At 47.1% G+C, this 144179-nt stretch overlaps 1 protein-coding gene and 1 pseudogene across 1 annotated transcript; both read right to left on the reverse strand.

Moving 5' to 3' along the window:
* Window positions 1–8850: 8850 nt before the first annotated feature.
* On the reverse strand, window positions 8851–62486 carry LOC135897346 (glutathione hydrolase-like YwrD proenzyme). Its single transcript, XM_065425960.2, has 9 exons — window positions 62276–62486; window positions 49583–49736; window positions 40881–41007; window positions 38143–38334; window positions 35571–35971; window positions 29735–29897; window positions 22583–22848; window positions 10837–10999; window positions 8851–10141 (listed from the first exon to the last, which is right to left on the reverse strand). The coding sequence occupies exons 1-9, from the start codon at window positions 62367–62369 to the stop codon at window positions 10046–10048; spliced, it is 1656 nt and encodes a 551-aa protein (XP_065282032.1). The 5' UTR covers window positions 62370–62486; the 3' UTR covers window positions 8851–10045.
* A 51329-nt stretch (window positions 62487–113815) lies between these two features.
* LOC139050549 (uncharacterized) lies at window positions 113816–115470 on the reverse strand (annotated as a pseudogene).
* Between the last annotated feature and the right edge of the window lie 28709 nt (window positions 115471–144179).

Raw genomic sequence — 144179 nt, forward strand, 5'->3', positions numbered from 1 at the left:
TTCATCTTTCTGTTCCCCCTTTCCCTTCCTTCAGTGTAGGGTAGCAAACCTGACGCTCGTCTGGTTGACCATCCCTCCCTTTCTTCTCTCTCTCTCTGTATAACAAAAAAATTCTGCCAATGGTCACCTGAATCTGATCGGCACTTGGTATACTGCACTGTTTTGAAATTGTCGTTTAAACAGTGCTTTAATTGCAACTGAACTGTTGGTTAAAATGCTCTCGAGCACATATCTGCTATTTATGAATAAAAAGATGAAATAGCACTGATGAATCATTCATTCATGTTGTCTTGTAGGTCGGCTCTATGTACAATAGCAGTTTGGCCCAAAACGAAACTCAGCCAGACGCAAACAGGAATCATTAGCTTCTGGCACAGGCTTTCCTTCGTCGTACTTATGCACATTATGAAAGGCACTCTAATCAAGACCTCACAAAGCTGTAAGTCATTGATGCACACAAGCCAAATTACTAGGGCATTGAAATCCCGCTTTGCAACGCCAAAATGCCGCAGTTGCTTCTATTGCAAAATTTTTCTATAATATCCCAAATAAATAGAACATAAATAGCCCGGCCATTTCTGGAACTTCATTGCGGCACTGTTGAACAGCCGTTGGCTCTCACCGCTGCTGTTCAGTTCCAGCATACAGATACATACTATGTAAGATCTATCCTTAGTGACTGACTGCGAAATATCGCGTGAGTTTTGTTATTTCACCGGCAGGCTTCAATCCTCAAGTAAAGCTCCAAGTTTAGGTCTCGGGTAAGACCAGCATGAACGGCACCAATTCAAGAATTGTCACTCGTGAGAGCATACTGAAAGCCACTGAATAAGTGGGTTCTTCTCACAATAATACTCCAGCCAAGATCGACCTCGCTCAGTCAGCTCTATTTTCCTTGCAGGTGCCACATTTTGTATTTTAAAAGCGCATTTTCGGAAGAAAGAAAATTATACATATGCCTCTACACTAGGCTTGCTAGTGCAGTTAACAAAAACTGTATTTAGACATTTTCCTCCGAAAATAGATTTATTTATACAGTTTGCGTAATTAAAAAGAAATATCTGGAGATCTCTAACAAGAGCATGGCTCAGGATGGAACGATGGAGCATATGGTGCGCGTGCCGAGTGCCACCGATCGTAAAGGCCCGGTCGGAGGGACGAGGACCGATGGCTGCGGCACTCGTGGACGATGTGTCAAATCCAACATCACGTGAAACATATGGGCCGGTCGTAAGGCCCATGGGTGATTCTACTCGATTTCGAGAGCATGACGTGCAGGTCGGTCTCTGTGTAGAATGAGCGATGACTGCGGAGACCGAGTTGGGAGCGAGTGAAATGCTGGCCTGAATCGGTGAAATAGTAGCAAGGTTGTTTTATTGCATACTGTCCTGAGGAGTAACGGGCGCCATGTCGTCGAGTTTTGACGTTTTCTGGAACGATTGACATAGCGTGGGTATATGCTACGTCATAGTGGGTATATCGGGAACGTACGTAGCACGAGCATATGCTTTCGCATGAGGACGTGGCAGCTGCACCACTTTTTCGGTCGAAGCGCTGAGTGAATATGGCACTGACTTCGCCGTTCGAAACGACGTCATTCCGCGATGACCGACTCCACTGTAGAACAATTCTTGCACAGCAGAAAATTGAAGACGTCATCATCTATGTCTTTAAGTACATGGCTGCCTTTGCCCGCTTCTGGCATGTCTTTGACGACCTTGCGGCACAGAGCCAACACGACCAATATACGAGATGTACGGTTCTGTGTACCTCTGGGCACCAATCCGTCCTTAGTTTCTCCGCCGCTAGTTGTAGTCCGGTAGGTTTCCAAAATAGATCGCATAATTTCCGTTTACAGGCTTCCCAACTTTTCGAACACTTCTCACGCGTCTCGAACCAGAGGCTTGCAGTCTCCCGCCAATAGCAGACAACATAAAGAAGCATTACCATTGGGTCGCATATGTTAATGCTCATTACGCGCTTGTACATAGCTAGCCAGTCATCGACGTTCCCGCTATTTGTGCCGTTGAATGACCCGGGATCACGAAGGTTCAAGACGATGACCGGCGACGGGCTTAATACATATTGCATGGGTCGCTTGGCCGGACAAACTTGTGGCAGCAACGGGCCGTCCTCAGCGAAGATCCAGTTCGCGGTGTTTTAGCGAGCTTTCCTCGCACTTCCACCGAAAATGTTACGGGTAGAAACTGTATACAACTTTTATATTTATCTCTAATAATTTTTATACCACCAACAGGGGCTAAAACATCTAAAATTCCCACTGGCTTTCTGCAAAATTCAAAACAGCTTTAATGTTTATGAACCGGGCTCATAGGAAGGCACAACGTACAAACTAAGAACGCTGGCAGACATATTTTAAAGACTACCGGGTACCTTCTAATGGTCTTTACAAGCCTGATCACGACAGCCATCTAGCACGCGTTGAACCTAGCACTACTAGAAATTCCAAATCTTACTGGAGACGGGTCCGTGAAATATCGTCCAAGAGCACGAAAGAAGCTGTCTGTCTTAGCGATGATGTCGAACCTGTCTTAGATCTCGTGGGCAACTTCGGCCTACACTTCGATTCTGTATGCGGGTACAGTGACGGTTTTTGTGAGCTCTCCACTCGCCCTTTTCTGAACTCACAGTTCAGGAGGAACATGTTTTCAAGAGCCGTCAAGAGCTTCGAACCATGTTTGTTGTGTTGCTCAGACAACACTCCACCTGATGTGCTTAAGACGTACGGGGGCTTTCCTTGCTCCGGCGCTTACTTGTATATTTATTTCTTCTTTATAGCTGAACGCATTCCCAAAGACTTGGAAAACAGCGCGAGTCGTTCCCGTTTTCTAGATTGCGGCAAAAACTGCTGCGAATGACTACAGGCCAATTCCGTTCTTACGCGCAGCATCTAAATTATCTGCGTCGACATTGCACTAATTTCGTTTTCTATTAGGAATGCCATTATTTCCCTGCAGCATGGTTTCATAATGGGACGCCCCACAACTACTGACCTAGTTCTTATCATGATTCATGCCTCCCAAGCAGTGTATAGGAAAGGACAGTTGGATGTTATTTATTTCGCTCTCGATCAGCAAGGTATTTGATGTTGTCTGCCACAAAATACTAGTTCAGTAGTTGACGTAACCTAATTTGCACGTGTCGCTCAAAGCGATGTTAACAAACTACCTGCGCAACCGGTACTGATGCGTTTCTGTTGTAATAGTGCTGCACTGCATGCTGACTCTAGCAATAGGTTTTGGAAACGCTTCTCGTTCCAGTTTTCACGACCTACAGGGTGATAATTTTTAAGTTTTTTGGATTTCTTAAACATCCCCCTTTTGCAAAAACCCTCGTCTTCCAGTGTAAAACCAACGCGTTTTTGACACTGGATCGCACTGGGGGCGCTGGAACTAGCTGGGAGTCAGTGGGACACCGGTGAGAACGATGGGTAAGAGCTGGGTCACACAGGACGTGGCGCTGGTTTCACTGCTATGACGCTGGGGCGCTTTGCTTTGTGCTGTACTCGCGCTGGTTCTCACTGCAGTTCGCTGGCTCGTACTGGAAACTGCGCTGGTTGCCTTTGTACCGCACTGGTTCCTGTACTGAAGGAGTAACATGAAATGGTTTATAAAATTTTATCGATAGATAGTAGTCTCTTGTCCTAAATAACGCTGTATCTTGGGATCCTAAATGTCTATTTCGTGTCGAAACATGAAATAAAGGTGCGTGAGCTGGTCCGTGTATGCATGCATATATGTGACACTGAAGATTACTTTCGTTTTTAGATTTCCCCTTTGGCTAGGCAGGTAGCTATATCCTCGAACGAAATTACGCAAACGCAGATAACGCCTCCTTTTTAAGCAATCGTTACGCAACCGATGACTGCGAGTTCTCGCCATTCTCGAAGTGTTCTGGAGTCGACACAAAACCCAGAAGTCATTCGGACATGTTCGGACCCCGTGGGAAGCCTGCCGTTGATATTAGCGCACGTGCAACAAAGCTGACGCAATTCGTGCGCTTCCGCTTTCCATAGTGTACTAAAAAACAATGGATAAAACGTTCCGAGGCTCGAATGCACACATTCTAGCATTCACCAGGTACCCACGCCGAGATCATTCTCTTCCACCGAAGCTTAGGCCTAGCGTACCCGCCGAGTCCGTCTGCACGGACCCGGCGTGGCCGCACCTGGCGCTGTGACGCAGTTGGCGAAAAGCAGCTCGGCCGTGAAGACGCAGTTAGTTTCGCGTATACTGAATCTTACGGGGCCAGGTTTATGACGGTTTTTGTGCCCCCCCCCCCCCCCCTCAACCAAAAAAAATACAAAACAAAAACCAATACTTTCTTTCGGTATACTAACGCTTGTCGAAACACGACGAGCGATTGCCAAGATTGATAACAGGAGTGTGTTGCTTGCGCCGGCAGAAAGCGCAAAAGATACTGCCGAGGAGCTCAAAAACCAGGAGCTTGTAACTCAAAAATTCCGTCTTCTGAACCACTGAAAACGGGCTTTGCACCCACGCATTTGTCTTTGAGTGCGAGTATAAGGCATTTGCGAGCGTCTAGCATGGTCTGGCTGTGTTGTGGCCGCCTCTATGTAGTACGTGACGTACCATCACGTCGGCTGTGGCCAAGTTGTGTCTAAAACGTGCAGACGCCCGTGTATTTGTGTTCTTAAAGTGTAGGTTCCGATTCTGGCAGTGGTGCCAACGGCAGAAGGACGTTGCCTGATTCTTCATGTATTTCTTTCTTCAGAGGACCCAATTGCTGGCTTTCTTTGGTTCTGCGTAAACATCAGCATGGATTTACCGACGCCGTCATAAGCCTGCTGCACCGACGGACGGATCAAGATTACTCGTACGGCTGCACCGTAATTCACCACCCCTTAGCGTTAACGACGGAATCCTCTGAAAGCGAACTTTCGAGTGGTGTTGTGCCACGGAAACTTTCATTCTGGTAACGGTGCAACAGAACTGCTTGTTGGCCTAGTTGGTGCTTGCTAAAAGACATGTTTTTTTCCACAAGTTAAAACACACACATGGAAGACACATAGAGAACACGGGTGCACTCCTAACTGATTCAATTTAAGTAAACTAATTTAGTAAAGTGAATTGATTACTGTACTGATTTATTAATCTAAATCAGTTGGAAGTGCCGCCCGTGTTGTCTTCTACGTGTCTTCTTTTTGTGTGTGCTTTAACTTGCGACAAAAAGCATCTCATTTGGTAACGGTGACGGCGGCAAAAGGACGTTGCCTGATTCTTCGTGTATTTCTGCTTTTTTCCGGTTGATGAAGATTGTTTTGGCGTTTTCCGTGCAGCGCTCGCTTGCCTTCTTTTTTTCTCAATGCTGCTAATCCGCTGCCAGTGTATGTTTCTTTGTGGTGTGACTTATCAAACTCAGCTTTGAAAGTTACTGTTAATTATGCCTTCTGAAAAGGATGAGGGGCTCTCAGTGACCGGGTTCGTGAAATGTACGGAGTGTGATCATGGTTACCACACAGGCAAATGCCCTGGCGTGACTGAGGCGATGTTAAAACCAACTTAATACTGTTAAAGAACACGCTTGTATACTACAAGGCGATGTGGGGTGGGGGTGGGGGGTGAGATGTAAACAGATATGACAAGGTGACGACATGCGATGATGCGGTGGGCCCGAAAAACCGGCCCACCGCATCATGTGTGACGGCTGGTGGGCCGGGGGCCAAGCTACACGTTCGTAGCTGTTTCCCCACCTTCCCAACCACATCTCATGTGCAATTTTCTTTTTTTACTTTGTGGTAAATAAAATTGACTTTAAAGAAAGTAAGTTCCGGGAATGGGGGGGGGGATGCTTGGAAATCAAATGTGTTCAGATTTCATGGTATTCTTTGCGACGAGTCGTGTATTTTTGCATGCATTTAAAAGCTAATTTTTTTTTTATAATGTCGCACGCTCTTCCTTTGCACGCAGTTCTCCTATAAGATCTGAATACCAAAATGACACATGCTTGTAACCTACATTTTTTTGGGGGGGCTCCACCATCCGGTGGAGCTTCCTACGGGAACTACTGCTGCTTGCCTGATGCCACAACATTGGACGAACACACCAAAAACCCTGGACGAGCATTTATGTCCTCATTTGACAAGGCGCGTCTTGCGTCTACTTTATGAAATTGCACGTTGCGTTGCACACAGGACAGATTAGATGGAGGCTGGTAAAGAAAGCTCTCAGGTATTTAAATGAATACGAAAAAAAAAAAGATTCCTCACCAAGACAACGCGCGGTTAAGCAGTAGAAGCAAAAACAAATGTCGCGCCGATACCAGCTAGCGTTCAAAACACGCGCACCCGAAACCGAAAGTGTGGTTCAGGTTTCATTGCCAGCAGTTTGTTGCGCTACAATCAATTCGGCCGCTGGGCTCTATGGGAGTGCCCACTCTTGCTGAATGTCTCTCTCTATGCGTTCAATTACAAACTTCCTCGTGCTTGTCACGGGGCGTTGGGACTGATATGATAGGTGGGGCAGCCTTTTCTGCGCTTCGATATTGCCTGGATTTACCGTTGAACTTCGATTCTCTTATATATATAATCTCGTATTAGGTTAAACAAACAATTAAAAAAAATGAGGGTGCATTGAAATGCGACTGCCTTCAAATTGGCCATTTAAAGAAATTGGCACTAACAAAAAAGTTCATTTTTGACAATATTCCGAAGCTCACGTTATTAGCGGCAAAGTATGACCGCCTCGCCTAGGAACTTGTCTGGAAAAACGTCACGATCGCTGCGCTTATAGCCTTCTTACAGAACAAATCTGCATGGTCTAAAAAAACACCCTGTTTATTTAGCCAGTGACTATATGCCGGATACTGAAACTCTGAAAAATGTTCTGGTGCGTGTATCAACGGATACTGGTGTGTAGAAGGCACGGCCCCGAACTCATCCCGCGGGCACAAGCCACGGCTAGGCACTCTTCTTCTAGCCGCGCGATGCCCGTGTCTAGCTTGGTGCACCGCCACTTTGCATGCTAACGTGGCATCCAACGCCGCAGTTACCTGTGAACTGTCATCACGACACAAGGCGACAGTGCTAAGCGAAGCGATGACAAACGCTAAATGCACAGGACTGCTAGACATAATCTGGCTTTAGTGTACAAATGATTACATGCATGAAAGGTCGCACTCGCGTATTCAGTAATACACGACACATCAGTCAAATCGTCCATCACGCATCCTTTTGTTCAAGCACGCAATTTTACAGCGAAGCTACGTGTATATATATATATATATATATATATATATATATATATATATATATATATATATATATATATATATATATATATATATATATATATATATATATATATATATATATAGCTAGCCGATTCGTCCGTCCATATGCCGCTTGTACGCGGAAAACTCCTCCGGCGCAACCCCATGCACATGCGCGAAAAAAGAAACGAACAGATGCACGCGATTGGCTGCAGCAGTAGTGACCTGGCTGGTCGCCGTCGCAGCCGAGCGCGCGCGCAGCAGTTTCTCTCCGGCTCCGGAATGGGTAGGCCACGCGTCATACGTACTCCTGAGGAGCAGGCAGCTTTTCGATCAGCAACGCCGCGAGCAGAACCAGGAACGAGCTCGACTACGCCGTGCCGATGCTGCCCCCCGGGCACAAGAACAGGCTCGTGCAGCCGAGCGCAAGCAGCAACTGCGTACCGAGGATCCGGCAGCATACCATGCCGTTGTTTAATGAACAGTCAGGATTAACCCAGCGATAAAGGCCGGAGTTGCACGTTTCAGCGAAGCTGCAAAGTGCGACTGAACCATCTGAACGGAGTGTTTGCAAGGATATTTTTTATTTACTTGAGATCCCGGTACAGGTGTACGAATACAGTTATCGACATCACATGCAAAAAGGCCTCGCATATCCATCTGCATTTTACAGCCTTATATGTGTACACGGAACATATGTGCCATAAACTGTGCCTGGCATTGGCAAACTTCACCGTGCAATTACAGGCTGATGGAGCATCGTATAAGGAAGTTCAGTCGGCATAACCCGACTATAGCGTGCAGGGTTTCTACATCTTCCAGATCATTGTGACAGATGACAATGTGCAATTTTTTTTGTTCAAGTCAGACAAACTTATTGTCATGTTCACTTTACTGATGCAACGAAGCCTGACACATTAGGCTCCCCTTTAATTCACCAAACCTTTTCGGAAGGAAGTTGCTGCCGGAGCCCCGTACGGCAAAGTGCACCTATAACTATCCGGCGATTTTGTGAGTTCGCGGCTTTCTTCAAGTTGTGGTGTTCACTGTATTTCCCAGGATCCCTCTGTAACAGTACCCCGTCGAGCACACATCGATCTTTTATATTATATTATATATATATATATATATATATATATATATATATATATATATATATATATATATGGGGACAATATTTAATGGTGAATACCTTAGTAACTTGCGATTCGCTGATGATATTGCCTTGCTTAGTAACTCAGGGGACCAACTGCAATGCATGCCCACTGACCTGAAAAGGCAAAGTAGAAAGGTGGGTCTAAAAATTAATCTGCCATAAACTAAAGTAACGTTCAACAGTCTCGGAAGAAAGAGTACAGCAGTTTACGACAGGCAGCGAGGCACTGGAAGTGGTAAGGGAATACATCTACTCAGGGCAGGTAGTGACCGTGGATCCGGATCATAAGACTGAAATAATCCGAAGCATAAAAATTTGTTGGGGTGCGTTTGCAGGCATTCTCAGGTCATGAACAGCAGGTCACCATTATCCCTCAATAGCAAAGTGTATAACAGCTGTGTCTTACCAGTACTCCCCTACGGGGCAGAAATCTGGAGGCTTACGAAAAGGGTTCTACTTAAATTGAGGACGACGCAATGAGCTATGGAAAGAAGAATGATGGGTGTAACGTTAAGGGGATAAGAAGAGAGCAGATTGGGTGAGGGAACAAAGGCGAGTTAATGACATCTTAGTTGAAATCCAGAAAAAGAAATGGGGCATGGCCAGAGCATGTAATGTGGAGTGAAGTTAACCGATGGTCCTTAAGGGTTAGGGACTGGATTCCAAGGGAAGGGAAGCGTAGCAGGGGCTGGCAGAAAGTTAGGTGGGCGGATTAGATTAAGAAGTTTGCAGGGACATGGCCACAATTAGCCCATGACCGGGGTAGTTGGAGAAGTATGGGAGATGCATTTGCCCTGCCGTGGGCGTAGCCAGGCTGATGATATTATATATATATATATATATATATATATATATATATATGCATGCCAGAGAATCTGGCGCCAGACAAGAGCACGCGATTGACGCAAACTGACGCAAAACTTTATACGCGGCTTCAAACCGAAGGTGACGTAAGTAGAAAGACCAGAACATGCGGGATTAGTTTGTTCCAGCGACTAACACATTTTTTTCATGTTACTTGCTCTATAAGTTGGCAGAGTGTACTATGAACGCTTTCTACGCGAAGTTCCGGCCCACGCGCAATGCTCCAGATGTGCACCTGCGCTATATAACACACAGGCTGAAACGAAATCAACGGCAATGGAAGAGAAGAAACAGACGGGACAGAGCGCGAACTTCCACAGGACTAAGCGAGTGTTGCGAGTGAATGATGGTCCTTGCATGTGTCAATTGCTCTACCACTGTTATCATTCTATGACACTTCCTAATGTATATCTAATGGGGTCCGGCTTGTTTGTTTACCTCCCGCTACCACTCTTGAGAATATTATTGCGAGTGCTATGTACAGTACGAAGACGCTTTCAACAGCCGCTTAGCTCCTGTTGCAGTTATCCCCCTTACTTGTCAGTTTCTTCTAGTTCTTTGCCTTTTATTGCACTTTATTTTGCTTCAGCCTCGGAAAATGCGCCAAAGAGCCCATTCGTCTTTAATAACTATGTGACGCTATGTCAGTTTCATTCGTACAACGCCTGAAGCTCGATGGCGAAGCCGCGGATGTGACCTTGACTGCATCGCTCGTCTGAGGCTTCTTGATGCGTGTGCTGCGGCGACATGGCGCGACCGCGCACGCCGCAGTCTTCAGAGTACATCTTGAGGCGGTGCTGCGGCTGCCACGCCGTCGCTCCGGGGCTCGCAGCCGAACCACAGGACTGGCGCCACTTGCTCGACCGCACACTGCAACGACGCGGTCACGAAATGACTGGCACGACGATCAGGCTTCCGCTCAGGTCACGCCAGGTGACGCGACCTTGAGATCGTTCTAGAGAAATGTGCACGTCCTCATATGCCTGCCAACAACACCGAAATCCGCTGCACGAAGCTGTTTGTTGTCGTTCTTAGATAATTCGAGGAGAGCTACTTTAGTGCATAGTACAAGGCAACATACGAAGGGTAGCAACCACGGATCACGTAGGAAATTCAGTATATAGATTCAGTATAGGCACAGTGAATTATTGAGTCGACATGCTGAAGTCAGTAGGCTGATATAATTGCGGAGGTCGCACGAAATTGCCGAGGCTTTCACTGTGAGAATGCTAGCAGTTGAAGCGTAAATTAAGACAAGAGCGCGCCTGCCAGGTGGCTCTGCTCGTATCTTAGAGACTGAGTCAGGGGAAAAACATTTCACTGGAAGAGGAACACCATATTTTCGTTTAAGTCCTCTAATTTTCCTTGTTCCTGCTTTGATATCACAAGAACAAGTTTTGTGAGGGAGTTTTTTTCCCCACCATTACAACCATTTAACGAATAACGATGAATGAGGTTCTCATATGTTCAGAGGAATCCAAGTTCGAAACAGAATAAGCGTTCCTTTTCACATTGGCGCATTGTGCATAGTGCGTCACGTACTATAGCGCTGATCGAGCGCTTACCTCGCGAGTGCGGTCCCACCAGCTGCCTCGTGCGACGATGTGGGCCATGCTTCTGGTGCTTCGAGCAGAAGGAGGCACAAAGCATGGTGCAATGCGGTGACCCCTGCGCCGGAGGTCGGCGACCACGTCCTCCGGAAACCCTTCCTCCAGGAAGAGCGGATCACTTGAAAGGAAGGGGGGCGCACAGTGGCGGCAATGTGATCACTTCACTGAGTACAGTCCAGCGCCTATACAACGATATGACCTGCATAACGAAGAATTCATTATGTCTCTACAGCGACGACCCGCGGAGCAAATTTTCCTGTAAAACGAAGGAACTAGGGGCGAGTCTCCGACGGCCGATTTGTGACTTTACAGCGAACGCCACGCAGCGCTGCTACCACTGCCCTTCGAGGACGTCGTCGAGCAGCGCTATAGCGCTTGCGGCAGCGCCAGCGACGCAGTCGACGAGCGCGCCATTGTTAGCAAGCGTTGTAGTCTTGCTGCACTGCTCCAGGAACTTCTCGATTCGTACGCTGGTTGTAACATAGCCGCGAGTGCGACGGCCGACGAATACCTGAATGTTCATGGCCACGTGATGTAGTTATACATGGCGACCAATGACCTCTTCAAGGCCATGTATAACGGAAAGAACGCGAATGTCAACGATGATGAAGTCTAAAGGAACTAAGAATTTTGACGGAAAGGAAGACAATGGCGGCATTCGACAATCTGCAGTTTTACTTCGCCTATACAGCTCCCGCGTTGCGCCGCGGAGCAGGCTGGGTATCTCGATGCAATAGCGTCGGATGCAGACGCACATTCCGTCAGACGAAGTGTGAACAAAAAATTTAACGACTTATTTCCGTAAGCCTCTCTTGAATTCGTGTCAACTTACGGCTCTCTTTTGCTGAACGTTTTTAGCCTGCTCAATCTTGAGCGGCACCATGGGCGGTCCTTATGTAACGAAGTGACCGGTATGAGGAAAGATTTTGGAGGTCTCAAGCACGTCAATGTACAAGCGTTTGACTGTGCACAGCTAGGTGGTCCTCACGAAGTCAATAAATGTATTTCTCTTTGGTAACCCGTTAGCAAATTGTGGCAAACGTGCTGCGATTGTGATTGCAGAACCCGGAGCGAACGCTGAGCACTGTGGGGAACGAAAGGAGGCGATAGTGAAGAGAGCACGAGGCGGAAAGCGGCAGAGGAGGAGAAATCATAAGGCGCAAAGCGGGAGGAGGAGAGTATCGCGAAAGGGCGGGGACAAAAGCAAAAGACTGCGATAGCGAAGAGATAATATAATAATATTTGAGGTTTTACGTGCCAAAACCACTTTCTGATTATGAGGCACGCCGTAGTGGAGGACTCCGGAAATTTTGACCACCTGGGGTTCTTTAACGTGCACCTAAATCTAAGCACACGAGTGTTTTCGCATTTCGCCCCCATCGAAATGCGGCCGCCGTGGCCGGGATTCGATCCCGCGACCTCGTGCTCAGCAGCCCAACACCATGCGATAGCGAAGAGAGCGCGAGGAGGCAAGTGTACGAAGCCACCTTGAAGCACCACCACATGGCGCTCACGTCAGCGCATCCGTGGCAGCAGCGGCGGTCCGGAGGATAAAAAAAAAAAACAGAAATCGCACACAGCGTTCGCCGCAAGCGTTTCTCCGTAAAGGTTACGGTTGCACAAGCTACAGTTGCCGGGAAGCGGCAACTGTGTGGTTGGTTTATACAGCGTGTTTCACGTAACGTTAACCGAGGATTTGAAAAAAAGTGGTTAACCGCAACTGAATGAAGCCAACGACATATGGTTTGCCATCATGTGGGGCTCCTTAGAATATTTCTTTATATTGCACCTAATTAAATATTTACTAAGATCAATTATGAAACATTCTTAATATTCACTTTAGGGCCAAGTCCTTTTCGTTACGCTATAGAAGGGATTTCAAAACGGCCTGTCCTATTCTTGTGGCAACGTGCATGCTGCGTGGCGACTTTTCCCGGCGTTTAAAGAATGGCCGCGAAATATGAAATAAAACCACGCGACTGCGTTGGTACGCCATCGTATTGCAGCGCGGTCAACCGCGCGTCGAGTCTATCGCTTATTAAGGACGACGGCGCTTCCTTTCCATGTGCGACCGTCAAACATGCTGACACACTGTGAAGCCTCGTGCACCGCCAATAGAGGCGCCACTGAAAGCCACCTAGCGGACGCTTCCAACAATACACGTGGGAGCAGTAGCAGACGACAATCCTTTGCAGGAAGGATGGCTGAAGTTCGCGGCTGCGATTTCTCCTTTGTTCGGGTGCCATGCTGCTTCTTCTGCGGTGACAGCTGTAGGGAAGATGCTGACCTCTGTGCGAGCGGGTATGAACACGATGTTACCGGTGTTTGGGACAACATGGTCCACATACGTGCAAGGTGTGTCCCGCAGACAAACGCCATGAACCCCATTTACATGACGTGGAGCTCATGTTCACTAGCCGATAAATTTTGTTGAGTGATGCGATCTCTCGATGGTCTTTCTTTTATTCTACCCATCCCGCAATGCTGCTTCTGCACCTGAGTAATAGGCACCTGTCGTTAGTGCAGACTTATATCAAACAAATCCGCACTGTGCAATCTCTGCATATGCCGTTGTGATTTTTCTGCCGAGGAATACATGTGACATCGCCGAATAAGTGCAGTCGAAGTCCCCTCCAAAAGAGTAATTGCCAATTTATTGATGGAAACGCGTACACTAGCCAACGAAGTCACCAAACACACGGGTTAATAAAAGCGCGTGTTAGTGCTGTACCACCGATGCAATTCTGCTGCATACGCCGATGAACTACCGTTCCCCTTGCAGTTTGTGCAATGTTAAATTCCCCAAGGGAGCTGCTTGGAAACGTACAGAGCTAAAGACTGACTAACTTTTCAGTACTTTTTTATATTTCGAGAGAGAGGTGCCACATGCAGGGGCGTAGCCATTGGGGGGGGGGTGGCTTATGGGGCTTCAGCCCCCCCCCCCCCGAAATTTTTTCGTGATGTCCATGCACCGCCGACCTAAGCAACCGCTGGCGCCGGAAATCATTCTAGATTTTGTCTAGAATGTCTTTTTCACGCTGGAAAAGCCATTTCACCGCGAACATTGCGAACTCGGGCTGGATTTCGCGGTAACATCTATGCACCTGAAGTCGCATAATACAAGGAGCCCCCTCCGAGCACAAAGGGCTTTTTGATGGCGAGCGGGCTCGTCGCGGCATATCGCGGAGGCCGCGGAATCTACGGAGCACATGGATGTCAATTCTGAAACTTCATGGGTATAAAGTTCTCATAAACTTTTGATGTGAAAGGTGCATTGGCATTTCCAAAGTTGGGCTTTAGATTTTCAATTGCGGAACTTTGTGGGTTTAATGTTGTTATAAACATTTGGCACCAAAGGTTCATTGACTTTCCTAAATTCTTACATCGGAACATACAACGACACAAGCCATATCAACACACTATCAGACAAGTTGACAAAGCCCGCAGCGAAGTCCTATGAGACGAAACGTTGTGGTGGTTCATTTGTGCCGTCATGTCATATAAAAAAAATGATCATTTTTTTTTCACCTACGCCAAAGCATCCATGTCAAGATACTAAAGCCAGTCAAGGTAACTATGTTCTTATTTATGTTTTCTACTTTGACTTTTATTTGCAAGGACACATTGAGCCTCTTCAATTTTTTTTTCTCGCTACCCTACCCGCGGGCTGCCAGAGCCAGCGAGAGCGCATGCCTTTTTTTCGTGCTGCCCCTACCACCGCGCGGCGCACTTCGGTGCGCGTTCGGTTTTCTCTGGCCGAGTAGATTTTCGCCTTCGAGAGTTTTGGACGCTTTTTGGCTAGCAGACTAGAAAAAGAAACAATGGTCGCTCGCCGCTCGCCGCCATCACTGTGGGCACTCGACGGATTGCAACGCGTTCGCCTGAGCACAACCTCTCCAGAATATTTTGCCTCGCCGGTGTAGGATACAGAGCATCATGCGTACGGTTCTTTGTGGGACAAGCGTCTCACGTTTTCTTCGATATTCTTTCGGTAGCCATATTAGGTGCCCAAAATAGGCATTCGACTGTGGCCAACATGCTTTCCTTTGCGTTAGTTCATTTCGGTGGCCCCGCCTCTCAAAAGGAACAAAAAAATACATTGTTGCGAGGCAGCAGATTTCTGCATGGTAAAAGTTCGATTTTGTTACTTCTTTTACGGAAAGTAATGGGCCACGGGACGCTTGAGTTGCCGGATACTCTTATGATATTATTGCGACAGCAATTATATGGACACTCCAAGCGCATTCCTGCCATCGCCATCGCCCTTGCGTTTCGTATAAAGTCCAAGGGTGATAACACCGTGACCGCGCGCCGCATGGCGTATGTGCGAGGGAAAGCGTATGGTGTATGTGCGAGGAGAAAAGCGGAGAGCAAGCGCGCCGCCTTCCGGCGCGCGCTATACATCGGGGGAAGTGGAAGAAGGGTGGGTGGGCCTTAGGATTCTGTGATCCGTGAATCTGTGATTGCGCAACATGTTTATTTGCCTTGTTTGACACATTATAACAGTGGCTTTTTCTTAGATGCGTAGATTTATTGGACACTTATATGTATATTTAAATATCTTGTTGCGAGGTTTTGTGTATACGTGCATGAGCTTTGTTTCCAGTGACACTTTGTTGCCCTTTATCAAGCTGTATCTTCACATTTGTATATTCCATTGTATTGTCACATTTCTAATGTACGAGGGTGAGTCAAATGAAAGTGAGCCAACCCACCCCGCGCAATAATGGTTCGGTTCATTATCTGCGAGGCACGCGCGTAGCACACAAGCACCTCCCATTTACAAAAGTGTCATGCAGGTGTGAGGATAAATGTTCTTCAATACTCTCATAGACTGGGTTGAACATGGTTGCGTGACGTAATGGACGCTTCAGAAGTTGAGCAGCGTGGTGTTGTGAGGTTTTTGACTGCTGAAGGTATTTCGTAAAAAGAAATTAGTTGCCTTAGGGCTGCCGTGTACGTTGAACATCGGATTTCATTGGCCACTGTGAAGCGTTGGAGCGAACGGTTCAAAGAAGGACGTGAAAGTTTGCAAAGATGATCCAAGACCGGGCCAAAGTCACCGTACAATCATCCCCAAGACAATTGCAAAGGTTGATGAGCTGATTAGACAAGAACGGAGGATAAGCATTGATGAACTGGCAGAGCGTGCGAACATCAGCCAGGGTTTTGTTCCCACCATAATTCATGAACATCCCGGTTATCGGTTCTTGTGTGCACAATAGATGCCCAAGATGGTGAACCCCCTCCAGGAGAAGGAGAATTTTGGCACTGCCTTGACTCATCTGATCTGGTATGACAATGAGGATGACGACTTCTTGTCTGCAATATTGATCGGAGACGAACCATGGTGCCAGTACTACGAGCCTGAAACACGACGGCAAAGCTTTCAGTGGAAACATTCAAATTCACCACCCCCAAAGAAAGCAAAGGCCGTCATTTCCGCCGGAAAGGTGTTCACTTTTTGAGATCGTCAGGGGCCATTACTGATAGAATTTGCCAAATATTTAAAGAGTATCAGTTGTTTCCGATATTGTGAAACGCCGGATCGGTTTCGTGTCGCAATCAAGAACAAACGACGTGGAAAATAGACGAATGGGGTCATCTTGTTCCCCACCTCGCTGATGTGGTTAATACAAAACTGGCAAAGTTCAAGTGGGAAACGCTTCAACATCTGCCACACAGCTCAGACCTGTCGCCTTGCCACTTCCACACTTTGGGGCAACTGAAGAAACAGCTCAAGGGAACCAGATTCGTGTCGGACGATGACGTGCAAGAGTTAGTTGCAGACTTTTTGAAGCAGCAACCCAAGGAGTTTTATGAGACGGGAATCACGCGACTCGTTAGTCAATAGGACAAATGTCTAATTGTTCATGCAGACTAATCTTAAATAAAGTACCCAGTTTGTCATATGTTCGCATTGGCTCACTTTCATTTGACTGGCCCTCGTATATTTTGCAAAACTTCTGGTTTTTATACGTGCTCTCTGTTGCGACTATAATTTCGGTGCGATTACTCCCGATACACGACCGGTGACACCTGCTCCTGCGTAATATATTGCAGCAAAGGACAGCGTTATTGAGATATTTCATTGGCCGTTGGACATGTACAAGAATGTAAACAAGGTTCTTAAATGACAAGGTTTCATAAACATATGGGTCCTCAACTTGTTCATTTCATGGCCTTTACATTTTTCATATCAGCGGCATGCACTGCTTTTCTGGTTTCGAACTGATATAGTTCTAAAGTTCGTGTGATATTTTCTTTACTTATTAAATAGACAAACAAATATCTCAAAAATATATCACCATCTTTGGCAATGACAATGCAGTATGTATTTGATCCACGAATTCATGTATTTGATCCCTCGACAAATTGTTTAAGAGGAAGCTTAAACTCGGGCCCAGTTCCGACGCGGTCTGTTCAAATACATGTAAAACGCAGAAACGCTTTTCTGAGATAACCCCTGGATCGCTTTTAATGAAATTTGTTGCATTTGAGAGAGAAAGTTAAATTCTAGTGTCTGTCGAAAACGAAATTTCGATTTAGGGTCTGAATTTTGTTTAAAATATTCTGAAAAATTTGAAATTTCGAAAAACGTTGAAGCACGACGCTTACAAATTAATTGCTCTGCATCAAGAACAGATATTGCGGTTCTATAAACGGCATCTGTTAAAACTCTCAAAGTGGACAAATTTGATATGTCAATTGGTATCTTACGTGAATTTGTTACGTTGTGTACAAGGATTCTGCAAAAACCGTATTTCCATAATATTACATTTTTAAAATAATGTATGACAGAAGAATTTTGTCCGCTATAGATATACTATTAGATGCAATTCACAGAATTTTGATATCGTTTTTCGTTATTGAGTTACAGTTTTAAACTTCATAGTTTAGCTTAATGAAAATTTGCGATTTATGCCAATTTTTAATAAAGAAGTGACTGCCTAAATAAAAAATCCAAAACGAAAAATCACTAGAATTTAAGTTTTTATTATAATTGCAAGAAACCTCGTCAAATTTGGTGCCGTGGTTGCCGAGAAAAACGAATTCACCTTCTGCATGTGTTTAGACACGAACACCCGAGCTAAAGCTTCCTCTTATGGAGGAGGCCAACTGCAAAGTGAGCCCTCCCCCCCCCCCCCCCTAACAAAATTTCTGGCTACGCCACTGGCCACATGATATATTTAAAGGCAGAGCAGTGCCAGTCAAAGTAGATGAGCGCTGGCGGCAAGGCCCGGTATAGTCGTCTGCAGCGTAAGTATAAGAAAGAATTCAGTTGAGTACAAAACTTACATGCAAATAGGGACTACGTTGTGAAACAAACAAATCACTCGGCGTGTTAAGTTTGCTCAGGCAGCATCGAGGTGTGACGACTTCCCAAACGGGACGCGAACTTTTCAGCGAGAAATGGGACAAAAATACCATTAATTGGTAGCAGCTATTAGCAATTCTCGCCCTGAATACCTATTTTTTAAACAAATTTCCAAAAACGCAAACAATATCTACGATGCCCTCGGGCGAACAGAATAAAGCTGTTAAAGAAGCACTTCCTTGGTATCATTCCGATAAGACACAGCTTGATTTATACCCTTTACAAACGAGGCAGGGTGAAAACTTCGCAGCTCAAAAGAATCGACAAGAGTTATGCATGAAGCAACTAGCAACAGTTAAACATGTGCGAAGCCACGCATAAAATAGATGTAAAAACATGAAGTGTGCGACAGCTGGTGCGAAGATTTACCGCGTCACATGAAACCAACAATTTCAGTTCTTGCAACCTTCAGTAGCTTTAACATACAACGCAATGCGCTCGTGCAATCGTGCTGCCTAGCTAGCGCAACGCGGTAAAGAAGCGGAAAACAATATAAGCGGCAAACAGCATTCCGAACTTTAGCGAAATGCCTTTAAACTAGAGCTCATGCTGCACTGCAGACGAACTTCGTTGCTCACGCGTCTAACTATGATCGAGTGGAAAAAAACGCCTACGAGACAAAGGAAAGGATGAGAACAAGAAATTTCCCTTCGAAGCGACGATCCATTTTTGCTACCGTTGTTCCCGCTGATGAAGCTTTGCCGGGAATGATTAGAACCGTATCGCCGGCACGTTTTCACCGGTATTTGAGCCCCCCACCCTGCAACAATTCTTCTTCGACATTCCCTGAAGCTTTGGCCACCCCACACGTGCGAATGGTGTTGCCTATCTTGCTCCGAAAACGTGAATAAGACAGAGAAGCACGATCAACGACACAATAAACTACGGCGCGCGCCAGGCTTTTCTCCCGCGTCTTCTGCGCAAGGCCGCCACCAGTGGCGCGTCCGTCGGCGTGCACGGTGCCGCGGCCGCTCACTTCGCCACGGTCCGCTAGCGCGGTTCTTTTGCACGAAGCGCGGATGAGAGCGCTACAATACGGTAGCGCATGAGCGCAGTCATGTGGTTTTATTTCACATTTTGCGGACGTCCTTTAAACGCCGGAAAAAATTGCTACGCAGCGTGTACGTTGTCACATAAAAATTGGATTGGTCGTTTTAGAATGCCCTCTACAACATAACGAAATGCACTTGGCCCTAAGTATTAAAAATATTGCATAACTCACCTTCATTAATTAACTGAGCAGGTGGAATATGAAGAAACGCTAAGGAGCGCCACATGACGCAAAACATATGTTGTTGGTTTGCGTCACTTTTTTACACCACTTTTTTTAAATCCTTGGTTCAAGTTACGTGAAATACCGAGTATATAGCGCTGCGCGTAACGGCTCTGCCAGTGGGCGCGGTGATAAGTGCCATGCCTGAATACATCGAGAAATGAAAACACGTATAGAGCTTGGCTCAAATTTCGCATTAGGGAGCATCGTAATCATCGGTGAATGTTGTTTTTAATGTTTTCGCGGTATGCTCTCCGGAGATTCCGTGTACATGTTATTGCACCCTGCATTCAATCCTTTTCAGAATTAACTCTGAAGTGACTGCGCAAAACGTTCATTCCAAATATTAAGCCAGATACATACGGAGAGATATGGCAGTGATGTAATTATACTCTTGCTGTGACATTTTGTGAAAATTGACATTAATTTGACCGAAACAGTTCCGTTGTCACAGGTGACTAAAAGTACCCGACAAGTGCATTTCGAATGTCACGAGATTGTTTATGAATACTGTGATCTCAGGTAGACCACAATAGAGTGGGACATATAGCAATTTGATGCACAAATTAAGGCACAAGGCACACGAAATAAACCCTACGTAAAAATGAATGAATATAGGAGAACTTGCGAGAAGCACTAATGCTTATAACAAAACCACAAATAGCACTGCAAATTTTCAAAGAGGGATTGAATTTGTGGCAGTGTTTCTCGAACGACGACAATAAATATTTGTTAACAACATCATCAGAACGGTTATTCCACTCAAGAATGGTTCTTGGAAAGGAGAAGAGCACTAGAAAATAGTTTAGTGAAACTGAACAGTTATTGTGAATAATTTCGTTGACTGGTAGCATATCCTTCAGAATAAATGTTAATATGTATGAGTAAACATGAGTAAATGAGTTAATATGTGATGTGTCAATGTCATAAAAATAGCTATTTGCTAACTGATATAAGAACTTTAGGCGACAAATTTGATTTCTATTGGTATCTGAAGGCAGTATACTTCGTTTTATAAGTTCGCTAACTGAGGTACGCCAGTTCAAATTATAAATATACCGCGCTGCTTTATGCTGTATACTCTTCATGCAGCTTGTTGGGAGTCTTGTTTAGGGATGTGCCAATAGTAGTTACGAGACCGAATCGAATACAAATCGAATAGTTCCAAGACCAAATCGAATATCGAATAACTTTTTAATAGTTTGATGATGGCACGATTTTTAAAATTTAAATTTAAATTCAGATCATGCCATCATTTGATGCAAGACAGTTATCAAAATCAGGAGGTGCGCCTCCAGGCAGCACGCTACCCAACCTATCTTCTCACTGCTGTATCAGAGAACCTGTTAATAGACATAATAAATTCAGGCCGCAGTGAAGCCTCTAAAAGGCACAAGGAAGAAAAAAGAAAGGCTACAGTTATCCCTTATCTGTAGCGCATTTCACATAACCTCAAAAGCGTGGGTTCTCGTTCCAATGTGAATATTGTTTTTTCCGCACCCGATTAACTATCAAAACTCTGCCACATTGTAAACTCCAGCAACGCAAGGAAGGAGGCTGTGCCAAGAAGCACCAAAAACATTTTGTACCGTGTAGCGGCAATGTTGTGTACAGGTTTCCGCTACCTTGTGGCAAGCACTACACGGGGCACACTGGTCGATGCCTTAACGACCGGCTACGGAACATAACATACAAGGGTGAGCAACACCGCATCCGGTCATCTGGGCATTCATTGCAGAAACTGTACGGAAGAAAGAAAGAAGGATAAGGGAGCGCCTTGTCATCCGATTTTCAGTCAGTGCAGCGCGTTGTCAGATAATCGCACGAAAATCACTAGAGAGATTATTGAAGCACATGAAATCTACAAATTCAAAGGCAAATGCGTAAGCGCAGCCTCAATAGCTCTGTCAGAAAAAGAATTGCGCTTTCTTGAAGCTGAATAGGAAACATGTGCACAGCTGTTCATGTGTCACTGCAGCCCTGTGCTCAGGTACCACCTATTTTGTGTATTTGTGTATTTTCATTTGAGATTGGTTGCCACCGTATTTAAGCAGTGGAAATCGCCTCAATAAAACCAGTTTTATACGTTCAGCGCTGTGAATGTGCACTCCTCTCGTCCTAGTCCCTTGCGCTGTTGTTAAAGACAGTACTAATTCGTCGATCAGTTGGTTGAACGACTGGTTGACTGACGAAATTTTTAACGTTGTGGTGGGCTCCGGATCAGGTTTGTCCACCTGGAATTACCTCGCATGCGTCGAAGCACCGTATAGCACACGAGCGCTTTAACATTCCACCATCATGGTAATGCAGCTGCTACGCGAATTGATGTCTTTTGTGACGATTGTTCTCTTTCGATTCTGTTGTTTACTGATACGCCGTGCCGAGTGGCCGATCCAAGTACAACGTCGACGCAACGAGCCGGTGCGAAATGAACGCTTTAGGATGCGAGATAAAAAAAGAAAGAATTAGAGCTTGCATCGTTTTAATCAGTAAGCCAAGACATAGGGTGTGCACAGTGAAAGTTTTATTTAAAGTGCGTACGATAGCAAATTGCACTGCAGCGTACAAAACGAGTGCACATGTATATAGAAAAACCAAATGAGAACCCTCACATACTAAATAAAATGAGAGTTTTTGCAGTAGCTCAACAGCGAATGTGAATTCCTTTAGACTGCACAAGCATCCGCAACGTGAGCTTCAACAGTGGTGTCTCAAAAAAAAAAAAAATAGAGAGAGAGTTTGTGTCATAAGAAAATAAAGCGACATTGACTGATAAAAATCAAAATCGAAACGTTACTATAGAGCTGCTTTCACAAATTTTGAGGCTAAGCGTTCGTCATTGCGGTGAGTGTGGAACAAGCCCAGCGGCCGCTTGGCTACGATGATGGGGGCAAAAAACCTGATCAGAAACAGCGTACTTGTCTGATCTCTCTATATACGCAAGTGCACAGTATATGTACATCTTAACCGTGTCCAGTGCTGGCCAACACCCCTCGCCACTTAACATTCCTTCTTAACGGAATAAAAACAAAAGTGTTCGACTAACTCACTCCGGCCGCAGGGTTCTGCCGTCGCCGATGTACAGCCTGGGAGCGTCCAGCGCCGACTGCGGGTCGAGGCCCCCTTCCATCATGGCGAGGAGGAGCTGCAGGTCGACCTGTGGCTGCGTGTATCCACCCATGGTGCCCAGCGCGGCCAACCAGTCACCGCTCGCGGTGTCCGTCACCAGCACTGGCATCAACGTGTGGTACGGCTTCTTGCAGGGGCCCGCGCAGTTCGGGTGGCCCGCCATGGCGCTGAACCCGCGGCCGCGGCACTGCGGTACGACGGTGTCAATCAGACAGGCCCTATACCGTGGCGAAGGCTCGTGCGCGAATATTTCGGTGCCCCATTGCAGAACGCCTGCCGGAGTTCTCCGATGTGCATGAAGTGCACACAGGCCGGATGTTCTGTAATAAACAGGGCCCGACATTCGTCTTGGCTGCCCGTGTAAGGGTGCGTAAACTCGAGCGCGTTATGAACCGCACCAAGGCATTCGTGGGGCCACTTTCTCGCGTAAAACTGAAAGCCGCACAGCACGTACGTGTATACCGCTTTGCACTCGATCCGACGCAAGAAAAGTGGGTGTGTACTCATACTTATCGCATGTGACGTTTTTAAAAAAATATACACTGAGGTTTTACGTGCCAGAACCACAATATGAGAAATATGAGTATGTCCTACATGCCGTTGTGGTGGACATTAACGTGCACCCAATGCTTACACAACGCTTACGCGTTGTGTAAGCATGCCATCGTTAAATTTGTATGACAGTGAATTTGAATTTATCATTTACCATCAATTTATACTATAGAGTAGCAGAATGAAGTCCTCAACGCACCCACTGAACACAACGCAGCTTTTTAGATGCATTTTTTTAAATTACGAAACCGATTCACCCAAAATTGAGACATAAAAAATGGTTCAAAATGATCAACGTAGGATTGTGTCTGTGTAGAAATCCCGAATCTTTGACTCCATATGTGTCCCTTTCCCTTATAGTCGCCCGAAAAGGTATACCAGCATTATGTGTCTTTCATGCCAAAGAAACAAAAATATACACCTTAGGTGTCTTTTATCTTAACCAAGGCTTTTTTTCTGTTTTTTTTTTCTCCAGCGTGCCTCCAGCTTTTTAAGGTTGTGGCGGTGCCCCAATTCCAATAACTTTCCTTTCGAAGTCTCTACTTCCCTGCTCTGTCAACTGCTGCGCATGCCTACTCTGAAGACGTTTTCTGCGACAAGATCACCAAGTAGCCCTCCTTCTCGGCGACCATGATTTTTAGGTCAATGTAGCCGAAATATTTCCGCCAAGGGCCTTGTATTTATATGTTTTTGCCTCTGTTCTTGAGTCCTCTTCATCACATCAAAGCATTCCTTGACGCACTTGGGGTGGTATTCTTCAAAAACGTAACTACAGGTAGATCTAGCTATTCCCAACCCAACAAGCTTGCTAGATTTTGTCGAGTTGAGCAAGAAGCTAAATCCGACGGAGCTAACAAAAAAAGGAAAAAGTTCGGCACCATGTTACGCTCCTGTAAGACGTGAAGACGAAAGGCTGCTGGGGCACACTTGGTAAGGCGCCGTCTCGCATCGTCGCGTTGCTGCTGCCACAGTTCGGCTTCTTCGACTCGTTTTCGGAGCTTAGCTGCGGCTTTGCGCGCTTGTATAGGTAGTGAGGTCAGACTCGCGCCAACGACGTTTCTCTACGACTTTACGTTGCATCCTCTCGGCAAGGGACTGAAACATATGCTGTTCTGGGAGATGTATAAGGGTAATTTCAATTAATGTATGCGCTGTTCACTTTGAGCGCTTGTAGCCTCAGCCTTACGGGGGTATGAGCCATAGCATATTTTGCTTGCCTGTGGGGCTATCAACCATTGCTTACGGGGGTATCGGCCATTGAGAAGGTCACATCGTTTTTTTTTTGTACCACTCGACTAGACGCCGCGTTTCTGTACGTTGTATGCCTGATTCCAATGAATCTATGCACTTCACCTTGCTGAGTGTCTGTAGCCTCTGCATTACGAGTGGGATAAGCCATTGCATTTTACAGCGAAGCTGTAGTCGTGGTCCGACCACAGAAACCCTTCTGCGGGGGTATGAGCCAGTATTTAGGAGAGTGTGGGCCATTGCATTCGCCTTACGTGAAGGACGGACAAATATCTCGTTGGTAGGCATATGAATAGTTTAGTGGCTATAAGCTACCTATTTCAATGTCCGTCTTTGTTTAGTGATACTTTGCTTAAGTTCATGCGGTCTTTCTCAGACTTCGCAATAGGTTCAAAAATGTGTCCCTCTTTGTAATTAAATGAAATGTGCGGCCCCGGTGTGTCACTTGGTAACTGCAGTGCATAATCGAGTCGTAAATACTATGTTGAACGCATTACGAAACACAAATGCGTATCATAATTCAGAAAGGCTGACGAACTCACTGGATTATCACAATGAACCCCTTACTGCACCCCTCCATGATGGTGATTATGCGAAGCGCAATGTGTGGCATTTCAAATAAAAAATGTGATAAACCCAAGACAAATGTCTGCATAATCTCATTAAGAAACACAAAGACGTAACCAATAATTAGGAAGAGTTTAATGAGTCGGAATTAATCCAACGATAAACACCGGGGCCCCACATTTCAGCTTCGCTGGTTTACCATCTGTATACGGGGTGCATGGGTGGTTTTTTTTTTGCTTGCCTATGGGGGTATATGAGCCAGTGCTGATGATGACAGTTTTGCACCATCGGACCGGACGACGCGTTTTTTTCAAGGTCATCGGGAGTACGAGCCACTTAAGGCTTGCGCCTAAATACGTGTGGTGTCAAGCATTGTAAGGTGGGGTTCGTCTGTTTAGTGATAATGTAGTCTCTGTCAGACTTCCCAATAAGTGTGTGTTTAATGGGACAGAGTTGGCGATGTTTAAATGGGAGATTTAAAAATATATATATCAGCAAGCACAGTGTACCGCAGGCTATGCGCATTTACTAGGGTCATGCCAGCAGCTGAGGCATTGGTCTTAAAGAAACCCAAATATCAGATTACTAGGAGAATTCACAGGCATATTTATACATAAAAGTGGTGCACATAAGCATGCCGTCGATCACGCTCTTTGACTGCGAGTTGGGTGTCTTGAACGCGATGGCTTTGAATATTTTTTGATGTTTTTTTGACACACCTTCATGTGATATCTACGTTTCCGTCATACACTGTATAAATATGAACAAATTTAGAGATATCTTCGTTTTACGCTCCTTTGTAGCTACGAAATGCATTCACATACATACACCCCCCAACACACACACACACACACACACACACACACACACACACACACACACACACACACACACACACACACACACACACACACACACACACACACACACACACACACATATATATATATATATATATATATATATATATATATATATATATGCAAGAATTGTTCCGTCAGTACCAGGCCTGCTTTTCTCCAAGCCCCGCCTCCAGATGCCGTGAGAGAGAACAGACTTGGCGATATTGCGAGTGTGACGACGAAGATCGGCAGGCTAAAAAGCCCCGTTGCCATCGCGTGGCTCATACCCAGTTCGTTCACTGGCTGCGCCCTAGCTGCTGCTGCCGCGTTGGTCGCTGCTTCTCTAGAACCTGAATAAACCCCCCTTACCATTGGTGGAGGTGCTGGGTACAACAGGAATTCTGGATCTTCGCAACCGGACCCTGCAGCCTGTCTTCATTATGCCAGAAGAAGGACCACCGCAACCACAACCCGCTGCCCCGGTGACTACCGTGGTCTGACCCGGCCCGTTGCGTCAACGCGACCCACCCATTTTCAGCGGTACCGAAGACCATGACGTAGAAGACTGGCTCGCTGACTACGATCGGGTGAGCATCCACAACCACTGGGACGACACCAAAAATTGAATTACGTATCGTTTTATTTGAGCGGTGTCGCCAGCGTGTGGCACCGCAACCATGAACGTGATCTCAAGACGTGGACAGCCTTCAAAACTAACGTGACGGAAGTATACTCGGGCGCCCCGCCGTTCGCAAGCTTCGCGCCGAGCAACGTTTGCGCAGTCGTGCGCAACAGTGCGGGGAGACATTTACTAGTTATATAGAAGATGTTGTCGACCTCTGCAACCGCGTCGACGTCACAATGGCTGATGCCGAGAAGATCCGCCATATCTTAAAAGGCATTGAAGACGACGCCTTCCAGATGCTGTTGGCAAAAAATCCGGCGACAGTCTCTGAACTCGTCAGTCTCTGCCAAAGCTTTGACGAACTCCGCAAACAACGCATAGCCACCCGCCAATCTCCTCCTTAGGCGACTTCAATGTCGAGCTTGGCTGTTTCCCCGGATAACACGTCGCTCCTGCTGCAGATCAAGGAGTTCGTCCGTGAAGAGGTGGCTCGTCAGCTTTCTCTGATTGCCCTTACACACGGCCAGTCGAATTCTCCGTTGGCGCCCGCTCTCCAATCTGTCATCAAGGAGCAGGTAGCCGACCACATTCCACCTTCTCTCCAGCAAGCTCCGGTGGCCGCTCCCCTGACGTATACGCCGAAGTCGCTTCGAGGCCTGCACCACAGACCTACGGTCCCCTTCGCCCACCTTTGCGCCCGCCCGTATTCGTTCCAGTCCGGCCACTGGTGCAGTATGCACGACCGCAAGGTCATTGGCGCACGGAAGACAATCGTCCGATTTGTTTTTATTGTGGCCGTGCTGGACACGTAGCACATCACTGTCACCTCCTTACACCGAACGTCCCCAACAATGTGCGTCCATATGCGCCACGTTTCCAACAACGCCGCAACTATTCGGCCGCCTTTGAATCTCCTGCCGTCGAGACCGCATTCTCCGCTCGCCGTTCACCTTCTCCTCGCCGCCGCTCCCTTTCCCCCATGCACCGTCGGCGGAGCCCTCTGCGCCTGGAAAACTAAAAATCGCAGTTCAGGAGGCGAGAACTGCGGTGTCTGCGAAATGTATAAGGCCTCACACTTCCGCGAAAAACTTTATTGAAGTCGCAATAGAAGGAACATTGACGCTAGCACTTGTCGACACCGGCGGCGCACTTTCAGCGATAGATGCCCGTATTTGCGGCAACATAGGAAAAGTGACGACGCCGCTTTCTGGACTTTCCCTTCGGACTGCCAACGCGCAGTCCGAAGGGAACGCGCAGCACGTCGAGCCATCCGGCGCCTGCACCGCCCGTGTCGTCATTCAGGACGACCTCTATATCATAGAATTCATCGTGTTGCCATCTTGTTCACACCACGTCATATTAGGTCGGGACTTTCTCTCCACACATCATGCGATCATTGACTGCGCCCGCGCCGAAATCGAGCTGTTTCAGTTTTCGGGCGATATTATCACTGACCAGAGGGACCTTGTAACAAAATCACCGTTTCTGAAGACACCGTTATACCTGCTGGTCTTCCGCCCTTGTCAGTATCTCTTGTGACTCTGTAGATGCCGGAACAGCACTCTTCGCTCCGTCTGAACTTTTCGTTCGCCGCCGTTCACTACCACTGCCGTTCGCCGTCCTCGAGTTCAAGACTGGCGCCTCTCTGATGTGCGTGTCAAACCCATCGGCCGAACCAATTACTTTACGCCGCCGTGAAAGCCTTGGCAGAGCAGAACCCCTGGCCTCATCTTCAATATTTGACACGACGGACGACTCCACTTATCTTGCCGCTCTCGGGGCATCGCCTCCTCAGTCACTGCCGCGTTCTTTTACGCCAGCTATTGCCAGTGACCTTACGTCGACGCAGAGTAAGGTCACGTAAGGTAAGCGTAAGGTCACGCAGCGTATGGTCAAGATGCAGCAAGCGTCTTCACTTGCTCGAAGGCCTCTCTTCTTCCTTTGACTGCAAGGCAACATCCCTCGGCCGCACAACGACTGTCTCGCACACGATCGATACGATTGCAAGGAGCGGAGTTTTTTTCCTCCTTAGATCTCCGCTCTGGCTACTGGCAGGTGCCCATGGCCGACGCTGACTGTTCTAAAACTGCGTTTGTAACACCAGACGGCTTGTTTCTACGGTCGCTCAGTACGCCGAGAAATGCTGAAAACTGGCCCGTTCTTTGACGTCTGCTCAACAGTGCCGCCAAAAAGAGCGCCATGACCTCAGCCCACCCCCTCACCCCTTCCCTATAGACTCACTCCTGTGGCTTTGGGTACCGCCTGTTGCTGCCCCTGGCCTTTCGTCCAAGCTCCTCCCGAAGAACCACGGGCCCTACCGCGTGGTTGCGCAACCATCACCTGTTAATTACGTGATCGAGCCCGTGTCACCATCTCCCAATCTGCGTTGTCAGAGACGACAGACTGTGCACATTGACCGGCTGAAGCCATATTACGATCCTCTCACCTCTTCCTAGATCGCCAGGATGGCTACTCTTCAATTCCGGGGGTGATTGTGACGACGAAGATCGGCAGGCTAAAAAGCCCCGTTGCCATCGCGTGGCTCATACCCAGTTCGTTCACTAGCTGCGCCCTAGCTGCTGCGGCCGCGTTGGTCACTGCTTCTCTAGGACCTGAATAAACTCACTTTACACGAGGAACAAAAGGAACGCTCTAGCCACGGCTGAGACTGGCTGAATTGTACTTCACGGGCGCGACTGACCCGCAACACACAGCAACCACCCGCAACTCAACATCCTACACAGAATGACAATGCATTCTTCAAACGCTTCGATACGACAGAACCCGTAGCGAAGAGTACACTAATTCCGTTAACAACAGATACTCTCGTTAGCTAATTAGTGTTAGCAGCGCCACCTGCTTGCGTGTTTTTATATGTCACAGTTCAAAATCACAGGCAACCAACATCGACGTACACAGCTCCAGTGTACCGTAAACCAGCAACCTAAGCACCGCATGTAATTTCTTTATCTTTGCCTGGAGCGTCCTTTGCACTGTTAACGTACGTCAAATATCCTGCCCGAGAAAAAAAAAACTGCCAGCGCAGGACTCAGTGACGTGCGCGAGTTCTCCTGTCATGGAGGTTGTTTTTCGCCGGTACTTACAATATCATCGCAAGAAGCTCACGGTCGGGCAAATTCTTCATGCGGTGGTGCGACTATCTCCCTCCGAGGCATATGACACAATACGTAGACTATATATGCACGAAAGATGAAATGGCTTAACTAATAAGAGCTTACGTGGACTGCGAATCCATACCGCTCGACAATGGCACATCCAAAGCCCAAAAAATTGCTGTTGATGAACGCGCAGGCATTGCCTCTTTCGTCGGCGGTCACCAGGAACACGGTGTGCGACTGCTCCGGAGCGTTCGGCAGGTCCGCCTCGCTCCACTGCCGGGCCCTGCAGACAGAGAGAGAGAGAGAGCAAATGATAAATCAAAGGTAGGGAGGTTAACCAGGACTGAGCCTGGTTGGCTACCCTACACTGAGGAAAGGGAAAAGGGGACGGAAAGATTAAAGGAAGAACTCTACTGGAGATATCATTCGGTTGGCGGATACGTCGACGACGTGGTCGAAGCCGTGAGTATGGCTCCCAAATTACAGATTGGCGCACAATTATGTGGTCCAGTCAGCGCTTCAGTCCCTGAGAGCTGCGTATCTTGGTGGGTACTTGAATATAATTGACACAGCAGGCTCAATGGTATTTTAACAGCGCGAATTCGTATTCAGCATAACTAGTTCAGAAACACTAGCCACTTTGTAAGCCTTTCGTATAGTGCACAAGATAAGAAACATAGGGCAAAGTCACTTGGCACGAAAGTCGAAGCAAAGGAACGATGTACGGTGGTTAACCGCATCTGCAGGGAGTTTTCATTTTACGGCGAAGGTGTTATTTCGACTAAATACGGCGGGGAACGTCACCTACTTATATTGACGGATGTTTATCGAGGGAAGCATCGGAGCTAGAGCTACGAAATTTATAGAGAGCTATAAGCTAGTTGAGTGTTTAAAACGTATACATTTATATACGTTTAAAACGTATAGAAATTAGGGAGACCCGACGGCAGTGTGGCCAAAGCTTTATTCCTACGGTGGGCGGACGGGCACGACCAAGCGTTAGCAGACGATAGTAGGCCATAGTACGATAGTCGTACTTTTGGAAGTACGAAATTGTTATTGAATTTCGAAATGAAAGTTTTCGCATAGTTCAGCCTGTTGATTAAACTGCGTCAATGAATATACATAGTAACAGTAGGAAGAAGGGCACAGATCCAAACACCCTTTCTGATTGAAGGTGAGTTATTGGCCAATAGCAGCCACGTATATGGGAATCTGCTATATGACGAAATATAGGAGCCCGATAAGGGTGAGCAGAAGGCTTCTATTGAAAACAGAGGGGTTGAGAAAAAATCAAGGAGTCATTGTACTCTGTGAAGTTGGATGACCAACGAAGCTGTAGCACATCACACAGGATTAGGCAAGGCTGCATGTATTTATTTTCATCACTTGGTAATGGTAGTGACGATAGCTTTTTGATTACTGTGACACACTGATTGGCTTGGTTACAACCTTTGAATCTTGGTCAGAGTTAAATCTATACAAGACCGTTGTTGAGTACTTGAGTGACTTGGATTGGTATGGCACATCAAACCAAACTCTTCTAGGAGAAACTGAGTGAACAATTTCTTGACTTATCTTTAAATGCAAACATTGAAGTCTCCAACAATGATCCCAGGGGTAGTGACATCACGGCTAACTCATGCAAAGTGCGTGGTCATGAACTCCTCGATATCACATTTGCTTGTGCCTGAGCCATATACATGGTGCATATCAATTAAGGGAAAATGAGACATCCACCCAATCGTAGCAATTGCTACAAAGGAAACCCAAACGGGTTCTTCGAAAGAAAACCCTCACAGTTGACAAAAAATTCGTCCTGGTCCGGGACTCGAACCCGGGAACGCCGCCTTACCGGGGCAGCCGCTGTACCATCTGAGCTAACCAGGCGGCTAGGAGATGGCATGGCGAAGTCGAATTTGTCAACAACTCGAAGCAAAGGCAAGACTTTGACGTAATCGTTCTGCGGAAACCCGCAAGGTGGAGAGATGTAATTAATTAAGGGAAAATGAGACATCCACCCAGTCGTAGCAATTGCTACAAAGGAAACCCATACGGGTTCCTCGAAAGAAAAGCCTCACAATTTAGTTTTTCGTTTGTACAGCACAGACATCCCCACAGTCGATGGCATTGTCGTCTTGCGAGGGAAGGGTGTACGGTTGTACGTACATGTTGTCCTTTGCGTATATGGCAACGCCTCCGGCTCGTTAGTCCATGTGCTGTTCACAAACGGTTCCAGTATACCGACTGGCTTGAAACAATGCACATTCACTGATTTATTTCATTTATTATTATTTATTTTTATTAGTAGTAGGAGCGCAGTGCTTGAAACCTGCTTCACCTGCGCCACGCGTCGGCCCGGTATTGCACTACCTCCCGTATCGGCCCACATTTTTGCACATGGACACTACAGGTGCAAACGGGGGGGGAGGGTACAGTTATACAGGTTCGCTGTAAAACGTGAAGTCGCGCTACACTTGCGAGCTCCTCGCGCCACCCACGACTGCAAAATTTGGCTGAGATGTTCACAGCTAGGAGCGTATGCTAGCCGTGTACTGTTTCTTTTTTTTTCCGCCAAGCACGAGGGATGGTTCAGAACACTTTCAGCATATGTACACGTGTCCGCGGAAAATTATTTACACCCGCAGAATTAGCCGATGGACGCGCGTAATCTGGGCGTTATAATTTGTGACCGTTATTTGTAAGCGGTCCCCTCCTCTGACCCCACCGGCCGCCGAGGTAAATGCTGTTGCTCCAAGCGGCAGGCTGAGGTGTTGGGGGGCTGCAAAAAAGCTGCGCAGCAACCATAAATGCCTCTGTTCTCCTAAAACGCTCAGATTTTTTTGACAAAAATCTTCTGCATTCTTCTTTTTTTTCTTATCCATAAGCTTCCGAGTGCAACACTTCGCTCGTTACAAGCTCACTGAATGATTCTTGTAGCTAATCTGGAGTGTTCTCCGTTGTTTACAAAATAATGAGAGCAATAGAGTAGTATTCCACATCCTGAAGTTTATGAGCCAATGTACTTTACATGTTTGTCCATACACACACAATAAAAATCAATTTAAATGTCTTTCTGTGCAGACGAAGACGGCAGTGCAGTATGCATTGCCGTCGATCTGATCTCATACATGTGCCAGAAAAAAAAAAAAAACACGGTGCTCCGCAAGAGCTCTATGTACGGTTCGAAGATTGCCGACTCAATGTTTTCCAACGATACGCTATAGTTATTCGCAAATGGTGGCAATGGTCGAGAAGGCAATCCGCGCAACGACACAGTCCACGGTTAGCGCATTTCTTACCATTGCACTTGAAAGCGCCCAGTATAGGCAGTCAAGCCCGAGCGCTGCGGCGTACGACCCTGCGCTGACGCAACAGAGCCACAGCCCTCGAGATCGCGGCTGGTGTGCGGGATTGGGGGCAGCTGTGATGGCTGCGAAGCGGTGAAACGGGCGCCTACTCTCGGGAAACTGTTTTCCTCCTTGGGTGCATGCCCGTCACGTTCGTCTCTCCTTCAAGCCATTGCTAACGGGTTCGTAGTCATCAGGATGGTAAGAAATAAGGAGGCGCCGGGACGAGATTACATTATATGCAGCGAAAAAAAAAATCCGGCCAAACCCATCTTACGATGACTGTCGACGGTAATGCGATTAGCCTTCACGCAATGCAGCTACGCATCGTCTTGTGGAAGGGACGTTTGTTTAATTACTAACGGTCATTCTGATAATTTCGTCGCTTCGGCTACATGCCACGTACAGTCTCCGGCATCGGCCCACTTTGCTGTGGCACTGGCTTGCCAAGATTGGCCATCGGCAAGACGGCATGATGACGACGCAGAATGGCGATGGTGGACTCGCGCCGATGGAACGACTAAGGCGGTACGACGAGAATGGCACGGCGACAATGAGATGATTCCGAAATTATGACGATGGTATAACGCCGACACCGTGCTGACGACGTCACGAAGACAATGGTCGCACGATGAGCGTGCAACGACGATGGCGTGAAGACGACTTTATCAAGAAGACTGTATGAAGACCACGATGGCATAATCACGATGAAAGGAGACAGCGCGATTATGATAGAATGGCGAAGAAGAAAGGACGTCGATGGAACGACGATGACATGACAGTGGGATTGCGTTTCTGAAATGCTGACGATGGCGTGACGACAATGGCATGGAGAGAGCCGAACGAAGTCAGAATGACGACGTCGATGGAACGACCTCGACGACATAACGAAGTTTTGTGAGCTGGAATTGATGGCGTCACTTCAACCATCTGAAGGTAGAATTTTCTCGCAAAAAAAAGACGTCCCCAATGTGAATTTTTTTTTCAGTTTCCAGTAGTAAGAAATGATTGGAAACCTATGAATGCAGCAACAATTTATCGCAAGCAATTACTTTCTATGAAAAACCCTTTACTCTCACCCACAGTATAAATAATTCAACGACATCGCACCAAAAAGCGTTACTGAACCAAAAATATTACAAATTCCTGCGGCATCGAAGCCATTGGAAATAACCAACAAACAAACTATGAGCGTATGACAGTAATCGTCATTATTTTTTTTTACAGTAATCGAGCACCAAACAGCAGAACTCAAACCACTTCGACAATGCGTAATGAGCTCTGAACAATGAATTTGTGACATTTACATGTCCGTTGACGCGTTTTTTTTTTTTTGGCCATACATACGCAAGGTTCACGCCGTCATTGTCGGCGACAAGCGCCGAAAAAAGCGGCTTGCTGCAGCGCACAAGCGTTGTGCGCCGCCGTTGCAAACAGAGGCAGCAGAGGCTGTCTGCGGCATGAGCTGAGGCAAGCAATGGACGCGACAGCACACGATCAAACGTGGCGGCGCCCGCAGGAGCGCGGCGAAAAGCGCCCATAGAAGCGAGGATAGAGGAAGTCAGAGCTGCAACTCTCCCCTTCTGGAGCTAAAGAAAAAGTACCGGTTTCCTGAGGGAAAAATGAAAACACACTGGGTTTTTCTTCTTTTTCACTGCGCGCGCAAGAGCGCGGCCGGCATCAAGATGATTTCGGTGTCCGACCAAATCAAACGTTGGAAACGTTCGGGCCTTGTTTGTGGCGGTTACCACTGACATTCAATATCGAACCACTACAAAGTATTCAACCCTTCAGCTGTACACAGACCATTAAAACCATCAAGGCAGCCTTTTATTCATTTACCTGGAATACATTTTTCCCTCTCGGAACCTTAATAAAAAACTTCACTCATCTTGCGTGCCTTTCATTAACGCTGCGCGCCCGGAACTTTCAGGTGCCGAAAGGCACGCGCGTTACCAGCGTGACATTGCATTCTTGACAGGAAAGTAGAGAGTGCCAAGTTTTCAAAAAAAGAAAGACAAGCAAGACAGGTTATTGTTGGTCGGGGACAAGCAAACTCTCCGCTTTGCGCTTGTCGACACAACGCCATAGCCACGCGGAGCAACAGCGGCGGGTCATTAAAGAAACAACCGATCGATGCTCGTTCTGGTCATTGACAAACGTAGCTTAAACTTAGCCAGAACCATGGGATCAGGATTATGAAACATGCCGTAGTTGGGGCTCTCAGGATTGATTTTGACCACCTGGGGTTTTTTAACGTCCACTTAAATCTATAAGTACACGAGCGCCTTCGGCCCCCAACAAAATACGGCCGCCGCGGCCGGGATTTGATCCCGCGACCACAGCATTGCAACGCCACAACCGCGGCGATACCGCAACGGGTTGCCACACGCAGTGGCCATATGTGAACTGATCGTCGGGTTTAAATTTAACTAACGTAGCGGATGTAATGCAGCGCCAACGTTTCCGTTAATGGCGCATTGCGTGTGTCCCTGCGCTGCCACTTATGAAACGAAGCAGGCAGTTATTGAGCGTACATATACAGGTGCCGCCAAATTCCTGCCCACCGGCCAGAGAAGCAGGCTGCTCGGCCAGATCGTGCTCACCGCTCGACGTCCACGCTGCGGCCCTCGGCGTGCTCCTTGGAAGCCATCCGGCCGTCCCGCGCCGGTCCCCCGTCGGCCACCCAGCCGAGGCCGTCCGCGAGCGCCAGCCTCAGCGCCTCGACCAGCAGGTGCGCGCATCGTTCCCGGTCGCGCAGCTCGAACCGCTCGAGGATGTTGAGCGCCTCGAGAAGCACGCTTCCGTGGCTGGGAAACGGCACCGTGTGCACCCGGGCGCCGCGGTAGGTGGTGCTCACGGGAGCCGCCAGGCCGTCGCCGCTGTCGGCCGGGTGTCGATGGAGGTCGGCCGCTTCCAGAACGCCTCCCGCGCGCTTGACAGCCGCCGCCACCGCGTCGGCTACGGGCCCCTCGTAGAAGGCATCGGCGCCGTCTCGGCCCAGTCGCTGCGCATGCGCGCGGCGTCAGGTATGTAGGTATGTACGCTTCGACGCGCGTCGTGTTGTTCCGATGCGTGCGTGATGGATGCAAAACGCGAGAACTGCGCCCCCGACTGCGAAAGTTTCCGGAGCGCGGAATTCCAGAAGGAAACTAAATTTTGTTGCAGTCAATGCGTCTGCTCTCCAGGGTGTCCGAGCTTAACTTTAGCGAGAGCTTAAAAATACGGAAATGCCACGTAGCTGGACAGAGCAAAGGTAATGTTGTTTGCCGCCGCTTTAAGGTACTCAAACTGTTTTTATTCCGCCTAATGAATTAATTAATTAATTAATTACCTTTTCAAATATTATAGCTAGATTAAAAATTAGCAGTGGCTTAGCTCGGCTATGCCAGGATATACGTAGCGAAAGCTAAGGCATAGCATGGTTAGCCTTGGTTAATCTTGATTGCAAGTTCAGGTTAGTCTGGTTGTCTAGCTATGTTGCGGCGTTTAGCCAGTCGTTCGGCGCGCTGTTCGTCTGTTTCCTGGGCGATTCGTTACCTCTTCATCTCGTTCTGATGTCGATTCCAGCCCTCCTCCTGCTTATCAGAATTGTCGCCGTCCATACTTCCACCTCAACTGTGGTTGCGGCGCATGCGAGCTCTAATTTTTAATCCTCCGACATGTATCAGGCATGCGACGCAGCTGGCGAAGCGAGCGGAGGCGAGCGCAACGACGAGGAACGCGGGTGACGTCATACTAAACGGCGGCGGAAAAAGGCGCGGCGATGCGCAGTGGCGGAACATAAAACCCCTTAAACTTCGTAAAGTAGTGACACTCTCCTACTCCGCCTTCACTCCTCCTTGTTTCTCCTCTCTTTTACGCTCCCTCCTCGACCATGGCACCGCCTATACTGCGCGAGCATAGCAACGGCACCAACATGCGCTCCTCGCCACTCTGTAGACGCGTCTCGAGCAAAAATGGCGCTGATGCACGGCGCGAGGGCCCACGTGATGCTATTAGGCTGATAGCGACGCGGCGTCGGCCTCGGCCGGAGCGCGCGAGGAGGAGGCGGCATTCTTAAAAGCGTGGCACTACTTTACGAACTTTAAGCGGCTTTAGCGGATCACCTGCGGCTCGGTGCTACTAGTGGCGCATGCGCAGTACTGACTAGGGAGCGAGAGAGAGAAATATCCGCGGCGAAGCGCGCGTTGTGACGTCGTGTGCCTCCTGGGAGCACCGCCTCGGCGAAATCGCAAGTTCGCGGTCAGTAAAGCTTTCGCTTTAATTAATGAGAAAATTGTACAGCGACACGAAAAACTCCCGATACAGCTTTCGGTTGCTCAGTACGTGCTACATAAAAGTGTTTTTCCGAGCCTGAGAGAAGCCCGCGAATACACGCAAAATTGCCAAGCTACTCGAGGTACTTTGCGTGTATTCGCAGGCTTCTTTCACGCTCGGAAAAGCACTTTTATGTAGCACGTACTGAGCAACAGAAAGCTGTAGTGGGACTTTTTCGTGTCGCTCTAGAATTTTCTCAGTGACACATCTCGTCTAACTATATTAACTGAAAAGTTACTTAATTAATTAAGATAATTCCCTAATTAGGCAGAATGAAAGATAAACGATTCGAATTTCTCCAAGCGACGGCAAACAACATTACCTTTGTTCTGTCCAGCTACGGTGGCATTTGCGAACTATTAAACTTTGGCTAATGTTAGCTGGGCACCCTGTGTAATGGAAGCGTGCAGCGTGTACGCACTCCTAAGACGACCATTTCGCTCAATTAAATACCAGGTCCTCATAGCCAAAGTCGCAATTTCACCCCCAAGTAACATGATCCGTGCAAGCGGCCCATGGTTCTCATTCCTACGTCGCTTGAGGGCAAAAGGTTGATCTACCCGTCGGTGAGCGGATCATCTGTGTTGGTATCCCGATCCCTCTTCGGTCTCATACGGTTCATTCGGTTTCATGCGGGATTTCAGATACAATCCAAACGACTTTCATTGGTTGCAGATTCTCTCTACGCAACCATTCCTGATGACGCCACAGCAATGTACTAAAAAAAATCTACCCTAAAGCTATCGCCGTTGACACACATTTTCGCGCAGCACGAGAACTGTGGTCGAAGCGGAGAACACGAACGTCAGCATTGGCGATTTCGGTCTTTTTTGCAGGCGTATTCACCTAGGCGCTCACCTCGAGCAGGTCGCCGAGTGGCTCGTTTCGCAGCACCTGTCCCGCTCGGGGCGTGGGTAGGAAGTAGGCTCCCCCCACCATGTCGCCTAGCCTGGATTCGTAGGTGGCCCAGTGGGCCGCGTTCACCACGCCCACAGGGAAGCCACCACGGGCAAGACGAACGGCCGGTGCCAGGACCTCACGCATGGACACCTGCGCGCACACACAAACTCCTTAAGATGAAGAAAGATGAACCAACCACAGCGGAGTGCCGGGAGCTGCTTTACACACGCTGATTGTGTCCAATCTATATATATATATATATATATATATATATATATATATATATATATATATATATATATATATATATATATATATATATATATATATATATATATAGAGAGAGAGAGAGAGAGAGAGAGAGAGAGAGAGAGAGAGAGAGGCTAGAACATCGACAGAAACATTCATACCATGTACGATGAAAGCACGTACGATAAAGAACCAGAAAGCTCGCCTTCATGCATCCGCGACTGCATTGTAATGAGGAATTAAACACTTCAATTGGGGAAAGAATGGATTCAAATTGCGCTACGTAAGCATGCTGCCTGCGCAACCACGATGCGTTCAAGGCGTCAGACGCTACCAGTCAGCAACTTGGCTCTGCAAAATGCTCGGTACAATTTGTGTGCGCCCGAGCTTGTACGCGTGCGTGCATACTCGTGTTGAAACTCTGTATGCACTGACACAAAGCTCCGCCCTATAGATTCCAGCTCATTGGGTCTGCGGCACTTTTTTTCATGCTTTCTTGTTGCTTAGTGTTGGCGGTGAAGGGCCCTTCCAGCTTTTGCTGTTTTGCGCTGCCAATCGCTTATACATACGTTCTCTTCCAATAAAAGCTTCAGTCGTCACTTAGCGGTCGTCCTGTGTGTCTCGTGTAAGTGCGCTCGCGCTGCAACAAGCAGGTTACCTTACCAGCTGGTAAACTTATTGCTCCCTTTGGGGGTTTGTGCTCAAAAATGAAGTTGTATACCGGCTGTTTTAGCGAACACTTTCCAATTTTTTTTATTGCTTGTGGCAGACACCACAATTCTAGTCCATGAGCTGGTCTACTCGAAGGGGCAGACATTCACAAAAAATTGAAATGCATAATCGACTAATTAACAAAAAATCACTAATTAAGCTTTCAGGTAATTACATCAAGGAGCATATTGCAATTCACAAATTCTACCCGGAGAGCTCGCAAGGCCGATACACTTGGAATGAATTCTCAAGGTCACATCAGTTTCGATATAATAATTCTCCAACCTTGCGGAGAAATTCTTTGGCGTTCCAGTTACTTTTGTGCTTCAAGGCATGAAATGAAGTTTTATGCACTGAAGCACAAAAGCGCCTTACAGTTTAAAGGGACACTACAGGCAAATACTAAGTCGACGTGGACTATTTGAAGATCATTCCTGAAACCTCGCACCACTTGTCTCTTGCCAAGAAAATACTTTGTTTGCGAGAAAATTGCATCTGAAGGGTCCGTATACTTTTATCGCAGTTCGAATCTCCCGCCACCCTACCGGGGGAGTGGTGACGTTGCATGCGCCATCACCACCCTAGCCACCATAATCGCCCTTTGCTGCCGTCGGTGAGTAAAGTGGCGCCCGACAGACGGCGGCACCGAGCCAAGACAGAGTGGCGGATTCGGCGCTGCAGCTGCTCTTTGGTCAAGTGGCGTATACCGTTTGGGCATGCCGCAACATCACATGGAAGTTGAATTCTCTGCTGCTTGCAGTTTGTGCGAGTTTCGCGAGCCAGCAAAACCAGAGCAGCGCTACGCAATAACTATTGAAGCGCGAAAGTGTGGGCGGCGCGGAGTCGAGCGAAAATGAAACCTTTCGACCGCCCGCGTCGTTGTCAGGGTTATTTCAAAGAGTTCTTTTTTCTAAAAGTGAAATAAAACTGGACAAGCAGCATTTTACTTCGTCTTATAATACAATACAAGGATGTTTTGTGCAACGAGTGGTTGAGTGCTAGGGACAGAATTTAACTGAGGAGTGCTTTCGTCATCGGGCAAGTACCTGAATACCCCGGGGGAGTCTCTAATCATGTTTTGCATTTACCTCTATTTCTCGATAATTAAGGCTCTGTTCGTGATAATTTTGACGCCTTAGAGATTCTCGAGGCCTAATCAATCACTTTAGCTTGACTTAATATTTGCCTTTAGTGTCCCTTTAAGCATTATGCGTTTGACGAAGCATATATATACCTCGTAAATGGTGTCATCCACGCAATTATTTTCAAGTGGATATGCCTTGCAATCTCAGCCGATAGAATTTGTAAATTGCAATATATGCCATAATTAGTTAAAAACATCATTGTGGATTTTGTTAATTAGCCTATTATGCGTTTCAATTTTTCGTGCAAGTAATGTGCGCCTCTTCGAGTAGACCTGGAATAGAATTGGGCTGTCTGCCACAGGCATTGTTTAAAAAACTCAGAAAGCTCGCTGAAACGCCCTGTATACTACACATGCAGTTATTGCCAGAGGCGTTAATTGCCAGCACTCATTTGTTCCTTGTGCAGACAGGTGAAAAGGAAAAATGAATTTCGCATGCCTGCATTAGTGAAGATAAATGCAGAAGATTCGTGACTTTGTCTACCACGGCAGTGGCCGTACACGCATGCCAGGATTGACCTATAAGGTGGTAGCGTTCGTCGAACGATGCCGTAAAGTACGTATCACTATGAGCATGAGCAACGTGCATTACCTGTCCGCTGCCGCAGTGGCGCAGGGTGTCAAACCAGCCCTTGACGGCACCAGGAACGGTGGCCTCCATGCCAGAGTTCGCTCCGGCTACGAACAGCTCCCGGGTCAAGGCTGCAGGGCTGCGACCGCTGCGCGAACACATAGAATACTTTACGCAAAAAAAAAAAAAAACTTGGGGGGTTTCGCATGTCGAGACCGCGATATGATGATTACCAGGCACGCCGTAGTGGGGTGGCTCCGAATTCAGTTTGCCTTCCTGGGATTAGTTAACGTGCACCCGATGCACGGCAGACGAGTGTTTTTCGCTTTCAACCCCCATCGAAATGCGCCCAGCTGCTGTGGCCGGGATCGAACCCGGGACGTGCCCCATACGTGGGGAATTGGCCTATGGACGGGGAGTGCTTAACGCCTGCTCCACTTCCGCCGCGGATCAGGCCGGCATTCCACTATTTTACGTATGGGGAGCGTTTTGCTTACAACTACACGAAAAATTTCTTTGGACGGTAGAGGTATATAGCTTGGCTGTGACATTTCGCCAAACCAATCTCATGATGACTGTCGAAGGTAATACGTCAGCATTGAGTCAATATGGCCACACAACGTATTGCCACCGTCGAAACCAGTTACGTCTGAGGCGTACACTGCAGCGGGACTCCTCTTCCGCGCTTCCCTTCGCGCCACCGCGAAGACTGGGGCGGCATTTAATGTGCGTGGGGCACCGGTGCATGCGAACGCTGAGAAACGCGTCATGTGGCAACAGGGTTTCTCTCTCGCGCTTCTTTCTGGATACGTTGTGCCATCTGGTGGCGCTGTCGTGAACTCAGCGCGTGGCCTCGTAGACGAGAAGCGTGGCGCGCCGGTGCCTGAGAACGCCGAGAACTGTTCCCTCGCTTGTCGCACTTTCAGTGGCACATAATCAGTAACCCAAGTTGGCGAGACGTTCATTGAAGAGCGTCACATACCCAGTGAAATAATGGCACTGCTCACTAAAGCGTTAATTGGCGCGGAAGACGTTCATTGAAAAGCGGCACCTGCCCAATGCATTTGTCACAGCCTTCTAATTATTCAAGTTCCTGTCATTGAGTAAACTTTGTTACCTTGACTTGATTCCGCTCTGCATCGGAGAAATTTAAAAGATTTTTTTCGTCCTTGCAGAGCGGTGCATTCCCAATGGCACTGAGATAGAGGATCGTGGGGCCGGGGGCTCAGCACACAGTAAGGAAGACGTGTTGACCCGACATTGCCTTTATCTGCTGTTTATCGGGGTGCGTATGGCACAAGTACACAATACACTGGCGTACGTACAACACTTATACAAATCTAGAGCAGGTTTTGCGGTGCGCCTCTAATCGTCCGTGGCTACGCGGTGACGCTCGCCGACTGGAAGCGTCTGTTCTCACCCGCCAGGCGACTCATCCACGCACACCACGGCGGTGTTCCCACAGTATGCCGAATGACCGCGGCCGCGTCGTCAGCCGAAGTTGCCGAGCCCCGGCAACGGGGATGGGGAAGACGGTAGCCGCCCTGGGCTCATGAAGCGTGACTGGCCCGTTGGCGGCGAGCTCCGCTGGCTCCGGTCCACGTACAAGATCGCCAGCACTGCTGGCGGCCTTGTAGAAAATCTCGAATAAGTTGCCCTCTTTGGCCTCTTTTATCGCTAGCTCGTAGAGTACAATGAGCATTAAAAACTCCCACTAAAAGAAAAGGGTCCGGTAACTCATGTATTTAATTTCCAAGTTCTATAGCAGTGACCTGTGCATGAGGTGGAATGCTAAGTGAAAAATAGAATTTTAAACAATAAAACAGATACGGCTAAGCATTGAAAGAAGTATTTAGTCTAATTTCTCGGGTAGAAATGCCGCCTTATACAACTTAACTCCTGACTCATCTAGAGTATTCGCGGCATAATCAAACAAAAGTGCAACCTCTAAGAAATTGACTATTTTTGCGGCGTGGATTCGCATCCTATAAGCAAAAGTATACAGGCGAGAACTGGATGTCTTTTGTGTCACCTAAATTGCGTATGAGACCTCTGTAATTCTAATGTAGGACGAAAATAATGATGTCATAATAAAACAGCCTACTTACTTGTGAACAGAAGCTAAAAATTTATAAGTGGCTTATCTTGTGTGTATCTTCAAATTAATATGCAGTAGTAACAGGAGCCATAACCACTCAGATAACCTGACCTTCGTTTGGTGCAGCTACTGGGCGTTTATCCCGAGCTGCTTTTTCACCGTCGAAGGCGATCTTGGAAATACCTCGGTCACTCGCAGAGGCGCTGGAGGACGAATAGGGGCTGAGACGTCGTGGTGTTCAGTTTAGTTTAGGGTCCTGCGTAACTATCTTTGATGAAGATGTAGCCTACTGGACCAAAGGCAGTGGGAGGAGCCATTATGGGACCACTCTTCGTGAGCCCAATAAATTCCCGAAACCTGTCACGCCACATTGACATAGCTTGTTTTGTATAGCTTAGTAGGACAACACTTTCCTTGCTACAGAAAAGATATATGTTCTTTTTCACTGTGAGTGCTCTTGTTTCTCTTTCTTCAAGCAAGGGCTGGCGAATAAATACCCTGGATAATATCCATGATAATATATGTATTGTGGGAAAGAGTTGACCTCCTCAGGTACACAAGCAAGTCAGCCGGGAAATTATCAATGCATAGTGCTTTTTTTTTTAATTTGGGGCTTCCAAAGAACAATACAACGCTTTTCAGAAATGCATTTTTATAGCTTATGTGTTCCTCACTAGGACATATGTGTCCCTATATGTACCTTAAGAGAACCGGATATTGACGTGTGTTTCTTAGCTGCTCCTACCGTGAAACTCCATGAAGCAATTTCTTGCTAGCACAAGTGAACATTGCAAACATTGCAGCAGGCAAATGTGCGGTTTTCAAGCTTCGAGTTGACACAATTCGCGCACCTCTCCCGAGCGGGAGGTTTTGTAATTTCGTGTTCGGGAGCTTCTGGCCTTGTCGACTTTCTTGTGCACCTGTACATCTGCGCAAGACTTGTGCTCCGCTCCCGACTCGAACATTTTCGAATAAGATACCATGCGACTGCTTGGAAGAGCTGCAGTAAGGTCACAGCGGGCACAGTGACATCGGCAGTTTGCACTTTAACGTAGCTAATGTAGGTATTGTTTATTCTAATGTCCCGGAATTCAAAGAACACTGGATTGTAGTATTGTATTTTTGATCTTCCGTTCACTTCGTTGGTTACCTTCCTTGAGTTGGTAGGGTGTGATTGTTCATCACGAGGTTGATACCAAGAAATGCCTACATATTTTTTCTGCCGACCTTATGAAGACCCTTCCGTTTTGCCAAGCATACCATTTATTTTTTTTTACAAGCATTTTTACCAAGCTGTCGAACTTAATAAATTATTTTTAGTGGTATTAGATCCTTCAGTTGTTTGCACTGAGGAATGCAGTTACTTTCCCCATGTTGCACGCCGGAATCGTCTTCGAATCGCTGAGTTTTGTATGTCTTCTTCCATTCGATGACTGACTGCACTCGTAGTTTTTGGGAGCAGATAACTGCGAGACATGACTGGCACACCTTCTCTCTCGTTCTTTAGGTGGTTTTGAGTGTTCCGGCTTCTGTGAGTGTTCTGTGTCGAATTCTGCACCGACGTTGTTCACATTTTCTAAGCATTAAAAATATTCTACATCAAGCTCTAAAGCATATTCGTCGTCACTGATGTCATGAAATAAAATGTTATTTAACGTAGACGGGTGGGTGGTCACCGGCACTACAATTGGCACAAGTTGCTTTAACACTACATGTCTGTGATAATTCACAAACCTTAGGCACTTGAAGCACCATCTCGGATTTAGAGTATGTAGTGTTACGCTTATTTGAAAATAACCTGCATTAAGAGAGCTAGGCAGTACGCTGGTGTCAAATGTATTGCATGTTTTGATGGGTGTTCTTCGAGATTTCGTCGCAGTCTCATTCTTTGGAATTTGATAACCTTTTGCTGCTTGAACCCATCAAGGCGTTCATCGTGTATTAATCACATAGTACGTCCCTACTTGTGTGCGGTGTGCTCAAATTGGGATCATCGGTACTGGACCATGCTCATGTTCCAGGGGAACATGCTCATGTTCCAGGGTAAGGTCGCCACTGAACATTTTTGGGGTTTTTGTAACCTTCTCCTAGTGTTTTGGTGAAGCATTTCGTCACCAAGAATGGAGAGAGCTTACGCAGTGGCGAATTTTCTTCACTGTATTACTTGATACTTGGCGAATGTTTCAAAGCTGCTTGTAATGGACAATTGAAAGGCTGCGCCAGTGCGACCTCTTTTCAGACGCCGATCAATAAATCGGGGCTCGTGAGAACCCATAGCGGCATGAAGTTCTTTTTGGAGGGGGGGGGGGATAGCATTGCCAACCGTCCATTCCCAACCTCAGCCCGTTTACGCTACAGGTCTTCAGATCAACAACACCCGCCCACGTGAGTTGTGCGCTGCCACTATAACCGATACCCAGGCTGGCTAACCATACAAGGTTAACCCTAGCATACAGGAAATTTAAAGACATTTCTCAGAAGAAGACTTTTCTTCAAAGAACAAGACCTTTCTCACGTGCAAGCTTTCTGGGTCCTTGACCATCGGAAACAACATAGCAAAAAGCATCCAACGCATTCGAATATTAAAAAAAAAACAGGCATACTTAAGGTGCACCAGGTGCTGCAGTTAACTGACTAATGCAACCACAGCCCACTTCTATTTGTATTTATGTGTGCTTGTATGTAATGTGTGTCGTACTCTTTGGGGGGGGGGGGGGGGGTTGCGTCTTGCATGATGACGTTGGCTTTTGATCGCCGTATCTTCGTATATGCATTAGTCACTATGCATCTTCCTCATCTGGGCACCTGCTCATCCCAAACCGCATCGCAGCCTTTTTTATTATTAATGAAATTAAAATAAAAGAAAGATGTAGTCACTGTATAATGCTAACGGCTACTCTTTTTCTGATAGCAGAAATCGCGGCCTCGTGCACGTGTTTAAACTCTGTATACGCGCACATTCCCGAACACAGTGCATTATGTGGTGCAAATTGTCCTCGCCTTTTGTCCGCGCCTTTTCTGTTGTATGTCTTTGTGTGCGAACTTCATTGAATTTCTTTTTAGAAATCTTTGTTTCAAGTTTTTCGAACGTTGTTGTGTTGCTTTTTTGTATGTTTTTTCGAACGTAGGAAATGTTTCTTCTCATCTTATACTCTTCGTTATTGTTACTATTACGCGAAGTATAGTAAATGCCACTATTACAGGGTTACTAGACGTTTCATTTATTCTCATTTGATTAAAAAAATGGAGAACTTGACAGGTCGTAAAGGAGACGCAAAAGTGACCGTCATAAATATGAGCGCTATAACAAATTATGTCGTGTTATGACATTTCACAGTATTTCATTTCCGTGATGTAAAGGTTTTGGACTAAATGTAAAAAATCACAAATTGAGAATGTCGTGTCAAAGCACTCCTTCAACAGCCGCACCGAGTATTGACAAGCAAAGGCGACGAACCACGGTGGCCATTGTCGTTCGTCTAAGTTTAAGCGCCAACCTAAGGAATGTAACCTTCTCAACGAGAGTGGCAGTCCATACAATTTGGCCTTCGCGAGCAGCTCCCAGATTACGCGGCTGTTATCTACACAGAGTAAGGATGCTTTCTGTCCCTATTCCAAGGCAATCACGTCAGTATATTGGTTTAGTGCCATGATGTGCCGTTTGCGGTTATCTTACGTCGTGTTATCAGCGTCAAGCTTCCTTACCAAGGCCTCCAGCAGACAAAAGAAAGAAAAGAATGGTGCACTCCGTGCAGGAAAATAGGCAAGCGGTTCACGAACTACCTGGTGAGGAGAAATTGGTGAATTTTCACACATTACTGAATAATTAACTAAACGAATCAGTGAACGTCTACCGCTAAATATGAAAAATAGTGCATTACGATCACCAAGTATAAATTATTTTGCTGTGGATCATGGGAAACTCCAAAAACAGTCAGACGGATAAAATTATCGAACCACTTCCGGTAATAGTTTTATAAAAACTAGCCTTAGCTCGGGGCCAACTTCGATTTCCCTACTCAAATAAATGTAAAACGAAAAAAAATCTGTTCATGAAAACTACTGGGCCGATTCGAATGAAATTTGTTGTACTTGAGGAAGTTAAATACTAGTGACTCTTAAAAGCAATATCTTTCTTTATGACTCGCAAATATTGTAGAAAAATTTCCAGAAAGTGGTCAGCTGAAAAAAAAATTTAATGATGGAATTTAGAAATCCGTAACTGTGCGCCAATAATTGATATCGCAGTTGTGTAAACCGGATCTGTTAGAACTACTAATGCGGGCAAATTTGATACAAAAAAATTACAGCCTATATGCGAAATTGTGAGTACATCTACGATGGTCTCGCAAAAGTACTGCTCACAAACTAAAGGTACAATTTACAGTGGTGCATAATACATCAATTTTGTTCTTCCATACTAGCGGACAACTTTCTGTGGCAGTGAAGGGAAAGCTACGGAGGCAAAGCACGCACAAGAGGTAGCGCTTCTCAAAAGAGTCACGTGTTTTCATCCACGTTAGTTTAAACTCGGGAAAAGAAAAACACCTTGTTAGCAGCAGTTAAATAGGCCAAAACACACCACTGAATGTAAAAGTTACATATTTTGCGGCTTTTTTCTTCCGCGTCTGGGCAAACGCGAAACCGACGCACGTGGACGCTGCCTCGATTCAGCGTCTGTTCCGAGCAACCAAAAGCACTGTCAAACGCTGCCGGACTGCTTGGCGCGGTAACACACGTGCAGCAGCCACGTGCCCGTAGCTTTCCCTTCATTGCCACAGAAAGTTGTCCATGAGTGTATATGTGTTATGAGGCTCAATTTACAGAATTGTCACTTCTCGTATTGTTACATTACAGAGTGCTCTCGTTTCAACCCGCAAAGAGCAGTCCTCTCAGCCACCCTAGACAAACTGGACAAGCGCCCAATGACAGAAAACAAGATCCTTGGAAACTGGCCTGCGCAAACATCAGCGCGATCGGCTATGAAAGCGCTGCTGCGGTACTTAAAAGACACTGGACTTTCTGACAGATTGTGACTTGACTGTGTGACGCAGGATTGTATGGTGACACTGCATAACACTAGGAACGCCTTTGCGGGCTGCGTCACAGTGCCCACAGAAACAGTTTGTGTGTACGGGCTTGTGTGTGTAGTTCCTCTTTTTTATTTTTTTATTCGTCTCTCTCTCACCTATCGCATCCCCTTGCCCTTCCCCCAGTACAGGGTAGCCAACCGGAGATAATCTCTGGTTAACCACCCTGTCTTTCCTTTGCCTTTCTCTCTCTTGCAAAAGATGATACTTGAGTTTCTTTCTTCGGATGTGACATTTGCAACAATTGCTATTAAAAATTGCCGGTCTAAATGAAAACTGCTTTCTTGCGGTCACTAGATTTTCGATTTTCCGTCTAGATGCAAGAAACCTAATCGAAGTCGGTGCAGCGGTTTCGGAGAAAAATGATTCCTCTGTTCCCATTTATTTACGTTGGACCCTCGAGTTAAAGCTTTCTCATAAGCGCATGAATTCAATCAATCTATTGTGCGATAGTGACGCGCCTGAGTACGTCACTATCCGTTCTGTGCCCCGAGATGACAAATACACAAAGGGAATCAGATAACCCGTAGTTTCCGGTATTGCAGCGAACCGTTATTGCGACTATATAAGCGCTCGAAAACGTTTACGAAGACGGGTAAGCGCAAGCCACTCCGAAAAAACAAATGTCGCAGTTTGCTGAAAATTGGAAGCCATATGCGCGTGCGTGCTTGCGTGAGAAGAGGTTGTAAAGGTGACCCGCGGGCAAGGTTACAAGCATGAGAGTGAATCAAGTGCGTTGTGTGAAAATGTGTCAAGTTCAGGTGCTTGTCCGGGTCCGTATTGAGTTTTCGCTCTCTGTCTTTTTAAGGTGCCGTGCGAGATCTATTATAGATGTAGCCTGCAGAAACGTTGTACCATAATTATATATACATTCAGTAACGTGCTTGCGAAAACAGGCCTTTAGGGCGAATGAAGGAGTCAATAATGTCAGCAGTATACTAATTTTCCTGCTGCTCGAAATCTGTCAGTTGTCCAAAACACTTGCCACAAAGCAAATTGTATGGCGTTGACAACCTGTGCGAATGTGCATGGGCTTAGGTGACTATAATGCGGTAAGATCCCGAAGTGCGCATATACAAAAGTTTACTACAACTGATAACGCAAGGAACAGCCGAAGACGTGCGGCAAATAATATTGTGCGAGCTCTTACGCCACTGCTTCGCATTTGCGGGTCGAATTGCAAAAAAAAACAAAGAAAAAATAAAATGACCCTTACTGTCATCTTTTTCACTGAGATCTCTAACAGAGACGACTATATACACTGTGCATGGTTGCACAGTTCTAAAGTGGTGGCGCCACTGTATTTTATAGCGTTTACGTCATATTCCTAGTTGCGGTAGCTGCGCTCGGTTGTTCCTCCGACTTGACTTGATCGCGGAGATTATACACGAACGACCGAAGCAAAGTATATCCCAAGAAATAAAATAATGCATTACCAGTCATTCAGAACTTTTATTCGAATTCTGTTTAAATCGCTGCCACATCTGCAGCTCTTGTAAGCTCAACGCGCTGTGGTGAACCGCTACTGTCCTCACCTTCCGTCGATGCAGCGCACGGCTCGCGTCTGGGCGTCGTAGAAGAGGGCGAAGCAGTCGCCTCCGATGCCCGTCGCGTACGGCTTGAGCACCTGGAGCGCGGCCACTGCTGCCACCGCCGCGTCCGCCGCGTTTCCACCACGATTCAGCACCTCTGCGGCGAAAAGCACCCCAATACATCGCAGTATAGTCTGACTTTACGCTCCCGCGGCGGCGCTTCTTGGCCGTCGACACTCGTTGAAATGATTACCCGCTTCATTCTTTACCGCCGCAATCCACCTTATTTCATGGCGCCACGGCGCATGCACCCTGCCCTAGCGCATTAGTCACGAAACACCCGCGTGGTTGCTCACTGGCTATGGTGTTAGGCTGCTGAGCACGAGGTCGCGGGATCGAATCCCGGCCACGGCGGCCGCATTTCGATGAGGGGCGAAATGCGAAAACACCCGTGTACTTAGATTTAGGTGCACGTTAAAGAACCCCAAGTGGTCAAAATTTCCGGAGTCCTCCACTACGGCGTGCCTCATAATCAGAAAGTGGTTTTGGCGCGTAAAACCCGATAATTTAATTTTAATTTGGTCGCGAAACGTTTTGGAAGGGTAGCACGCGTCGCCGCACGCCGGAAAGTCACCCGAGGGAAAAACAAAGCGCTCGGACGCGCGCTGCCAAGTTTATAGATGTGTTCTGTGGCGCTGCTGCAAACACTCGTGTCGTGTACCGCGTTGAAGCTCCACTCGTAGCTCGCCGCCGCTGCGGTGCCGAAACCTGCGTAGCGTAAGACTGTAACTGCCTTTTAAAACAGAAAGCGGCCCGTGCTTCGTCCGAGTACTTCGGACTGCACTGTGAGTCAGGTAGTTGCCCCCTTTCATTGATGGCTAGCAAATTTAACGACAAACCCGTGCATTACACTTGGGCGACACTTCAAAACACCACGTTGCTGATGACGTCATCTCGCAGCGTAGCCCCTCTCTTGCTGGTGGTGGCAGCGCGTGCCCGACTTCACGTACTCGTCTCGTTTAAGGTGCGGTAAAACTGAGTCGATACGACACCGACAAGATGCACACGTACACGATTGACCGACTATTGAGTACAGTGCGTCCCTGAAAGCATTTTATCATACCAGGCCGACAACGACGCAACCGAAGAGCGCGAGTTGTCGCACTGAGACGGGCTTTCTTGTCCACGGTACCGACAAAATCAGCGTGCCGGCCATCGCTCCATCAAACCCTGCGCTACCGGCCATCGAACTTACAACAGGATAGCGCCTTCGCTTGTATATAAAATTGATCGCGCTAACAGTGAATGAAAACATGCCTACGAAGTTGAAATGCACAAGCTTCAACCCTATCAAGCCCATCAGTGTCGATATTTGGGCATGCTTGTGTAACATTTTGCAGTTTTTTCTTGTAGCGCAAAAAACACCAGGATGCAGAAGAGAAAACACACACGGAGGCGCTAACTTCCAACAACAATTTTATTCCAGGATGGGCGCCACTTTTACACCCTCACATTTTCTCACTTTTAAGCACGTGTCTACTGACAAGATAACAGAGCAAATGATTGTACAACTAACTTGCAGACTAGACAAAAACTATTATGTTTAACGCATGCGCAGGAATCCAACTCTGATAGCGACAAGGACCACTGGCTAACACAAGCATTGCCAAACTCTTCAATATCAGCACTTTAAATGATGAGACGAGTGAATTCGCATTTGCTTCTCCCGATAAGAACTATCATCGAATCACGGAACGCATCCGCACTTACGACAGCGAATTGCAAGGAAGCCATCCGGCGAAGCCTTGTTAACTCTATAGGGAGTGCTCTCTAAGCCTATCAAGTATAAACCCCATGCAAGCGATCTTGCACGCGACAGCGACAAGCGACGCGATGGAGATGGCTGTCGCGTTCGCTCGTCGCCTACAAGTTGCACCCCATGCAAGCGACGACTTCGAGCGACGTCTCCCCAGTGTTGCCGGTATGAGGGCAGCAATATAGGCGCCGAAACTAGCGTGACGCGTGCTTTATTAACTTAAGTTGATGTATTTTACTGTAAAAAGCAGCATAAAATATTTCTGAAAGTCTTGCAGTAGGTTCTTATCCTTGCACGTATAAAAATTCAATCGTTTGCTCGTCCCGTGCGATAATCGGAAGTACTGGAGTTATGTACATTCAGTTCTGGCTTCGCGCTATTGGCTAGTCGCTCATAGCACTTCCGGGCGACGAGCGACGAATTCTAGATTTGCAAAACCGAGCGATCGCGCGACAAGACCGAGCGATCTGTTCAAGCGACGGCCCGATCCGTCGCGCGAACCCGTCGCTCGTCGCTGTCGCGCACAAAATCGCGCTAATGGGGTTTAGCCTTCATTATTGCATCTGCCGGTTTGTCCTATGTAACTCTTTCCACAGGGCAATGGGATTCGGTAAATAACACAGGTCCTACAGTTAACGTACGCTTTTCTGCGCTGCTTTTTGCGCGCGTCCTTTGTTTTACTATATGGTCTTGTTTATGCACACACTCTGATAAGCTTGTTTGGGGCAGTGAATACTACGTCAACCCTTCCACGTTCAGGTTATGCGATAAGCGGTGGATGTAAGGAATTACGGCGAAGTTTTTCTTTTTTTCCAGACCCTGCGCTGGTTGACGTCGGGGAACGAGACTCTCCTGACTGCATTGCTCTGAGCATCGCTTCAGCAACCGACAATTAAATTGTTTGGAAAACCAGCCTCACTCAACCGCACTACCTGTTGTTGAAAACTGGAAGAAATTCAATGAGGGTACGACTTCTTCAGTGCATTGTTCAGACACATTTTCGCTATGTCCCTTTTATTAAGCTTGGAATGAGCAGAACTGTACGATAAAAGAGGCTTATTAGCTCTAGTTTGCTAACACAAGCAGATGTGATCGTCAGACAATACAAATTGTAGATCTAGAAAGCGGATGCTCGTATCTATTGGCATTTCGAAGGACACATCAAGGGCACTAAGAAATTCAAAAATCACGCTTGTAACACCTTCATATTCTTGTTGAAAACACTGAAAAGTGCAGTCAAGAAATAAAAGGAAATCACCAAGGTATCGGAATGCTCTGTAAACTGAGGCTCCCTTGAACCTCTCTGCCAATTAAGACTGTCTAGTTTTGCAAGATACGGGTTCGGGTGCCAAACAAGACCCGATACATACGCCTTGCTTCTGTAGAAACGGAACATTATTCCACTGGATAAACGTTGAGGTCTCATGTTGCTTGAGTAATGCTAAAAAAAAAACTCTGAACTGAAGTTGAGGCTTCATTGCAAAGCTGCACAGAACCAAATTCGTCAATGCTTTCTTCAACGCAGGTTAACAGGTCAGATTGAGGAATAGAGTAATAAGGGTATTTTATGTCAGCGGAGAATACGTTCAACCCTTCGTCAGAGTGCACTTTAACAAACTCTAGAACTTGGTCTGAACTCTTCACAAAGAAGGGGTCATTAGTGTAGAGAAGATATAATGGTTTTAGCAGGTAGGTGGCTATTTCCTTCTGCCAGGTCCCTTTCTCAGACACACTAACCCGGAAGGGGAAGTTACTTTCGTGTCTCTTAGCGCTAAAAAAATATCTCTAAACACTTCCCGCTATTCTTCTCAATGCCTTTACAACTTTATTCAGATTAATTTTTTTTTGCACATTTCAATAGCTTTTGCTTGGAATTTAGCTGACGAGACGCTTTCATGTTGCCTAAACATGCCTGAAATGGCTTCGTTAGCCTTAGAGAAAAATACCCATGAGACATGACATCTCCGAAGACGTCGACGCTCTAAAAAGCTGTAAGCCTCAACCTTAAAGGGTATTTCTACGTCGCGTAGCTTCGTATTTAGTAGATAATTCATTGTGTGTAGCAACCGCCGACAAGGAGGGTGGCTTTGCAGTCATGACTCATGGGTCCTTTTTCTCTAATGCTAACGAAGCCCTCTCAGGCGTGTTTAGGCAACATAAAAGCGTCTAGTTAGCTAAAGTCCAAGCGAACGGTATTGAAATGTGACAAAAAAAAAGAGTCTGTCCTGTATCGTAAATCCACTGGACGACCGCCAATGACGAACACGAAGAAAAGAGGCAAACAAAGCTATTCGCTCTAAACAAGGCTGGTTAGCAACCACGAAATGCAGTGAGTTGCTTTCCTAAGGTGAGTTTTCACGCTCAAGCCTCAAATTTTCTCAAAAGGAATGCGCTGAATCCTAAAGGTTTCATAATCACGTTTTCGCACGCAGCCTCATGTGCCCGCGAATTCAAGCCTGTTGGCGTACAATACGATTATGCGCACCGAATACGACCACATATTGCTTATATAAGCAAAGTGCACGTCGTGTAGGACATTACTATGATACACTCGCAACTCCCTCATACAGTCGTGTACAGAGTGTTGGTCTGAAGTTCTCCCTCCCTATTCGATGAATCCATGTCTTTCTTAACCCGTAGCGCTTACCGGACAGTATCGGGAAGAGCTTCTCGCATTTGCTAAAGCTACTCTGGCATCCGAAGGCACAGCAGGTCATGGTCACAGAAAATGCCGCGAAGCGACGTCGAACATTCCACACAAAACTTACTTCAAGGCGTTCGCAAATCAAAACGATGCAGATAAGCAACGGCGCCAACATGCGCTCCTCGCCACTCTGCAAACGCTTCTCAAGCAAAAATGACGCTGAAGCGCGACTGCAAACAAACGAAGTCGGCGCGAGGGCCCACGTGATGCTATTAGGCCAATAACGACGCGGTGTCGGCCTCAGCCAGAGCGCGCGAGGAGGAGGCGGCATTCTTCAAAGCGTGGCGCTACTTTACGAAGTTTGATGGGCTTTACGCTCCGGAGACGCCTCTCGAGGGAACGTTGTCGTCTGCTACGCTCCAGCTGTAGAATAGCTTCATTTCCATGCGTTTTCTCTCGCTATGACTGCGTCTCGCGTCGCACGGTGCACGTCGCACAGTCTATTTTTTCCTAGTTTTAGTTCTATAAATGACAGCATAAGGAAGACAACAAACGTATATTTAATGTACCTGCTGTATCACCACCCGATGTGGTAACCCAGTGGCTATAGCATTGTGCTGCTAAGCTTAAGGTCGCCGATTCGACCCTGGCCGCGGCGGCCAGGGCCGAATCTCTGATGCCACAGGCGAGAAGGCGCCACTCAAAGATCTTAGGGCTAATAACGTAGCGACACTGAGAAAGACATTCAACAAGAGCGGACACACTTTGACTGTAGTGCACTAGGCGGCTGATGTGGAAACCTGAACCCCACTTCCAATTTCAGTTATGGGCGCGCGCGTTTTGAACGCAGGTTCGTACGCGTTAGGCCGGCTGCACTGATCGGCGCGGCATCTGTTAACTTGCTTTTATAGCTGAACCACGCACTGTCTTGATGCGGAATCTTTATTTAGTAAAATAAACATGACTGAGAACGAGCTATTTCAGAAAGTAAACGCAAGACGCCTTGCGAAATGAGGAAATGTTTATTTTGCTCTATATAAAAGCTTATTCAGGACTTCTGGTGCGTTCAACCAATGCTGCGGCACCAAGTAAGCAGCAGTAGTTCCCGTACGAAGCTCCACCGGACGGCATCAGCTGAAAAAAGTAATTACGAGTACGTGTCATTTTGGTACTTACATTTTATAAGGAAACTACGTTTAGAGGCGAAACATGAAAAAGTGGTCAAAAGGCAACATTACGAACAAAGGCAATTCGCTTTTACAAACATGGCGCAGAAAATACCTGACTTACCAAACACTACCATGCATAAAAGATGACGAAAACATCGGACTTCCAAGCATTCCCCCATTACTTTATTTCCTGCTGTTTAAGAGCACAAATACACGGGCGAGTGAACGATTTCGACACAAATTGGTCTCAGCCGACGCAATGGTACGCCACATACACAGTGGTGGCCACTACACATGCTCCAAGCCAGACCATGCTAGATGCTCGCAGAATGCCTTCTATTCGCACACAAGACAGATACATGGGTGGAAAGACTCTTTTCAGTCGTCTAAAAGACGTAATTTTGGAGTTACAAGTTCCTTATTCTTGAACTCCGCTGCGTTCCTTTGCGCGTTCTGCCGGCGCCAGCAAAGTTATCGCTCTGAGCAATCGCTCGTGTTTTCGACAAGCGTGAGTACCGAAAGAAGGTATGTGTTGTTGGTGGGGGCCGGGGCATAAAAAGCATTCCAAATTTGGCCTCGTGAGACTCGCAAACACGAAACTAACCAAGGTTATACATGGTGCGCCACCGCAGCTCCGACTTTCGCTAACTGCATCAGAAGAGCGCTTCGTGCAGCAAGTCTGCCCAAAAAGTATCCCAAAAATCACAGAAATAAGTTACAATAATGTTGGAGCCCACATAAAGCGTCACGAACATGTCCCCGCATAGTTCAGTACATGCCAAACTAATTGCGCCACAACGGCCGAGTTGTTTTTCTCTAACTGCGTGACAACGCCCTGTGCGGTCAGCTTGACCTAAATGTACGGAAATAAGGTACACTAATGTTGGGGTCCATAGAAAACGTCACAAACATGTCCCAGTAAGAGACAGTACACGCATAACTCGCCAAAGCGGCGAGTTGTCTTTGGCTAACTGCGTCACAACGCTCGGTGACGTGCCAAAAGCCTAAATTGCTTGAAATGCAGCGCAGACTGTCAAACAAAACTTCTCACCTTGCCGGAGTCCAATAGAGCAGATTGCCGTGTCAAAGTGCAGCAGGAACGCAAAAGTACGCCGAGAGCCCAAGAGCCCGGTGCTACCGTATTTACTCGATTCTAAGCACCCCCCCCCTTCGACCAAGCAAGTTTTCGGTGGCACACGTTCGCTTTTGTATTGACATTAAAGCTTTAAACTGCTTGATTTCGTAAAAAACGAATGCATATACATCGAAAGTGGACTGGCCGCAAGGAATGTACAGTACTCACGGAGCGATGCCATTGATCGCATTATCACAAAAGACTGGGCTCGGCCAGGTCACCCTTATAAACGTTCTTTTTCAGCATCACTTATGCTTTCAAAGAGGTTACTTGAAAAACATTTGTGCAATACAGAAGCATGTTTAATAATTATTCGCTCAGCTAGATAATCTCGAGGACTGGCTCCAAGCTAATCATGTCCGTTAGCTGCCTAAGATCAATTATTGACAATTTAGTTATCGTACCTTCGTTTATTATGCAAACAACTAATCAACTTACTCCGTATCTAGAGGCTAGCAATTTCAACACTCGAATGATAACGATGTCAGCAAGATTTATATTGCTCCATTAAAGTTTGGCGCCGTTAAAAAATAACTGCCTGGATATTCATGGTGCAGTAGGCTTCTTAAAAACCAGGTGCGATTGCTTCGACGGGTTTTCTTGGCGCAATTCAAGTTCATCAACTGAAGCACATGTGCTGAACAGTGTACTTCTGCTTTTGTAGCGGACTCTCCTACGCTATACAAGAAACACTTCAGCGCTACGGTATATCACACAAGGTGTGCGAGAACATTGTGTGCGCTCCCGATTATTATATGAGCGTTGGTGGCATCAGGGTCGGTTTCCTGGCGTCATTAAGAATAAAAAATGCTGCCGGGCGGAAAGCAACGGATAATTTTTTAGTACATTGTATTAAATAGAGTTGCGCGCACATGTGTGTTAGAACAAAAAGTACTGAAGTTATGGGGTGAGTTCTTTGCGGAATATATTTGAACTGTCTATTGTTAACACATAAAGAAAAAAAATACCGGCTTTTTTTTTAGAATTAATGTTGATATACGTGTGCAGTAAAGGGAAACATGAGTTCCGACCTAGTGCCCAAGGTGGAAGCAGCCCCAAACCGCACGGCTACATTGGCACATGGCTTATTAAGGCGAAGGGCACAAGGGGCTCGTAGCAATGGCTCATACCCTCCCCCCCCCCCCCCCCCAATAAGCGGTGTCTAGTTCAGTGATACAATGTAGAAGAGTGATACAAGAAAAGTAGAGGAATGGTACAAAAATACCAGCAGCAATGGCTCCTTCCCGAAAAAAAAAACGACATAATAAGGAATGGCTCATACCCTCGTAAGCAAGCGAAGATGCAGTGGCTGAATATGAATGAAGAAACCAAAGGAAAAAAGAACGAAGGAAAGAAAGAAGGAACAAAAGAATGAAAGAGTGAATAAAGAAAGAAAGAAAGAAATAATGAGCCATTCCACTCCGTGAAGGTGGCTGACCAGCGAAGCTGTTTAGCACATGACTCGGAGGTGACACAATTTTGAACAAAAGGTACAAACTCATTCATTGTCTTCAGGGTCGTCATTATTTAACTCGCAACTGCAATCACATTCTTTGAGAATGTCAAATCGGTGCACGTACGCCGCTGGAGGGACGGTTGGGCCGGATCAGTGTGGCATCGCAAGTGATATGTCTGCAACACGGAACGCGTAAACCGCTCCTTTTTCGATACCCACACATACACATTGAATCCCCGACAACGACAACAGAGGTAGTGTCATCGCAGCTAATTCACGCAAAGTGAGTAGCCATGAAACTTATGATGATGATATGTGGTGTTTAATGGCGCAAGGGCCAGGTTTGGCCAAAGAGCGCCATGACAAGTGGTGATGTTGACGATGTATTATGGAGATGTGACTTGGCTGTAAAGTGGCCTAAAAATTGTCGCTGTAAAGTGCGTAAAATCTACGTGCTATAAAATTATGGCGATGACTAATGACGAATACTATGAACACTAGAATGTATTGGGAAAAATGATGCAATGTACAAAATATGTGACATGCTAAAATTTTTTAAGGGCACTACTGCCTCGCCAAAACCCTTGAACCCAAGGGACGAGAGGCATGTGCTGTACAAAACAACTATCACAGCGCTATCCTCTATAGAGAGGAGGCGCTACGAACGTATGGGCTAGTTACATGTAGTACAACATCTTTCAGAAAACCTAGGACAGTGCTGGTGTCAAAGAGCGGTTCTGGACCAAGTAACATAACAGGATGAAGGGGGATGTGGTGCCTGTATGCTAATAGAAAGTGTTAGCCATGAAACTTACGGGACTATGAGTCATTGCATCTTTTGCTTGCTTACTGGGGTATGAGCCATTGATGATGACATTTTTCGACATGCCGTTTTGTATGTTGTATGCGTGATTAGAAAGAATTTAAGCACTGTTCGCTTGACTTTACTGAGGGCTTGTAGCCTCTGTCTTACGGGGCTATGAGGCATTGCATTTTTTGTTTGATTGGGAGTTTTCGTGTTGCTATACAATTTTCTCATTGACACTTTTCACCGAATTATAATATTTGAGAAGTTGAATAATTAATTAGGGTTAGTTTTTTAATTAGGCCCCATAAAAAAATAATCTGAGTATCTCCAAGCGATGGCAAACATTACCTTGAGTCTGTTCAGCTACGTTGTATTTGCATATTTGGAATGTTTGGCTCAAGTTACATGGGACACCCCGTATATACGCATAGGTATATATCCATTGTTTGACTATGCGTATGACTTGCTGTTGAATTGACGCCATGTAATTATTTGTCCTTTCATTAAATATCATAAGTCCCGATTTCTCTGTGCTGAACTTAAGGTCTAGGTTTGTCGCTGCCTTGCCACAAACAATCGCAAGTGTCTAAATCACATGCGTTGTCCGCTAGTGGCAGAATGTCGTCATCATACATCAGTCCAGGGACTTTCTGTTGCGCGATTTCTCTATTACTCATGCAAGATAAATCAGACCCTAATTAACTGTTTTACAGTCACCCCCCCCCCCCCCGACAACAGCGCCACATTGAAGTGATCGCGCCTCGCGACAAGCTCGGAGAGGCCGGTTTTCACGCCTCCCATTTCTAGCCACGCTAAAGCTGTGACTTGGGCGTTGCGCCGCTATACCAGAGGGTGTGGGTTGGAATGCCAGCCGAGGCGGCCGCATTTCCACGGCGACGAAATGAAGTATAGCGTACCGTGCATTGTGTAAAAGTTGAAAGAACGCCCAGGTGGGCGTTCTTTTAGTTATCTATTAGTTAGAGCAAATAATGCTCCCGCACACCTTTTTGATGTACCGTGGCGCTGAGGCATTTCTTGTACAATGTAGGAGAATACATTGTAAAGACAGAGGTGCATGGTTGGGCGCGTACGTTCTAAGTTCATCAACTTGAATTGCGTCAAGAAAACCTGTCCCAGTATTCGCACCTGCTTTATTAGGTACCTACTGCACCATCAATGTACAGGCGGTCTTCTTTAGCGGCACCAAATATCAAGGAATAGATCAATGTAAATCTTTCTGACATTATTGTTATCATTCGAGTGTTCAGATGGTAACCCCCGGATACGGAGCAAGTTGAGCAGTTGTGTGCACAATTTACGAATGTATGTTAATTATCATTTAAATAATTGTTTTTTGGGTGCATAAAGCAAATTAGCAGTCTGGAGCCTGTCTTCGACATATTGTAGTTGAGCGAATATATGCTTATTAATCATGCTTCTGTAAGAGCTAAGTACAAATATGTTGTAATTAAGCGTTCTCTGAAAGCCTAACTGACGCGGAAAAAGATCGTGGGTAACATCGACCTGACCGCTTCCAGCCTTTCGAGATATTGCGATGAATGGCACGGCTCTGTGAGCATGTTCTTTGCGGCCAGACGACTGTAGATATTCACATCGTTTTTCCGAAGGCAAGCCGTTTAAAGTTGAAATGTCAATGTAGCAACGAACATGCGCTGCCAAAAGCGCGCTTGGTCACAGAAACGATGCACGATTGAATGATAGTGCAGATTTAGCGCGTCATTGCTCTCAAAGCATTGCGCTGCCGCCAACGGAAGAAAGATAACGAAGTTGAACTGCTTGGTAGCTTCTTACGGGGCCGTGCCAGCCAAGGGCGGCAATACTGACATCACAGGCACATTTTTTCTGTTGGTTTCGCTTTAAGAAAGAGATAATGCTGCAAATGCAGTGTAATTCTTTGTTGTCTCGAGGATTTAAACACGGGTTTTAATGCTCTCCACACCGCTTTTGTTTCCAAGAGCAGGTGTAAGGAGGAAAATATTCGCTCACACCTGAAAACACACACACCTCGCACGAACACACGCACTGTCTCTCCCTCACACGAGCACACACTCTCTTCCTCACAAGCACTTGCACGCTCTCTCCATCGCACGTACAGATATCCGTGCACACACAAGCACGCACACTTTTGTCCGCAGGCATGCATGCTGAAAGACGAATACGCACGGTCGCACACGTGCACATTCACACGCCGCCATGCATGCGCCGCAAGCACGCAAGCGCACGCACACATGCACTAACACGCAGATGCAGGCATGCACACACACCGCAAACGCTCACACACGCATACACACACTCGCGTGCAAGCATATGCAAATATGGAGGCACTAGCACGCGCACACACGCAGTCTCTCTCTCCCTCGCGCACACACACACACTTTCTGTCTGCCCCGCACACAAACGCACTCTCCCTCACACGCACGTACGCTCTTTCCATCCGTCATACGCACGCACGCACACACACATACACACATACTATACGCACGCACAGGCATCCATGCGCACACAAACACGCACACATTTGCTCGCAATCGTGCATGCTGAAATTCGAAAACACGTTGGCACGCGTACACGTTCACACGCGGCCACGCATGCACCGCAAGCGCGCGCACACGCACACACGCCGCGAACGCCCACACACGCATACACGCATTCGCGCGCATGCAAACGCAAATACGGAGGCACACGCCCGCACAATCATACACAGAGCGCACAGGCGCATACAACCATACCCAGGCGCGCTCATGACATGCACATGCATAACCACTCTGTACCATCTCGGCTGCTTCTCAAAAATCTGCGCGTGCTAACAGGCTGCATAACACTCCCTCTACCATTACCTTAGCCACGGCGGCCGAATTTCGATGGGGGTGAAATGCGAAAACACCCGTGTACTTAGGTTTAGGTACACGTTAATGAACCCCAGGTGGTCCAAACCTGCGGAGTCCCCCACTACGGCGTGCCTCATAATCAAAGTGGTTTTGGAATGTAAAACCCGATAATTAAATTAGCATTACCTTATCAATGCCAACTGTAATAAACCGCTTTATGTTTTAAATTTGGCGCTTCTTGAAGTCAGTGTGCCCTCTGGCGGGAGGTTGCAAAACGATTTCCTCCTGTAGTGGGACTTCACCGCCCCTGTATGACTTGTTTTAACTGCTTTAACGCACCACCAATGTTCTGACTAAGTGCCAAAATGCATATGTTGTTAAAAGGGGCTACCCTCTTGTTGTAGTCAGTTGAAACCTTTTGACCCTCAGCCGATATTCTGAGATATAATTTTCAAAAGAAAATGTCCCATTGAGTTACACTTGTGCGTTGCTGTGAAGCTCCGAAGGAGAATGTCCAGAATTCCTGGACATGTACTCCGACGCACGCTCAGCGAGATTCACAATGACGCCGGTTGAGTCAGAATCACTCGTGCAAAGACTCGCAAGGACTTGAAACTGCCCCGGATGTCTCGGGTTCGAGTAAGAATATCACGCAAGTCCCTCGCGATCCAGTCCGGCGAAATACGGTACAGAGCCCGTATTCGGCAACTTCCTTCGGCGTATGCGCAGTCGGTACACTACGCGTAGCGTAGAATATACAGGCTCAGCGCACGCCTGTCACAGCAAGACGGGCTCAAGGAACGCTCGGAACGTGCTTACCGATGGCCGCGGCAGTGGCGAGCGGGTCGTCGGTGCTGGCTCCACCGCCCAGCGACAGCACGGGCGACCGACGCGACGTGTACGGCCCCGCCATGCTGCGTCGAGCGAGACCCTGTTTGCGCGTCGTCGACGGCTTCTGCCCCGTTGCGAACAGCAGTTGGAATGAACTCGGACCCCGGCTCTTGTTTTTCTGCTCGCGTCGATAAAGGATGCGATAAGCTCTGAGCGAAGAACCTAAAAGAGGCAGAATAAAAGAAAGCGCAGGCTTGATAACGGACAGCTTCCTTTGATTTCATTTTCTTTAGGGATCATGTTTATCGCGCGAGAGCAGCAACAGACGTATGCTCGTGGACAATAAAGAAGGGAAAAAATAATAAAACAAAACAGACGTATGCGCGTCGCGTTACTTCTAAATCGGGAGTGCTGTGAAATAAAAGTACGAAACGGGTGTCAAGGGTTGCGAAACGTCAGGACTGCGGAATGTGTTTAGCTTTCGTGGAAAGTTTTGCGCTTATTGATGCCGCCTGCCTTCCTCGTGAAGTGTGCAGCTAGGTATGCAGTTACACGAAAAGCCTGTTGACAAATGTATAAGAGCGCGCTATGTCGCGAAAGCTTTGCCGTAATGAACGCTGCGGCTAGAACCTGCCCGTATTGAACGGCAGCACCGGAGCATGGTGGCTTCCCCCAGCAGGGCGGAGGGCGAGCTACTTCTAGACAAATGATTCAACTGAAATCATTCATATCTACGTGGAATAGCTATACACACGAATCGAGGACGGCAAGTGTCACAGTTATTTAAGATAATTACCTATTAGTCGTAAGGCAAGGATAGTGGACAAGTGAAAAGCCAACGGGCTCCTCCTGATATTACACCATAGACCTTTCATTTTGACGAAAATACTTGTCCCATTGCCAGCAATAGAGCTGCACAAAAGAGCATTTGTGGCTTTTAAAATCTCTTTAGCGAAAACAAATATACAAGGTTCTTAACATATTCCGGTTGACCCCGCTATTACATTTCCTTTGAATACAGCCGGTCGTGAAGTATATCGTATGTGTGTATATCTCATGTCTGGCGTTATTATATGTTATGTTCCTAGTTATGTGCATATGAGCTTAACTTATGCGCGTGTTCACAGTCTCTTTTGTACACTTTCAATTGTTCGCAGAACCGTGTCTCCTAGTTTGCTTTTTACTTTCTTGTCTATATAGAACTTTGCAAATGTTTGTGTTATTTGACTGTTATCAGTGCATATCCCTTTCTGTGCTTTTAGTTTTGCTTGTACTGCGAAAAGAACCAGCCGGCGCGAATAATGGTGCGGAAGTCTCCTAATTTTATCAATAATAAAACAAAGCTATGAATTGTATGAATTATTTCATGCATGTTTCTTGAAAGTATGGCATGGAATATTGTGTCTTTATCTACAAAGCTGTGTCGGCATGCAACTAAATATTATAGTTCTCCATGTTCTTCTGTAACTAAACAATTGTGGTGACAGAACATGTACGTATGTCAGTTAATTATTATGCGGCTTTCTGCATAAGGTATAGACACAATCTAGCCGTAAGATCAGTTGGAAAACATAAACAGGGTGTTTATTGTTTTTTAGCTGCACCAATTTTTTAAAAGATTGCCTGATAGAACAATTCTAACTTAAAAGGACGTCTTGTTGGGCGAGTTGTTCACAATTCATCTTGGGTAGTAGGCACGAACACACACAGAAACAAGGAAGGAGACGGGACAGAGCGCCGTCTCCTTTCTTGTTTCTGTGTGTTCGCGCCTAGTACCCAACAATTCTAACCATTGATCTAAATTACTCGATGAGGCGGCCATTGCTTCTACGAGAAAACAAAATGTTCAATTGAATAATTAACAAAATTATGCTGATTAACCTTTTAATTAATTACTTTCGCCATATATTTCGATCCCCGAATTCTAGCCGCGGAGTTCGCACGGCGTATCCACTTGGAACGAATTCTCTGGACAGCACCAGTTCCGATAGATTCATTTTCAAAGTGTCCGTCAAAATGCATTGGTGTTCCACTTACTTTTGTGCTTAAGTACGTAAAACAGTGTTTCATTAATAAAGTAACTGGAATGCCCATGCATTTCGTCTGACACTTTGAAAATAATATCTCAGAACTGGTGCTGTCCAGAGAATTCGTTCCAAGGGAATACGCCGTGCGAACTCAGCGGCTATAATTCGCATATTGAAATATATGACATGAAATAATTAATTAAACGGTTAATTAGCATAGTTACGTTAATTATTCAATTCAACATTTTGATTTCCCGCAGAAGTAATGGCCGCCTCATTAAGTAATTTAGATCAAGGGTTAGAATTGTGCTATCTATCATGGGCAATCTTTAAAAATATTGGTGCACCTAAAAGAAACACACCCTGTATTCTTAACAGTGCAACTAGAACATTTGCAACAGCTGGAAAAAACTGATCATAACTAAAAGCAACGGCATCACTTAAAAGGCGAGACGAACAGGAACGAAACAAAAGGACACCACGATGACTGCATATGAACCGTAATTGTCTTGTCCTTTCTCAACGTTCCTTCCTTAAGGAGGTTGGTTTTCGTTGCCATGCATCAACCGGTTTCAATATACACCCCATAGAGTGAGAATTTGAGTAGTCACGTGCGCTTAGACAAATGACGAGCCTATAGCGACTGCAGCAGAATGCAAAAACGCGCCTGCACCCTGAATTGGATGGACGTTAAAAAAAAACACGTGAACAAAATTAATCCGGAGTCCCCCACTACATCATAATCAGATCGTGGTTTCGGCACGTGAGAACCAAATTTCTTAAAGCCAATAATGTACGAGCTTCCTTGTAGTTAATCTTACAGATGTGAAGTGTGGCTTCAGCGACTACAAATATCACCCTATACAATAAAGATAAGGTTCATTAAATATTGACTGTGAGGAACCACCGGGCATGTGCGGTGTTTTACAAAGTTTATAGATTAACCTGAACACATGCAGCAGTTATGTAAAGATGATGTATAGTATACAGAAAAGGTTCCTCCGATTTTGAAGATATAGAAAAATTATATTTTATTGATTTATTTATACAAAGTACCCCTAAAAAAAGGGGGGGGGGTACAGGCAATCGATAAAAAGGTAGAATACACCACAAATTCATTGAGAAAAAAAAAACTCGACATAAAAATTTTAGCAGTGCAATTTATTGAAATTAAAGAAAATACAAAACAACTTTTTAAATGACCCGCCGCAGTGGAGACAAGCTTCTCTCGGCTTGTCCATTTCCGATCCGACGTACATGCTCTTTTAATGATGCGTTAAATCCCGGTAGATGCTCATGAATCCGTATTATTTTGATAATTGGGTTCGACTAATATCAAGTAGAACTTCATTTTGCTCACCATGGGTTGCTGTTATGCGTCCGGGCGCTTTGACAGCGTACGTACAAACGAACACGAGCAATCCTTCCGGTCGTGTGGGGTTTTCACTCAAACAAAAGCAAGCAGTCGACTCCAGACCGACCTTTGATCGAAGCTTGACTATCAGTCTAATATCTTGCATTTTGATCTCCTTCTGTGCAAGTATCCTTATTCATTATTGCACAATAATGTGCAATATTGTTACTGCAAAAAAACGTACAGGAAATTAGCAATGCATGTTGGGGCTCCAGCGCCAATTGAACACGTACAGAAAAAGTCGATCGAACGCAATGATCAAGTGTGAGGAGGCATTGGCATGCTCGCTGACCTGACAACCTTTGCTTTGCGAGCTTAAAGAATGTAGTAAAAAAAAAAAAAAACAAGCCGCGTGCCAGCTGCAATGAGTTAAAAATAAATGCTCCCCGTACAACATCAACTGACCCGTTTTCACATTTGCGAAGCTACTCGTTTCCATCATAGCATGGGCACCACTATAGGCTAGTATTAACGCCAACAAATTGTTATAGCATCTTTTTACCTGATCTGCCCTGCAAAAGTAAGCAACTAGGAACCAGATGCATACTTTGTAAATTTCCGATTTAATTTTGCTCTCAGTATTATACTAAAGATAGCAAACAATACTACTATAACGAAGAAGAGTATAGCCTGCGCCTCAGCAGCATCGCCACTGGTATGAGCCCGTGGTTGCTGTCTTTGGCAGAACGCTTGTGACTGCTACCCATTCGCATGCGCCCTTTGATAATAAATCTCTTAGCACTACTTTCATCCGTGTTCACTGAGGTGCTTATTTCAAGTTTCACCTAAGAAGTATCAAAATTGGCCGAGAAATTATTATTGCTATACATTCATTAAAAACATCAATGTTCAAGCTATAATTCAGTGTATCGCAGTGTACGCTGCGACTACTACGTCTTTAAATAAAAGTATAAAACATAAAAGCACCGAAAACGAGCACGTTTCTAGCGGCAACGAAAGAGTTTTCACACACATTAAGTTTCTTTCCTGCAGAAAAAAGATATGCTTTCAAGTCGTATCGGCTAGCATCAGTCTTGTGGTCATTAACTACAGAAGTGTGTAATGCTGGGCTAGTTGATTTAGCACAGTCCTTATAAAAAAATGAAAAGAGTGCAAAAAAAAAAAAGACGACGACACAGAAGGAGCAGCACCCACCACAGCTGTGCCTGTGGTGTGTGTTTCTCCTTCTATTTGTCGTCGTTCTCGTGCTCTTTTCACTTTGTTACGAGCTAACTTCTGCATAACGGTATTACAACGAACTTATTCTCTTTTCTGTCACTGCGATAGAAATTATAAGGAGACTCGAGGCGCACTTGTGGTGTCGCCGTTGGCGTCGGCGATGCCATGCTGTCCCGCTACACTCTAAAAAAGATTTACACCCTTTCGGTTGCATTTCGTCCCCAAACAATGTCATCTGTCTTGCCCGCATTTCCTTTCTTTAACGCTGCGAGCCCGGTACTTCCAAATCACGAACGGCATGCGCGTTATCGGCATGACAGGGCATTCTCGACAGGAAAGTAGTGAGTGCAGCGTTTTTAAGAAAGGAAACGCAAGCGAGACAGAGTGTACACTCTTAGACAAATGTACGCCTTTGAGGTGCCATAGAGTTTCATATTAATATTACTCGAGGGAAATCTGGCGCTGCGATCGTTCAACCATTATGGGAATGATGGGAAGTACAGGCTACGGATTGGCATTCTGTGACTGGCAAATTAGTCTACAACTATTTTTTGGCAGTTTTGGTTTCGCTCCAAGTGCAATTGCTATAAGCTGCAGTGGAACAGTGCAACGCGAAGCTCCCTGCCTTTGTTCTGTTGCTCGAAGTGGCGATAGCGCGCTGGGCCAGCGGCTTGGGACGATGTTTGTGTCGCGGTGTAGTGTCCAAGCCCTGACAAGAAAGCGACGGCGTCGTAAACGTTGAAAGTGTTTGACCATGTTTGACCATGTTTTGACCGTTTGGCCCTTGGTTTTTTAAGTGTGTTATGTTGCCGCTGCAGCGTTACGTGTTTTATGAAACTTCAGAATGGGAAAAAGAAGGCACTACTGATACAAGACTTAGACAGTTGTACTTCTAGTGGCTTGACAATAAAATTTTATTGAGGGCTTTATTATGCATAGCTCGTTTATGTGCTCATTGAAATGCGTGTTTTAGGACTTTGAGACCACAAACGTGGTAAGAAAGGTTGCTGCTTCCTGGCTGTAGTCTAGTGTCGCAAAATGGGTATATTGAATGACATTCACAGCTAATGGCATTCGCCCGTTGAATGAGTTTCCCGAACTCGTGCAAACGCGACTTGTGTAACCTCGACGGCAGGGGCTTGGCAAAAAAATACAAAATCGACAAGTTAAAACAAAATGTAATTAGAGTAAAGGTTCTCATTAGTTGCTGTTGTGAACTTTCTAATATTTTATGACGTGCAGCACGATAGTTCAAATAGTTTGTGCAACTGTATTCTTGTTCCCATGGTGTCGCGACTGGACGCTAGCACCTCTTGTCGGCCATGTTTGCGAACAAACGCTCGTGAGTTTTTTTTTTCATTTCTGCATATTTCTTTTTTTCTTCAAATTGGTGCCGCGCTAAAGCCTACCCACCAACCACGGAAGCCAACTCGGCAGCTTCGTCAGCGGAGAATAAGAAGCGAAAAGCGCACTGGAGCGACGACGAGACGCGCGCGCTGCTGAAAGCGTGGGAAGACCTCACCGATTTGCGCGGGGTGAAGCGCAACCTGAAAGTACACTATATGTAGATCGTCGAGTGCCTGCATGCGCAAGACATCGCCATCAATTGCGAATGCCATTTTGTATACCCGTGTTGACAGGGAACGCAAGACCGTAATGACGTTCGGCATGAATGTCATTTGCTGTGAGTAACATCACACGTGCCGTGTGACAGAGGTATTAGGACTTTGAGAACACAAACATGGCAAGAACATGGTCCCACCACAAACGTGGTCCCACCACCTGACGGGGGCTGGGGAGGGTTGTCCTCTTCCATCACCTGTGCGGAGGGTACCTGCGGTGTTCCAAGGTTCCCTGGATCGTTCCCGGCCCCGGTCTTCCCTCTAAGTTTTTGTACTTCTAGCCGGAATCTTTCGTTCTCAGCCCAAAATTTCTCATCAGCCAACGTGAGGGGAGGGGACGCAACCACATTCACCCAGCGCACCTTGTTGCTACTCGTTTTGTTTCCGAGTCTGCGTTCTGGCTCTGGACCATCGTGCTTGTCTGCTGGACGACCGCTTCCCCGAAACCCTCCGCTGAAGGCTCTCGCACGCGTTGCATATCTAGCTTTTCTGGACACGTACCAACTCGCGCTCCAAGCGGCGCCGGCACGAAACTAGCGCGTTTTCAATGGAACGAGCGGGTTTATCGCGAATAACAAAAACTACAGGTCGATTCTTGAAAAATGCAGGTGACAGACGTGTTCTGGAAGACAATCCACACGAGCCAAATGCAGTGATCACGCTGTGACAAGCAGGAATTTTGTTCCCAGAGCGGTTAAAGATTCAGCAATAGAAGCCTGTGGACACGACGAGAATTTGTACTCGATTTCCGAGACAGAAATGTTAGGCTGTGATAAAACTACGGCATCTATTGTAAAAGTCGTTGCAGCGTATGTAGTCCAGAGTCTCGGCTTTCGATTGATGCCTATTTAGACTCTCTACACATGGCGTAACACTGCTCCCAAAAGCGATTTTTGACACAGTTGTGCAAGTTCACGTGGTATCTGTAATAAGCTGAGCTTATTACTTGCGGAAGCGTCGGAATCCGTGGCCGAGTCGGTTAACCCTTTAACCGCCAATGTAACTTCCAAAAAACGTACCAAAATCACCAATATTTTTTAAGTAGTTATTTTTTAAGTAGTGGCGTTAACGTTAGACCGGTCCTCTGTAAATATGGCTTTAATGGTGGGACACGGCTGCGTAACCTGGTGATCACTACTTCCGATTGTGTTGATGGACACCATTGAATCGTTCACACAATTTTAGGTGCTGAAATTCTGTCCACGTTGTTATTGATTCAATGACATCGCTACGAATTGAATATTACAGATATCTGATTGCTACTATGTGTGCCATTGCTGCAAGAACCGGCAATATAGGTCCACTCAGTGATGCTCGCGCTAATGAGTCTGTCAGTTCATTTACACGTAATCCAGTGACCTGGTATCCGTAATAGTTTTAGTAAATTCAACTGTGGACGAACTAATGTTAGAAACGTCTTTAGATTCGGAGAATCGAATGAAGCTGTAAGCGAAGTACAAACAGAAAGGGAATATATTATAATAACCGCACTTATTGCGTTCGAAGGCAGTTTCCGAAGCGCTGAAATCATTTCTAAAAGCTCGGCTTCAGAAAGGGGAGTGAAATCTGACAGTCTCAAAGAGAATGACCAGCCAAGCGAAAGCGAGAAAGTGCCTATGCCCGCCTTATTGTTGTTCACTGAAGCGTATGTGGTTATCATGTTATTTATGTTATTAATATTATGTTGTTTGGTTTTACATGTACAAGGTAATGTTGAAGCAGGTTTTTTAAGAACGTGACTGATTGAAACTTAGGGTTTCGGGGGAAAACATCATCAAATTGTATCTTAATATCCTGATTTGATTCAGTTGATGGAATTACATCTCGAATGTTCAAATTACTGCCAACTTTTCGTTCTTGTTTCGGAAAAGATTGGTTTTTACCAAATACGAGGAATTAGCTGAAACGCCGCAAAAGTGGGAAATGCTACGAATCTGATTGCATAAGTGTGTGTATGTGTGTCTTTAGGTAAATATTACTTTATTCACCCTTATTCTGAACGGTTCGCTCCCTAAATTTAAGGCTTTGTTTCCCTCGTTTTAGAGCGCAGCTCATAGGCGCCCGTTCATGGATTGAGCCTCGGCGTCCCTGAGCATCACCGTGCGAACGCGTTCGCGCAACTGCTCGCGCATTCGCCGTCGTCATCTTCCACAGCTGGCTCCGATATCGCTCATCACGTCAGCCCAGGGATGAATCTACGCATGGCTGCCAGTGGCTGTTTTGAAGCAGACACTCTTTCGACGCTAGCGCCAACGTCTCCTTCAGTTACGGCCCTAACAGGAGGGCGATGATTTAGCAAAATAGCGGCGCACACGATTGTTTGCGTTGTCATGGCAACAGGAACAGCAGCAGCGCGGCGCCTCCTTTTTCTAGCGTTTTTTTTTCTTTTTGGTTGTATTAGGCCGATACGCTTCACACCCTCTCCACCCTTCCCCATGCCCCGCACGCCTTTACTTTTGCTTTATTTTTGCATGCCCGCGGCGCGCATATTTTTTTTTCTTTCTTTTACCGCGCGTGTGCATGCGCTACTCCAGGCATTGTTTGGGAACTGGCGCGTGGTGCCCCGTGGCATCTTTATGCGTTAGCACGCACGCAGTCTTGTCCATACTTTGAGTATGTCAGCATATGCCAGAGCGTATATAAATTCCACTTCCAACGCAACAAATCTATGGCCTCGTTTTATTGAGCTCCGTTTCTGAAAGCAAATATTTTCGCATAACTTGGCATGATACACGCTCAGAAAATAAACAAATGCGAAAATTGCATGACATGTACATGACTACTAAGCAACACAAAAGTTCACAGACAGTGAAAAATAAAACTCAAGAAAACGCGAAGGCTTCACGTACGCACACATAAAAGACCTTTATATATTGCCCTGAAGACCAAAGTGTAGAAGGGCTTCTGATATGCGCACTGAGATATTGCATAAAACTGCACGACGTGTATGATATAGTCATGAAAACTAAAGAAAAGGAAAATTCACTGGTAATGGCAAAAATATAGGCACGCAAAACAACTAAAATATAGAATAAAATGCTAAGATTGTTTATTGACAGCCATTCCAAAAAAGAAAGAACTTGGTTAAATACCTGCACAAAAGTATATGAAAAGCGTAACATGTTTATTACTACTGAACAAAATGAAAAATACATGGCAGAACAAAAATATCATTGCACTAAAAACGAAAATACACAATATGACATTATGTTGCACTTGGCCACAACTCCAGTAACAGTGACAAGGGGAGGAGAAGGTGGTCTGCGTTTACAGCAGCACATAAAAAAAAAATACATTCGCAGAAAGGCCTATTCCTCAATCACAGACAAGGTGAAACAAACCAACAACACGACTTTTCTTTCACCACAAATGCAATGTTTAGCAGTAAAATTACGTCACTTAAGGTTAGTCAACTTCTGGGCTATGTGGTTATCCCTCAAAATAAACGAGTTTTGCGCCAAAACCGCACACACAAGAAAGAGCCCATGCTGTCTCCTCTCTTTTGTATGCGGTTTTGGCGCGAAACTCGTTTATTCTGAAACTTAAGGCACTATGTCATACCTACTGGGCGCTCCTTTCTGTAATAAACACGAACTGCTGGGCGATTTGAAAGGAAACCTAGGCGATTTACTGAAGTTGCAGAATGGGACTTGGCACAGAAATAACACAAGTCATAAGCGCAGGTGACAATGAGGAGGAATATCTATTTGTCAGCTTTTTTTACTGGTAAGAGAGAAGTGTAGCATAATAAAGGCGCAACGACGTCCGGAGACTCATGCAGCACACACATGCACAGGTCCGTGTTCGTGTACATGCGTCTCCTGATGCCCCTGGCCCTGCGCGCTCACCTGTTGTCTTTAGGCACCCGCAAGAACCTCGCATGCAGGCTTGTTTTTGAGGTATTCGTGCAGGATTGCATGATGCACGAACGGCTAGAGTCGTGAAACGGGTGAAAAATCGCGGAGCTTTAGCACATAGCTATAGAGGACGACGAAACTGACCAGCCTGCCCACGCCGGTCAAGGCCAGGCACAGCAAATCACGCTTCTCGATTACAGCAGTTAAAGAAACATGAAACTTCAAGCATGCAGCGGGCTAAGCTGGAGCCAAGCAGGCGAGCGCGCGCAGGGACAGCCGAAGGTGAGGGAGCTGTGAGGGAGGACAAGAGGAGAGGACTTGAGAGAAGGGGTCAACAACACGGCATCCTGGGGGGGCGCGATCGGATACCATTCGGTGAAACCGGTGAAACGCGATCATACAATAAACAAGCACACATGTCCGTACCCCCCTCCTAAAAAAGCATCGTCCTGATGCTCTACACATAAGAGGAAGGCCAAGCTCAAAAGCACACCTACGAGGAAAAGGTAACAAAGGAACAAAGCCCAAATCAACGAAATGCAAAGAAAGACTGAAGTTCAGCAATTATCATCATCATCAGCCTGGTTGCGCCTACTGCAGGGCAAAGGCCTCTCCCATACTTCTGCAACTGCGCCGGTCATGTACTAAATGTGGCCAAGTCGTCCCTCCAAACTTCCTAATCTCATCCGCCCACCTAACTTTCTGCCGCCCCTGCTACGCCTCCCTTTCCTTGGAATCCAGTCCGTAACCCTTAATGACCATCGCTTATCTTCCCTCCTCATTACATGCCCTGGCCATGCCCATTTCTTTTTATTGATTTCAACTAAGATGCCATTAACTCGCGTTTGTTCCCTGACCCAATCTGCTCTTTTCTTATCCCTTAACGTTACACCCATCATTCTTCTTTCCATAGCTCGTTGCGTCGTCCTCAATTTAAGTAGAACCCTTTTCGTAAGCCTCCAGGTTTCTGCCCCGTACGTGAGTACTGGTAAGACACAGCTGTTATAGACTTTTATCTTGAGGAATAATGGCAACCTGCTGTTCATGATCTGAGAATGCCTGCCGAACGCACCCCAGCCCATTCTTATTATTCTGATTATTTCAGTCTCATGATCCGCATCCGCGGTCACTACCTGCCCTAAGTAGATGTCGTCCCTTACCACTTCCAGTGCTTCGCTACCTATCGCAAACTGCTGTTCTTTTCCGAGATTGTTAAACATTACTTCAGTTTTCTGTAGATTAATTTTAGACCCACCCTTCTGCTTTGCCTCTCCAGGTCAGTGAGCATGCATTACAATTGGTCCCCTGAGTTACTAAGCAAGGCAATATCATCAGTGAATCGCAAGTTACTGAGGTATTCTCCATTAACTCTTATCCCCAATTCTTCGCAATTGAGGTCTCTGAATATTTCCTGTAAACACGCTGTGAATAGCATTGGAGAGATCATATCGCCCTGCCTGACGCCCTTCTTTATAAGGATTTTGTTGCTTTCTTTATGGAGGACTACGGTGGCTGTGGAGCTGCTATAGATATCTTTCAGTATTTTTACATAAGGCTTGTCTACACCCTGCTTCCGCAATACCTGCATGACTGCTGAGGTTTCGACTAAATCAAACGCTTTGTCGTAATCAATGAAAGCTGTTGTTACGAATGATGTTTATTTACAGGGTGAAACGAGTTCCGAGAGGAAGCTACAGGCGATAGGCCCAGCCGGTGCAGAGAACCCAGAGATCACGCGCGCACACTCTATTTATTCTTTCTCTGCCTCAGTCGCGCAGTGCTGCTACATTTTCCTCGGGGAGAGGCGAAGCTTGCTGAGCTTGCTTGCTGAGGTAAAGGCACCTGTGATGGTACTGCTTGAGTATGGCCACTTGAATAACTTGCGTCGCACATGAACGCCGATTACTTGCCGTCACTTTGGCGACGACATAGTTCACATCATTCAAGCGGCTGAGTATAACTAATGGTCCGGTGTAAGTGGCGAGAAACTTGCGGTACAATCTCTTTTTGCGAACAAGTTTCTACAACCGAACATAATCACCGGGAGTAAAGCTGACGGGTATATGCCGCGCATCATAGCGAGTTTTGCTGTTGCCTTGTGAGGACAACTTCCTAAGATGCGCCACTCGACGTGCTTCCTCAGCACGACACAGAGTTTGGGCGATGGAAGGACCTTCTTGGCACAGTAAAGGTAGAATAGTGTCCAGAAAGCTCTGGAGAGCGCGTGCGTAAAGCAAAAAGAACGGCGCATATTCAGTAACTTCGTGCATGGCACTATTTTACGCGTACGCTACAAAAGGTAAGACGGCGTCCCAATTCTTGTGGTCAGCATCGACATACATTGATAACATGTTGGTAAGGGTTCGATTAGTCCGCTCCGTGAGGCCATTGGTTTGCGGGTGGTAAGGAGTGGAATGACGATATGCAGAACCACAAAGCCGTAAAAGTTCTTCAACGACGTCGGCGGTGAATTGCCGTCCACGGTCACTGATGAGAACCCGGGGAGCGCCGTGACGGAGTATGACGTGATGCAACAAAAATGAAGAGACATCTGCTGCAGTGGCAGATGGAAGTGCCGCCGTTTCCGTGTAGCGAGTAAGGTAATCTACGCATACTATAATCCAGTGGTAGCGAGCTGACGTCTTTGGGAGTGGGCCAAGCAAGTCAATGCCGACTTTTTCAAATGGTAACGTCAGTGGCCTAACTGGTTGCAAATAGCGGGCTGGGGCCGTCGTCGTTTGCTTGTGGCGCTGGCAAACAGTACAGCTGGCGACATGGCGTTTCGTTGTTTTCCAGAGCTTGGGCCAGAAAAATCTCTGTCGAAGTATAGTGTAGTGTGCGGGCAAAGCCGAGGTGCCCGGACGTGATATCGTCATGCATGGAACGAAGGACAGCAGGGCGCAGGTTTTCGGGCACAACTAGAAGCAATGGGGGACGATCAGCCGAGTAATTATTTTTTCATACAGCAAACCGTTACAAAAAGTAAACGGTGTTGTTCCTGCTGGCTCACGTGCAGCTGCCCGACTTTTTAATTTTCATTGACTGCTCTTTTGATGCCTTCATTCTGGAAACAAAGAAAGCGGTAGAAACGATTCAGGGCCGGTATTTTGTAGCGATGCCTTTTCCGATTCTATGCTGTTTCAGCCTTTTCGCGCTTGGCCAGTGGTCAGAGCGACGGTCTGCCCACATTATCAACGCGATCAGGCGGCCGTGTGTGGTGGATGATAAGAATAGCATAGACTAAGGCATAAGGCATCGCTAGAAAATAGCGGCCCAGAAGTGCTTAGTTCCCCTTCAAACTACTCATGAGTTGCCCGTATTCGCTTTCTTGATCTTCGCCTGAGCTTTCAGGACAGCCACACGTGTTGGTCGTATGAGCCGCGAGCCAACAAGCTACTTTCGCCATATACATCCGCACATTCTAAGCTTGTTAAGCGGGCCATGATCAGTTTGTGCTTCAAGAATGCCCTTAGCAAGTCTTTCTGTCATGTAGTGGATGTAAGTTTTGAAAAGCAAACTCGACGTCTGTCATTGGCTGGGTATCCTAAGGTGGTGCAGGTGTCTGTCGCGGAACGCATTTTAAGAGAAGCGCGATCCAGCACGCAGAATTCACTTGCCGACGCCCCTTCCGGCAAATGCCCTAAATTAAGTGTTGCACCTTCCATGCACGGGATATCCCATAACTCGAAAAAAGATGGCCCGAAGGGCAAATGTAAGAGTTGTCTTTTCTTCTCCCAACAAGCTCGGCAAGCTTTGCAAGTTGACGGATCCTAATGCCGTCCCGTCCGATAAGTACACAAAGCATCACCGAAAAAGTTCGTCGAGTGAGTTCACCGAGTAGTTTACAACCTCCCGCTTTCATGTGGGAAGCAATATATCGGGCAAAGTGGGCGTTACCTCAATGATCGGCTCCGCGAACACCGCAACAACGTAAAAAATGGCACAGGTGCGTTCTTGGCGATTCATTGTCGCGATCATGGCTGCAAACCTATAGAGAACGAATGCATGATTGTGTCCCGTTGGAGGACGCAGCTCATCCGTGAAATAACTGAAGCGCTGATGATTGCAAAATTGGGTGATAAATGTGTTTTAGTTTCCCTTCACTGGCTCTCAATGAAAAAGAACCAAGTTTTTTGGAGGCGGCATCACATGACTCATAACTATACGTTAAACGAATGCGCAGTTCGTCTTCATGTAAGCGCATGCGCTGTCTGTACTGCTTCACATGTATACCCCCCCCCCCTCCCCCTGATTCATTGGTACAATAAATTTAGTTCAAAGTTTGCGCTTGATGCGTCTTCTCTTACGTCCGTGTCTTTTTTGTTGCGCAATAATACTTCAGTAATGGATTACCAACTTGGGGCCTGGAACGCTTCTCTCATGCGCATCTGAGTTCCCGTTATCGCATAGTATGGAAGCCCATATGTTTTCAGAGAGATTACGAATGCACAAACAATCTGTCGGATTTCCCGTTACTTCACACAACGCGTCCTGCTTGACATGCGACGGACTGCATGGAGTATTTGCGTGCACGAGCATACGACTTGCCTGTACCATCTCTTGCAGATGTCATCCAGGTACATTAATAGGTTTGTACGGTTTCTCTGAATTTTATGCAGGGCTTTTGCGCGAGCGAATACAGACACCTCTGTAGCATTCTGCGTACTGTTATTGGAGCTGGCATTTAGCGTTGGCAATTTATTCAATACATGAACCCGCCACATCACACTCTAGCTTATAAAGGCTTTTAAGGCTATTCACCAACATCATTTCTTCATTCTTTGCATGAAATGACCTCACAGAGCCTAGTTCTATAGCGGCTGTTCGTACATCTTGTTTAATGTTATTTCGTGTAGCAAATAAAGCCAAATAAGTAGCAAGACAAGTCGTCGAAGTATTGCACACAATATAATGACAATTTTTTTGTGAATGATAGGCACGTATGCTACTTCCGTGCCAATACATACCAGCTCTTTCATATGGTCGCTGAGTGTTGACTATGATGATGATTTCAATACGATGGTACATACCCACAACGAGGAGTTAGTCAAGAATCGGCCGGTATATATCGTGCCAACGAAAACTTGTTCTTCCAGATGATGGACGCGTGTTGATGATTATGATTCCCACACTATGGGAAAATGTCCACAACTGGGGATCGGTCAGAAAGCATGTCCGCGTGCTGACATGCGATGATGATTTCTATACTATGCACACACCCGCAACGGGGGATTGGCCAGAAGTGGGCGGTACATATCGCGCCACTAACTAGCTTCTTCAGATGTTGCTCCGTGTTTATGATGAATATTATTTCCATACTACGGCACGTGCCTACTACAGTGAATCGGCCCCGATGCGTGTCCACGTGTTGATTATAATCATGATTTCCATACTATTGCTTATAAGCACAGCAGGGGATCGGCAAAGAAGCATGTCCACGTGTTGATAATGGTGACAATGATATCCATGAAATGGTACAACGGGGGATTGGCCAAGAAGTGGCAGGCACATCTAAAATAAGTAACAAGAAACGGAGACATACTTTTTTTGCATTGTCTGCGTGCATTATTTTAACTCTGTCATTCCTCCTTTGTTTCTATGCCCATCGCGCTCTAAATAATAGCCGCTTGTGTGTATTTGTGACCTTGTTTACAAAGTCATTGTGGTGCAACTTGTATTTGTCTTTTATACTGATATGTTCATCGGTGTGTAGGACTGTGTGCTGTGGATTTTCGACCCTATGACGGGGTTTCTTTTCATTTTTCGAAATATCGTTTTTAACTTGTTGTTTCCGCAATGTGAAAAGGCGACTACGTGTCTTTCTTTTATTTTCACTTCAATAAAAAAGAAGAGACATACAAGCCAATATAAGATCTGTGACATTGCGTATCACGGGTGCACAAAAGAACAAGCGGGCGCCGGTTTCCCTTTCGTCAAAAACCCAGGAAAAAAAAGTACAGACTAACAAAAATTCATTAACCGCTTCACATAGATTCCAACGTGTACGTTGAATGTGCATATTCTTGTTCATTTCTTTCTTCTGCAGGTGGATTTAGATCTACGAAAAGAGCCAGAACATTGCTGTTAAGCACAGTTTAGAAAACCGGAAATGTATTGACGTGTCAAGTGCGTCACCATAGAGAAGTGCAGGAGACAGCCGAATACCGAGGGTTCGATATCCAGCCCCTGTGGCCACATGTCTATGGAGGTGGCGTGAACGCTTCGGTATGCTTAGGTTTAGGCGTACGTTAAGGAGCTCCAGCTGTCCAAATTAATCCGGAGCCCTCCACTGTGGTGTCTAGCCCCAGCCTGAATGGGCGTTAAACCTCGTGAATCAACGAATCAGTAATTCGGGAAACTGTTTGCACCACATCCCCAAGAAATGAGTATTTATCACACAGTGCTCGAGTCCTCAGACGAGCAGTGTAAGTCACGTGATTCAGTTTCATTGCCCAGATTCTGGATTGCGCTGTTTCGCCACACTATACGTCATTCACTGCTGGGCCGCTGAGTTGCCCTCTCTTATGCACTTCTTTTCTCAATATGGTACATCAGCATCGCTCAAGATAGCAAAATGACACGGCACTCCATGACGCTACCTGAGAAGCAGGCTATAAATACGCGTGTTTCGTGACCGGCGCCACCACATAGCAATCAGACTGCTCCGAGACAGCCAGGCGTGTCCCGTGCGTACTTCCCGTGAAGCCCCGAAATCGTGCTCAATTTACCATGAAGAAAGCAGCTGTCCGGAAAATGCCTGGCAAGACGAAGACAGACGGAGTGCGTACGTCTGCAAAGCCTGCTGACGCAAGGGCCGTCAGCCGTCCAGTAGCCAGCCAGCCTATCTCGCCTGCGTGCACCAGGTCGCAGAAAGAACGCTTCGAGAAACAGACGGAGCACCAGCAGCCACTACCTGAGCGCCGGCGACAGCAACAGTGCACCAGCCGCTCAGCCCTGACGAACGTTGGGAACGCGCTATATACCGCGGAACGGTGGGGCAGCGGCACCGGAACCCGTCGGCGCACCCGTGGCTGAGCCGCTTTCGACATCGGGCGCCAGGGCAACACCTCGCACCGTCGTTCCGCCACTGAAGAAGCAAGCCCTCGCGCCCGCTCGAAACAAGGAGGCTCGGTGAGATCCAGAGAACAAGCGCAAGAGAAACACTTGAGTAGGCGTTGGTGCTTCGTCAGCTGAGGAAAAAGAAACTTCAACTTTGCGGCGAGGACACGTCCAGTATATAGCCGTAGCTGTCTCGCGACGGGAATTTCATTCATTCTACGGGCGCAACAAGCGGGTTGCTCTTCTGTTGCGGTCATGGAAAGATGAACACAACCGGGGCGACATGGCTTGGTGTCTCTACCCCTTTGTGTGCTCGTATCAACCTTTCAAGCTTTTACCTTCTGCACGGATCCGTTTTGAAGACGCGTTATAAAACTGTGAGGCTGTGTTTGCGATAATTTTTAGACTCGACGTGATTTTGCGATAATTTTTAGACTCGACGTGATTTTACCCCCTGCATGTATGACTTTTAAATAAACCGTCATAAAACAGCTTTACGTTATGGCGTCCGTGATTAGCAGTCTGCTCTTCCTGTGGTCTTTGAATTAGAACGGCACAGTGGCCTGCAATGGCAACAGCTGGGGCTGTACGCCGCTTAGCAGAAGAGATATTTTGACAGACGCAATGTATTTTGACAGACGCTTTCTTGAGGTGGTTAAGCAAATGCTATATAACCAGGCTCATTTCGTTGCTGCGTCTTCGACGTGCAGGTAAGTGGCGCGCGCCCGTCTGCTTTCGCGCATCCGTGCTACGCAGTGTGACACGTGCGGTGACCGTCTGGAAGCGTTCCTTTGCGTTGGCGCGATAGGATTGTGCATACGATTGTTGTGCCAAGGATCGATGAACCATTAGGCACGTGATTCATTTTTTAGTATGAACTATTCGGCATGACAGCAGCCGCGGTCAGGAAAGTGTGAGCGCATTCGCATAGAAAGTTTCGCTTTAAAATGCCGACCCCCAGGGGTGAAAGTCAGCATGGCTGCCATTGGCTGTTTTTAAGCAGACGTTCTTTCAACGCTAGCACCAAAGTCCCCTTCAGTTAAGGGCCGTTTATAGTCCGACGTAACGCACGCGCGCGCACGCTACGTCACGTTGGCGAAAACGACACCTCTATCACCGGCGCAGCTAACGTAACCGGCGGCTTCCAACGCGCCCCGACGGGCCCGGCGCCGATTTGGCTCCGGAGCCATTCGCGCGTCGAAGTCGGCGGAACTCTCGCACCACAATGCATTGCGCGCGAAGAAAAAGGCGCCAACACAACTCCGCAGACGGCTTTTGCGGACGGCGCGCGACTTGGCGAACCTTCTGCGCATGCTCCGAAGATATCAGCATACGGCGCGCGCGTTGAAGTATTGGCGGCGAGGAGTTATGGAGTCGCCCTCTATCGGAAGCGCCTCGCTGGCGTAGTATGAGGGATCACGTGGCGCGCTCCTCATAGGTTTTGCTGTCAGCGCTCACTGAAAACACCACGCGCGCGAGCTTTTCCGGACATTTCTGTAAGTACTTTCGAAACGAGAGAAGTTTCTTACGGTCTAAATAATAATCTTGGGCCAACTGAAAGCACACAATCGTTTACAGACGCTATCTCTTTACCGAATACGTACAGTGAACGCCACTGCGCGCGGTCGCCGCGATGGAGTCTGCCGAACCGGCTACTTGCGTGAAAGGTAGGTAAACGCTGAGAGCAAACTATGTGAAATATGTTCTTATAGTGTTTGTATAACTAAATGGAGCGTAATAGAATGAAGCCTCAATGCAGCGATCGCGTAGATTCGCAGCGACCGACTGCGCGTCTGCATGCTTGTCCGCGCACTGTTTCGCTTTCTCCGCGCGCACGTTTTCGCACCGTGCCATGAGCTTTAGGCTGCAGAATATGAGCATTTGACAGTATACAAGCAACCATTGTTGCGTGGGCGCTATCAGAGCTCTTCAAAAATAATTTCATTGTAGAGACTTCGACGCCTACGGGGACTGTGATGTGCCGTCGCGACGATTCAATCTTTTTTTTCTTCTGAATTCTTTGACCTTTCAATACTATTTCTCGAGTTGCGTCGCACTGCATGTTTATCGGTGCACTCAGCGTGCAATTTCCCTCTGCTCCTTTTTTGTAATCTGCATTAATTCATAGCACAAACATGACCATATGCCATGCTTTTTTTTTAAATGTGCTTCTTACAGCTGCCTTTCCAGTCCACTGAACTTGCCAGTATCTATAGCATCGACAAGTTCATACACCAAACCGTCATGACATTAGTCGGGCAGCGGACTCGGGCGAGCGTCTCAGTGCGCGTTTTCAGAACATCGCAGACCGGGCGCCGTAGCAGAAATCTTCCTCGCGTCTGTGCTTGCTGCATACCCGAGTTGCAGCCGATGACTGTTTGCGGTTTTATGTTTCGCGAGCCAAGCTTCACGCAGCTTCTTGTCCTGCGGCTACGTGTGAATAAGGCTGACACCGGCCTCCGTTACGTGCGTCCAGCCCTGCGGCACCGAGCAGTAGCCTACCATGTTGCGCGCCTTCAAAGGCACCCACTACCTATTGTAGTGCTTACTAGCGTTGTAAAGGAGACACTCGAAGCGGGAAAATTTCGCCACTAAATGGGGACCGCAGCGTCCGAGGGAATTTAAACTCGTTTTCAGCTCCCTTCGGCGCGCCCGAAGCAGCCGACGCGGCCGCTATGTCCACGTGATCCCTCCTAGCACGTCACGCCGACGGTGGCGCCAGCTTTTCCAGTGGTGGAGCTCGAGGCCAATAGAGGGGGTGGCATCTCGGCTGGCGCAGCGCAACCGACGTAGCGTGACTGACCGCGAACGACGCTCGCCCGCGCACAGATAACGTCGGACTATAAACGGGCCTTTACGGCCCTAGCAGGAGGGCGATACTTTGGCAAAATCGCGACGCAGACAATTGTTTGCGTTGTCATGGCAAGAGGAACAGCAGCCGCGTGGCACCTTCTCACCCTAGCGCTTTCTTTTTCTTTTTGTTTTTATTATCATGACCCGCTCCGCTCCCTGTCCACCCTTCTCCGTGCACCTTCACTTTTGCTTTCTTTTTGCCTCGCCGCGGCGCGTACTTGTATCGCGCGCGCTACCTCAGGCATTGTTTGTGAACAAGGGGCGTGGTGCGCCATGGGTTCTTTCTGCGTTAGCACACGCGCAGTCTTGTTCATACGTTGAGTATGCAAGCATATGCCAGAACATATAAATTCCACTTCCAGCACAAGAGATGATTGGCCTCGTTTTATTGACTTCCGTTTCCTAAAACAAATATTTTCGCACAACTTGGTATGACACGCTCAGAAAATAAAAAGTGAAAAATGCATGACATGTACATGACTTCTAAACAACACAAAAGTTCAGGCAGTGAAATAAAAAAAAAAACTCAAGAAAACTCGATGGCCGTCTCATGTACACACATATGAAAATTTTTTTATATAATGCCCTAAAGACCAAAGTGTAGGAGAGCTTTTGCTATACTCATCGAGATATTGTACAAAACTGGACGACGTGTATGACATAGAAGAGCAGCTTGGGCTTGTTAGTTTTCCATCCTGGTGTTAACAGCGCAAAACGTAGACGAGAAGAGAACAATGGCAGCGCTTGTGGTGTCGTCTTCTCGTCTCGTGTCTCGTCTACGTTTTGCGCTGTTAACACCAGGGTGTATCACATAGTCATTACAACTAAAGAAAAAGAAAATTCACTAGTAATGGCAAAAACAATGACACGCAAAATACCAAAAAAATAAAACAAAATGCTAAGATTGTTCTATTGACAGCCATACCAAAAAAACAAAAAAAAAACAAGCGCTTACCTATAAACCTGCACAAAAGTATGTGTAATGCGTGACATGTTCATTACTACTGAACAAAATGAAAAGGACATGGTAGAACAAAAATAACGTTCTAAAAACGAAAATGTTCATTATCACATTATTTTGCACTTGGCCACAGCTTGCGTAACGTTGGCAAGGAGCAGCAGAAGGTAGTCAACTTTTGCCGCAGCACATAGAAAACAATCGCAGGAAGACCTATTCTTCAATCAAAGACCATGTGAAATACGTTAACACGACTATTCTTTCACCACGAATGCAATGCTTAGCAGTATAATTACGTCACTTATGGCACTAAGTCATACCTACCGGGCACTATATTGTGTAATAAACCCGAACTGCAAATATCTGCATATAGGGCACTTGCAATGCTGAAGCTTTCCAGAAGAAAAAAAAAGCGTTTCATGCCTACACATGAAGAATGTTCGCGCGGTTTCCCCATCGGCAATTAGTGAGATAATACATAAACACGAACAGTAATGTTTCAGCTGTTAGTACGTTTGTAGAACGGTGACACACAGAAAAAGCACTGAGGGCGGAATGGAAAGCTGAGCGAGGTAAGTTGCAGAATGAGACTTGGCACAGAAAAACATAAGTCATAGACCAGGTGACAGTGAGGAGGAACAACTATTTGTCAGCTTTCTCTACCGGTGAGAGGGAAGTGCAGCACAATCAATGCGCAACGACGTCCGGAGCCTCATTTAGCACACACATGCACAGGACCGTGTTCGTGTACATGCGTCTTACGTCCTTGGGTATGCACGCTCATCTGTTGTCTTTCCGGAAGAACCTTGCAGGGCTTGTTTTTGAGGTATTCGTGCACCACTGCACGATGCACGAGTGATGCGAGTCGTGAAACGGGTGAAACATCGCGGAGCACAAGCACACAGCTATCGAGGACCACGACACTGACGAAACTGGCCACTTCGGTTAACGCACAGCAGCACACGTTTCCCGATAACGGCAAATAACGAAACATGAAACTTCATGCAGCGGGCTAAGCTAGCGCAGTGTCGGCGTTCGCGCGCGAAGGCAGTCGAAAGTGAGGGAGTTATGTGGGAGGGCAAGGAGAGGAGTTGACAGGAGGGACGAAATAGCATACCCTCCCGGATCGGTGCGCACCGCGCGCCGATAGCGGAACCGCATGGCGCGATTGACACGCGGATGGTGGGACGCGCGCCCAGCATGTCGCGTCGCGCGGCGCGTCCACCAATCAGAGTTCAGGCTATGGTTCAGGTAAGTCACGTGGCATTTTAACGCGACAGCGTAAGGGGCCCGTGACGCGTAAATCCGGTGTCGGCGTTCGGCGTCGGAAATCATTTCAGCGAAAAGATTTTCGAACCCCCCATACCAAGGCCCTCCATGTCGCGCAAGGGAAGCTACTGAACTAATTCAATTTCTCAAGCTAAAATAGTTAGAAAACCATAAAGTACGACTTACACCCAACCTACAAACATGACAGCGTCGTATTGTGATTTAACTATGCGAGAAAACATAATTCAGTTACACGAAAACTCAAAGAAACCCCTTTTCCAGCGTTCCTACTAATCATAGACCGGCGGCGGCGTCCGCCATTTGTGCGCGCCAGCGCGTGCGCATCTCCGGGGCCACGAAGCGACGCAACCGGTTCCTTGCGCGCTCGTCTCCGACACATTGCGGCATACGCAAGAGGGCGCGTTTCTACCGTTTCTTCGTGCATAGCGTACGCGGCCAGCGTTTCCCGGTAAAGATTACTGTTACATACGCTCCACTTGCCGGGAAGCGCGAGAAGCAGCCAGGCATCTCTGAATGCTATCGCTTTCCACTCTTAAAGGCGAAGCTTCAGCATCCTCCATCTTTTTTTTTTATTCCCATTCATATTTGCTCACCCTTTGCTTTGAAGCTGGCGGCGCTTAATCATTTCCCGTGAAAATCTTGGTATTCCTGCGTTTCTAAATTTTATTTCGCACTAGATTCCATTAACGCAAACCGAATCTGGGCCAAACCCCCATATTGGGGAGGCGCCACTTCGCACAGGAAAAATATAGACGACGACACGACGGGCATTTCAATGGACCTTGCAGCAAGAACAACAACAACCGTGGAGTTCCTCCTGCTTTAAGCCTAGGTTGTTCTACCCATCAAAGTAAGCGCTTCCTATGGAAAGGCAGGGTTCACTTCGGTGGCTCAAGTCTGCTATCTTCATCGACTATTTCACGTTTCGTGGGCCAATTAGTGGTCTGAACTTAAAACGTTATCACTTTTGGCGTGAATGAGAAGGCGTCGCGCTACCAAAGCTGTCCGTATCTTTACCGTAAGAAGTAAGAAAATGAAAGAAAACGCCATGAATACGCACAAACCGAAATTGAATCGAACACCGACCTTTGAATTAGGCCGAGTCGACTTAACCTAGTGATCTTATTTTTCGTACAATTTTTGTCCCTTCCATATTACCGTCTCATGACCAGCCGATAACAGGGATAACGTACCCTAACGGAGAGCAGTACGTACTACAGAGTAATAGTGAAAAGCAAAATAAGAATTAAGAATATCCTATCAGTGCAAACTTTTCTAAAGATCTACGCATTGCCACAGAGGACATCTCATTACGCTTTCAGTAAGAGTAGGACTCATTTTTTAAATATCAGTGGCCTCGCTTACGGTGCCCTCAAATTTATTTGTGTGTGAAATATTAGACCCATTAATGTCCCCCTTTGTGAGATAAAGTTAATACGCAGCTCTACCTCCGACAGCTAAGAGTGAGTTCGAGGATATTTTTTGAAAATAATGCTAAATTTGCTCTGTTAATTCCTAAATGGTGTTTTAGATGATCACCTTCCACAACTAGATAAAGAAACTGTGATAGAAACTGACGTTTCTTTCTGTAAAGAAAAGCAGTTGTGGGCATTGTATCACCATCTTTTAGTTGGTTTTTCAAGCTGAATTATTGCTTTGCTTTACGCAAATTGTCTTCATCTTTGTCAGCAGCCATGATTTAACAGATTGTTTCTCTATTTGCCTAACCACTTTTACTTTATCAACGCATTAGAAGACTTCACTTCGTCCCAAAACAGTTAGGCATCGTTCGTTTGGTGTGAGTGTCGGGAAGCAAAGGTCCAATATTAAATAAATTTGCTAATGAACTATAGCATATAACATCACTAACTATAGCAGTATAATGAACTATAGCAGTATATAGCATCGCATGGTCGCGCGATAACCCCTATTTAACCATCATCTGCGTTTGTAACAGCGGCGCAATTTATAATATTTGCCACTGAGAATAACTTTCACAAATCTTCAATTTCCACCTCTCAATATTCGCATCTAAATTTTTCTTGGAACCATAGATGGTATTCTACTAGAAAGGCGGAACTGTCGCCTACGAGACTACGTTGTCGAGTCTCCCCACTAAATTTTTACCTTCACAGGCCTGGTCTGCCGAAATCACCATTGTGCCACTTCTGCAATGAGAGTGAATCTCTAGAACATTTGATTTTGTCATGTCGCCGATTTAAGGTTCAAAGAAAAATGTTGGAAGAACAATTACGTAAACTTCGCTTGACGTTGGCTCTTCCGGTGGTCCTTTCCTTTGGTAATGCCGAACTGGGTTTTAGCCACGGGAACGTTTCTGACGCCTTCTGCAATTTTCTGCGCGAGGCAATAGGGATTCGACGCAAAAATTTTCCGTTTCATTTTTCTTTTGTAATTAAAATTTCCTATTGCGTAATGTGTAGACACACTAGAGTTTACATCTAAAACGCACACATATTGATTTACACAAGTTCAAATTACCAGATTTTATTGAAATCATACTCCTCAAAATTAGTATTCGTATTTTTTTTAACCCTTGCACCGCTCGATTCATGGTTGTTACCCCAGAGTGGGTTGCGCCAGGTCACTGAGGAAAAACAACAACATTATACCGGTCAGCGTTCCTGGAAGTGTATATAGAAGTTGGGGGGGGGGGGTGCAGAGGGGGGAGGCAAGATGCGCTGCTAATATTATCCTTTCCATACTTTTCGTTGCTCTTGCCGTGAAACCGAGGCTTGATTTACTGGATTAGAGGGGTTATATCCTCGGGTATGGGAGCTAGACGAACTGATCCCTCTAAAACCCTGAGCAACAGAAGATGCGCTCGCACGCACGGTTACACCATTTCCACATAAGGACATTTCTTCTGTATAGGAAGTTGGTACATGTCAATGATGTTATAGCACCATTTAAAAGAAGTATTTACAATTTCGCTTGCAAGCAAACGTAAATGTTTTACTTACATAAAGTTGTTCTCGCTACTTACGCTGCCTACGCTATTGGGTTTATGTGGCTTGTGTTCGCTACTTACGCTGAGAAATACCGTGGTCAAATGTTGCAGGGCCCGTGGCTTCCGCATCAGTGCAAGTTGTCCCTAGGCTGCGCTCTCGTTACTGTTCAATGTCAATTAATAGTGAAATCAGCATTTTCTTCCTCTAACCTAACCAGAAGCGCTAATTATGAGCGCCTAGTGCGTCTATATTGTGTCATGGTTCAGTTATTGTGGCACCCGTAAGCCTAACGAAACATGTGCGCATATTAACGACAGGAGAGTTCCTAATCAATTAGCTTGGCGATGTTTAACCTAAGGCACCATAAGCACCTGGTCTATTCACATTTTCTATCGTCTGCAGCAAGTCGGCAGTGATTCTAAAAGATCTTATTCCACATTACAGGCCTCGTCTTCTAGGGAAGTGTTTTCTTGCAACGAAAGGCTAGGAACTGTAACTAAGACTTCATGTGGAGCACATGACTCCGCCCCCCGTTGCAGTTCTTTCAAAACGTGTTTCACCAGGCCTGTCAAGAATACCAAAAAAATCCCACGTTCGAGCCAAGGCAACCGTCAAGGTAGTGAACGAAGTGATTCACTATGCCACAACCATACACCGATGCTGAGCTAATCAGTGGACTCCCGCGTGCAGCGTGGGAATCGACATTCGAACTCCCGGACGGCGCCTCCCGCCTCGCTCTCACCAAGGCAGCAACTGAGCTGAAAGGAGTCGCCGACTGTGAGCGGGTCGTCGAGACGGTAGCGTTTACTTCCGACACGGATGAGTGGACGGTTAATGCATACTGCGAAAAGGTAAACATGAAGGACGTCCGGCAACTGAGGTTCACCAACTGCCTGACGCTGGCCTCCGAGGTTCTTCTAGCATTTGTCGCCTGGTGTGAGAACCTCGTGGAGCTGTGCGTTCTGAACTGCATCGTTGAGCCTCCGGTGCTTTTTCGAATACTGTCACAAAGGCTCACGAAGATGAAGAAGCTAGAGTGGTCTCTCTATGAGGATTCCCACAATGAGTCATGGCTGGAGAAAGACGCTGTGGCGGGCGCAAGCACGCAATGCCAGCCACAGAGACCGATGCTATAGTCCATGTACGTCGAAGTTGTAGCGACGCCGCTTACGACCGACTTCTTGCAGCGCACCTTGAATGATTGCCAGGATCTTCAGTCTGCGTATGAACGCCATACGTAAGGACGCTGTAGAAATGCCGATGGGTGACGCCGATATCAGGCTCAAGACGCCCAGGCCCGGTCTGTGCACCTTCCAATACACTTACGAGCGTGTACCTCTGCCCACAGGCCTGCTCTCACCCGAAGCCTCGTACAGCTTTGTCCGATTTGACGACGTCCTTGAGCAGAGAGCGTTGCTTCAGGGAGTACGCCGCGCTGTCGTGGCCGTGGAAGCCGACTCGGAAGCCTCTAGCCGCTTCCTGAGAGCCGCTAAGCACCCGGAGCACTGGAGCGATGTCAGATGCCTCTCATTGTTCTTGCTACCATCACCACGACAGGTCCGGTTCGAGCAACTCCTGAAAGCTCCCGACTTCCTCAAACCAATGCAGGAGTTCCTCCGAATGTGCCTCGCTAACATCTCCGAGCTCAGCCTGAGAAAGAGCCACTTCTGGCTCGGCTGCAACTTCTGCTCAATCGTGGGCCTTGCGCTGTCACATCTGCGCTTGCTGGCTCTCCCACCGTGCGATATGAATTGTGAAGACTCGCTTCAGTGCCTGGCGCAAAACTGCCGGTTCCTCGAGGAGCTGGACGTCAGCAACAACGAGACTCTTCCGTGCTACGCCTGCAAAGTGGCTTTGATATTCACAGAGCATAACTTCGAGTGCCTGCATGCGAAGACCAGGCTTTGGCGACTGAGCATCAGTGAAACGGCGAAAATCATGTCCTTCAAGTTACTACCCGGATGCCATGTCAGCGACATTCGCTTCAGCCTCGACAGCCTGGTGAGCGACGCTGGGTCTGTCTTCGGGTCTAGCGATATCTTCTCCGCCAATGAACGGCTCTCTACGCTGACCATACAAGCACGCCACCTGAAGCTTGGGCAGAACCCTTTCTTCACTGCTAGACTCGCTGCAGCTAAGACGCGCAGATTATGCCTCCTGACCGGAGCTCAGGTAGCGGATTCCGCAGTGTCGAATTTCATCGCACGCTTGGTGGAAGAGTTGCCACTCCTGCAATTGGTTCACGTGCACTACCTGGCTGCCAGCTCCTCGCTGAAGGCTATGTCGTGGATAAGCCAGCGCCACGCAGTTGTGAACACTCTGCCTAATGGCAAGAGGCTTCGTTGGCAAGGCCAGCTTCTGACCGACAGCCCCTGCCTTGGCCGCTACTGTTGCACCACGTCATACATTGGTGTGGCAAGGCCGAGGAATCGCAACTAAAGAAAACGTTCTCAGCGGCACACAACGACCACCGTCAGTGAGCTGAGGATGGCGTGAAGTTTAAGTGAAATAAATTTAATAAACACTGCTTTCCTTTATGTGTGTCCAAGCTTCACATGGACAGCAGCTCCACTCACGAATATACTTAAGAAAACCTCGAGGTTTGAGCGGGCGTCTTCACAAGACACCACATTTGAAGCCCTCTTGCACCGGTTCACACAATTTCAAGGACAAGCCAGACAAACAGGGGCAGCCTGATGCCAGGCAGGTCGGCCTAGGAGTAATCTCGTTGAGCGCTATCCCGATGGGGCTAAGCAACTTGTCGCCTGCGTCACTCCTAAGTTATGATACATGGCGCGCCATCACCTCTCGAACAACCTATATATATAGGGCTTGGCCGTTGTCTGGAGCGTTCACTAGGAGTTTCGGTACTACATCTTCGGCCGCAAGTTCCCTGTCGTGACGGGCAACGCCGCCATGCATGGATGTTTGGCAAACAACACCTGAAGCACAAGTTCAACCACTGGATCATTCGACTGCAAGATTACGCCTACGACGTAAAGCATCGGGTTGCGGCGCTAAACCAGGTTTCTGATGCTCTATCACGAAATTCATGGGAGGAGAGCTCACCTCAAACCGAAAAAGGGTGGATCTGGTTCGCACAACTGGACGTTTCTAACTCTCAACGGTGTGACTCAGATTTGGCATCACTAATAAGCTCCCTCGGAGATAGGCAGTGCGATTCCAAATTTGCGCTGTGCGAAAAACTTTGTATCGACCACAATCGAGCAGCAACCAAGATTAATGTCATCTTCTACTAATCCCCTCGACCATGCGTTCTGAAATCCTACACGCCATTCATGATACCCCGGAAGGTGGACACATACCCTTACGGGCTAATCTTCGTAAGATCCAGGGACGTTGTGTGGCCTGGGATGGATAAGAGCATTCCGTCGTATGTCACAAGCTGCGAGATGAGCCAAAAGCACAAGCGTTGCCCGGGATGCCAACCTTGGTTGGGATACCAACCTATTCCGCTCCCTGACACTTCGTCACAAATCGGAATTGATCACGTCGGGCCATTACCAACTACAGCAGCAGGCAAGCGGAACGTGTTAGTCGCAGTGGACTGATTATCGAAGTTTGTGGAAGTCATTGCAGTGCCTTCTCTCGCTGCTAACTTGGTCATAAATTTCTGTAGGACCGCTTTCATTGAAAGCACGGTCTGCTCAAGAAACGTGGTTCCAGATAGAGTGACCTTTTACCGCAGTCGTGAACTTTGAACTTACGTCCTGAATGCTGGCGTGGAATACTACTTCACTTTAGCATAGCATCCTCAAACGAACGGATTAACTGAGGATCACAACCTGACCCTATAGGCCCGACTCATGGCTTAATGCAAGAACAAGAAACAGAAACGGACTGGGATGACCATCTGGAATCAGCACCTGCATACAAAATTAATACGGCGTTCTAATCTTCTTTTGGAACTTCACCTTATGAAGATGTCTACCGACACATTACAAAACTGACCGCCGTCAGAAGCTTTGACGTATACCAATTCAAGACAAACCATCTGCCTCAACATTCGGGCTGAGGTACGCAGAAGGGCCACCGACGCGCAAAAGCCCAGAAACGGTACTATGGCCGCTGGCACCAACCAGCGCCGCAATAGCAGGTCTGGGACGAGTTGTGGGTAGAGCAATACGCACAGTCACCACGCAAGAAGTTGTACGCAAAGTTGGACTGTCCTTTCCTGATCGCCGAGACACTGAATGAGAACACGTGGCCTATACGGTAACCGGCTAGTGATATCGGTGTGGACCAACGCAGGAGAAACAATTTTTTGTGCATTTGTCTCCCCTTAAGAAAAGAGACTTACAGCAGAACTCATGAGGTGCGTTTGTTGTTTGTTTATCTTTCTCCATTACAATATATACCTATACAAAATGAGAGTCTGCCGGGATCCGGTAGTTGAAGAGGCACTTGTACGTTGAGGATGCACGTACGAAAACAAAAACAATGCTCTACTCCCTACATTTCGGCGACTGACCGGCGCTGACGAAGGCCAGACCCTTGTCGAACCGTAGGAGTAAAGCATCGGTTTTCTCGAACGTGCATCCTCAACCTAAAAGCGCCCATATATATATATATATATATATATATATATATATATATATATATATATATATATATATATATATATATATATATATATATATATATATATATATATATATATATATTATATAGCTTGAGGGCAGTTTTTTCCTTATGTCGCCGTGAGACCGGGCACCCTGAGCGCGCGAATCAAAACCAAATGAGCAGCATAATGAGCTGCTGTGTGTTCCAAGGATTTTTCTCCCGTACTTTTGTTCACCTTTTGTTTCGACTACATGCAGTTTTGAAAAGCGACAGACGCTGTGCTTCTAACGCAGACACGTACCGACTGCTTGCGGACTTCGAAAATTATTTGGAGTGCTTAAAGCTTTATGTAAACGTGGCGGCAACCTGAACATGGGAGAGCGGCAGCTGCCCCTCGTGTCCCATGTGCCTAGAGGCTCGGGCGGCAACCTTCCGCAACATTGTAAGCAGCACGGATGCACTCCCATCTTCAGCAACATGTCAGTCGGGGGGAAGGCGAGGACGCAGCAGGAAAGAAAGTTGACAGGAGCCTATCGCATTTCTAAACTTGGCCCCGAAAACTGTGTAAGTGCGACATCGGTGTTCCTAACCAAGAATGAGCTTCAATATCTTTAGCCGTGTTGCCGTGCATAGATAATGTGATTACCGTCATTATGATATGTTGTGCCTTGCGCATGTTTAGTGCGGCTTTGGGGAAGTTGTCTTCAAGAATAAAGGCCAGCTGTTTGTCCTGCCACCATCCTCTCGACTTTCTCCTTTTTCAAGTTTGCTGGCATTCTGCGACTAGGGCCGTCTACCAACTAGCCCAACAAACCATTTTCACGTTTAACTAAGCATCCAAGTCTACCAAGCAACCATACGTTAAATACATAGTACAGACGAACAATGCTGACCCTATACAAAGCACAGTGACAGTGGAATCACTACCCCCTCTCAAATTTTATTCGGATTTCTGTTCTTGCAATTATACTAGAATTATACAAGAGTTATACTTCCTGCCACCAGCGAGATTAAAAAGATCCTTAAACCTTAAAAATTATGACTTAGTATTGTACTTACGACCCCATGGCGACCTGCATAGGCGCCGACTACGGGGGAAGGGGGGGGGGGGGGGGGGCTTTGGGTCCCGAGCCCTGTCCGGAGTTTTCGGGGGGGAGGGGCTGAGCCCCCTCCAGGAGATGCTGAAGACCCCCCCCCCTCCCCACACACACACCTAAAGTGCCATTACCAGAGCTTTGTCACCCACAACATTTAAGGTTTCTTTTGACTTTCCTCAACCATTTCACTTGAAATTTTACTGGGGCTAATGGCTTACTGTATCATTGTTGGCGGGGACGTGCACGGCTTTTAATTCATACTTGCGCTTTATTTCTGCAAATCCTGACAATAGGAGGACATACGCATTAGTAGCGCTAGCGGCGGCTGCCTCATCCGTATTTTCTCACTTCAACATTGTTTTAAATTTTCACTGTAAATACCATGCACATACACAATATGTTTAATATACACACAGGACAAAGCTTATTATATTTTTGAAAAGGATAGAGCTAGCAAACTAAAAATTATTTCTAAAGCTATGGATAGCCTATGCCTAAAGAATGAATATTTTGCTGTTTGTTCGCCACCCTTCAAATTGCTTTGCGTGCTTTTTTGACCACGAAAAAAACCTATAGCAATGCGTTATTCGAAGAAAACCTAGTGCATATTGTTTCCAGTACCGTGAAGTAGCTGCCAGTAATATTTTTGTTGCTGAGATTTAATTAGGTAATTGTAATTAATTGTCCAACTCGTGTTTTCAGCGACGTATACTAAGCGCGTACTGAATTTTTTCGACTGATAAATAAACCCTGCAAAATATGGGGAATACCACGCGTCTGCCCTCCCACCCGGATCATAAAGCAGCGCCCTCGAACAGGCTCCCTCTGAGTTATCCAGAATGAAACAAAGGAAAAAAGAAAAACATTATGAGCCTTATCTGCCGCGCCCCGGCCGAAGTAACACCTCGCGTTTGATTTTAGTTAGAAACAAGCTGTGATAGCTGTTGTCTTAGCGTAGATAAAGTGCACGGATGTTTGTTTCTTATTTTGCAACAAAACAGATCGCCACAAAAGTGAATCAACAACGTCAGTGCAGAGGGTGTAAAGGTGCGTTTTGTTTCGTCCAATTCGCCATGTCTTTCAAACATGATCCTTGCTTTGGGATCTGCAAATGGCAACAAGAGGAAGGCCACACACACACACATATATATATATATATATATATATATATATATATATATATATATATAAACGAGAGGGAAGGGGGTTAACCGAGGGGCCCGATTTTTTATAGTCATATCATAAGAAGCCAGCAAACACTGACACCAAGGACAACATAGGGGAAATTACTTGTGCTTATTATGTGAAATAAAGAAACGATAAAGTAATGGAAATTGAAGTGGATGAAAAAACAACTTGCCGCAGGTGGAAACCGAACCCATTACCTTCGCATTAGACTCGCATGAGACCCTCGTTTATTACATAACGAGGGTCTCGAATCCGGCTACGTTGATGCGTTCAGGTAGCATATGTGGGTTTATTGACCAGTTGCCTTCACCCAAAAAGATCACGTTCTCGTGACGCCTGCGGCAAAAAGGACGTTCCACGTCCGCCGCCAAGGTCTGTGAGTGCTGGCGCTGGCTAACACTCCCAGGGTTCTACTAGGACACATAAATACCCAAGAAAGTGGATGGGGAAACAGCGCCGCGGTAGCTCAATTGGTAGAGCATCGCACGCGAAATGACTTTCCATTAATTTCTCGTTTCTTTATTTCATTTATTAAGCACACGTAATTTCCCCAATGTTGTCCTTGGTGTCAGTGTTTGTTGGCTTCTTCTGATATGACTATATATATATATATATATATATATATATATATATATATATATATATATATATATATATATATATATATATATATATATATATACATATATGTGTGTGTGTGTGTGTGTCATGGAAGTGAGGCGGTAGACCAAACGCTTCGACTATCATCATAAATTATGAAAACCTGTGACGAACCGGCAGCTTCAAGAAACAGCGGCGGAGGAGTCCATCTTTGAGTCCTAGCATATGCACCTGTGTACTAGCACTTTTTGCCTCAAACCCTCATGCTAGCGTGCGGGATGTGGCCGCCCAGGTACCAATTTCCAAGTCGTCAGTTTGGAAGATTTTAAATGACTCGGCCTTTCACCCGTACCACCTTAAACAGCACCAATGCTTAGAAGATATGGACCAAAAATTATGGGGTTTTACGTGCCAAAACCACTTTCTGATTATGAGGCACGCCGTAGTGGAGGACTCAGGAAATTTTGACAACCTGGGTTTCTTTAACGTGCACCTAAATCTAAGTACACGGGTGTTTTCGCATTTCGCCCCCATTGAAATGTGGCCACCGTGGCCGGGATTCGATCCCGCGACCTCGTGCTCAGCAGCCCAACACCATAGCCACTGAGCAACCACGGTTTTTTTTTCTTTATTGCATGGAAATATCTGTAGTGTCAAACCAATGCAGTTACATTACATATGAACATACATGAGAAACAACTTCACACACAGTAGGCAGTCCAATGACAGTTCCACGGTGGGTGATATGGACCAGTATAATCGTCTAGATTTCTCGAATTGTGTCCTCACAAAAGCCAATGAGTCACCGGGCTCTTTGCGTAACATCATGTGCACAGATGAAGCCAATTTTCGCAGAAACGCCTAGGTAAATTTGCATAATGCACACTATTGGAGGGACTCCAATCCACAGTGGGTAAAGCAGACTCGGCACCAGTACCAGTTGTCCCTCAATGTGTGTTTCGGAATTTACGCCGGTGCTATAATCGGCCCCATCTACTTCGATCACACACTGACTGGACAGCGTTACGCGAACGAAATCCTTGAAGGAGTGGTGGACGAGTTTCTCATCGAAATCCCGCTGTACGTCACGCCTTTCACATCTGTGGTATCAGCGAGATGGGGCGCCCGCACACCGCAGCAGCCGAGCACGAAACTGGCTGGATGCGACATTTCATGCGCAATAGATGGGAAGGCACAGGCCTGTAAATTGGCCGGCTAGGTCACCTGACTTGAGTGAGTGAAGAAACTTTATTGCAGGTCCGGCGAGGACGCGAACTCGTTGCGCACCCGGCTAGTCCCACGTCGGGACCGGCAGGTCTAGCCCACCGGCCCGATCGCGGGCACGCCGGACAGCCAGGATTTGCTTTTCTAGAGCGGGGCTACGCCGAAGCGAGTCCCTGACTGGCTTCTGATCTGACTTCTCTCAACTCGATTTCTTTCTTTGGGGTTACGCGAAAGGTCGTACTTACATGATCGAGACAGATGTCAGATTAGTTCAAGACAAGGATAACAGATGTCTGCCGTAGAGTTCCGGCGTCGGTCATCAAGAAAGCCACTGAAGATTTGATAAAGCGGACTCAGTGCTGCGTAGCTGCAAAAGAAGACCTATTCGAACCTGTCTTCTAGGCTGGTGTTCAACGGAGCGCCTGCATTGCTGTTCGGTTCATACTGGCACACTCTACACTTTGCCGTTGTTTTACTTTAGTCCGTGTGGTCTATCATCTTGCTATTTCTCTGCGTTCGTTTTCTTTTCCTACGCTTATGGCGCATGCCCAGTGTGAGAGATCAGCCAAGATGCCGATGGTGTTAGGGAAATTTGCAGCTACTCCTGAAGTGAAAATTCTCATGAAGAAATGAATAAAAACAACCTATGAATAACTAAAAAATATCCACGAAACAACTACCATTTTCCCCTCAACTTGATTTGTTTTTCATTTTAAAATTCTTTTTATATTCCCTCCTTCCTGAAGAGTATAGCAGGCGTTCGGCGCCTCTCGATGGCAGTGGCCAGCCTGCCTTCGCAACATTAAATTTCCATCTCTGTGCAATGCATATGCGTTCCCACATCGAATAATAATAATAATAATAATAATAATAATAATAATAATAATAGTAATCCTCTGCAGTGTTCAGAAGATATTTCTTCTGTTATTTCGTGCATATTACTCAGTACGACAGCAATGGAGGCATTACTCATTCTCTGCCTTAATTCCATCCTCTTTTTCCACCACCTTGGGCGGCTTCAAGCATACGCCTTCTCATGGCGCTGCGGTAGGCAGCGACGCCTTATATAACATATCCCATCGTGAAAAAAAAAATGGTTGTCCGTTATTTCCTGATGTAGTCATGCAGCTTCTTTGGTGTCTTCTTGTTGCGGGCGCTTCTCCTCACGCGCTCTTCGCATCTTGGCAAATTAAATGAAGCTTGTGCAGGGCTCAGGGGTGCATTATCTGCGCTTGATGTGTGAGGTTGTGACGGATGGCTTACAGCCGCACTAGTTGAGTGATCGGATGCCGGTGACCAGTTCATGACAGCAGTGGTACCTAATTTCATTCTGCTGATTGCTTCAGGGTGAACGGCCGCTAATTTGGAAGCATTCCACACCCGCCCATCTTCCAAGAGGTAAGAGGCGGGTCCGCGCATTCTAATAATTTTCTTGGGCGCAGAAAACTGTGAAGATAAGTTCCCATGAGCTGCGGGTAATTTAACCCGCACGTAGTCACCAACAGCAAAGTTGGGTTCCTTGGCACCGCGTTTTTGATCGGTGTAGCGCTTCGACGTCATTTGCTTGTTCTTGATGCGCTCTCTCAACTGCTGTAGTGCCTTGGAAGGGTCACTGGTGAAACATTTGTCAGGCAATCCGACAATGTCAAGTCTGGTGCGAGGTTGGCGTCCATGTAGAAGAACAGCGGGTGCAACACCAGTAGTCGCATGAGGCGTACAGCGATATGTTTGCAGGTAATCAAACATCGCTGTTCTTATCTCACGACGTTCTAACAGGGCTAATTGAATATAGGACTTCAATACCCTGTTAAATCTTTCCACTAAACCGTTAGCTTGCGGGTAATACACAGAAGAGTTGTGATGCGTGATTCCGCGCTCTATGAAAAAATCTTCAAAATTCGCTGATGAAAATTGTGGTCCATGATCCGATACGATACCACGTGGATATCTTTCTCTTGCGAAAAGTTCAAGTAGGAATTTGGTCACTGTAGACGTGGTCGCATCGCGTACGAAAGTCACCTCTGGCCATTTGCTGTAATAATCAATAAGTGTAATGGCAAATCGACAGTCAGCTGGAGCTTGCATGAAATGTCCTACAATGTCGATAGCAACTTTGTCCCACGCTTTCTCGGGAAGAGTGACGGGTTGCATTGGGGCTGCAGATGTACGTGCTGATTTGTCACATGACTGGCAGGCTACACATGTGCGTACAAGTTCTTCAATGTGATTATCCATGCACGGCCACCAATATAACTCCCTAAGACGAGCTTTGGTTACGACTAATTCCTGGGTGTGACTCATGAGCCAGATCCATAAGACGGCGGGTCACAGCTTAAGGCACGACAAACTTGTCACCCCGGCAAAGAATGTCGCTAATAACAGAGTTCAGATCGCACGTGAAAGTAAGGTAGCAGCTCTTTTGACAAGGATTTCTTGTCAGGCCAAGAAGTAGTGTTAAACTGCTTAACTTGAGAAATTGCCTGGTCGGCGGCACTTGCTTCTTCAAGCTCTTGCATGGTAACTACTGGTGACAAGAGACATATAAATTATTCTTCGGGTTCATCACGGATGAAACTCCCTACGGGCAGCCGGGAGAGTGCGTCAGCCACGGCGTTTTCGCTACCCTTCCTGTATTCCATGATGTAGTTGTAGCACAGCAACCGTGATGACCAGTGCGCAATCCTTAATGGACGGTGTCCTGTGCCTTTCGTTGAGAGGAGCGTAACCAAAGCAGCGTGGCCTGTCCGCAAGATGAAAGGTCGGCCCCACAGGTAAACGTGCCAGTGCTCGCAGGCCCAGACGCAAGCAAGCGCCTCACGTTCACCGACGGAGTACTTCCGTTCATGCGGTTGAATAGTACGTGAGGCGAACGCGACAGTTTGCAGTGATATTCCGTTATCCTGCTGCAGTACAGCACCTAATCCATATCCTGAAGCATCAGTGGTAACGTACACAGGTAACTGAGGATCAAAAAGGTGAAGAACTTCGCAAGATGTTATCGACGTTTTCAGCTGCTCCAAGCCGCTTTGGGCTGCCGCAGTCCAAGCGAAAGGCGCGTTTCCTCGAAGTAAAGCACGCATTGGCTCCACAACATCAGAAAAATGCGAGATGAACTTGGAGTAGAAGCCTGCGAATCCCAGCAGCGAGCGAAGTTTATTGATATTTGTAGGTGATGGTGCCTTGGTTATCGCTTCGATAGATGACATCAGTGGGAACAACCCTTTGGCGCTGACAACATGGCCTAGGAAGGTCAACTCTGCGATGTCAAAAACACATTTATAGTTGAGCCAGAGGCCAGCGTCAGAGAGCCGTTTCAAAACAGTGTGCAACTTGGCCAAGTGATCCTCTCTGAAGCGTCCATACACGATTATGTCGTCAATGTAAAACAAGACGCATTTGCATCCTTGGAGGATCATATGCATCATCTTCTGAAACGCTGACGGTACCGATGCCAGTCCGAAATAAACCCTCTTAAAGCGAAATAGTCCGTCGTGCGTTATAAACGTCGTAAGATCACGACTCTCTGGACTTAGTGGTAACTGATGGTATGCAGAAGCTAAATCTAGCTTGGAGAATCGCCGTGCACCAGCCAAGCTGTTCAAAAGTTCCTCAGTTTGTGGCAGGGGAAAACTGTCCACTACTATAGCTTTGTTTGGCTCTCGTAGGTCTACGCACATGCGAATCGAGCCATCCTTTTTTCTGGCTACAGCAATTGGTGAGACCCACTGTGAAGAATCGACGCGATGTCCTGAGCTAATTTTTGTTCTCCTGCCGAGACTTGCTCACGAATGACGAGTGGTAGTCGTCTCAGTTTGCTGGCCACTGGTTGAACAGATGCGCGAACTCTGACCTTGTGAGTGAAACCTTTGACAGTTCCTAGCTGCTTTTCAAACAAGTGCTCGAACTCGGAACGTAATTCAGGAGGGAGCACAGGAGTTTGTTGCGTCGATTAGCAGACACCTGAGAGGTGACACTTGAATCTTTATATCCAGAACCGCGATACAATCTAATCCAAGAATGGTTGTTCCTCCCGACACAACGTACAGAAGGACAGAAGTGCATCGGCCATGAAATGAAACTGGAGCAATGAAACATCCTTTTATAGGAATTGCTGACTTAGAATAATCGAAGAGCTGGACGGATGTTGATGTCAGAGGAAATATAGCATCGAAATGACGTCGGTAAAGTTCTTCGGCTAGGATTGAAACCGATGATCCCGTGTCAATCAGGAACGACACGGAAATTCCTTCAATTTCCAACACTGCATAAATTCCCTTCTTACGGCTCCAGATGTGACAAACACTTATGTGATCGTCCGTATGAGCTGTATCAGTGTCGTCTTCTATAAACTGCTGTATTTTTTTCTCAGACTTTCGGAAAGACTTGCACACTTTTTCCAGATGGTCAGTCTTGCCACATCTGCGACACTGATGTGCCTTAGCTTTGCAGTGAGGACTATTCGCCAGATGGTCCAAAGAGCCACAACGATAACATTCTTGCTCTTTCAGAGCTCGACGAGTTTCACTTGGCGTCGTATAGCATGTGCAGGTGCCACAGTGCTTTCCTCTCATATTTGAAGTGTTTGTGGTTTTAACGTGATGCACTTGTGCTTCATGTCGTGCAAGTTCTCTCGCTTCTCTAGTCGCCTGATCATGCTGTCTCGCAATGGTGAGGGCCCGGGAAAGCGTAAGAGACTCTTCCAGTAAAAGACGTTCACGCAAGTATTCGCTAGCAGTTTTTTCTATAAGCTGGTCGCGCATCATGTCCGCCAAGTCACCGAAGTTGCACGCTCCTACGAAACCACGTAGCGCGGTGACGTAATCGACCGCAGTCTCACCTGGGGCTTGTGCACGTCGACGGAAACGGTGACGCGCTGCGGTGACATTGACAGAGCTCTTGTAGTGACCTTCAAGCGTCGCAATAGCGCAGTCGAACTCATCTGGGGCAGGAGTCGTCAACGTCCCTCCGGTGGCGCTCGAAGCCAAAAAGTGCGGGTCGTCCTCCGACGTAAGAGTCTGGAAGATACGTTGTCCTTCCAAGCCCAAGCAGTTGAGCAGAATCGCCTTCCGACGCCTGGCAGGTAGGTCAGAGGCGCCCGACGCCACCATGTAGTTCTTGAACGCTTGAATCCATTGCTTCCATGGGATGACCGGGTGTCCAGGTGACGACAGGAATGGGGGTGGCGGTTGTAGCCCCTAAATACTCATCGTAGAGGATGGTATGCCGTAATCGACGGCACAGATGAAGGGCAAGCCGGTAGTACATGGGTTGTTAAAGTCCTCGTCGCCAAATATGTTATATCGTGCATATTACTCAGTACGACAGCAATGGAGGCGTTGTTGTTGTTGTTGTCCTGAGTGGCCATGGCACATACCCACAGTTGGGGATTGGCCAAGAATCGGGTGGTTTAATTAGGTTGGATGGATGGATGCGAAACTTTAATAAGGTCCTGAGGTACGCGACTCAGCGCGCTGCGGGCCGCTCCCACGTTGGGACAGTCAGGCCTTGCCCGACCGCCGCATCATGGGCCCTCTGGACAGCCCATAGTTGCACCCCGGCATCAGGGCTCTTGATAGCGGAGAGCCACTTGTCTTCATTGATTTCTTCTGTGCCTCGTAACGAGGGGCAACGCCAGAGCATATGATCTAGGCTAGCGATGTCATTGCAATGCCTGCAAGAACTAGTGGCATAGGTGTCGGGATAAATTTTATGGAATAAAGCCTGACTGGGATATGAGTCTGTTTGCAGTAATCTGAGGGTCAATGCCTGCGCTCTATTTAACTTCTTGTGTGGAAGGGGAAACTCTCTCCTGCCGAGATAAAAGTGCTGCGCAATTTCGTTATATGTGGTCGGTTGATCTCTATTCTCCACCGCTGCGGGCCGGCGTTGGAGTTCTCCATGGTCGCGGAAAGTGAGACCTCGCGCCTTGGAGTGGGCCAGCTCGTTAACAATGTGAGGCATTACTCATGATGATGATGATGATTATGTCCTTGATGAGCGTGGCGCTTACCCACTCGCGGGGATTGGCCAAGACTCGGGCAGTCTTTGGTTATGTGTTCAGAAAATGGAGGTAAAAATCTAAAATTTTGTTACATGAATTTAGGCGAGGGAAAATCGAAACTGTTCAGTAGATTGTCGTGCTACGTAGAGGGAAAAATAAAAAAATAATTGTCTATAATATATCAATGAGGCAATAGAGGAGGAATGAATAGAATAATACGGTCATCAATGAAATCGGTTTGATTCAATAATAAATTTTTCTAAGGCGAAGCACACATTCCTGTGTGAGTGCCCAAGCTCAGACGCTCCGAAACACAGTAGAACCGGAGTGTTCAATGGCAGGCCAAGCTGTCGCACTGTAATTTCTAAACTCATTTTCCTCATGGTGGAGAAACGCCGGCATTCCAGTAGGTAGTGCTCAATCGTCTCTAACTCTGCCTTTATTCCATCCTCTTTTTCCTCCACCTTGGGCGGCTTCAAGCGCGCGCCTTCTCATGGCGCTGCGGTAGGCAGCGACGCCTTATTTAAAATCCTCGAATGCGTTCTATGCGCGTGAGTAGAAGAAAAAGAAGAACGCAGCCTGCCTTGTGCATTGCGCACCCGCCTCCATTCTGTGGGAGCTACTAGGCGCTTTCGTCCCGCAGTGCTTCATCTAAATAATCTGGCGAGGTTTCTTGGACGACGACCAGCGGGAACTCCTGCTTTTCCGTCGAGCGATACTCTTGCGACGCCTCCTGCCAATCAAGATGCAGCGGCCTCAGACCGACGCCACGACTTCGCACCAGGATGCAAAGACGACTGGCCACGGATTTCGCCACGTTGCTCGACAAGACGACGGCTGCGGCCGCGTTCAGGGATCAGCGACAGTGTCCGCACGCGGCGACCCTCGGTCTCAACCTTCTCGTGGGTGGACGAAACGCGGCAGGCATCCCGGGGTCATCCCTTCTGGCGGCCGCCGCGTGTCGGCGTTCCATTGGCCCGGAGACGCTTGCCCGCGCGTCTATAATGGAACAGCAGACAGGTGAATATTCTTACATGTTATCTCAGCCAAACCATAGCATTTCTGAGAGAGATAGTTTAAAATTATCCTTCATGCAGTGCTCTGGCGACAGGTCGCACTCGTGTCGGTGGCACCGTACACCAAGGCCCGCGGCAATCGTCGCGCCAAGCAATTTTAGGGCTATTTCGAATGCGTCTTCTCACGTAGCGCTAATCCCAATAGAAACGTGCATGTCCTTCGTACATTGGGTGCGCAGGCTTCTTTAACCTGTTAAGCGGGCATGCTGAAACTTGCTTAAATGTTTTTCGTGCGCAGCAGAAGGCCAAACACAAAGAGAACACATGCGACACTGCGCTCCCCTCGTGTGGACGTGTTCGCATTGTGGCAGCCTCGTTTTACTGACTGTAATGAGTAGCGGAAGGAAGGAGATACCTTTTGTTTGTAACTGGTTGTTTGGCACTGGCAGCTTGTTTCTGCTTCGTAAAACGTCCAAAAGGACGTTTGGGTGACATTTGCTCTTGTGAACACTTCTAGCTTAATGAAATTTTTTTTGTGTGTGTGTAAGCACCCAGGCGCTAAATGCATATTATTCGATTAGGCCATTAGTGAAAGATTGATTAAGAAAGGAGAGATTTCACTGCATACTTTGTTCTTATTTGAGCGTTTAGTATTTAAAGTAGTTATGCGAAAGAAAAATATTATAGAAGAGGACAAACAAACTGTGGCGAACTTTTTAGACACAGTAATGCAAATATTCTGATTTATTGCAAAATCTTAATGTTTCAGCGGAAAGCACGACCAGCGAGTGAGCCCAATAAATTCTGGTCGTGGATCTGCTGGTGCAATCTCGGCGTGGCTTCTCGCTCCAGCTTCACCAACAAAGACGATGGTTCGCAGGAGGCGGAACGAGCTCGCAGCCGGTGCAGCGTGTTATCCCAGGCGACGCCTTCACCAGCCCCGTGTTCTCCAAGCCTCCGCCCACCACCTGACCATCATGGCAGGGGCACCGCGCAGTCCTAGCCACGGTTCCAGCGGTGGTGCTTTGCGCAAGGGCGACGCGTCTCGCTTCCAGTGCACCCACAGCTTTTGCGTGGCTGGCTCCACGCGTGGCGTCGAGAATCCCGCCGTCATCGCCTTCGACGCGCTACCCTGTCACACGGCGAGCACCACGAGACCTTCAGCATACGTGCGGGCAGTTCCAATTCATCGAGGCCGGGCACTCCGCCGCCATTCTGACTGCGGCGGAGCAGTTTTTTGAAGATACTTTTCAAGCAGTACAAGGACGTCCGGGCTGTTCGTTCGGATGTTATAGGCTTCCATGAAATCGGCTCTGCAATCGCCGAGCTGGAATCCTGGCTGCCCTCGGGCAATGTTTCCGATAACTCGCCTCCAGAGAATTCGACGGATGACGCAGCGCTCCGTTGAGGCGGACACTTCTGATTTCTTTTTTTCGTAGGGATCTGCGGTAATGCGTACGGCGCTTTTAACTAATTACGGCGAGATCTTCATTTTTTTTCTATTTTGTCAAAATATATTGTCACCTATGCAATGTTTGTAGTTGGCCTGAATATTTGCTTTTTGGGGTGCATCGTCATTGCATTGTCGGAATTTAAGGATTCCTTGTTATGATAACAGGCATGAGCTGGCACATCTCGACTAAGTCACAATGAACAAGATTAAAAGGAGAAGAGGGGACACATGAACCGCTGTGAGCTTTGTCTCCTCTTCGCTCTGTATTGTCGTCTTTGTTTTTCGTCCGCTACGTACGGCAAGTCAAGATGTAATAACTCGCTGAAATAGCTACACCCTTCAGTTTGATTACTCATTACCTGGTAGGTGTACCATGAAAATTTGACTTCTAACTATATCTGCTGATTAGCTTTCAGTTAGGACGTCTCATATCTCTGACTTGAGGAAATAGTGCAGGTTGTACATATTAAGATGGTCAGTCAAATGGTCAGTCCACGTGCAATATTTTCTGAAGTGAGACTGATTAGGCTTCCTAGAGTTGCCGCTTACGGATCCGATTTCAATTTCTATATCTTATAAAAAGGAACCCGTACCCCAGGTTGAGTCTCTAAAATATTTGGGAATTATGTATGGCAGAAAACTCAACTGGAGTCCGTACATAGAAAGTGTAGCGTCTAAGGTACAACGTGCTTTAGGTATCCTCCGCAGAATGAGCAACCGACAATGTGCAATTAGTAGAAATTCCCTACTAACGATTTAAAAAATTTATATGCGCCAAATATTGTAATTCGGGTGTGTATTGTTGTCAGGCGGCCCTGCTTACATAACAAAGCCTGTGGTTCTTTTGGAGCGTGAAGCCTTGCGGCTGTGTCTGGGACTGGGTAGATTTGTGGCTGATGACGTTATCTGTCAAGAAGCGCGCCTACCAACATTGACAACATTACCAACATTCAAACATTTTTGATATTTTACAGCTTGCCATTTAGACGATCTCAATACGCCTTTATTAATGATCCAAATACCTTTTTTCTTGCTAATTGGCCTCGTTTCCACACTCCACAGATTATATTTGTACATAACATTTAGATTGTCTAAATGTGAACATTCCAGAGGTAATTCGGCCAACTGAATCGAATCACAATATTAGGATAGCATTTGATGACAATTCCCCGTGAAGCCCTCAGTTGCAATCAGTGTCGTTCTTAATAACCTGCTGCAAGATTACTTAGTACACGTACAAACTAATAACATAATAGCTGCAGACGCTTCAGTGAACAACGAAGAACAACATTTTTTTCTTGTTTTATTCGAATATGTAGTGCTTGAAAAGATAAGTAAGCGTGTCAGCGCACAATTCTTGGCCAATACCCCAGTGTCGGTATGAGCCTAATATGAGGCCATCATTACAGCCCTGATGTTCTGACGCGCGGGCACCAGCGATTACTCTGGAACCTTCGATGGCTCATGTATAAAAGCGGACGCGCTTGCCCATGCCTGACCGGCAGATCAGGTTTCGACGATCGTTGACCGTTTTCGCCGATATCGCTGTGTTTTGAGTGTAACTTGCTTTCGTGGGCGCAAGTTCGCCCAATAAAAAAGTGTCGTCATTCACAGTTTTCCCACTGTATTATTCACCGTCACTATACTACGCGACATATGTATATATATATATATATATATATATATATATATATATATATATATATATATATATATATATATATATATATATATATATATATATATATATATATATATATATATATATGGTGGCAACTTTTTAACGTATGCGATATAATTAATAGAAACTGAAACGTTTATTCCAACTGTTCGAGAGAACCACTGGAAATCGGGTTGTAATTCTCTAAGGTCCCACACATCTGCTGTCTTTCTTGTGAATATTGCAAGTAATTTACGTTGATTATACTTCGTTGCGCATAACCTCGACAATACTATAACCTATAGACTAGCGATACGTTTATGCTGCGAAGTTAAGCACCGAGTACACTTCTTTTGTTTACGCAAATGAGCATTTTTGATGTGCGCTGCACTGCTGCTACTGGGCAGGATCCGGGACCTCTGTGGGGCGCTCGTTGCTTTTTGTCCCTGTATCACCTTGCGATTTTATGTAGTTGCAAGAAATAAATGCAAATTCAAATAATTTTTCGGGCCCCCGTGGCCCTATGTGTATAGATAAATAGGTTATGTCTGCTTAATACAAACATAACTGATAGAAGCATTTCCAGGCTCTTTCACTTAATATTGCGATAGAAGTTATATGAATTAACACTCCAGGTGCTTTGTTGTCACCGCCAGTGCGCGTACAGCGTTACTACGCTCCGCGTCCTGCCAGGCCCATTTGCTACTACTGCGGCTATCGAGGGCGCATCTCCCGATTTTGTAGTAAGCGTCAACAAGATGAACAACGTTGCTACGCTCTCGAGGAACGCACAAGCGTCCATCCAGCAATGGGCTATCAGCGCACGTCTTACCGCTCCTCTTATCACCGGTCGCCTTCTCCTTCCTACCCTACTGATATGCATGTGAATTCTCGTGACTATCAGCGCAGGTCGCCGTCTCCACGTCGTCGTTAGGTGTCGCCTCTTCGACCCGCTTCTCATGTCACGAACGCCCTCTCGCAAAAATCCCCGATGCAGTTTTAGGAGAGGAAACTGCATCCATTGGAAAGCCTACAATTCCTCCGGAGCAACCGTCCAACTTGTTGTCAGTGTTTGTTGAAGGTGTATTCGTCGAAGCTACCGTTATTACAGGCGCTGCCATTTCGATTATTCGTCATGACTTTTGATCCCGCCTTCGAAAAGTGACCACGCCTTACTTCGGCCCTTCTCTTCGGGCAGCGACCAACGCTATTATTCGGCCAATCGCACAGTCTACTTTTCGGGTGCCCATAGACGGAATTCGTCACCACATTGTTTTTACGGTATTTCGTGAGTGTACCCACGAACTCATCTTGGAGTGGGAGTTCTTATCTCCCGCGTCCGCTTCTATCTCTTGTCCTCAGCGCCTCATACAACTGGGTGCCACCGGCAAATCTCTTCCTAACCATGAAGACCGCGTTCGTCTCGTCACCTCCTCCGATTACGTTCTTTGGCCATCTAGAGAAGAGATTATAAGCGTCAACTCCTGCAACATTGTGAATGGCGATGTGCTCATTCCACCCTACGGCCATACCCTATCTCGAGGAATTCTGATTACCCCTGGCCTTATTCATTTCGCTCAGGGGTCTGCATTGCTTACCGCCTTAAACCAAATTCCGGAACCCCAACTGTTGCCTCGTGGATGAACTGTCACTTGCGCTGTTGACAGTCATCCCGCTGCAATTGTCACACTTTCAACAGTGCCACCCGGGTCAAGATCGCCGCCAAGTAATATGCCTCTTCCACACCATTGTTGGCAACCATGAGCCCTGACCTAACGCTCGCCCAGAGTCAAGATCTCCTCGCACTATTGAACAAACACCGCTCCTTGTTTGGCGTGAATTCACCCGTCCCCGGTATGACTACCGCCGCTACTCACCCCATACAGACTGATAGCTCCTGCATTGTTCAGCCGCGCCAATATCGCGTGTCACTTACAGATGGCAAGATCATCGAGTAAAACGTATCAGACATGCTTAGACGAAATATCATACGTCCTTCCTTGAGTCCCTGGTCCTCTCCAGTTGTTCAATAGTGCAGAAGAAAGGCGGCTCAGTGCGTTTTTGCGTCGATTACCGTGCGCTGAACAAAATCACCCGCAAAGATGTTTACCCCTGCCACGGATCGACGATGCACTAGATTCGCTCCACGGTGCCGAATATTTTTCCAGCCTTGACCTTAGATCAGGATGCTGGCAAATAGAGATGTCCAAATCTAACAAAGAAAAAAACGGCGTTTGATACCCCTGATGGGCTCTACGAGTTCAATGTGACGTCTTTTGGACTCTACAATGCGCCTGCCACCTCCGAACGCATGATCGATAATGTCTTGCGTGGTTTAAAAATGGAAAACATCTCTGTGCTATCTCGATGACATTGTTGTGTTTTCAACCACGTTTTTACAACATTTGCAACGTCTGTTGGGCTGCTGAGCACGAGGTCGAGGGATCCAGGCCCGGCCACGGCGGCCGCATTTCGATGGGGCGAAATGCGAAAACACCCGTGTACTTAGATTTAGGTGCACGTTAAAGAACCCCAGGTGGTCGAAATTTCCGGAGACCTCCCCTACGGCGTGCCTCATAATCAGAAAGTGGTTTTGGCACGTACAAACCCCATAATAATAAAAAAAAACATCTGCAACGTCTTGATGAAGTGCTTGCCTGCATGTCTTGAAAACGCTGGCCTGTAGCTCAACAGAAAAAATGCAGTTTTGCCAGCAAGACCATCAAAGTTCTGGGGCACATAGTCAGCAAAGAAGGTATTCGACCGGACCCTGAAAAGCTCGCTGCCGTCCTCGAATTTTGCCGTCCGCTGCGCCAAAAAGACCTGCGCAGTTTTCTCGGACTTCCTTCTTAAACTTCCGGCGCTTCATACGCAACGTCGCTGCGCTTGCGGCCCCGCTGCATCAACTCCTCGCCATTCATGCGCCCTTCGTTTGGTCCGACGAATCTGAACGTGCTTTCCTGGCTATGAAACTTGCTATGGCGTCAGACCCAGTACTGTGCCACTTCAATCCGAGCGCGCCCACCATCCTTCACACTGACGGTAGCATTCGTGGTCTCGGTGCCATTCTACTGCAACGTGACATCTTCCGCGAACGAGTAATTGCTTACGCTAGTCGTACACCAACCACTGCAGAGAAGAATTACACTATAACCGAGCAGGGGGAGTGCCTTGCTGTTGTTTGGGCAGTGCAAAAATTTCGCCCATATCTTCACGGCCGCTATTTCACAGTCGTTACCGACCACGACGCACTCTGCTTGTTTTCATCGCTAAAGAATTTATCAGGTCGCCTGGGTCGCTGGGTGCTTCGCCTACAGGAGTACCATTTCGATGTCACCTACAAGGCTGGAAAAAAGCATCAAGACGCCGATGCTCTATCTCCCTACCCTCTGCAATACCATGACGAGTACCATCGCCTCTCCGTACTAGCGTACGTCCCGAGTCCTCTTCATCGGCTTTACCCACCGCATTTACCCATCGCTTTACCCATTCGCTAAGGCCCGACAGCCCATCTGTTCTTGTGTCCCACCAACGTATCGACCCATACTGCCGAACTATTCTCCAACGCATGGAAGGTTCTTCGTCACCTCCGAACGCCTGACTTCGTCGGCAATTTCATCAATTCAAGCTGCGCCATGGGGATTTACATCGCTACATTTATCACGTCGATGGCAACAAATGGGTGCCGATCATACCACGTTCTCTGCAACGTGAGGTGCTCGAAGTCTTTCGCGATCATCCGACGGTCGGTCATCTAGGCTACCACAAGACTTACGACGGATACGAAGTCGCTCCTCCTGGCCTGGCTTGTCTTCAGCCGTTGCGAAGTACGTTGCATCCTGCGTTCGTTGTCAAAGCCGCAAACTACCGACAACAGTTCCTTCTGGCTCTTAAAACTTCTGCCTTGTCCCGCTTCGCCTTTCAAAGTAGTTAGAATAGACTTGTACGGTCCTCTTCCCACGACTTCACAAGGCAATCATTGGATTGTAACGGCCGTAGACCATTGAACACGCTGCGCGGAGATAGCATCTCTACTATCCGGGACTGCTGTTGAAGTCACCGATTTCTTTCTACACAACATTTTCCTACGCCATTGCGCTCGGCGCGTTCTCCTCAGCGAACACGTGTTGAATATAGTAGCAATCCACAGGTCACAGTGGTTTGATTGAATAGCAACTTCATTTATTAAATGAAGAAAAAAAAAAGGAAGAATGCTCACAGGGAGCAAAGCAGGGGCTCAAGTTCGTCGCACAGGAACTCGCACATAGCGCCCGTCGAACCCGCACACGGTCTCTCGAGCTCACACTCGCACAACCTTGTCGTCGCACGATCGAACGCGCACTCTCTCCCAACAAAGTCCCGCCATATGATCCCACCTACACTTGACGCGTCTCGGGCGCAGATCGTGACGTACAAGGTAGGGTGCGCTAGCTAGCGGCTTATGAAATAGCCAACACTCGGCCGTCCTGAAATCTTAACGTCCTCGCTAAGGTAATCGCAGAAACGCACACACATCACACGAAAATAACAACGCTAGCTGTTTTAGGGTATGCAGTCGCGTATAGTCAGACAGATACTACTCGCTGCCTGCGTGGGCGTCTAACTGCCAGAGGTTCGTCGTACTGACCCTGGTCAACTTGGTGCTCGGATTCATTTGACTATTCGTCGTCGTCTAGATGAGATGTTTTACTTATCGCCGACCACGCCTTCAATTGAAAAACGTGCGCCGTCGTTGCATACCTATTTCCAGAGTTCATGTTCAGCTCTGCGACTCTGTACGTGTCGGCAGGCAACACTTCAGTTATTACCAAGGCGCCTCGGTACTTGAGTTGTGTTTTAGTTGGATTTCCCGTGTGTCGGGGCACTGTCTTCGAAAATACTACTTCGCCCACATCATACATCCTTACAGGGTAATGCTGGGTGTCGTATTCCTGCTAACGTTTTGCTCGTTCTTCCAGCAAGTACTGCCGTGCACTTTCTCTGAGCTCACTCGGGTCCTCCCAAGCGTATTCACCGTCCATTTTCTCCTCTTGCAGGGCTAACCCATAAAAGACGGGCTTGTAACCGTGAAGGATTTCATAAGGGGTCTTTCCTGAGCTCTTACTCAAAGCGTTGTTTAAACTACATTCAATATACTTGAGGTTAGCATCCCAATCCCGGTGCTCTGGGTCTTTAATTGCTTTGGTGATGACGGGCAATACAGTAGGATTCACTCATTCCACTTGTCCGTTAGCTTGAGGGTGGCGTGATGAGTTCAGAACGTGTCGAACTGCCCGAGTGGCACATAACTCCTCGAAGGCTTTTGAAGGGAAGCAACTGCCTCGATCCGTAATGATGGTCTGAGGAAGACCTCTCTCTAGGATGACTTCTTCGATCGCGCGCAATACGTGCTTTGTCGAAGTATCGCGAATAGGAAAGAGACGCACGAACTTCGTCAGATTATCGATGATTACCAGGTGTTTGTTCCGTTTCTTGCTTGGGACGAATGGACCCATGTGCACCGTCTCGAAGGGGCGTTTAGCAGGCGGAATGGGGTTAAGGAGCCCTTCCTTCTTTCCACCAGGGACCTTGTTGAATACGCATTCAAAGCACTGGGAGATATGCCTTCTCACGTAGTCGCGCATCCGAGGGAACCAGAAAGTCTCACGGATCTTTGCCACCGTTCGGTCCACGAAAAATGACCAAGCAAATCATGACATCGCACCACGACCGCCTTCCTCATGCACTTTGGTAGCACAAACTTCATTGCCATCTCCTTGTCAGAGTCGATGATTCGCATAAGCCGACCATCCTTGAGGGCATAGTCCTTAATTTTGTTCTTGTCTTCTCTCGCGCGGTCACGTTCCGGCTGTTCAAGTATCCCTATAAGCTGTCATAATTCTTTATCTCCTCTTTGAGTGGCGACTATCTGGTCTTCCAGACTACAGGTCAGGCACACCCCGAAGCGTCTCTCGAAAAGATCGCCCATGGTATCATTCGGACAGTCCGCTGGTTCTCGACTCAACGAGTCGACATGCTCCATCTGTGTGCCCGGTCGATGCCTTAGGATCAAAAAGCTGCAATACCGGCTTTGACGTAAGTTTCCTCTTCAGATCTTGGAAACTGCTCTCCTGGTCTGACTTCCATTCAAATAATGCTTCCTTCTTGGTTAGCCTTGTGAGCCGCTCAGCAATCAAGGCGCACTTGTGAATGAATTTTCTGAAGAATCCACTCAATCCAAGGAAGCGCCTTACCTCATGCACATAACATACCTTGGGGTTGGGAACTCAGATATTGCCTTTGTTTTGACCTCACCTGGCTGTACCTGCCCTCCCATCAGACAGAACCCCAGAAAGTCCACACTGTCATTTGCAAATGAGCACTTTCTGAGCCTTAGTGTCAAACCTGCCTCCCTGAATGCATGCAGGACTTGACGCAATCGTGCGACCATTTCACACCAATCTTTTGCCGGTATGAGGATATCATCTAGATCACACCTCACGATTTCCCCCCTTAGTAGTCCGAGCACCCTGTTCATAAGCCGTTGGAACACTGCAGGTGCATTTGTGAGGCCAAAAATCATTCGTTCGAATTGACCAGTTTCCTCTGGAGTGATGAATGCTGTTTTCTTCTTAGCTTTTTTTTTTTGCCAAGGGCACTTGCAAGTAGCCTTGTGCCAAATCCAGAACTGTGTAGTAGGTAACTCCTGCGAGGCCTTCGAACCGATCATCTATGTTTGGAAGGGGATACTTCTCCTTCACGGTTTGCGCGTTAAGCCTGCGGTAGTCAATAACAAGGCGCTTTTCGCCATTCTTCTTATCTACTACGAGTACAGGGCTAGCATAATCAGAACTCGTTTCAATCACTATGCCAAGGTCCTTCCATTCCTTGACGATTCTTCGGATTGTTTCTCGCCCTTCTGCATTTGTCCTATATGTGGACGCACTGCAACAGGGGTGCGGCCCGGAACCTCTACAATATCCATCTCCAAAGCTGTACTGCAACCCAATTCTGCCGGGGTCATGGCAAAACACTGACGGAATTCGTTCAAAACATTCACCAGTTCTGAATGATGCGACTCTGTCACAGAGGGCACAATGATCACTTCACAGCGCCGTATCGGTTGTCGTTCAGTTGGCACAGGCGCCTCTTTCATCGTGTCATCCATAATGGAGCTTTGAGCAGAAACCTGTAGTACCTCTACAGCTGTTGCTCGTCCAAGCAGTTGACTCTTTTGTATGAAAGTATGTCCGTCACCCACTGGGTGCATGGGAACAGTGACTTCTCCAAGCGTCATGTCGAGCAGGACACCCTGACCACAGTGTGTGTACACGACGGGACTTGTGATCCTTTGCTCTGTAGACAATGTAATCCAGTTTACGGTGCCCTTCTGGAGTACGCATCCCTCCTTGGCTCTCAGCTGCAGTCTCTGGTGACTCTCATAGGGCTCCAGATGAGTGAACGGACAGTCACTACAACGCTAAAACCACTGATAACCTCATATTCTTGCATACGCGATGTAAGGCAACTCTGTGAATGTTCTTCCAAGCAATAAATTGACAGATTGAGCTTCATCTGGAAGTACAAGGATGGTTATGTCCTTCGCCAAAACACCGCCAATGCATACATAAGCCCTGCACCTTTCAATGCTTTTTGCCGCAGGCACAGTGCTATTTCTAAAACCATACAGGGCTGTTGTCTCAGGAACGATTTCTATGCCACATCACGCTGTTCCGGAGGCACGCACGAGACCGCCAGAACTGCCTGTGTCACTGAGCCAAACGACAGTGAACTTTCCATTCAAAGTGACTTCCTTAAGCAAAGCGCTTGCGCTCTTGATTTTACATACTGGCTCAGTTACCCTGTTCGCCTCGTTGCGCTGCAGTGCCTCCCTGCAGTGACAGTGAGGAGACATTTCATCGGTCGCTTTGGTTGCGGACAGTCTCTCGCTATATGACCGTACTGGCTACAGTTGTAGCACTTTCGCTCTCCTTTTTCCTTAGTTAGAGGGGGTCGCCTGTCCTTCGTACTTCCCTCCTCGACGGATTTTCTTGCGTGCAGCGCGCTCGTGTTTGGAGTACGTGCTTCGTTGCTCGCCGCTCTATGGTCACGCGCTGAACCAAAAAACTCTTGCCTTTCACCCTCGATCCTCTCGAATTCTTGAATGTCGTGCAGGATGTCGTCGTCGTCTTCATGATTTTTTTCCGAGCAACATCGTGCTAAGTTGTTTCGATCGTAATCCTGTGATTACCTGCTCACGGGTGTCCCAAAATCCAAGTTCGCCTCCCTGCACAACCGCACCTTGGCGTGAAAATAGGCCACCGAGCTTTAGTTGCGCTGTTGCACACGCTCGTGCATTTTGCGCCAGCGTTCCGCCGCACGCGTCTGGCTCACAAAGGTTCGCCGAAAATGCTCTTCAATATCGCTCCAAGTTTTGATTTCGGATCTCCTCGATCGCAGCCAGTCTCTCGCCGGTCCGGTCAAACGGGACTTCGCGGTCTCAAGCATGAAAGACTCAGGCCTGCTGTGCAGCGTCGCTGTTGTACGGAGATTTTCAATCCAATCCTTTGCTGAGGGTACGTCCTCGCAGCCTTTAAAGCTTGTTATGTTGTTGCTTAGGTCGGGCATCACTTGGAACGCAGCGATTACACCGGGCGTACCGGCGGACATGAGCTGTGGCGTCGCCGACGGAGGCACGCGTTCCAGCAAAGTTGTATGGTTGTGGTCCTTTTCCACAAGGGCGTTCAATAGTTCGCACACGGTAACACCATCACTTTGGTCGGTACCCATAGAAGAAACCACCTCACGCACAGTCTCAACATGCAGTAACACCACTATCGTTATCGCTGTCGGTTGGGGCGCTTCCACTCCGAACTTCCTTTACATTCATGGTGCCGCTCAGTTCGTTGGGCTTAGTAACCCCACTTCTGAAATGTTGAATATAGTAGCAATCCACAGGTCACAGTGGTTTGATTAAGTGTAACTTGATTTAATTAGGGAACATAAGAAAAGGAAGAATGCTCACAGGGAGCAAAGCAGGGGCTCAAGCTTGTCGCACAGGAACTCGCACATAGCGCCCGTCGAACCCGCACACGGTCTCTCGCACTCACACTCACACAGCCTCGTTGTCGCACGATCGAATGCGCACTCTCTCTGAACCAATGCTCTGAACAAAGTTCCGCCATATAATCTCACTGATCCCACCGCCACTTGACGCGTCTCGGCCGCAGATCGTGGTGTACAAAGTAGGGGGCGCTAGCTAGCGGCTTGTGAAATAGCCAACACGCAGCAGAGTCTTCCTCTCTTCTATCTTTACTGAAGTTCTGCGCGCCTCTAACACAGTTCACAAGACGTCTTCCAGTTCATATCCAGCTTTTCTGGACACGTACCAACTAGCGCCCCAAGCGGGCCCGGCACGAAGCTAGCGCGTTTTCAATGGAACGAGCGGGTTTTTCGCGAATAACAAAAGCTGCAGGCCGATTATTGAAAAACGCAGGTGACAAACGTGTTCTGGAAGACAGTCCACACGAGCCAAATGCAGTGATCACTCTATGGCACGTAAAAATTTTGTTCCCACAGCAGTTAAAGTTTTAGCAATGGAAGCCTATGGAAACGACGAAAATTTGTGCTCGATTTTTGAGGCAAGAATGATGACTGTAATAAAACTATCCAGTCTATCGTAATACGCAGAGGAGCGTAAGTAGTCCGGAGACTCAGCTTTCGATTGATGCCTCTCTCGACTCTCCACATATGGCGTAAGACTGTTCCCAAAAGCGATTTTTGTAACACTGTCGTGAAAATTGCCGTGGTATCTATAACAACATGAGCGTACCCCTCGGCGAAGCCTCGGTAGCCGTGGCCGAGTGGTAGAATACCGAGCACCTTTCGTCCCGCATCACGGCGGCCGCGGTTCGATTCCCCCTTCACAGCGGTTTTTTTTTTTTTAAGCAGCATAGGACCTAGTTTTGTAGTCTCTCACTAGATGGCAGAATCACAAAACCCAAGATTTGCTTTCGGTTCTGGTTTTCCAGTGGTGCTCTTGAAATATTATGCTTTCTGTTTTTCCTTCATAAAACGTAGCAGTATCGTGTTCATTTGTTAAGTCATCGCTTTTATGATGGTTTTATTCATTGGACAACATAACTAGAAGCTTGCGCATGGCTTTGTGTTACGAAAAAAAAAGAACTTTCGTGCTTTGTAGCGTGGAACCTGCAAGAACAAGATGGCTATTCTTATTGCGTTCTTCTGGAAGGTCCGTTTTCTTCGACTTTCGGCGGTCCTTAATGGCACACACTCTGAGCGAATGACGTCCAGCTGTGCCACAATGTTACCCGGTCGCCAGTGCCATTCCTATGCAACATTCGTGTGGAACAAAAGGTCTGCTAGGCTGAGTCGCTGCCCGAACGTTAGTTATTTCTAAATATTCATCCAAATAAGAAATGCACAAACTAGGAGATGTGGAGCGTCTGGATTAGTAGCTACTGTCAATGTGTTCCCTACAGCCAAGTGGTATCAATCCGTAGGTGTGGCCGTAAAAAACCATTTGAGTAAATGTCCTTCGTTCGGTGCATTTGCTTTTAATGGGCAGCATTCTTTGTCGAGTACCCCTGCAATTTGGTAGCAAAATCGTGCAATATCGTGCCTGTAACGCCAAAAGATTGACGCATTTCCCATATAAATATATAGGTCTTCATAAAAAGTGTTGGGGTGACCAACTTGAAATTGGAAGTGGCATCAGCATAAATTTGGGCCAAGGTGAATTTAGCAGTGATATCGGAGTGGCCCTACCTAAATTTGGGGTGAAATAGTAATAAGCCAAGCTGAATTTGAGGCTGATATGGGGGTGGCCCAACCTAAGTTTGAGGTGATATAGGGGTGGGTAAGCCTAAGTTTGGGGGAATATGGAGGTGGGTCAGCCTGGATTTGGGAATGATATGGGGGTGGGAGAACCTAAATTTGGGGGTGATATGGGGGGTGGGCCACCCTAACCATGGGCGTGATATGGGGCTGGGCCAAGCTGAATGGAGGGGGGGTAGGGGGGCTAACCTAAATTTGGGAGTGATTTGCGGTGGGCCATCCTAAATTTGAGGTGATAGACGGGTGGGCCAGGCTAAGTTTGGGGCTGATAGGGGGGTGGGCCAACCTGGATTTGAGGATGATATGGGGCTTGGCGAACCTAAATTTGAAGGTAACATGGGGACGCGCTAACCTAACCACGGGGGTGATGTTTGGCTGGGCCAAGCTGAATTGGGGGGGGGGGGGGGGTAGGTGATGGGTGGACTAACCTATATTGGGGTATGATTTGCGGTGGGCCATCCTAAATTTGAGGTGATCGAGGGGTGGGCCAGCATTAGTTTGGGGCTGATATGGGGGTGGGTCAACCTCGATTTGCAGGAGGTATTGGAGTGGGCCAATATAAATTTGGCGGCGTTGTGGAGGCGGGCCAATCTGTATTTGGGGGTGATATAGGGTTGGTCCTACCTAAATCTGGGGGCAATCTCGGGGTCGGTCAATCTGAACTTGGGGGCTATATGGGGGTGGGCCAACCTAAATTTTGGGGTACGTCGACTGGAATTTTGGGGAACGATTTATGAAAATTCGTGGATGGACCAAATTGAAAATTAGGGGTGGCCCAATTGAAATTGGGGATGGGCCAACTTCAAGTTTAAGGCTGGGCGAAAAAAAATAGGGCGTGGCCGACTTAAAATCGGGGGGTGGGCCAATTTTAATTTGAGGGTGTGCCAACTTGAAATTTGGGGGTGGGCCTATCTAATGTTTGGGAGTGGACCAATTGAAATTTGGGGGGCCTGTTTACGAATAGTTAGACAACACCAGTGGTGTTTCTGCATCTTTTATGCGAAGCATATTACGAGGGCTCAACCCAGCTCCTCAGGCGCGGCGGTGACCATGAAATCACGTGACACCGTGACGTCACGACAGAGGAGAAGTGGCTTTGGCTCAACTCTTGCAAGACGGGCTGGGTGGGAATCGAACCAGGGTCTCCGGAGTGTGGGACGGAGACGCTACCACTGAGCCACGAGTACAACGCTTCAAAGCGGTACAAAAGCGCCTCTAGTGAATGCGGTGTTGCCTTAGAAACGCGCTGTTTCTAAGGCGTGCGTCTCTTGCTCAGGCGCACATTTCGTTGCCGCGCCGAACGCTGCTTTGCTCGACGCTCACCGCGTCCAATGCGGGACGCGTAGTCGCTGCCCTGTAGCCCATTGTCTTACACCCCTTGGCGGGTCGACGGGAACGCTGTCGCGTTCCACTCTTGAAGGCGAAGAAGTAATGCATGAGTTGTTTCTTCGTCTAGCCGAACCAAATATAGCCAAGCAACAGCAGTTCACCAGGCTAAACAGTGGTTCAACAACTAAAATAAAGGCTAGTATGCTTCGCATCCTGGGCTTAACCTTACCTAAGCCACAGCCATTTTTTTCATCATCGCAAAGTATGTATATTAATAATTGTTACCTAATACTCCTCAAGGTGAGCTACCATCGAGCCTTCCCAGCCCACTGGGCTGATAATGTCACAGAAGTACTCTCATCGTGACAACTGCGACGTTCAATGCGGAGATCACATGAACAAATCGCAGACTGAGCTGACCATTTTCGCACCAATGTCATTGCTAGCACTACTCGCTCGTGCTAGAGGCAAAACAAGCTGACAACTATCATAATTCAACTTTCACTCGCACGCTAGTCGACACGCTCTCAGCGCAGGGGAGCCGCAAGGGGGCGCCGAGCAGCGCAGTACTGCTTGCATCGCGCTCTGCGTTTCGATGTGTCGGTGACGCTCGTGAAGCCCAGCGATCCTACAAAGCCGGACTACGGGGCAGCGTCGATAACCCCGACGCCAGCTCAGCGCAGCAGCCGGTGCTGCTCCGACGCGTGAGGAACGCGAACGGCAGCAACCGTTCTGCCTGGGCATGGCCACGGGAACGCTTAGCGAACTTCAAACGACGACGAGAATGCAAGGTGAGACAACACCAGCAGAGAACATGGATGTAACAAATGTAGACAGAACAGAAGACGGCATAACAGGCTCTGCTCGCCACAACGCCGGGGAACGCCAGCGGACGGACGACGACTGGCAGACAGTCCTGACACTACGGCAAAAGAAGCAGGAGTCTCGAGAGCGCAAGCGACAAACGGACTCAGCGGGCAGCACTAACCCGGCGAAACTAAGGAAACGACGAAGAGGCATACCCAAACTTCCTCCTCTTCCTAAGGATGACTTCAAGATAGTTATCGGACCACACCAGGGACTGCCTTTGAAGACTATCAGCACGCCGGCCCTCGCCGAAGCGATCGTCATGGCCTGCGACTACCAAATAAGAGGTGAGCAATCTTTGCTCCGTATAAAGCCCGGCTCCAATATCGCCATACTTTCGACATCGAGTCAGGAGGTCGCGGAGCAGGCACGCCGAGTCCACTCCCTCACTATCAACGGACGTTCGCATGCCGTTAACGTATACGCTGCCACCGGAGAGGAAGCTATCCGAGGAGTTATACACGGACTTCCACCCCGAACGCCACCGGAGACCATCATAGCAAACATACGTATACGGACTCAAGGCGTCGAACTTATCCAAGCAAGAATGATCGGAGAAACAAAGAGTGCCGCCCTTACTTTCTGTGGCCCGTCACTACCTCGGGTGGTGTACTGCAACGGAGGCGAACTCCTGTGTCATCCTTACCGTGCTACTGTTCAGGTGTGCAAAACATGCCATGGAAAAGGGCATCGGACAGACGTCTGTCCACAGCCTGATCTGCGAGTGTGCCGAATTTGTGGACTCAGAAACCCAGTGGACGGACACCCGTGTGAACCAAAGTGTGCCTCGTGTGAGGGTGCCCACGTCACCGGGGACCGCATCTGCCAACGACGCCTCAAGCAACCGAAAAAACTTCAAGTCAGAAAGAGCACTGACAAGTGCAATGAAGGGCAGAAAAAACCACGCTGGTTCGCCTCAGAGGATGAGGAATCGGACTACACAAACGGCCATAGGAGCGACCAACGCGACCGACAGGGAAGGACGAGATCGCCATCTCCACACCGACTGAACGCTCGGTCCAGATCAGCGTCACCTCACCGGAGCAGATCCCGCTCTCGAGCACGAGAGCGCGTCCAGGGAGGAGAAGCAAGACAGACGCAACGATCATCCAGAGAAGCACCGAAGGCGGCCTGCGTTCTGACAAATCCACAGGTAAGCTGGGTAGCGGTCGCGTCCTCCACAACCAAACCTATCACACAAAACGAGGAATACAAGAAAATAGTTGCCGACAACAGGCAACTTAAGGCAAGCTTGGATAGCATGAAAAATCAACTTGAAACACTTAAACGACAAATGGCAAGCATGATGACGCACGGAGGAACCCATAAGGCAAATGCACCCGCACAACTGTCCAACACATAGACAAACCCAACACAGACCAAACCACTATCACAAACGCAGCCTATAGCACAGATGCCTACACCCATCACTCATCTGGAAGGGAAACTAGATAATATGTGCGCACAAATGCAATTATTTTTTGCAGAGCTTCACAATCTTAAGCGGTATGTCGACGACTCGCTCAAAGGAGCCAAAAAAACGCGAAAACGTCGTAGCAGCCTTAGCCCGGAGAACCGAGATCCAAAGGTCACCGTAACCACAGACACAGAACATTTCGAGAGCCCATACTCTGGCTAACTCCACACCTACACGCCAAGAGAATCTCGTAATTTGGCAGTGGAACTGCCGATCACTACATAACGAACATGCTGCACTTACACAATATATCAAGGCGGCGCTTGTCCCACCTGACATTATTTGTCTTCAGGAAGTGGGGAAAATGCGGATACCTATTGGGGGCTACCGTTTTTACAGCGATTCGAACTACCCTGAAGTGGCAGCATTGGCCCGCAAGGACCTCACAATCACTGTCGCCATAGCACCTGGCGTAGAAATCCACCACCAAATACTCACCATTTGGCCAGTTAAGAAGGGTCGTCCAAAGTGCCTGATAACCAACGTATATAGCCCACCTAGGGATAAGAGGGCCGATTTTTCATTAATTTTAAGTCACGTATCTACCTTGCTCTCAACGAAAGACCGACTAATCTTTCTCGGAGACTTTAACGCTTGGCACTCCGCATAGGGTTATCAACGCGACACCGCCAAGGGCTTCAATCTACTCCGAGAAACTCAGTCCCACGAACTTGTACTGATTACGCAGCCAGGCACTCCTACAAGGATAGGAAACAGCGTTGCCCGGGACACCACGCCAGACCTTACGTTTGTCAACAACGAGACGGGGGTCACCTGGTGTAACCTGGACGAAACGCTAGGTAGTGATCACTATCTATTGTGTGTCAATGTTAACACAGCTAAAGTTCGACAGCCCCTAGGGTTGGCCAGGCTCACTGATTGGAAAAGGTACAGAGAACGACACCAGGCTGCTTCCTCATTTCCAGCCACGGCCGCAGGTTGGACAGCTTTCCTCAAGGAGGCCCATGCTGCCACCACGAGAGAGATCAAGACCACAACGGAAGCACCGGCAGTAGACAGCCATCTCGCCCACCTCTGGGCGGCCCACAGAAGCCTCACGAAACGCTGGAAGCGGCAGCGGCGTAATCGCAAACTTCGGCGCCGAATAGCCCTGCTGGCAAACGAAGCTAACACCTATGCGAAGGAGCTGAATAATCAAAATTGGCGCAACTTCTGCGACTCTCTCAGAGGCACCCTCAGCACCAAGAAGACCTGGGCCATTTTTCGGTGCATGTTAGACCCAACTAGCACGCGCACCGAGACGTCTAACATCATGCGGCGGCTGCTAGGAGAATACAAGGGCTCAGAACAAGAACTACTCGAGCACCTAAAACGCACCTACACCGGCGCTGCCCAGACCTCTTCAAGCGTTATGAGAGAATACCAAGGACAGGATAACTTGAGCTTGGACGCCCCCATCACCTTCTCGGAGCTCTACGCAGCAGCACAAACCTTCAAGAAGAACACGGCTCCTGGACCCGACCAAATCACCAACGCAATGCTGCGCAACCTTGGTGACGTAACCCTACAGCACTTAGTCGACTTCTTCAATGAACAGGTCTGGCGACCGGATGGAAGACTACCGCGAGAATGGAAGCAGGCAGACATCGTGCTTATACCAAAAGCGGGCAGGCCGCGCGAGCTCAACCATCTCAGGCCCATATCGCTCACGTCTTGCATGGGCAAGCTCTTTGAACGAGTAATTCTAACCCGACTCGAAGCCCACATCGAACGAAACTCACTCTTCCCTGAATCCATGTTCGGTTTCCGCAGGCGAATCTGTGCACAGGACGTCTTTCTTCTATTAAGAGATGAGGTGCTCGATCCTCCTCCGGGCAGCATGGACAGAATCCTGCTAGCACTCGACGTCCATAAGGCATTTGATAACATCTCACACACTACAATACTAGACGGACTACGAGATGTCGGGTGTGGAGAAAGAGTATTTCATTACGTTCAAGACTTCCTGAGCAGCCGCTCCGCGAAAATAGGACTAGGTTCAGCACGTTCTGCTCTGTATCGCCTACCAGATAAGGGCACTCCTCAAGGATCCATATTGTCACCACTTCTTTTTAACGTCGGCTTACGTAGAATGGCCCTGGAATTACAGAAGAACCGGGACCCTGGCTGCGCCATATATGCAGACGACATTACACTCTGGGCCTGCAAAGGGTCCTACAGAAACCGACAAGACACGCTTCAACAGGCCATCAGCACCATTGAAAACTATATGAGGCGAGCAGGCATGAGGTGTGCTCCAGCGAAATCGGAGTATATTCATATTAGACCTAGACATACCCAAGCGACGAGGGCTCCGGATCTGCAGCTCACCTTAGAGGGAGAGCCCATCAAGAGGGCATCCCACCTGCGCGTACTGGGAATGTGCATTCAAGAAACGGGCAGCGTTAGCATAGCGCTCTCCAATCTCAGACGCACTGTTCGGAGCGTAACTGGGCTTATTAGCAGAGTTGCACGCAGCCGAGAAGGCATGAGCGAAGCAGACACCATGCAACTAGTAAACACCTTCGTCATTAGTCGTCTAACGTACGCCCTGCCTTTCCAAACCACGCGGCGTCACGACATCGAACATGCGGATAAGCTCATAAGAATTGCCTGTAAAGCAGCACTCGGCCTGCCTGAAAGCACAAGCACGATCCGACTGACCGAATTAGGAATGATGAACACTTTCGAGGAATATGCAGCGGCCACTCTAATGGCGCAGCGTGAACGGCTAAACACGACACCTCAGGGACGCTCGGTTTTACAAAGACTTAACTATCCACTGACACCACAATATTGTGGCGATGAAACAATCCTACTGTCATCTGAAATCCGAGAGCGGATCCACGTGGCGCCGATCCCCCGTCACATGCACTCAGTCCATCATGCGGCACGGAGACGCGCGCGGGCAGCCACCTTACTAAGGCGGCGAAGCGACCCGGATACTTACCTTACAGACGCGAGTTCGTATCACAAGAATCCAGGCACCCTCAATACATTTGCAGCAGTCGTGACTAGCCAAGGACGAACAACCGTAGCAGCATCTATACACACGCAATCGGTTGCAACGGCCGAAGCTGTGGCCATAGCCCTTGCTATACGCGCCGCGGAAGCTAAGGGCCAATCGGCCTACGTGCTGACAGACTCGCAGGACGCCTGCCGCCTCTTCCTTGGGGGGGCTTTACCGGGCTGCGTCTTCCGCATCCTAGGAACGAACCTCACCATGGATCATTGCGTGACCTGGTGCCCGGCGCACACAGGGATAGCGGGGAACGAACGGGCGGACCGCTTGGCTCGAGGCATGACAGGCCGAGCCGCGGGCCACACCGCTCGGGAGAACACCTCGACACCCGGTGCGCCAAGAGAAATCCTCGAGTTACAACGGCTCAGTAGGCGAACCAAAGCCCTTCCTCACCCAGACCTAGACAGGAGGCAAGCACGGGACTGGCGCCGCCTGCAAACAAACACTTTCCCACATTTATACAGGCTACACAAAATGTACCCAGACAAATACAGCAACACATGCCCGTGGTGCGAAGGAACACCGACATTGGAACACATAACATTCCAGTGCGCGTCACGTCCGGCGGCTGCCACCTCGCCGCTGCTAGGCAACACTCCACATAACTGGTCGTGGGAGGCGCGACTCGCGGAAGTGGAATTAGGAAGCCAACTGGCGACCCTTGACCAGGCCCGGCGAGCCGCTGTAACCAGTGGGGCCCTGGAGGAGGGGCTCCACCCACCATAACCAAACAGTCTCTTTTAAAATAAACGTTTACTCTCTCTCTCTCTCAGCGCACTATTTCGCCAATCATTGGATAGAGCCTTGCTGGATGTTTTACTGTCATGTTGCGTCGTTTTTCACGAAGGCCGTCTCCCGAAAAGAGAATAGATTTTTGAGATTGACGAGGCAAGCTAGTATATAACTCAAACGAAGCAAATGTATAAACGGTTATAGTGATTTTTCAAAAATGAGTATAAGTAAATAAGATTTCAGATGGTATTGTTTCGACCGGGCATGACAACGAGTTTTTCCCGCCGGTCACAGTCCTTTGACCGAAAACCTAATCATTTAGCTCAAACGTGTTGCCCAATACTACATGTGCTAAATGCAGAAAAGTGCAGTGCGTGGTCACAGCTTCAAAGCCAGTCTATTTTGTGTACGGTTGTTGATATTGTAGAAATGTGGAGTTTTCTTCTTTATAAGAGCACAAAAAGAAAAATATAACAGATGGTAGCTAAGCGCAAAGTAAATTGGAAGATCTGAAACCAGCAATTATTTTTAATATGTGGATTGGTCTTCTCCGCCGGCAGATCGCTGTCGCATTACTTTAAAGAATTTTGTTTGTGTGCAACTGCAGCAAAAACAAGAATACTACCATTTCATTGCCAGGACCTTTATGCCCTCCACACACACAAGAAGGACACCAGATAATTGGCAATATCAGTTTATAAACTGACATTGTTTAGCTAATTTCAGTGTAGCGTGGTGCCTGCGGACGGAGTATTTTCTCAGTATCAGTCCAGTGTTAGCAGTGAGAAGCAGTTCGGTCTGCCATTCCCATGAGGGCATACTAGCCATTGTAGCGCTTTACTGTAGTACAAATCAAGTGCTAAAAACTTGGTGTGCCTTGTCCTTTCCGCAGGTCGTCCATCCATTCTGTTATGGTGACGATCAACGTTGTGTCCGTCAGGCCTCCTCCTCATTTTTAGCTTCACCATCGCGAGAGTGGACAGAGAAAGGAAGCTTTCTTCACAATCAGCCCCAGCGGGATTCCACCACTCGTAACTGCTGCAATTAGCATTCAGTGACTGGGCATGCTAAGCACATCCTTAGTTTCACAATGACTAGAGTATACGCAGAAAAAGTAGAGCTTTGGTCGCTATCACTACCACGAACCCATGTCAATGCAGATATAAGTACGTGCAGGGGCTGAGTATGCTAACCTCTCCGTTACCACCTGCTTCCAGCACCTTAGATTTTCCAGGCATACCTGCTTCTTGTTTTCATCGCAGACGCATGCAGGATAAACGCGGATAACTAAAAAATCTCAGTGCCCTTCCACTCTGTGAAGAAACATGACTTGCAAAGCTGTGTATGTGGGTCCCTTAATGGTGAACTTCACCTCCACCGTATGTCGGCCCCGCATTGCACTGTCTTCGAGATCTGCCCACATATGGGGAGTGCTTAACGCCTGCTTCATCTCCGCCGCGGGTCTCCCCGGCATGGCATTACATTCGGGATCAGCCCACATATGGGGAGCGCTGAACGCATGCTTCACCACCGCTGCGGGTCGGGCCGGTATTACGCTACCTTCAGGATTTGGCATTACACGCGGACGCGATAGTGGAGAAAGTAGCCCTTAAGAGGAAGCTTTAGCTCTGGTGGTCCTATCTAAATAAATGTAAAAGGACAATTCGTTTTTCTCGACAGCCACTGCATCTAATTTGACAAGGTTTGTTGCATTTAAAACAAGAACTCAAAATATAGTGTCTGTTGGTTTCGAATTCTTGAATTAGGTCATCATTTGTTTATTCAAAATTGTTCAAAATTGCAAATTTTAAAAAAACGAAACCATCAAGTTTACAACTCTCTTTCGGCAAAGAAAACTGATATCAAGATTATGTACATTGCATCTAACAGCACATCTAAAGCAGACAAAATTGATATATTACGCATGAATCTCAAAAAATTTAGTAATACGGAAATACAGCTTTTCTACAACCCTTGTTTACAACGTAACGACTTCACGTAAGATATAAATCGGCATATTGGAATTGTCTAATGGATGCTGTTTACAGAACCGCGATATCAGTTCTTGATCTGGAGTTATTAATTTGTAAACTTCGTGCTTGTGTACTTTTCGCACTTTCGAATCGTTGAATATCTTTTACCAAAATTCAGGCCCTAAATAGAAATTCCGCTTCCAATAGTCACTAGAATTTACCTTTCTCTCCCGAATCCAACAAATTTCGTTAAAATCGGTCCAGGGGTTATCTAACAAAAGCGTTTCGGCGTTTTACATCTATTTGAATAGGCCGAGTCGGAGTAGGGCCCGTGTTAAAGCTTCCTCTTAACGACTTCGCTGTAAAAAAAAAGAATAAAAGAATTGAAGAAAACTAAAACGCTGAATCTATCAATATCGCCGGCTCAAATTTCGTCAGGATGGCACCGTCTCCATCGGCACGGCTCTGTGAGCAGCTACCAAGCTGTTCACTTTCGTTATCTTCCTTCCCTTGGCGGCCGCGCATTGTCTTGATGCCAGCGGCGCGCTAAATCTGCACCATCATTCCGTCATGCATCGCTTCTGCGACCAAGCAAGCTTTCGGCGGCACACGTACACTGCCGCGTTGACACCAAAACTTTAAACTGCTTGCTTTCGAGAAAACAGCATGAATAAAAATGGAAGGCGACTATAAGGCCACGGGGAATATGTTCGCGGGGCCATACTATTGATGACAGCATACCGAAAGGCTAAATGTGGTCAGGTTGACTTTACAGGTTTGGAAGGAACGACTGATGGTCTAGCTGCTTCATTATCACATAAACAGCGCTTGAAGTTGTTAGCGCAGTTTGTGTGTTGTTCCTCCTTTGTGTCCCGTCGTGAACTGCTGTTCTTTCTGTGGCTTTACAGATGTTCCTTTTCTGCGTCAGTTACGCCTTCCAAGAGTGTTTACTTGGAAAATGTTTGTTTGCATGGCTCTTACAGAAGCATGTTTAGTCGAAAGTTTTTCGATTGGCTGCATAATCTCGAGGACGGGCTCCAAACTGCTCATTTTCTTTAGCCACGTAAGAACCATTACTGAAAATTTAATTAACGTAGCTTTGTTGATTACGCAAACAACTTCTCAACTTACTCCGCATCTAGAGATTACCAATCTGAACACTCGAATGATAAAATGATGTTAACATTGTTTGTATCATTTCAATAGTTTTGTTTCGTGCAGTTAAAAGCAGCCGGCATATTGATGGTGTTGTAGACTTCTTATAAAGTAAGTGTGAAAGCTTGGACAGGTTATCTAGGCACATATGAACTTCATGAGCTTAAGCACATGTGCCCAAACTTGCACGACTGCCTTTACAACCGATTCTGATATATTACACAAGAAGCACCTCAGCGCTACGGTACATCCCACAAGGTGTGCGAGAACATTGTGTGCGCTCCCGATTAAGTGCCTGAGCGTTGGTGGCATCAGGCTCGGTTTCCTGGCATCATAAGGAATAAAAACTGCTGCCTGGAGGAAAGCATTGGGTACATTTTCAGTACTTTGTAACATATGGATCATCACGGATGTGCACGTTAGAACGAAAAGTACTGAAATATTAAGATGAGGCTTTCGCTGGATGTATTTTACCTGTCTAATGATAAGATCTAAAGAAAAAATACTGTGATCTTGTGACAAATAATGCTGACATGAAATACGAGCTCCGACACAGTAGCCGTGGTGGAACTGGCCCCTGGACTATTGGGATACATTGAACCACGATACGCTGGTTTGATAGTTCGCGCTTGAATTTCCTGTATGTCGGCGCCGCTGTGCAGTGTTGGAGGCCCTTTTTAAACGACAAGCACTATTTTTCAGCTAATATTGAAAGCAACTGTATTACCACAGTTCCAAAGTTATCAGTTAGCTCAAGATGCGCCTGCATGTGTTTCTAATATCCAGTATGTTGTCACGGATTCAACAGTGAAAGAGCGTTATCTTATCAGATTGCGCGCGTGAAGCGAATACTGGCCTACATTCGCCGTCACATTTGAGGACTCGAGATTGCGCTGCAATGTACGACCATTTCAGTATGACGAACTAACGCCTTGATCCGTAGATCGGAATCAGAGGAAGCACTTTGCACGCAGCCATCGTTGCGCTTTGAGCGTTTTGTTTTCCAGAGCAAGCTCACTTTATAATGAGTTATATTCATGACTCACTCTTTGGAAGTGTTTTGTTCTTGACATCCCTACAATGTGAGAGTATAGAGGCGCTCCATCTTCATTGAGTGAACACTTGGAAACGGACTAGGCCTTTTCTTGCGTCTGCGTTTACACACTTACCGCATCAATTTATTTTTTATAACCTAATTTAGGAGGCTGTAAAGCACAGCAACCTTTTAATAACAGGACGTTTTAATAACACAGAAAATATAAATGCTTATTAGTCGGCTTTCACCTCATGGTCAGGAATTTCAATAAAGATATCTTTATGATAATTAAAAGCGTATCCTCCTGGCAACGTTTAATCTGAGTTCCTCTTTGCAAGCTGATACAGGCTTGCAGGTGGTTCGTATCGGGGGCCCTCAACATATGTCTAACCGTCCAACAAAGAGTTATTCCGAATGTTTAATTTCAGGAAGGCGTGTTACCCTCCTGTCTTTCATTCCCGTTCGCAAACACGCATAAGACGAAAGTGCTGCATGAAGAGCATCGTTAGTCAAAACCAACGTGCTAGCGTTACTCACCTCGCTTATATCGCTGTCATTTAGGCTTATATACGAAATATATATATTTTATATCGACGCATCACGAATCCAAAAAGACCTGTCCGTGACCAGCCCAGCTAGGTTTCTTTCATTTCGTACTTCGTAGTAGCGGCTAATAGTACGTGAGCAGAGCACTGAGTGGGGATATTGCAGAGAAGGTGTTCTATATACTGTCTCGTCACCCACCAAAAATTGCCCGCCGTGCTACTGGCCATTCCTAGAAAATTGTATATGTGACGCCCAGTCATTTGCAACACCGCAACTTTGTTCTGCGATTGGAGAGTCCAGGTGAGAGACAGGGTGGTTATGTAGATAAAGACACGCTATTTTCTGCAGTAACATAGGAAAACATAAATGAATGCCTTCATTTATTGAGAAAAAAGAAGACCAAGCAACAGTGGAAGCACGTCTCAGCAGATTGGGAAAGAAGCGGGGGACAAAGAGGAAAAGCTGGAGGCCGGGTGGCAGGCGAAGGCGCAGTTTAAGGGCGAGAGAATATAAGCAAGAGTTGGTGAAACCAGTTGAATTCAAGTGTAGATCTGTGATGTGGCGAGTAAATGATTGGAGTCACCGCCAAGCATCCGTCATTTGCGGTAGTATATGAGCACCCGCCGTTCTTGGTAACAAACGTTTACTGAAAACCAATCTTCGCAATTAATTATTCATCAGCCATACCTCGCCACGTATTTCTTAGTGGCAGGGTCAGTGGATTTCAACTACGCTGTCGCGACAAGTTACGACTATAACGTGGCGCTTGCGGTTACGGTTGCCATACTCGTGACTCTTACTATTGCGCGAATACTATAAACATGGGCTTACTGCACAAGTTAGTGAACAGACATTTTAGAACCGCGTTTCTCACCTTACATACGCGCAACGCAATCACCATTGCAGCATGTTACGGTGCGCGTCTTTTCAAGACACAGACAAAAACAAGAGAACGCTTTAGAAGACAGGGTACCGACTTGGGCCTCGTGCCAAACATATCCAAGCCAACAATATTTATTTCATTTCAATACCCTAAAGGCCCAATGCGGGCGTTACGTAGGGGGGGATTCATCAAAGAAAACTTAACAATATACAACACAGAATATAAACGGCTGCAGACAGGAATAAATAAGTTAATAAGCCAGGTACAAGTTGACAGGAGAAGAAATGCTAGGAACAGGTACTGAAAAAATGCACATGTAGCAAATCCCACAAAACAAAAATCGCACCTTCAGAAGTTACAAAACATGTCATCTAACGTTCCACAGAACGTTACGGCCCACACGCACACACTAAAAAAAAAGAAAAAAAAACGCACATCATTCTAGTGGAATTTTGTAAGTATGGGGGGGGGGGGAGACCAAAGAGCTGTTTGAAATGATGATGTTAAATGATGATGTTCCAGCGATAGCCGCAATGCTAGAAGGAACCGAATCCCACTCTTCAATAGCCAGGACCAGAGGTGAGTATTTGTATCGTTCTGTCATAGCGAAAATGGGTTTAGTCTTCTTCATGTGATCTACACGAGCCGGTGTGTGCGGCACCGGGAGAAGATGTGAACTTGCGAATGGTGTGTTGCTGTGGTAGAGAGTATGGAAAAAAGATAAACGGCTGAGTTTTCTGCGCATGACCACCAGAGGCGGGAGACGGAGCGATATTTTCAGTACTGTTACACTTTGATACCGAGAGTAACGGAAAAGGATGAATAGAGCAGCCTTGTTTTGATACATTCCAACATGTGAACAAGAGGTAGGTATAATGAGGGTTTCAGATCACGGGTGCGTATTCTATCACAGGCTTGATTAGTGCGTTGAATGCGTGTAGTTTTGTATCCTGGTTGGCTTGACATAGTCGGCATTTAAGAAGACTAAGTTTTTTTAAGTCTTTGGTAGTAATCAGTTCAATATGAGTGCTCCAGGATAAATAAGAGCTACAATTTACACCGAGGTATTTTACCGACGCTGAAGTTTGAATGATAGTATTATTAACTGTGTGGGCATTAGGAATCGTCTTAGCGGCGGAAGTAAACTTGAGATGTATAGTTGTGTCTACGTTAATTACCATCTGCCCTACCGCACCAATGAGTTAGCTCATCAAGATCAGTCTGGAGAGCAACGATGTTAACAATCATGCCGTCGTTTTTATGCAAAGAGGTTATGTATTTAAACTTCTCGAGTGACAGTCCAATCCGCCACCTACTTGAGCGCTTGAAGCCGCCGGCGGCCATATTGTTAGAGGAAAAGGAGCACGGCTACAGTACGTGGCTGCAAGCACGCGCGACGCAACTGTGCTTGCGGTTCTGCGATGAAAAATCAAATGAGACCCCTTTAGGAAGTATATCAGTCCGGCATTGTGTGTCGCTGTTGTAAAAAAAGAAGAATGTCATGGTGGTGGGTGCCTTGTGTTCTGTGTACAATATGTTGCGAGAACTGAAAAACAGTCGTTTCCTGTTTTCTTCATTCAGTAACCTGCCGCGTGCATCGGCACTGTGATGCCCTTTCGTCGATACGTGGTGCCGGGCCGTATTGACAAAACATGACCTTGAAATATAGTATCCTTATGCCATTTCTTAAAAAAAAATCACTATTTGTTTTAATGAGCATTTTTGCTTTAAGCCTAGAAAACAAGAAAAATATTCAACGGTAGGTCTCATTTTTGTCTGGCGTTTCAGTTCTAGCTGAAAAGAGTTGATGAAAGCAAATTGACAATAAAGCTAAGGCGACCCACCATCTGCACGAAGCCGCAAGCCTACATGCGCTCCAATGAAGGTAACCTGCCAAAGTTAAAGTCATGCGTCCCTGGCGGCTCAAGCAATCTTTACTTTTTTTTTCGTTTCTTCATCCGTTCTTCCTGCGTCTGCGGCAAAAACGAGAAGTGGGAAGGCAGATAAACGAAAATTGTTGGAGGCAGGTGGTAGCGTAATGGTTAGAGTGCCCATCTCCCAAATGCAAGATGCTGCATTTGGGAGATGGGCTCGAATCCCGGTGGCTTGTTTGGGAAGACAGCTTTCTGTGCACTCTGGTGGCTGCGACGCTCAGAATTAGGCGGCAGCCTGACGACAATGGTCGCCGTCAACGTGACAGAATAAGCGGGCGTGCAAGGTCCCACTTAAAGCCGAAAGTACATTCAGAGGAGATACGCTATACTCTTGTCGGCAAAAAAAAAAAGAAAAACTGATGAGTAACGAGCGGTGTTGTTGAGCGAAGCTGTAGACCGATAATGTCACCATAGACATGACCACGCTCCAATCCCGGTGCTCAGCGGAAATATACGTCGACAGCATGTCAACTAGCGTGTTATAGATACTTCATTAAGGTCGTTGCGTGTTTGTGTTGTGTCTAGCAGGAGCGAGTAGTATAGGAGGTTTCATTGGAGAGAAGGCGGTGAGCGAAGTCTGCGAAAAGTAATTGAGGATAGCCATATTGAACGTCGACGCCGTGTTGAAGAAAGCCAGCGACTTCAGTTGCTCAGCCGACAGAAGGCTTGAGTAGTAGCATACCGCTGGGCGTATTTGGTAACCACAGCGATAGACACACACTTTGCGGAAGTAAACAGAGGAAAGGGGCGTAGTGAGTTGGCCGCCCTTTTCAAGCTCTGCTTGAAAAATGCATGTGGCGAAGTATGACGCACCAGATAGTATATGCCAACCCAAATGAATCAGCGCGGTCATACTTGCGCGACATGCCATGATGGCCTGCCACCAGGACATCATGAAGTTGCAGCGATTACAGTTTGCATTGGGTACTTGAGAATTAGAACGAGCACATCAGAGACGTTCGAGGGATGTTTCTACGGTATAAGAAGACATCGCACTCGCCCTCCCCCCTCCCCCCAAATAACTAAATCATGAATATAAGCTTACGAATAGGGGCATCATAAGATCGAGCACTAGGGCGCTTGTTGAACTTGTTCAGGATGACGTCAGCGTTTCGTTCAGTGTTTATTTCTGAGAAAATGAGTTGGAGTTACGTTTATTTGCATCACAATGGTGGGCGTAATCAGGCAAACATTGACAGCATTTCATTAGAGGGTGCCTGACTACTCTGTGGAGATTACGTTTAACAATGATAACAAACACAGAAAGCTTTGCTTACATCGATTCGCACATACGTGGGATCCGCATAATTTTGTGACTATCAATTTAGATGCTTCAGAATGGCGCTCATTAGCGCAACATTTCCATCCACAGTGAGCATAAGCGGCTGTCGTATCCACAGTAGAATTGATTTAAATGGCTTTAATCCCATGGACATATCGTCGCCAACTTCCGTGGGAATGCAGTCGTCAAAATGGAATACAGGTGACAGGGAAATCAGGAGGTTGATGAACGGCAAGAAGGCGGAAACTTGCGCATGACCTCAGGGATATAAAATGACTTTTTGAGCAGCTTGGTCAGGGGGCCATGCAATGGTTTCCACGTCTATTAAAAATCCTCCAAAATATTAACAGAGGCCGACAAAAATGCGGGCATTTTGGGAAAAGTGAAACTGCTGGAAATTTCACGACAGCCTTAGCCTAAATATAAAAGATGACTTAAAAATAAGAAACCATAACGTTCACAGGGTGGCCAAATTCTGGCACAAATAAATCGGCTGTTGAAGCAGTTCAGCTGAAACGCAATGGTGCGAAGTAAGGCGAGAATGTCGGCAAGTATTGAACAAAGGTCAAGTAGGTCCTGTGGCCGACGCCAGCGCTCGGCAGCTGTCAAACGACTGCACGTATTAGCGAGATGCCTGGTCGTCAGTAATTACAGTATGATTCGGGTCTGAAATATTGGACGCGGACTCCGTCACATTGAATACAGTGCATTCTACGGTGTCATTCTTGGACAGATGGTACCGACTCTCCAGCAATGAGGATGGGAACAAATTGTCTCACGTGCCGGCTGTCACCTTCCTCCTACTGCCAATATTCCTTTCCCTCCGTAGTTGCTTAGCTTTTATTGGGTTCGGCTGCTAATCACGAGGTCTCGGGATCGAATCCCAACCACGGCAGCCGTATTTCAATGGGTGTGAAATGCGAAAACCCGCGTACTTAGGGTTAGGCGCACGTTAGCAATCCCAAGTGGTCTAAATTATTCCCGAATCCTCTACTACGGCATGCCTCATAATGAAATTGTGGTTTTGGCAAGTAAAACCTCATAATGCGTTATGTAACATTCGTTAAGGATGTCCTGGGCAGTAGCACAACTCTTGAATACAATTAAGTTTCAGGGGTTGCGCGTGAGGACCTTGAATATGTCATCATCATCATCATCACCATCATCATCATCATCATCATCATCAGCCTGGTTACGCCCACTGCAGGGCAAAGGCCTCTCCCATGCTTCTCCAACAATCCCGGTCACCTACTAATTGTGGCCATGTCGTCCCTGCAAACTTCTTAATCTCATCCGCCCACCTAACTTTCTGCCGCCCTATGCTACGCTTCCCTTCCCTTGGAATCTAGTCTGTGTATAATAGCTGTGTCTTACCAGTACTCACCTACGGGGCAGAAACTTGGAGGCTTACGAAAAGGATTCTACTTAAATTATGGACGAGGCAACGAGCTATTGAAAGAAGAATGATGGGTGTAACGTTAAGGGATAAGAAAAGAGCTGATTGGGTGAGGGAACAAACGCGAGTTAATGACATCTTAGTTGAAATCAAGAAAAAGAAATTCGCATGGGCAGGACATGTAATGAGGAGGGAAGATAACCGATGGTCATTAAGGGTTGAATGTGTGGATAGCCTTTATGGCGTTCGATAGCTGCTAGTCTACATTGCGGCTATATAATAAAGGCGGAACGGCAATATGGTAGAGAATGTGGAGAACATACAAATCCCACATATATTACTGCACAATAATTTTAAATAGCGTTCTTGCTTCACGCACGTGGATAGCTGCCATAGGAGACTACTTTGGAAACTAACTGCAAGTACTGTATATGTCGTACCCAAGGGTGTACCTGGCCTGGTGGCCAGTAAATGTGACGTAATATTGCGAGCAGCTTCGGCCATAGCATGCTAACGGATGACGACACAGACTGAAGTGACTAGCGCAAGAGTGGACAAGAGAGAGACGCTACAAGGACAAGCGCCCAGTTGGAAGTTTGCGCTTATCCTTGTCGCCTCTTTAGTGTCCCGTGTCCACTCTTGCGCTAGTCACTTTAGCATGGAATACCAACTAGCCCCCTCTCACACCCTGCGACGACACAGGGACAGTTTGCTCAACTCTTGTTTCGTGACTTTTGTGTCAAGATAAAAAACCGACATATCCATGTATATGTCTTAATACTTAAGCACATCTCGATTTGCAGCTGCGGCGATAGCCCATGAGTGCGCATTGCAAAGTCGCTAGTGAAATAATTGTGCGCACCTTAACAAATTCGATAAGGGAAAATCAAAATCCATCCACGACGGCGTCTCTAGCAGACGCGGTGCGATGTTCGGACGTTAACAATGTATGCCGATTGAAGAAAGGCTGCCCCGAAGTGCTTCTGACGGTTAGGCTAGCTTCTTTACTCCGTAGAATGAAAAAAAAGAAAAAGAAAAGGAAAAGAGAAGAAAAAAAAGGAACCGAATCAAAAGCCCAGAATCAACGATTGCTCGTCGCGAGTAAACGCTGGATGACGAGCAATTTCCAGGGGACGAGCGAATACGCTTGATCAAGAACACTGATAACGCTGGCGGGACAAGCATTGTGGCGAAGTTCAATGCGCAGGGATAGCTTTTACTTTTTTTTATTTTTGTTTGGTTGACGTCATCACGCGTCACCGCGGGAAGTTTGAAAAGTTTAAGGTGAGTACGCCACGTGGTGGCATTCACGCGAACTAAACCCTTGTGTCCAGAAAAGCTGGATACGACCATCCGCAGACGAACGGCTTGACGGAGCGTTTTCATCGTACCCTCTCCGACATGACTGCGATGTACATCAGCCCCGACCACACGAACTGGTATCATTGGGATGCAATCCTGCCGTTTGTGACATTCGCCTATAACACGGCTGCGCAACGTACCACCGTCTTTTCACCTTTTTTCCTCGTCTATATATGGCCGTTCACCAAGTTTCGTTCTTGCTATATCGTTCCTTTCGACTGCTGTACCCCTAGCAGCTCCTTTCTCGGAACAGCTTCTGTCTCGCCTCGTGGACTGCCGTCGCCTCGCCCGCCTTAACAGCGGCATATCGCGGGACGGACGCAAGTTTCGTTACGACTCGACCCACCGTGCGGTGATTTTTTCTCCTGGCGACGAAGTTCTTCTTTGGACTCCTGTGCACGTTCCCGGCTTATGCGAAAAATTTCTCGCGCGTTTAATTGGACCTTACACGTAACTGAGCAGACATCACCTGTCAATTACCGCGCCTCGCCCCTTAGAACGCCATCCGATTCCCGTTGCCGTGGGACAGAGATAGTGCATGTTTCTCGCTTAAAACCATATACTCGACGCATTTCAGAATACTTCTGCGCGGCCACGCGGCCGCTTCCACAGCGAGAGAGAATTAGTGTGAGCGCACACATGCCTGACTTTCAACTTCATCATCTCCACATATCATCATACATTGCACATCTTCTTCATCTGTATACATCATCCCCAGTAGCACAACTTGATCCTGGTGGTAAGCACGAGCTGCAGGCTGAAATAAAGCGGAATTCCTTACACTATATATATATATATATATATATATATATATATATATATATATATATATATATATATATATATATATATATATATATATATATATATATATATATATACATACATACATACATACATACATACATACATACATACATACATACATACATACATAGAGAGAGAGAGAGATGAGATCAATTGCTGCTTGCCCCCCCCCCCCCACACACACACATACACACTTGCGAAATAGTTACTCTTGTGCACCGTCACGAAACATTCAGCTTCGACCGTTCGTGCGATATTGGTGTAGTCCGTCATTTATTGTAATCAACAGCGGTCCGCGAACTTGGCCACACATATTCATTCCATTCCTTAATATGCCAGTCAGTTATTTTTGCAGCCAACTACTGCACACATCTTCAATTCATATCGTTTTCATCGTACCCTCTCCGACATGATTGCGAAGTATATCCGCCCCGACCACACGAACTGGGATGCAATCCTGCCGTTCGTGACATTTGCCTATAACACGGCTACACAACGTACCACCGGCTTTTCCACTTTCTTTTCCTCGTCTATGGCCGTTCACCACGTTTCGTTCTTGATTGGCTTACAACAGCCAAATCCCCTCTGTTTGAATCGCTTCGTTTTCTGTCGTTCAGTGAAGCATATAAAGTATATTGCTCAGGTAGTTAATGCAATAATACGTTATAATAATCCGCTAGCTATCACAATATTTAATTTTCCGGCACGACACACGAGGGCACTGTATTAACACTGCTGTAACTGTATGAACTTACCACCATGTCACAATATATATGGACAAAAACTCGTGGAGTTCAGCGGTGCTCTAATATGGAACGCACTCCCACTCAGTGTAAAGACCAGCCAAAACTATATGCAATGCTTAAAGAACTGCTTTCCTTAATGCTCACAGGGTCTATTTGTATCCCCTGACGTCATGACGTAGTGTTTTGTTTATTCTATATTTTCCATGTAAAATGTTTGAATAACATGTCTTTAAGTTGTCTCATACAATACGTGCGCTGTTCAGGCCTATTTTGTTATTGAACCCCAAACTAGCTGCCAAGGCTATAGGTCCAAACAGTATTGTGTATAGTAACACTCCATTATTTTGTTCCCTGCCCACGTCGAGGCGATTGAGGGAATTCCTCTGAACCTCAACGACTCTGCCCACGAGGCTGCGCGTGGCTTTACCGACTGCGCTGCCCTCGGATTGGGCGACTCTCTCCCCGGACACAGAGAAGCTCCTATCGCGCACAATGAAATTACTAAATTGTTTTACTTAGAGAGAAGGATTTTCCCGCCGCCTCATTACAAGCTAAGCAGGCCGCAGGCGGTCACGCTCAAACTCTTGCAAACCTACTCTTACCCAAATCCGGCGTCCCTTAACAGCAAATATCCTGACTGTTACCCGAATTATTCTTGCGTGACCTGTGGTGAGGCTGCTACATTGTCTCACATGCTCTGGGAGTGCGGGTCGTCCGGCCCAACGTTCACCAAGGTAGAGTGGGACGCGCTCCTGGCCAAATCCTGGCCGTCCAGCACGCCCGCGATCGGGCCGGCAGGCTAGACCTGTCAGCCCCGTCGTGGGATTAGCCGGGTGCACGTTTTATCGCGCTTTGCTGGACCCAATGAAAGTTCATTCGCTCACTCACTAACTTGCTCAATTCCACATCATTCAATCCAGCATGATTGGAGCACAAGCTGAATTTCTGACAGCTGATCCCACAGAAGCATGGTGGAAGCTGTAAATGGTTTCGTATTCATGCGCTTTCGCTGAGGCTACGTGCGATGGATGGATGATTGAGGCTCAACCCTTTGAATCGGGCGGCGGCGGCGCGCGCCACCTAGCCTTTAATGGTTTTATATGCATGCATACCTATGTATTTACTCCTTTACTTTTGCGTTGATATTATCCACCAACAGATAGTCTCCGTTTAGTTATGTCTACCTGTTCAAAGTCTATTCTACTTTCACTGTCTTTCACCCAAAGCTTTGAATAGTTCCCCGTTAGATTCAACTGCAGGGTGAAGTTGTTTACAAGCAAGTGTGTTCAGCCGTTTCCTCCTCTCCACACGCCTCCCACACCAAATCTATCTCCTGGTATCTGGCTCGGTACGTTTTAGTCCGCAGTACACCTGTCCTGGCTTCAAACAACAATGAGCTTCCCTTAGAGTTATCGTAAATATTTTCTTTGGCTATTTCTTGCTTAAACGTCCTGTATGTCTCCAATGCCGATTTGGTTTGCATCTCTGTACTCCACATACCCCTCTCTGTCTCCTTAACCTTTTTCTTGACAGATGATTCCTTACTTGTTCCCCCGCTACTGCCAAGGTATTTGCTTGTCAATTTTCTAGTTCGCTTCCTCCACCTCATGTCAACATTCCTCGTGTATAAGTAACTGAAAACCTTCCTAGCCCACCGAATTTCCCCCCCTTTTCTCAATCGCTCCTCAAATGCTATCTTGCTACTAGCCTCTCTGCCCTCGAAAGAATACAATTCCAGATCCCCCTGCACTCCAAGATTTGGTGTCTTGCCATGTGCTCCCAGAGCGAGCCTACCCACACCACGTTGCCTAATTTCCAACTGTTGCCGGGTCTCTGTTCTAATACACAGAACTGCATTGGAAAAAGTCAGGCCTGGTACCATTACCCCCTTCCATATGCCTCGTACTACCTCGTACCTATTGTAGTTCCACAGTGCCCTACTCTTCATAATCGCTGCACTTCTGTTACCTTTAGTCGTTAGATATTTTTCGTACTCAGTCAGATACTCAATGCCATTATTTATCCACACCCCAAGGTACTTGTTTTTATCGACTATCTCCAGCGTGGCCTCCTGTATCTTATGCTCGCCGCAAATGTTATCATTAAAAATCATGACTGCAGATTTTTCTTTGCTAAACTTCAAGCCTAATCTGTCTCCTTCTGTACCACATATGTCAATTTATTCTTGCAGATCTTCTGCATTGTCAGCCATTATTACAATATCATCCGCGTACATCAGTCCTGGTAATGACTGTTCAATTAATTTTCCTTGTTTGAAAAATAATAGGTTGAAGCCGAGTCCGCTTTGCTGTATTTTGGCCTCTAAACCTTGTAGGTACAGCATAAACATCAGAGGTGACAATGGGCACCCCTGCCTATGCCCCCGCCGAATCATTACAGGCTCCGAAACCTGCTTTTCCCATTGTATAATCACCCGGTTACCTGTATAGATATCTTTTAGGAAATTGGTTACTCCATCTTGCACTCCTAAAGTTTCCAGAATGCCCCACAAGCCCTCTTGAAGTACACTGTCATAGGCTCCCTTGATGTCCAAAAAAGCCAGCCATAGGGGTCTGTGTTCCTTTTTAGCTATTTCAATGCTCTGTGTTAGCGAGAACAGATTGTCTTCTAGCCTCCTATGCTTCCGGAACCCATTTTGTAGCTCTCCAAGTACCCCCTTGTTCTCTACCCATGCCTGCAGTCTGTCCTTTATAATCTGCATAACCACCCTGTAAACCACTGACGTCACTGTTATTGGCCGGTAGTTATGTATGTCAGCTTTGTACCCCTTTCCCTTATATATCATTCTCATCCTACTTAGCCTCCATTCGTCAGGTACTTTACCATCCACTAGCATTTTGCTCACCACCTCCCTCAATGCTTTCTTAGATTTCGGGCCCAATTTCTTTATTAACATAATTGGAATACCATCGGGGCCTGCCGATGTGCTACTTGGTACCCTCTTCTCAGCCCTTTCCCACTCTTCTTGTCCAAGCGAAAGCAGTGGGTTGACCGGGCTATCCCTCTCCGACGTACTGCATGTACCGTTTCTCTGTTTTGTAAATTTTTCCCTCCTCATGGTTCCCATATGCTCCATTGCCTCCTCTCCTTCTAACCGAGTACCTTGTCTGCTCTCGGCTTGTCCTATTACCCAAGGAGTTCAGATGTTGCCAGAATTTTCTAGCTACCTGTTTATCTTTTTTATTGCTTATTTTTGACAGCCATTGGGACCCTTTTGTCTTGATTTTCTCGTTGATCAAATATGCTTCCCTTTTGCATTTTATGTAGTTTACCCATTTCCTCTCTACAATTCTGCTTCAGGTTCTCCCTTACTTTTGGAATACCTGTGTTCCCTGGAGGCTTCCTGACGTTTCTTTATGGCCTTCTTAACCTCTTCATCCCACCAGCTCTTGAGTTTTCGTATCCCTTGCCTTGTTTTCCTGACTCGCGCCTTACCTAGCTCACGCTCAAATAGTCTCATTAACTTTGGGTAAGTCCAATCAGTTTCAGTACCCTCTGATATTTCCTCTTCAATTTGTTTGGCTGCTATTTCCACTTGGTCTTCTGAGTAAAAAATCACATCTGGCGTTTCCTCGCGCGTCGTTCGTGCTTTAGTTTCCCTCTTAAAACTCAACTTGATACGTTTGTGGTCGCTACCTATACTTCTGGAGCCCTGTTCATCTATAATCATGGCTCCTAATCTATCGTACACCCTATGTGACATTATAACGCATAATCCATTGTCGAGTGTCGACCCCCTACCTCCCATGTTATGGGCCGTCACACTTTTCAGTAGAGTTACAGACAATTAAGTTAAGCCTCTCACACATATCCAGCAGCATGTTACCTGTGGAGTCTGTGTACCCATCCATATCTTCAACATGCGCATTCATGTCTCCTAATACAATTACTTCACATCCTTTTCCTAGCTCATTGATGTCCGCTGCTATACAGTCCAACATTTTTTTGTTTGCCTCTTTAGCCTTTGATCCTGTCCAAAGGTATACAAAGCCTAGAAGTGTTTTCGCCCCTGCTACTTTTCCTTTTAGCCATAAATGCTCCTTACATTCCTGTTTGACCCTTTGCCAATATGTATTTTTATGAATGAGTGCTCCAATTCCCCCACCCTTTCTGCTACCCTGCACTCTGTTGCAGTATTCCCATGCATAATCAGGGTTACATGGCGGTTGTTCCTTGTCCCTAAGATGTGTCTCTACAAACCCATAAACCATTAAGTTCCATTAAGTGCCTTAGTTGTTCTTCGATTTCCTCCCATTTTAGCCTACTTCTGCCCCCTTGCATGTTAATGAACTCTATGTCTGACTTAATTTGGCTCTTGCGCTTATTCCTGTCACCTCTCCTACAGTACCGATGTTTGCCGGTTTGTGGCTCCTGCCTCGAATCGTCCACGCCTACACTGCTTCTTTCAGGGCTCTGGGTCCCCATCCCCCTAAAAAAGCTGTTGCCTGGCGACTAGAGTGTACTAGAATGGGGGAGTGGGTCCAACGGAGGCCCCGACAAGCGGCGAGGGTGAAGCAAAAAACACTGAAATTTGCGGCGGCGCTGCAGTCGCCTTCTTCTGATGTTCCGGCCAATCCGGTGCCTCGGCGGCCCGGCGGAACCACGCCTACCGACGGAGGTTACGGCGGCGCCCAGCTGTCGTCTGCTCGACGCGCCGCCGTCTCCTGAACACGCCGTCGTGCTTGTGTTTATTTCGGCATTTTCTCTATAATTGATTTTTGTACTTAGTATATATAAAAAAAGAGAGAATACAATAAAATTACTGCTTCGTCATGACTGGAGGTTCGTCGCTTCTGTCAAACGATGCCGTCTGCACGATGTACACGCGCGCAGACTGCCCGCGCGCAAGTCTATGGTTTGTCTGGTAACTCGGCAGAGTGTTTGAAATATTAGAGGATGACCACACCTAGTACATCCTGGCGAAAGAACTACTGTTGCATAGCGGGTTGTGAATCCGCATACAGTAGGTTGAAAGGTGAGGCCAAGCTCTCGCTCTTCGGCGTCCCGAAAGATGAAGAAAGGCGCCGAGTATGGGTGTATGGGAGCGCAATCTTCACCGCACCGATCAGCCCTTGGAAGCTACCGACGCAATTTGTGAGCGGCACTTTGAGGCAGAGTACATACTGAGACATTATGTGCATATCATTGACGGCCAAGAAGTATCTGTGCTGCGTGGAAAGCCTGCACTGCGGTCTGATGCCGTACCCACAATCTTGCCGTCTCTTTCAGAGTGTGTGTGTGTGCGTGTGCGTGTGCGTGTGTGTGTGTGTGTGTGTGTGTGTGTGTGTGTGTGTGTGTGTGTGTGGTCATATCCTGTGTTCCGTCCTTTCATACACGCAGCTCTTCCTAACACAGCCATGCACCAACTCTCTCAGAAAAAACTTTTTCGAAAGCACATGGCTTGCCTCTAGACAGTGAGTATGAGTACATATGAGCATGTGTACCAGTGAGCATGAGTACCTATATACGCGCCCATGCACCCATGTTAAGCGATTCTAAATGTCTTTCTTTAACTTCCAGGTTCTGCGTGCATGTCATGCAAGTACCTGAGAAAGGTCATACTGACGAGAAGAAGCTATGTAAAACGCAAGGAACAAAGAAACAAAGCCTCCACAAAAGTGCGGTCCCTAAGTCAGAAAAACAAACGAATAGCGGCAAGGCTACTTGATATTGCAGGTCGTCTCGAAGAAATGAGGGCTAAGAATGCGAGTGTGGCGGAGGAACTACTGGAGGAAAGGATTTCATCGTTACCGCAAAAGCAGCAGGCCAGTGTTCGCGCATGCTTCCAAGCTTCAAAAAGACCCAGTAGGAAGGGCATGTGCTACAATCAGGAATGGATACTTGAATGTATCCTGATTAAACTGAAAAGCCCTCGACTTTATCAGCACTTCAGAAAGAACGAGTTCCTCGTAATGCCCAGCAAGACCACTCTGAAAAGGTACATGAAGTCATATCGGTCGACGTTCGGTTTTAATGTCAAAGCATTGGACATCCTAAAGAAAAAAGCCAGCAGCATGACAGACCTCGAGAAACATGGTGGATTGTTGGTAGACGAAATGAAGTTATCAGAGCACTTCAGTGTGACGGCCTCTGGACAAATTCAAGGTTTTGTTAACCTCGGAGAATTCACAAGGCCCGAGGACCGGTACCAGCAGTGTGATCACGGGATGATCATTATGTTTGTTCCATTCGCAGGAAAATGGAGCCAGATTGTTGGCGTTTTTGCTACCAAAGGAAATGTTAAAGGAGATATGCTGCTGAAAATTCTTCTTGAAGTAGTGATCCTAGTTGAACAAGCAGACTTGTTCGTTGATCACATCACGTGTGACGGGGCCTCTTGGAACCGGAAGACGTGGAGACTAGCTGGAGTTTCCGCGTCTTCTAAAGAAATAAAATGTGCTATACAGAACCCTGTCAACGAAAAGAGGAAACTGCAC

Source organism: Dermacentor albipictus, chromosome 1 (assembly GCF_038994185.2).
Source record: "Dermacentor albipictus isolate Rhodes 1998 colony chromosome 1, USDA_Dalb.pri_finalv2, whole genome shotgun sequence".
NCBI lineage: Eukaryota > Metazoa > Arthropoda > Arachnida > Ixodida > Ixodidae > Dermacentor > Dermacentor albipictus.

Excerpts from the sequence above, each read along its gene's own strand:
- LOC135897346 (XM_065425960.2), bottom strand. The coding sequence starts at position 62,369 with ATGGCGGGGCCGTACACGTCGCGTCGGTCGCCCGTGCTGTCGCTGGGC. Across the intron at positions 41,008-49,582 it reads GTGCGCTGCATCGACGGAAG|CGGTCGCAGCCCTGCAGCCT; the intron begins GTGAGGACAGTA and ends GTGTTCGCGCAG. Across the intron at positions 10,142-10,836 it reads GGTGGGACCGCACTCGCGAG|TGTGCGGTCGAGCAAGTGGC; the intron begins GTAAGCGCTCGA and ends GCGTCGTTGCAG.